General features: G+C 41.4%; 1 protein-coding gene across 4 annotated transcripts; it reads left to right on the top strand.

The window, feature by feature from the left end:
* The first annotated feature begins 1268 nt into the window (after window positions 1–1268).
* XYLB (xylulokinase) lies at window positions 1269–89538 on the top strand. 4 transcript variants are annotated; one of them, XM_027893737.1, is made up of 19 exons: window positions 1269–1565; window positions 7902–7984; window positions 8857–8926; window positions 10188–10268; window positions 11553–11639; window positions 12860–12988; window positions 14088–14153; window positions 17821–17893; window positions 23147–23265; window positions 24407–24488; window positions 25506–25546; window positions 25965–26080; window positions 28106–28221; window positions 30532–30605; window positions 32005–32101; window positions 75199–75257; window positions 79089–79176; window positions 81421–81515; window positions 82001–82138. In XM_027893737.1, exons 3-19 carry the CDS (start codon window positions 8915–8917, stop codon window positions 82121–82123), a joined length of 1458 nt encoding a protein of 485 aa, XP_027749538.1. In that variant the 5' UTR covers window positions 1269–1565; window positions 7902–7984; window positions 8857–8914; the 3' UTR covers window positions 82124–82138. The 4 variants fall into 4 exon arrangements, with proteins under 4 accessions (XP_027749538.1, XP_027749536.1, XP_027749535.1 ...); XM_027893735.1 differs by lacking the exons at window positions 1269–1565; window positions 82001–82138 and adding exons at window positions 5443–5573; window positions 89257–89538; XM_027893734.1 differs by lacking the exon at window positions 1269–1565 and adding an exon at window positions 5443–5573.
* The last annotated feature ends 33081 nt before the right edge of the window (window positions 89539–122619 follow it).

Below are 122619 nucleotides of genomic sequence, written 5' to 3'. Positions count from 1 at the left end.
GTTCTCCCAATAGATGTGATATGTGTATAGGAACTCTGTGAGAATTTCAAGCAGTGTCTAAACCAAATTGGATAAGCTGTATAACTTTTCTGCCTTGATTTTTCTACCTGAAAACTACAGGATTTTGATTCATTCCTGATTCCAAAAAGATTTTTGATCCTTGCAGGATGATGCTGAATAGTGCAAGATTTTCCCCTTATTGGTCTCCACTTCAGCCATTGTTTGAGTAGGAATGAGTTTATCTTTGATTGCTTTTAATCAATAAAATGTACTTATCTGTAAGTGGAGTTTGATAAGAATCAAGTATAGCGTGAAAGAACTGGTTAATCTGTTGTTAATGAAAAGTTTTATCTGGATGACAACATCTTGCTCCCGAGATATTTGCTTTTGAGCATTAGGACACAAACCACTTCAGTGTTCATCTTCAAGGAAATCTGATGGGTGTATAAGTTAACTTTAATAAGGCTTGAAAATGGCTATAGTTAAGATAGTCCTCCAAAGAGGATGGTTAAGTACTATTACTATTGTGAGAATGAATATGGACTTGAAATCTGTGCAGAGAAGAAAAGTCTCCTAAAAATAATTTGTTATTCAGCAACATCCTTCACTTCACTTCCATGCAGAAATCTCATGAGGAATTTGTACTGCACTTCATAATCACTGGTAGCTTAATTGAGTCAAGGAAATTACATCTGTAAAACTAAAGTATGTAAAACCAGATACAATTCCACAGTGCCTGATTCAGTACCCACTGAAGTCAGCACATGTTCTACTGAATTCAATAGAAGTGAAATTGGAGGATTTTATGTACATGATTGAATAAAAGCTGCAAATTGACCAGTACCTATGAAACTGATGGTATAATTGAGATTGTGTAGTTGAGCCTTCATTTAAATTCTTTTCTTGTACCCATTGTTCCGTGTGCTGGTATATGCTTTTATATGGAATCCTGCCCCAGTTCCTCACGCGGCCTCTGTAAAGGGCCGCAATTTGCCAATGCAGTACCACACCTGGGACTTTGAATATGCACATGTCAAAAAATGAAATCGACCAATAAGTTTGTGGAATCATTACAGTACTTAAATAATCTATGTTTTCAGTCTCCGAGGAACAACTGCGCTCTGGGTTCCTCTTGTGGAACTCATGCACAGGGATTTTGCTGGATCTTTGTACACACTTTCATCGAATCACCAAATGGGTGAGGTTGGAAGGGACCCCAGTGGGTCTTATGGTCCAACTTTCCTGCTCAAGCAGGGTTTTCCTACAGCACATTGCACAGAATTGCGTCCAGATGGTTCTGAAATACCTCCAGTGAGGGAGAGTCCACAACCACTCAGGGCAGTCTGCTCCAGTGCTCGGTCACCCGCACAGTAAAGTTCTTCCTTGTATTCAGGCATTCCCAGCACAGTCAGTGAAACTACCGTGGATAACAGACCTCGATCCATTGCTTTGAGACATCCAGTGCTTATTCTTGCTGAGGGAATAACAAAACTCTCCACAGCATTTGGAGTTATGGACAATCATAATGGTTACCCCAAGATTGTGCGCAAAAGTAACCTCAACAGGTAAGTGCATGTTTAGGGAAAGGAAAACATTTTTGGTGTTATAATGCCATCTCAATAAAAAGATCAGGAATGTCATCTTTTAATTTAGGGTACTGTGGTATTTTGTATTCTCTTGGTTAAACATTGATGGAGATTTTGTGATAAGAGCACTTGAAATGCTAAGTAGAAGGGAAATGACCTTTAGAGCGTTGCTGTTGTTCAGATATCGTTCCAGCAGGCAGGTCCAGTGCTCAGGCTGTTTTTTTTTTTTTCTGTCTTTAAGGTGATGTGTTAATGTGTTATTGTTGTTACTTGGAGCTTAACATTGCAAACATATCCCACCTCATTAGCAGCAGTGCACGTGACTCTAAGGTTACCTGGCGAAAAGGCTGGCATATATCTGACCCAGCTTATTATGTTTGATGTTTCTGAGGCTAATTAAAGAGCTACAAGTTTTCTTATTAGGAAAAAGGATAATTGTGCCAGCAGACCTAATGATGCCAACATCTAACATGGGCTGCTGTGGCTTATTGCATGTGCATAACTGATCTCTGTATGTGCAACAACTCTTACCTGTCCCATTGCTTCTGCTGTGCTAGCCGATGCTGCTGTACAAATGTAAAATACCTGTTTGGGGCTTAGAAATACTTGCCTGCCCCGCTACTTAAAATAACTAGTTAGGTGCCCAAAGTGTGCTGCTGGAAGTAGAAAGATTGGTAGCTTTGCAGTTGCCCACGGACTTCTGTAACTTCCTGTGAAGGTGTGAGTACTTCCACACCCCATTAAATTATGTAGCCAGTATAAATCAGGATAGCTGGACTGCTGTCAGTATAGTCATCCTAATTTATATCAAAGGTCTGGACTAGCTGCTCTCTAGCTTGTTGGCATGTCTCAGATGATGTGATGATAATGAAGCCTGGAAGTTGGGCTATCACTGTTTCTGAAGGAGTTCCCCTGTGCAAAGCTGAAGAATGCAATTAAGCCTAAACTCATATCAGGCTGCAGCTGAGATCAGAGACACGTTTTGATACTGGAAGTGAAAATAAAAAGTGAAAAAACCTCACTATGTAGGAATGTGGAATACAGTTAATTTCTGTTTTGCAATGGATTGAAATAAATGTGCAGTTGCAGTTAACTTGACAGTGGGGGGAGAAAAAAAAAGCTCTAATTGGCATACTAGTTATAATTTATCTAGATAGCCAAGGGCCTAGGAGAGCATGGAAGTATTGCTTCTCCATCAGGCCAGAAACTAGTTAATAGGAAAAGTGGAATAAACTCACTTTTCCCTTTACTCTGCTCTGTGTGTCTTGAGTGATTAATCTGTGCTTTGCCTCAAGCTGTTAATCTGCAGTGGTGACATTTCAATTATAAACGGCATTTTGTCCGTCCCCTCTGGAAATTCTGGATTTGTCAGCGCTAAAACATCGCTAGTACATGAATGCAACTTCACTGATAAATGCAGACCTAAACCTTGTTTGCTTTCAAGAAACTTGAATGCAGAAAGAACAGCAGCAATGCACATTTTCCACACACAAACAATAAATCTGAGAGAACCCTGCCTTGATGGGAGGATGGGCAACAGAGTGACTGGGTAAGGCACTGGTTCTCCAAGTTTCCTCATTTTCTTTTGAAAAACAGGAAAAGTGAAAGTAGTAACAATAACATTCCCACTTTGTCCTCTGGTGAATTTTCCTACTGAATTGTCTTGTTGCCCTTGTTCCTAATTTAAGGAGATCTAATAACATGAGAGTGGTTATTCCCCAACTTTTCTCTGCTGTTTAAGTCAAATGATTTCTTGTTAATTGAGACTATTCTTCTGATCTGATTGCTGAAGAATACAACTGATTCTCACATCCTTGTAAGATTGCTATATTTATAAAGTCTTGTTTCTTTTCTACTAGCCAATACCTCCTCTAAAAAAAAAAGAAAAAAGTTACAATCCACTGTTTCTTTTTCTGAAGTCATTTATCATTCTTACAGCTTTCTTCAGAACTGACTTTAGTTTCTCTTCCAAGTAGTTACCTTCTGAAAATTGCAGCATTTCAAGCCTCAGCCTCTGAATCTGTTACTTGTTTATAGGGAATATGCAGCCAATGAAAGGGCCAAGCAAGCCTCTCCTCCCTGGCTCATCAGTCACACTCTGCATTAATAAAAAAACCAGCCTCTATGTGTTATTTGATCCTTTGTCTTCTGGTATAAGTTACACTACGGAAACCATTCTTGGTAACATTTCAAAAACATTATTTCCTTCACAGCCCCTGGTTAAGTGAGACCTTTGTTCAGAACAGGTTCATCCAGCACGAGCTCCTTCCCCTTAGGAGAAGGGAAATTCCACCACTACCTGATGGCCATTAATGTTTTAAAGGTTTCTTCTTTGCAGTAATAACCAGAAATCTTAAAAGTATAAACTCCCGAGAGCTGGGGCTTTGAGAAATCAGTGGGTTTATTTAAAATGTTCAGTATATGAGAAAATTTTTTATTATAATTTTAAGGGCATTTCAAATTAAGTATTTGCACTGTTAATACAGTTTATGATCCTGGGCATGCAAAACCTATTTGACTTCATTAAAGCTCTGCTGAGATGCTGCCTTGATTGCAGAATGGAAGTGTATTTTACATGACCCTTCTTTTGATTAAGCAATTTCACTTTGCTTGTCACATACTATGGCAGGTAACACAGAAACCTAAAACCTCTCCAACCCTCACAGCTGAAAAAAGGCAAACTAGGAAACAAAACTTCAGCCAAAGAACCAATTCTGTGTTTTTTAATGGAATACTGTGTGTGTGTTTACACTGATCTGAGTGTGATACCACAACACGGCTGCTACATAGTAATGGGATATTAAAATTTCATGAATTCCTTTGGTCTGTGGTTTGAGGTTGCTTGTTTTGTTTTGGTTCTGATTCCTGGGCAGTCCTTGCATGACATTATCTCACTGGCCCAAGTGATCCACATGTTATGGGCACTGGTTACTGGTGCTCAGCAGCCAGTGCACAGCCCTGGCACAGGGTAACCCAGCATCACATCATCTGGCCATCACATCATCCTGATACTGAGCCCCTCAAGATTTGAATAAGGGTTTGAGTCAAACTTTGTAATTATTATTTTTTTTTTTTTAGTTGTTAATCTGAAGCTGTAGCTGGACAGTTATGATTAAGCAGTTGCATTGTGAATTTCGAATGCTTGGCTAATCTGTTGTTTTAAGCAAAAAGAGAAGACAATCCCAAGATGAACAAGAGCCACCAGGAGTGAAGTCAGCAGGAGCAATTCCAGAAGGATAAATAATTCAGACAGTGGGTGATCATGACCACGGACTCATTGACCACCTACTCAAAGCACACCCCAGACTGAAACGAAGGGAAGAACTGTGCTTGTGGACTAATTGGTATGAGAAGCGCGAGATATAACAAAGAATACGGGGTGGAGTACTAATCAATAGAAAAGTTATGTAAATTGTAACCAATGAAAGCTGATGCCTTGGTTGTTAAAATGTATTAATAATGTAAAGTCTTGATGACCGGTGAGCCAGGCTTTTGTGTGTTACCACCTAGCGCCCTACTTTGTGCAAATTAGAGTAAAATACAGAAATACCTCGCCTCGGTGTTGTGAATTGGTGCTGCGAACAGGGGAACAAGCTCGCGTTCGGGACAACAATCCCCCCATCTCATCACCCCCACCACCTTATCACCCCCACCATCTCATCACCCCCACCATCTCATCATCCCCTCCATCGCATCACCCCACCATCGCATCACCCACCATCGCCTCGCCCCCAGCCCGAGCAGTTCCCGGCCCCTCGGTGCGGGGTTGGGAGCGGGCTGGTGCCGCTCCCAGCGCTCCCAGCACTCATTAACCGCGGTGCAGCCGCTCCGCGGGGCCGGGCTGGCGGCTCCTGCCCGGGGAGGCCGGGCCAGCAGAGCCACCCCCTTCCCGCTCCCTGCCCCGGCTCCCGGGTGAGGGTGAGGGCCGTGCCGAGCCGTGCCATGGCCTCTCCCTGCTACCTGGGCTGGGATTTCAGCACGCAGCAGGTACCGCGCCGCCTCCCCCGCCCTGCTCTCCCCTCCCTCCCCTCCCTCCCCTCCCTCCCCTCCCTCGGCCGGCCCTCTGCGCGCAGGGCGGGGGGGCCGGGGCCGCCCTGGCTTCCCCGGGCCCTGCCCCGACTGGGGCTGGGCTGGCCGGGAGGAGGGTCCGACCGCGATGGGAGCGGGGGCTGCCCCTGGAGGATGCGGGGGATGCGGGGGGATGCAGGGGATGCGGTCAGGGCAGCCCCGCCGCCAGCGCGGCCGCTGCGCTGCCCCCAGCACAGAGCGGGGACAGGCCTTCCTCTTCTCCGCTCCTTCCTCCGCGGGCGGCTTCCGTCCCTTCTCGGAGCCTTCCGTTCCCCTTTTCCTCCTCCCAGCGGCGGATTTGCTTTGCCCAGGGCTCACGCAGGATGCAGGGAGCGGAGCGGTGGTCCATACCCAGGGCTCGCACAGGATGCAGGGAGCGGTGCGATGCTCCGTGCCTGGGGCTCGCACACGCTGCGTCTTGCCACAGCTGATGCCAAATAATTCACAGTCACACACAGTCCTTATGGTTGGGTTGCTCAGAGAGGTTGTGGAGTTTCCCTCACTGGAGGTATTCCAGAACTATCCAGATGCAATCCTGCCCTTTAGGACGACCCTGCTTAGGCAGGGAGTTTGGACCAGATATAACCCACTGTGGTCCCTTCCAACCTGACTGATTTTGTCATTCTGTGAAAGGGACTTTTGGAGATCAGCCCAGTTAAACCCCCCTGCCAAGGCAGAGTCACCTGGAGCAGGTGACAGAGAAATGTGTCCAGCTGGGTTTGGAACGTCTCTAGAGAGGGAGAATCCATGACCTCCCTGTGTGGCCTGTTCCAGTGCTCTGACATCCCCAATGTAAAGAAGTTCTTCCTAATGTTGAAGTGGAATTTCTTGTGTTTTATTTTATGGCCGTAATAATTCCCATTGCCTCAAGTTTTAAGATGTTTATGTGCCATGGGCGCTGTAGGAACCTGTTTGTTCTCATGTTTCCTTCACCTGCATAAGTACATCCTTTGTCTCTTTCTGTTTGCCCCATATCATGTCTGAAGCTGTGGGTTGTATGCCCTAATGTGTCCTGCTTCCCCATCGTGCTAGGGATGTGTTAAATATCCTGAAAAAGAGTGCTGGGAGACTTCTCTACATAGAGACTGCATGGCCATCCTTCTTCCTGCTCCTATAGGAGCTGTGATTTGCACCCAAATCCAGCTTTCCAGTCTCCTCATGGGAATCAAGACTAGTAGAATTGTGAACCTGGATGCTCAGATTGCTGCTTGAAATTCTGATTTGTCAACACATATGGGTATTGCCACACTGTGAATAGAAACCGCCCAAGTTGTGCAGAGGCCTGAATATGTTAAAAACAGGTGTTTGAGCATAAATCACCATTATTGTGCTGAAGTTTGGGAGCTTTAAAAGACACATCCAGGTTAGGTTGATCAAGTGCTTTCAAGGGGATGTGCTGTAAGCAGAGACCCAATTAGGCTGCAGTGGGTCAGAGCCATTTTTTGAGCTAGTGCACTGTGCCAGTGCATAGATAATGGTCCTACTTTAGTATGGCAAAAATAGGGATGGTCTTGTTATTTAAATATAACTCCTTAAGATGACTTAGGGGATTTTTTTCTTTCTTTTTTTTTTTTGTCTGTTTCTTTAACAGCGCTTTGCACTGTCTCCCTTGTTGAAATAGGCACAGAACATGAGCTAACTTCTCACTTTTCTTCTCAACTGTTATCGTTTTCCTTCTGAACTAGGTGAACTTAACTTTCTGTGTGTTGCATAAGTTCAGAATACACTTGTGTAAAGCCCCCTGAGCTTTGCCAGACTGGGAGAGTTTCATTTACTCACCCTCTGGGGAGCAGGGAAGATCCTCAAGGTACCCTAAGGGTAAAATCAGGCCAAAAAAAGGAGGAGGAGGAAAAAGGGCATATATGGCATCTATAATCTCAGATACTGTATTCTTTGGAGAAAATGCAAAACTGGTTACTCTGATGCAAGCTACAAACCTGGTGATTTGTTTGCTGTCTCTTAGCAAATGCCTGCAGCTCGATCTTGTTCATTAGAGGAGAAAGAAAATGAGGAGAGGGAATACAAACAAATAAAAACATGTTGCTGAATAGGTGGCATGCTGGACATTCACATAATAACTTGTTTAATATAAAATTATACCCGTACTTTCAGCAAGTTGTATGCATTGGGGCGATCTTTTTTTTTTTTTTTCCATTTTGTCTGTGGGAATTGAATTATTATAAATGAGTTATCAGTGCTATTTAATTATTGCTAGATTTTGTTAACTTCCTGTTTTATATCTTCTAGTTGAAAGTCATTGCTATTGATGAACGGCTGAGAGTCATTTATGAGGATAATGTTCATTTTGATAGGGACCTTCCGGAATATAAGTAAGACTCTTTGTATTTTACTTGGATAATGTAATTTAAAACTTTGGAGATTGGGGTGAGAGGACTGTTTGATCTCATTGGCATGTATGGAGGCATGGAAAAAGGTCATGCCATAGTCATGTTTCATACTTGGCAAGGGTAGTATATGCTCTTGCCTTCCTTGTATGTAAATATGACAAGAGCTCCCAAAAGGAAATAAATTAAGAAAATACACTCCAAAATATTATGCATAAATAAACCATTTTTTTGCCTTTTTGGGGACTTCAGACTCATGGACGCGACTATTTCTTTTTGGGACATGAAAGTAAGCACCGTCTTTGTGTCAGGGCAGAGTGCTCTCCTAACAACAAGAAAATTATGTGAGAAGAACCTCTAAAAGGCACTTGGAGACAAATTCAGTTTTTCCAAATCTCATAATGAAATGTAGGATGACAATATTTGTTTATTTCAGCAATAGACTAGAATTGACAAATGTCATCCCCCAGTCACAAGTTTCAATGAATTTATTTACTTGATGGTTTAACAGCAAAAGTTGAACTTGCTCTTTGAGGTTCAATTCACAGATGGTGACAGTCAGAAATAACTATGAATTACACAGAAGCAATGAGTAGTATCACCACTGGACTGTATCTCAGACCTTACTTCAGGATCAGGGCCTTTCCTTGAAAACTATTTACTTTGCAATTGGGTCAAACATGTCACCTCCTAGGAGCTAGATTTTACTTTTTCATACTTCAAACACCAATCCTTGCTCTTAACATTAAAAAAAACCCATTGCAAATTCTCTTTGGTCATTAATAATCCTGAAGAACTGTGCTTGTCAGGGAAAAAAATACAGAATTTACCAAGAGAAAATCCTGTTTTTTCTGTAGGACTCAGGGTGGAGTCTATATTCACAGTGACAGACTGACAGTCACTTCTCCTGTGCTCATGTGGGTCAAGGTATGAAAAAGCTTTATATAGTTCACCTTCTTCCTTGCTGTTACAGAAATGGAAATTTATTCTGAGCAATAGTGAAACTCATCACTCAAATCAGCATAGTTCTTTTCCTTATATTCTGTTTCTTTTAAGTGTTATTCTGTGTCTTTGGTATGCAAATAGCAATGCTATCAACAAACAGTGGAAGTTGCTAACGTTTTGATGTGTTTTTTGTTTGTTTCTTCTCTCTCTACTGTTACAGCACTCTGTGTATGAGAAATGCCCTCCTGACTTTCCCACATTTTCCCTCTTTTTAACTTGTACAAAAAAGGGGCAGATCTTACTTTGCCTGGCTTAAATCTGTGGTTTTGTAGCATCCAGGTTACCTAAACTGTTTTTTTTTTAGAATAAGCTCTGCTAAGCAATTGATGTCGCAACTGGTAAGTGGTGAAAGTGCACTTTGTTCAGGGATTCCCACTCACCTCCACTGATGTTTATTTTGAAGAACAGCATTTTTTTCTATTTGAAAACAAGGCCTTCCTTGCTTTTGTGCAGGTTCTGAAACACTTGCTCTCACATGGTACTGTGTAAATCTGTCTTGCTAAAGGGATTTGAATAGTTAAAATATTTGAAAGGTCACAGAACCCCAGCTACCCCAGCCACAGAACTACTGTGATCCACAGTAGTTGACGTGGTGGGAAATGGTGATCTAAGTGAAACTATGTAAAGATAGAATAATTTTTGATTTTAAACTTCAGAAAAATTAGGTTCTTCAGGCTAGATTGAAATTCACTTGAATTGGCCTTATATTGAAGAATCTGTGAGTTAGCTGATACTGGAGACAGCGGTATTGAGATTACTAATGTATTGTAGGATGGAGTGCAGGATGCACCCTGTTAAGATTTCGGAGATTTCCAAAAGTAAGAACAGAAAAAGATAATCCCGCTTTGTGTCTGGCACTCTTGAAAGTGCTTTTTAGTGAGTTGGAATTCTTTAACTCTTGCCTCTTATTTAGGTTTCAAAGAATGGATCTTTGTGATTCATCTTCTTTAAAGATCTTAATTTTCCTCTGTGTGACTCAGTTTTTCTTTTATGGACTCTTACTTAATAAATTAATTTATGCGACTTCTTGAGAAGTCCATAGTCATTAGCTAATTTTTCATTATCTGCCAATGAACTCCTCCTATCAGTGATGACATGAATTTACTGTTTAATTCCAGATTGTGAGTATGCATAATTTGATAGCTTGTTACAATCATTCTTGATTCTATTTTTTTTGTTTCAGGCTCTGGATATGATCTTGGAGAAGATGAAGTCTTCAGGCTTTAACTTCTCTCAAGTCAGAGCTTTGTCTGGTGCTGGCCAGGTTAGTTTATAAAGAAAATATTAGTCTTAATGTATTTCTTCAGTAGAGTATCAGGTACAGTGATAAATTTAATTTAAATACTTGTATTGCAGAAGAGCATAATGACATAAAATAAGATAAAAGCTTCTACATAAGTGTTCATAGACACATTCCTTAGGGGAGCTTGATGCCTGGAACACACAAAGCAATCATTACAAGGTAGTGGGAGTGGAGGATGAGTTTTACAGTGCAGTTGTTTGGATCAGTGTAGTGCATAACTACTTGGTTTCCTGTTGTTTTAATTCTTTGTACATACAGATTCTGAAATGACAGAGATAATTTTGAACTTCAGCAGATCCAAGTGCTTGTGGAAAATGGGGTAGAAACAACAGTGAGGGACACAGTTTGTTAAAAGCGTAGTAACATCCTGCTGAGCACAGGTTTTTCATTGGCTAGGAAGGAGATCTGGCTGGAAACAACAAAACCCAAATGATGTGAGTCTTTGACGCAGAAATGGCAAAGATGCTGCCATGATTTAGCCTGTAGTGCATAATGCCTTTCCCTGAGATTTATAAACCCCACACTGACATTTTGTCAGTGAGCCAGTCTCCTGGTTCTCTGGTGAAACAGCATTTCTCGGATGATATCCAGGGTGAGGACAGCACCAAAGTGATAGCTGATTCTGACATATGAGGTTTAGGTTATTCATCTTGGTTTTGCTGGGACTAATTAATCAAAACTCTTGCTTTGATCTCCCTGTTTCAATGATTGCAGTTGAAAGTCTGAGCAAAGTGTCTGAAAATCATAGCTGGTATCAAGGTCTCTGTTATGAATTCTTCAGTGGAACAGAGGTCAGGGACTTACAAGTAACCCCAACTTACACAGGTGAAAAAAGGAAGTGTATTTCCAGATTGCCTGTATTCCCTTTATTCTAGCCAGCCTCCAACGATGTGGGCAGGCATGTCACTGATGAATCAGGGAGCTGTGCTGAAGTAGCACAGAACTAAGTCTTGATTGTGGAGCCCTGGCTACAGCTCAAAGAGCCTTCAAAGAAGTATCTAATGCCATCAGCAGTATTAACAGTTCCCACTAGTGTTTTCAGTCGGTCAAAATAATTTTCTGGTTTAGTATATGGTTTGCTCAATCTCAGAGTCTTTTAATGACACACCTGATTTGAAAAGGTGCATTTTTTGGTCCTAGTTTGAAGAGAGTTCTCTTGTCCCTTAAAGTTTAAAATTCAGATCAGGACATGAAATTTGCAGTTTGGGAGGGCATCTCCAACCTCTGTTTTTGTATTCCCTACAGCAACATGGGAGTGTGTACTGGAAAAAAGGAAGCATCCAAATTTTAAAGAATGCATCACCTGAACTGCCTTTACATCAGTCACTAAAGGTAATGTGCAGAAAATCTCTGAAGGAAGAGCTACACTGTCCTTTTTCTGATGCTTACACATTGATTTTCTCCTTGCAAACCTTTCCTTTTGTTTGGCTGAGTCTCATGCCCCTGCAGCATAAACGAAATGTAGTAGTTATTCCTTCAGCTCCAGGGCTTTTGACATTTTATTTTCTTCTGTAAATGTAAATTTTCTTCTTTAAATGCTTACAGGTGCCAGTGAGTGTCCCAGAATCTTTCTGTGCCAGAGTAACAGACTGTTTGTTCTTCTAGGAAACGTAATCTTTTTGTAAACAGCCTGTAAATACTTAATTTTTTGTTTATATATATATATATGTATATATTTGTATTGACCAAAAATGTTTATGAAAAAGACCACTGTACCTGAATTTACTTTCAGTGCTTGTGATTTCATTAGATTTTATATATTTAAAAATAATATATTTTATAATTATAATAAAAATATACTGATATATAAATATGTAAATATATAAAATATATAAAATAAATAGCTGAGTTTACACTTACTCTGAAAGGATGGAATGTAATGCTCTGTGGACACAAACTCCTAACAAGTACATTGTTGAACCCAAACATTTTATATGTGAGCAATCGATAAACTTTTATTTAAAAAGAATAATAGGGAGGAATCAATGTTCTCCTGGAAAACCCTTACCTTCCTTACTTCATGGTCAGAACGGATGGTTGTATGTTGAAAGGGAGACTTTTGTGTAACTGATGTATTAAATGATTAGTTTTGGAACTGTGTCTCATCCATGCCAAACTCATGGAAATGGCATTAAAACGCTCTCTGGTGATGTACTAAGTCACAGTTGTATTTGCAAATGATTATGCCAGCCATTATGGAGAAATCTGTTAGTGGAGCTGTGGAAAGACAATCTGATTGTTCGGAGAGGAGTTCTAAAAGGAGCTGGGGTTTTGGCTACTGGGGGAGTGTGCTGAGACATCGTGCTGCAGGGTCTGACAAGGAACAGCAGAAAAAGCCTGTTGCTTCCCTCTGATGCAAAGTTTGGGTTGAACTTTTCACCACTGACTAACGTGCTGCCAAAAACCTTCTTTTTGTAATTATCAAGAGGAGACCAGAAGGCACCTCAGAGAACTGAGCAGTGAGCTGATACGTACAGCTGCCGTATTTTTATTACTCTAGCGGGGATTTCTCAGAGATCAGACTTACTAATAAAGGGCATTGTTCATTACAGGGGTGTTTTTCTGTCAGTAACAGTCCCATATGGATGGATTCCAGCACAGCTTCCCAGTGCAGTGCCCTGGAGGAAGCCGTGGGGGGAGCCCAGCACCTGGCGAGTATCACGGGCTCCCGGGCCTATGAGGTGAGGAATGGGTGGGGAGAAAGTCCTCAGCAGAGCCTTGTGATGGGAAAAATGCTGCCATCACAGGGCAGCAGGTAATCATCAGCCATTAACTGTGAAAGAGGGAGTTTTTGCAGTCGTTTCACCAAAGAAGATGTGGAAATTTTACAGTGAAATTAACCAAACACTGGAAATTTTGCTGCAGGAGGCAGTTGGAGTGAGCATTTGCCTAGTGGTTCCCAAATACACTGCTTGGTGGCCATGCTTGCGGTCTCAGGGCCTGGTTGTCCCCTGGGAGCATCTTGTGCAGCCACATTTCCATTGGGATGGAAATCCAGTTTGTGTTACAGGTTTATTTGGGGTAAATCCATCCACTGATTTGTGGATCACTGGTCTGGGTTACTTCTGCAATTTAAAGATTAGCCTTTTAATATTCCCTGGAGGCATCTCAGCACCTGGCTTACTCATACTTTTGGTTCAACAGAATAAGGCTTTAAGCTCCCAAATAGTTGATTCTGTTTTTGGATCGTCATGCAAGGTTTATGGCCAGTGTTGAAATCAGACTTCACATGCCACTAGCAATTTATTTTTAACTTGCTGAATGTTAAGGTTTCAGTGTTATAAGGGTTTTTTTTATTATGTGATATAATATTTGGATTAAAAAAAAATGTATTCTTGCAGCTATTTTTACCCTATGCTGGAGTTGTTGCTTTGAATATGAAACCTCCTGATTTGCTCCCAATTTACCTGCCTCGCAGGCAGGTACATAGATCATATAGCTTAAAGCTTTTCAAGGATTTGAAGGCAGCATTTGAATTGTGCTGCTGCCTGTGCACAGTGTAAGTGTGATTCATTCCATTGAACTGTCATTTCTGAAATGTAAACTAGGGATAGTAATGCTTTTTCTCTTGCTTTTTTTTTGAAAGGTGAACAAAATTCCCATAATGAGACTATGTGTTATACCCTGTTTAGTGCAGATTGCCTGCTGTGCACTGACTTTCATCATGCATCAGGCAAATTAAATATCCAAAGTGCAATGTACTGAACTCATTACACAGAGTTAATGATTATTGACTCCATTTAGGGTTTGTGTTTCTAAGCGTTTGCATTTCTTTCTCAGCGTTTTACAGGAAACCAGATAGCAAAGATTTACAGCCAGAATCCTGAGGTCTACAAGCAAACTGAGGTTGGCTTAACTTCAATATCCTTATTGGCAAACACAGTTGAAAATCTTTTAAAATTAATTTTGTGGGGATGTTTTTACAGACCTTTTTACCGAAGAGTATTTTGATTCTTGTGTTTGAATTTAAGCTCAAATTTGAAAATTTTATTTTGTACTTTTGCTTTGTTAAATTATTAGTGGCTGGGCAGATAAAAACCAGACATCAGTTCTATTATGAATGCTGTATTTGTCAAGCTGGTGAGCAGAGCTTTAAACTGAAGTTGCCGGGGGAGAGGAACCTCAATCCATCCCTGTTCTAGCACTTTGATGCCAGTGCTGAAAATAGATACCCAGAGCCTGGAGAGGGATGGCAGGAGGACACCTGTAGACCAGCATCAGCCAGTAAGTCTCCTTCACTGGGGGCTCAGCTTTAATGCCTGTGCAAACACATGGAGTACAAAGAAGAGGAGTTAGAGATGTGCACACACCTGCAGGATTATGATCCTACTGGCATCACGGAGACATGGCGGGATGGCTCCTGTGATTGGAATGTTGGAATGGAAGGATATAAGCTCTTGCAAGTGGATTAATATTAAAAAATCACCTCCTCTGAGCTCCGAAGGGATACATCCCAACAAAGAGTTAAGTCAGGCAAAAACACCAGAAAGCCTGTGTGGATGAACAAGGAGCTCCTGGACAAACTCAAACACAGAAAGCAATCCTACAGAGGGTGGAAGTGAGGGCAGGTGAACTGAAAAAATTACAGAGAGATTGTCTGAGCAGTCAGGGATCAGGTTAGGTAAGCTAAAACCCTGAAAAAATTAAATCTGGCAGGGACATCAAGGGCAACAAGAAAAAGTTCCATGGGTATGTTGGTTATAAAAGGAAGACTTGGAAAAATGTTGGCCCTCTCTGAAAGGAAGTGGGAGACCTGGTTACCCAGGCTATGAAGAAGGCCTGGTACTCAATGACTTTTTTGCCTTGATCTTCACTGGGAAGAGCTCCAGGCACACCACCTGAGTCACAGAAGGCAAAGGCAGGGACTGGGACAATGAAGAACCACCCAGAGTAGGAGAAATCAGGTTCAAGACCATCTAAGGAACCTGAAGGTGCACAAGTCCGTGGGACCTGATGAGATATGTCCATGGGTCCTGAGGGGACTGGTTGACAAAATGGCTAAGCCACTATCCATCATGTTTGAGAAGTTACAGCAGTTTGGTGAAGTTCCCACTGACTGGAAAAGGGGAAACATAGCCTCTATTTTTACAAAGGGAAATAAGGAAGAGCCAGGAAACTACAGGCCAGTCAGTCTCACTTCTGTTCCTGGCATAGAGCAGATCATCCTGGAAACTGTGCTAAGGCACATGGAAAATAAGGAGGTGGTTGGTGACAGACAAAGCTTCACCTAGGGCAAATCATGCCTTACAAATTTGGTGCCTTCTGCAATGGGGTTACAGCATCAGTGGATGAGGGAAGAGCAACTGATGTCACCTGTCTGGATTTGTGCAAAATACTTGATACAACATCCTTGTCTCTAAACTGGAGAGACATGGATTTGATGAATGGACCAGTTGGTGGATAAGGAATTAGCTGGATGGCTGCACTCAAAGAGTTGGGATCAAGGGATCAATGTCCAGGTGGAAACCAGTGATGAGTGTGTTTCCTCGGGGGTTGGTGTTCAGACTGGTGCTGTTCAATGTCTTTGTCACAACATGGGCAGTGGGACTGATGCACCCTCAGCAAGTTTGCAGTCAACACACTGAAGGGAAGGGGACCTGGAGAGGCTGGAGAGGTGGGCCTGTGCAAACAAACCTCATGAAGTTCCATTTTCCACTGAGGAATTACTTTGATTCTATTAGTACAAATTATTGTTTTCCTTCTGATTTTTAATATTCAGAAATCAACTTGCAATTCCATTACTGTTTCAGTTTGGTGTCTCTGCATCTAGCTGTCACTGAAGTGCCATGGCTTGAAGCAAGTAAAAACTCCATGGAAAAATGATGTAAATGAGAGAAAAACCCTTGTCCTATGATTTGAATATGCCAAACATCCAGACCTGTGAAGCCAGGCCACTCCTGATTTTGTATTACTGCTGTTCTTGGTAGCATTAATCATATTTTTTTGTGTTTTTTAAGATCTCACCCCTGCATGAAACAGTTAATTTCATGAGAAAGTGAGTTGCAAAGTTGATCTATATTTTGTGTGAGAGTGCTTAATTTTTAATTTTTTTTCTTCATGTTTTTGCACATTCTCAATGTATAAGCTTTACACTAGTAAGATATGGGATGAAACAGAACATTAATAGAGTCTGACCATAAGCTTGAGACTTAATTTAGAGAAACATACATTAGTGGGGGGGAAATGGGTCTGTGGAATGGAGAACCAGTCAGGCCAATTTCAGACTTTGAGGGCTGGTTGCACTGATGGCACCTTTTAGCAGTAAAGCTCATGCAAGATGTTGTGATCGAGTCCAAAATATCTCCCTGCCAGCGTTGCTCTCGGTGACCCTCAAGAAGGAGCACTAGAGCTGTTGGCAGCTTGGTAATCTCAACCACACGTGGAAGGTGGATGTGCTTCCTCCTGCAGGTCAGCTTGCTAAACTGGCTGATTCACAGTTTAACTTCCTCCTTCTCCCTTCCATTTCAGGCAGCTAGTGCCCAGTGGGGCACCACAGAAGGTAGGCCTTTGTTATCTAAGCAAAATGTGATATATTCTTGGGGAGAGGAGCATGAAGAGCGTCATTAAATTTCCCGACCATTATAACCACCTCTCAGGGCTCTGGCTGTGGGCTGACCTTGAATGCTGTGTGGAGCAGTGGGTGTGTGATCATTAATAAAACACCTGTCACTGCTGGCTCCCTCGACCAGTAGAGATTTGATTCTGTTCAGTGACTGGGTGACAATCATATTTCTTCTGAACTAGTCACAGCAGAGAATACGAAATTTGTCAGCTTCCGTGCCAGCTTCTTGGCAACAGACAACACTGGATCATGCAGAAAGCTTGGGAGTGGTTGATTAGCTTGAGAGTTCACATGGCAGATGTGAAGTGGAAGCAAGTTCGTGTCGGATCATTGAGTTGTGTCCTATGGCTGGGGCATTTTTTGGCCAGTATTAGAAGCCCTACAGCTGGATTTAATGCAGTTGAAATATACCCTGGGAGGCAGAGCTGCAGGTAGTGGTCCAGTTCAAGGCCTATTATTACCAGCTCCTGGGAGTAATTCCTGGGAGGAAGGCAAGGGGTCACATGAAGGTCTGGCAGAACTTTGTCAGAGCTTCTAAAAAGCTTACAGACCTGTGCTCTGGGTGGACCAGAGCATGATCAGCACACAGGTAGCTTTGTGGTTTAGGTTTTTTTTTTTTTTTTTCTTTAGAAAGTGTTTTTCCTTTAAATGAGACTAGGTAATACAACGAAGTTGTGAATTAATTAATGATAACACAGAGTATGCTAATATACTAGATGTGTTTTGCATGTTCAGAATGCAAAGCTATTAACAGCTCTTATAATGCAGTTACTTTTAGATTGATATCTGCTGTATTACCGAGACAGTCAGAACTGAATAATCCTTCTAGGTGTATTTTTGTGCGCTTTCTGTGCCTAACATTAAACACCTGTTAACATCTTCTGCTTTCAATTACCTAATTATTTACTTTCTTTGAAGTGAATACTGATGGGACTCACTTTTTTCTTGCAGAGAATCTCCTTGGTTAGTAGCTTTGCAGCTTCCCTTTTCCTGGGAACTTATGCACCCATTGATTACAGTGATGGTAAGTACGTGGGCTTTCCTCGTAGTAACAATTCAACAAGGAAATTTTCCTCTCCATCCCCACCTTACATTTAAAGGGGGGACAAGGTCTATGCTACTTGTTTAGAGTCTTTAAACATCAAGGACAAGCATGTTAGATTTTAAGCTAAGTTCCTCCTTTCAGTTTGTTGCTGCTTTTGACAGTGCTGTCAGCTGTGCTCATCTGTCCCCGTCGTACTGTGATTACCACTTCTGTAAAATGGATCCCCAGAGGAGATTCTTAAATGCAACTGTAGCTTCTTTCGTTGTTTTGTGATGTATAAAGGAATGTTGAAATATCTTTTAAAGGCATCAAAAAGTTGAGGATGTTTAAAGCTAGACTTCAGAGTTCTGATATTGGTTCTTGCTCTTGCTGGTTTAGCTCAGAGTTGTGCAGGACGTGGACTTGAAGTTCATTGTGATTATTTTTTCCCCGCCTAACTGGAGTATGGGTCTTCAACAGAAGGATATTTTCAAAATAAACTAGGAAAAAAAAGAATAAATGAAGCAAAAAAGGACTAAACCCAGTCAAAAAAAAAAATCTTCTGTATCTTTCTATTCATCATAACAAAGACAAAAAAGTGACAAGGCTACTGTCTCTCTTTTCTGTTTTGTGATATCTCAGTTACTCAGCTTTTAAATGGCAATTTTAAATGGCAATTACAAAGGAAACCACTTTCCTGGGAGCTGTGCTGCTATTTCTAAATAGCATTTTTGATTCCTTCTCTGAAACTAGAAGAAGATATATTTCAGAGCTGAAAGGTTAGATAACAAGGCTCTCTAAGGAATTTTTGCATTATAGAGATGTAGTTGACACCCATGTGTTAAGACCAACTCATTTTTTCTCCTTTGTTGTTCCATCAAAGCTCATAGGAAAAGACAGGACAGCTCAATTTTAGCTAATGGACATCTTACTCGATATCAGATCTTCCAGTTATATTTGAGACCTTAAAAATTGCAAAGAAATCCATGCTTATTTTGCAGCACTTGTGAGATTGTTACATCAGTCTTCTGGTCCTGCTCTGTTTCCAGATATTTTCAGAGGTGAATTTTATTTTTTTTTAGTGTATTATTGGCAACAATGACTGTTAAGAGATTTGCACTTTGCTCCTCAGCAGGCCCAAATACTGAGCACTTCAGCTGCTCAGCCACCCACAGAATAGCTCCATGTCCTGTATTTCAAGGAGATATGGTCAAATCTTCAAGGTGCTTTTTTTTTAATAAAGAAATATGTTGCTTTTAATTTTTCAGGTGTTAATTTTGATTCAAATGTTTATATTATTTTATATATATACATATATATACACATCAAAAATATCTTGGGTGTGAGTTTTTTTTTTTTTTTAATAATGTTACTTTTCCTTTTCTGTTTGGAAGCAAGTGGAGGAAGAAAATACTTCTTCAGTTTCAGAGCATGAAAATTTCAGTGGTTGAAACCAAAAATATTTTAAAGTACTGATGATTAAAATTTGCTTAATTGGAAAATTTTCATAGAAAATGTGTCATGTTTTTCAAAGAGCTCCAGGAGAACCTGTTCTGTTACACCTCTGGATATTTACAACACTTGAGTAAATGTTATCTCCTGTTTAGAGCATGTAAGATTATTAATTGTGTGAAAAAAGACAAGAGAACTAAGCAATTACCGTTCTCTTTACAAGACAAAAGATTTTCTGGCATTGTAAGCTATATTTTGCCTCGTTCGTTCCTTTCTTCTGTTAACATAATGAGAGAGAATTCTAATTTCAGTAATAAAATGTAAGTATAGTGTGTGCAGCAGTTATTTGGATGCAGCTGAAAAAATTGTTTTCTTGTCATCTAGAATTTCTTGCAATTCACTTGATCTTTTAAGTTGCACCTGTGTATTGTAGTTTAAAATGCATCTCTCAAAATAATGTTCAGATAATAGACCTATTCTTCATTTCTGTGGGTTTAACTTCAGGTCATATCATCTTTAAAAGACCCTGTCAAATTGTTTAGCTCTGCACAATAACTTATCTCTCTAAATTCTCAGGTTATTGTAGGAAACGTGCTATTCAGTTTCAGGGTTTTTTCCTTTTCTTCTTAAAGGTCCAATCTCTTAAGGTTCAAATCACTCCTTTTGAATGGCTGAGCACCCTGGGTGATTTATTTAAAAAAAATGAAATTACCTTCTAGTGGAATGAAGAATGATTTTCATTTATACTGTGCAGATGTTAAAAGTAAAACACATTTGGGACCTAAACAACTTGAACACTTGGGGCATTGTTTCTTTTAGAAGACACCTTAAAGAACAGCAATTCCGCTCTTGACCCAGAGAAGCTTTATCTTTTGAAATGCTTTTCTAAGAGCCTTAGGAAAATCATAGCTTAGCATACTTGTTTTTTGTTGTTGTGTCGAAAAAGGATGTGTTGGACTGAAGCCTTTTCGAAAGGAGTGTGGTGGTCTGAATTTACTCCTAATGTAGCTTGTGAGGTGTCAGCAGTTACACTGCTCGTGGTTTTAGCTCACTGAGGAAGCAATCCAGAGGGCTGTAATACAGAGGCACTTACCTGCTTATAAACATGTGCAAATATTGATCTTTACCTTGTTGATTAATAAAACCGGTTAGTCTGCATCCTTTGATCCTTGTAATGAAAGTGTTTGCATTCACCCCCATCTCCCAGAGTGTTCAAGCACTTACACTTTTGTATATGTAATAACTATTAGCAAGTCCTGACTGTGCTCCTGGTCATCTTATGCCGAAAGTATGCATTGAAATACAGAATCCTATTCATCCACATATTGACCTTTTTCTCAGTCCTTACTAGACCACGGCCTTGGCTTTTGACCTTCACTGCTGGTGAGACATCCATTTGGAGTGACAAGTTGAAGGGCTGACTTTGATTTTTGTTTGTTTTCTTCCCTTAGTTCTCAAATTATTACTAATTTCATAGGTTAAACCTTGTGGTGTAGATTGTGACTAGGGGTGCTGAAGTTAGGAGCTCAGTATGCATCACTCCTCATATAATTAAAGGAGCATTCAGCTCTGGTTTTTATTTTCCATTGACTAGAGATTCTCATGCCCTCAGCTGGATAGGATGAATCCAGGCCAATAGTTTAATCGTTCTTCTAAAATAGTTGTTTCCCATCTTTTAAATGAGTTTCTCAGGTTGGGGCAAATTAGCTCATCTCTCTTTTCTCAGGGCCCATTAAAGTCTTTGTGCCACTATATCTACAAGTCAATAAACTGAAGTGTTGTTTTGGTATAATATAAACCTTCAGTTATAAAGGTTAGTGATTCTCCTGTTTAATGCAGGAAAGATTGGAGGCTGCCCTTATGGCTTGCAAAATGGCATTGAAGAATACTGGTTAAATATTTCTCAAGGCTTGTTTCTCGAGGATCTGGAGCAGGATGATTTTTTTCCAAAAGAATCCACAGAAAACAACAAATAACCTTCCCCTAGTAAAATTCCTATTTATTTAAAGATGTTGTTCCTCACAATTAATTTAATTCAATGACGGGGTTCTTGGCCTTTTAAATTAGGGGCTTTTCTGGGAAAAGTTACAGATTTTTGTATTTCCTCGTAGAAAACCTTCCTATGCCTGAGAGCATTGAACACCCACCTGCTTACACCCTCTGCCTCTGAGGAGTGCAGATGGTGACTCTGGTCTGAGTTTAACTTGGCAGGACTCAGTTTGCCCTGGGAAGAAGGGGATGGCTAGGTTTAAATCTAGCTCTTAAGAGTGATCTCCCGCAGAGAAACTGAGAGAGGCTTGGATTACTCCCGTGTCTCAGCTGGAGAGCGCAACACTTTCTGTTTACAGCACTGTGTGGAGCACTGGGTCCAGACCTGGCTGGCAGAGCTTGGGATTGGACTGCACAAATATGTAATCCGTTTGTAAATGTTATTCAACTCGTATTTAAGCCTATGTAAAAAGGGCTGCTGGGAGTTGATAGGGTGGGCTCATCCGTGGCTGTGTAACCAGCAGTGGTGTGTGTGGAGTGTGTTGCAGGTGTGTGCCCTTCCGCAGAGAGTAAGCACTGCTGCAACCTTGTGATGTGCTGGCTGAGATGTGGGCTGCGTCCTTTTTTCCCTCTACCAGCATAACAAGCATAGCTTTGTCCCTCAGACACTGCATATGGCATCAACTTCACCATCGTTATGACTTTAAAGATGTACTGAATGGAAAGAAATTTCAGGTTTCCCACTCTGCTCAACCAAGAATGTGGCTGTGTTTCTGAGATAAATAACTCGTGGGCTAAATGGTCTTTGAAATGAAAATGTTGTTAATCTGGAATAAGACTGCCATGTCCCTGAGCAGCACTAACCAGAAACACATACAGATTTTCAAGTCTAATGAAATGTGCATTTAAACACATCTTAGCAACGCAAGCAAGGGGTGTGGAGTGCTCAGCATGTTATGTAGGTTTGGCCACTAACTTCAATTAACTTTTAAACCAGCAACAAAACAGTGAGGAAAAAGCAATGAGAAACCAAACCAAAACTGCACAGACCTTCCTTAGATCTAATGATAGTTCTGGTGAGGAAGTAGGTGACCAAACTGGTTATTTAGGTTGTAAGGTTGCCCGCCCTCAGGTGTTGCAGTTTTCTCAAAATCTTGACTTTGGTATTCAGAACTGGGCTTTCCAAACTAACCTAAAAATTAGAGGCTACACTTGAAAATTTGTCCTCGTGCATTTTTTTGGCTTCTAAGTTTTTTTTTATTTTTTGTTTCGTTTTTTTGTTTGTTTGTTTTTTGGTGGGTTTTTTTGGGTTTTTTTTGGTCATTTGACATTGATATGGAGGAAGATTAGTCAGCCTGGATTTAGATGCTTATAGAATTCTCTACTCAAAGGTAGGAGTAGTGTAAAACCGTCCCACCCAGGGGGTTATTTCTTCACTGTTAGGTCTCAGGTGAGCACAACACACCTTCAAAGTGCTGCATCATCGTTAGTTAATTGCAGTGATGTCTTTATCTAAGGTGGATGATTTGAGGAGGAGCGGATGAGGAGACATAATTTTTATTTAATTTTTACTCTTAATTTGGGAATAACTGAATTGTCTAGGGCATTGTGCATCAGGGAAGCATTTTCTCCTACTTTTCCAGGTGAAAGCTCTCCAGATGCTGAATTATCAGTATCCTTTATGCTTAGAAGAGCTGACACCATTCTCTTTAAACATAAAATATACATCCGTAAATTTTCTGCTGGCAGAGTTTTCTGATGCAGATGTCTTCTTTCAATCCTGTACACTTTCTGTTTTGGTCTGTCTTGTAGGTTCTGGTATGAACTTGCTGCAGATTTGGGAAAAGGTGTGGTCAAAGTCCTGCCTTGATGCTTGTGCACCTGGATTAGAGGAGAGACTGGGACGCCCCGTCCCATCCCATTCAGTCCTGGTATGTGCCTGCCTAGAGGAGTCAGAAGCAACAGCTGGGGCTTTGTGCTGAGAGATGTGCTAAAAGCATTTCTTGGAGCGTATTTGTGTGTGCACAGAGACACAATGCATGCACAGTTATCCTCAGAGCAAAGCTTCTTGGTTTAACATTTCCAGGTGTGTTGTGAACGTGTCTGCCAGCCCGTGCATGGAAACCATTAGCTGGCATCCGTCACAACTTTGATGTCCTGGGATTCTTGCATGCTCTGGGCTATGATGAGAGTATTTTTGGTTTATGCTCCAATGATTAGAATCTTTGGAGTTCCCTCTCATGCCCACAAGCACCTGGTCACTGCAGAACTGTTCATGGGTATTTATTACTGCAGAAACAGGACCCAACATTTGCATTTCCTGACAGAGGCCTTGTTTTAAACAGTTTGTAGACTTAATGAGGTAATCTTTGTGAATAATTTGGGATATTTAAAGCTCCTCAGTTCATGTAGCATAATGGTGAAATCAAATCAAGCCTCACATCTCCTACACTAAATGAGTTTAGTCTTACTACCCAGCACGTGTAAAAGAGCATAGATACCCATCACCTGATCCCTCTGGATTCAGTGCTGATCTGTAATGGAGAGGAAGATATAAGAAACTGTTATAGATGTCCTTGTACAGATAGTTTTCTTCTCCTGTTTTTTCTCTATGGCTTTTATGGCTATCAGATATGGCTTAAAAGAACACAGTTCTTGACCTCTAAAATAATAGGGGTCATATTCCAGCATTTGATGCTGTGATGTATATTAATGTTGTGTTTCCTCTTATGTTTGCATTGAATTTCTAATTTCTATGTATTAATATTCATGTATATGTGCAAAACAGATAGATGTGTTTATGTTACTTGATGCGAATAACTGGAGAAAGACCCAAAGGTAAAATTCTGCTATTTACTATCCTATTTCAATATCTAATCTGAGGGTATTTCTGTGTGGTTCTCAACAACAACAAAAAATGCGAGTCAAATTTTTTAATATTCATTTATACCTGGAACGCACAAAATAATTATTTTAGATTTTTTTTTCCCAGTTCTATGTTGTAACATATTGTCGTACATTCCTAGATTACATTGCAATTTTTTTGAGCTCTTTCTTTCTTTCTTTCCTTAGGGGACCATTTCTCCATATTATAGTCAGCGTTATGGGTTTAGCCCAGACTGTAAAATAGTAGCATTTACAGGAGACAATCCAGGTGAGATGATTAACTGTGTAAAATCCAGTGAATATGGTTATGTATGTACTAAAATTCTAAATCAATCTCACTGATTCTTAGATGCTCCCTATACAATGAAAGAATATTGTGTTTATCAGCATTAATTCCTCTTTCCAACAGCCTTCCATCACTGGTTCTTCTGAGATGGAGACGTCTTGGATGAGCTGTGTATGACAAATTAAGTCTCTTTTACTGAGTAATCAGGGATGAATTCATTTGCCTCTTGATAACTTCAGTTTTTGTTTGCCTGCCCCTAAGAAACCATCCTTGCTATCAACTGCTAACATTTCAGCTTAGAAAATATGAATTAAAGCCATTGTATCTTTTCAAGCAAAAAGGTGGAGATGGATCTCATTGTCTTTCTCTGAGAGTTAAAGCTGTCCTTTTGTAGACTGATAGATCCCAGCACAAGGGAAGGTGGTAATTTAGGGTCAGTTTTTTGAATCCTGGAGACTGTTTCACTGTAGAGAAAATTTTTCTGTTTCTCAAGACTGTGAAAATAAAACACCCATATTACATCAGCATATGCAGGTTTGAATCATGATGGAAGCTTCATCATGATATATTTTGTATTCATATTCTGGGAGTTGGGTAAACTGCATTTCCCAAAAGTCCAATTTTTCCTTCTACAGATTCAAATCTATCTTAGTCCAATAAATATGTGAGTAGTCTGATGGAAGTGGGAGTGTTTCTCCTTTAAAGTGTGTTGTTAATCAAGAGTCCACTCTATTTTAAACCTGAATACATAAATCATTAGATAATCAAGTAGCTCTGTAGTCTTTTGTCTTGAGCATTTTGATTTTGTTAAAAATCCCTCCCTCACCCAAATGCTTTGCCCATCTTTTATGGTGTATAGGCCAAGGCCATCAGGAGCATATTTGCCATTTATGTTGAACTTTGGGATGGTGAATCCAGAGTATTACAACCTCTCATATAACAGGCTTAATTGAGTCAAAGAACTACCTTTTATCTGGTATTTTTTTTTTTTGCTTTCAGCATCGTTGGCAGGGATGAGGCTTCAAGAAGGAGATATTGCAGTAAGTCAAAACATACTCCTGGAAACTGCCCATATCCTCTAATACTTGAAATACATGAAATGTAAATAGTTGTAGGCTATCAGTTAAATATACCTGCCAGTGTTGATTTTCCGTTTATTGGATTTGCACTTGTTGTATTTCTATCAATCTGTAAGCTGCCTGAAAGATTTTAAGTAAACTCCTGTGACTATTTTTAACTAATGCTCCATTAAAACCTAAGTCTCCATCTAGTATGTATTTCACTGGCATGACAGCCTGAGTCAGAGCTAGCTTCGACACGAATCCAATTGACTTAATGTGTAATTTAAAAACAATTAGTGGTAATAACAAATGGTTTTAATTTAATTTCTGTATTGCTTTTCATGCACATTGTGATAACGCTTCAATTACTTTTTTTTTTTTTTTTTTCCCTCTCCAGATTAGCCTTGGCACGAGTGACACATTGTTTCTGTGGATCCAAGAGCCAACTCCTGCCTTAGAAGGTCATATCCTCTGCAATCCTGTTGATTCTCAAACATATATGGCACTTTTATGGTAATACCATTTATTTTTTTTTTTTTTTACATCTGGGATCAATAACATATATTTCTTTCTCTGTGTTAGTGTTTTTTATTTCTTTTGCAAAATGATAATGAATAGAACATTCAGCACTCTCCACGGTATATGGCAATCTACTGCTGAAACATTTCCATCAACGTTATAGCATCCCTATTGTTTAATTTGAGTAACTGAAACTGCAGAGTTGTGGAGGATAAATTCTCATGGCAATAAGAAGCTGAAATTATTTTTGTGTGCACGTAGAGCCAGTTCACCGTGAATCTCAGGTACTACATTTAATGTACAGGAGTAACAAATCTTCTGAAATAGGATGTGAAATGTGTGGAGCTTGACCACTGTATAACTTCTGTGCTCTTCTGGTGGTTCAGTGGGGGCATAATGGAGTAGGTGAAGATTCCTCTTCCAGAGAGGAGTATGATCAGTGCTGTTCAGGGACATATTAGGCTGTGCATGAGGAGAATAGTGAGATCTCGAGAAACCCAGCTGAGAGAATGTTCCTCGTGGTAGCTTTTGGCTGCTGTGATCTGGGAGTTGTTTGGCCCCTCTCCAGCCAAGTAGGTGGAAAGGTGGCCTGAAGCTATGTTTGCCCTCAGCGAGTCACTGTATTCCAGACTAAAACTTCCAAACCAGGTCATAGTGTTTAGGCAAATATTTTCCAGTAATACGCAAGTAAATTTTGTGTCTAAATCCCCTGGACTGTAGGTGCTTGTAACTCAACACTTCAGCAAAGATCAGATCTGCCTTTGAGCTGTAGTGTTGAGTCTTACCTGTGCAGTAGTAGATGACAATGGGAACAGTGCTCATGAAATTGAGTTCAAAAGCATGATGTTGACTCAGTTTACTCAGTGTCATAGTGTGATTTCTCAGCAGGTCTTTTTTAAATTTACATTTGAGTTTCTCTTTTACCCAATATGTTTGGGTCTGCTTTTCCTGTGTAAAAGAGCTGTATAAACAACCTTCTTGCAACAGGAAAGGAGATATTGAAGCATTTTTCTGAATAGCTGTTACACTGCTGTTCTTTACTGCAGCTTAACGTGTTGTTTGGGGGAGGCCTTGGCAGTGCTGAGTTAATGGCTCCTGTTCCTCCTGTCTACTCATTTCTGATCTGACACTGTCCCTTTTGCACCAATGCCCCTTTTATTTCTAGAATATTTGAGTTAATAGGGAACCTTCAGAAGAAGAAGAGTGCCTGAGCTACCAGACCGAGCATTTATACAGAAAACTCAAGTAACTTCAGCTGGTGCTACTGAGCAAGTTCAATAATTTCCTTGCCCTCATTTTCTGTGCCTCTCCTGCTGAGTTGGTCTGATAACTCTTTACTGGAGAGTATTCAAACTGCTTTCCCCTGGGTATGAGTCCAGTGCTGCAGTATTTTGCTGGAGTGTGATAGTCACAAAGAAAGTGACTTTGTAAAGGATGCAAAGACCATAAACACTGAAGAGATGCATATTTTACTTCATGGTTTGTTTACTGGCTCTGGGCCACAGCCTGCAGATGCAGCTGTTGTGCCCTTCCTTTGCCAGATCCTGGCACAGAGCTAGACCTCATAAGTCTTGTTGGGCCCAAGCTGGTTCCATACTGGTACCATGTTCCTGAAATAATAAAGGCAACGTAGAGACACTCTTCCTGCTCCTTTGCAGAGCCATCTCAGAGTGAGCTTTGGAGCGTGGTGTCGGGGTACTTCTCTGAGGAGATGTCTCAGCTGTTCAGGGCTAGGCTGGGTTTAGCGTGACCTGCCAGACTGGATCTAAGCTCCTTCAGTGGAGATGTGTATACCAGCATCTCTGCACTGCCTTCCTCAACATGTCCTGTGATATTTGTTTTCTCTCTTATCTTGTTTTCTCCCTCTCTTTCCATAATGAAGTGATTGTATCTTTTAACTTGGCCAGCTTTATTCAGGCGATAATCTAAACACCAGTACCGAGTAAAGGAACAAAAGGCTTTAAAAATCTGGAGCCAGATGTTTTGGAAAATACATATGGTATGTTTTGTGTGTTTCAGTTTTAAGAATGGTTCTCTGATGAGAGAGAGGATCAGAGATGACTGTGCTTCAGGCTCCTGGGATGAATTCTCCAAAGCCTTATCATCAACTGTTGCTGGAAACAATGGAAACTTGGGTATGAACCTTGGCAGGGCTGGGAGTTTGAGGGTTTGCTAGGTCACATACTTGACTGGTGGTGTACCTACTTTTTACCGATGATAAAGGTCAAGAATTAAGTAGAGCAAGGGATATTCATAATGCTCCATTGACAGCCTAAGTGTCATGGTGGTGTTTTCCTTCAATATTCACTAAATAAGAAAATTATGTAGCTTTTTTGGTCATTGAAAGGGTGTTAGTAACATCTTAGCTGTAGAATGTTTAAAACTGGTAATTTTTGGATGAGGTTTTCTTTAAAGTTTGTTTCTTTTTCTGAAGAGTCAATCCAAGTGGATTAAGTAGCTCCATGTTATTTCTTTCTCAATCATTTTGTTCGTGCATGTTGACAAAGCAGTAATTTCAAGGGATACCCAGATTTCCTGCATTTTCCCCAGTGCATGTCATAGAGTCATTTTAACCCTGTTTTTCCCCATGTTAGGGTAAGAGAATGAAATGAAGCAAGATTATGATAATGGAAATATTTTAAAAATACTAATAAACCCATGGATTTGAAGTTTTACGTTATTTTCTTTCCTACAGTTTAACATTTTACAAGTCTATTATATAGCTCTGGAATAAGCTATTGAAAGGTGAGCATATGTGTAATCAAGAATAAAATTAACCATTGCAGAGCAGGATTTGAAATCATCACCATCATCCCAGGTGTGAATTGATATAAGTAAAATTAATGTAAAAATTGTAGGTAATAAAGTTTTTAAATGTAGATCTTTAAGCTATGGAAGACTTTCACACCTTAGAAAAGTGAATTTATGGTACAGCCTCTTGACACTGTGAGATTAGATTTTTCATTTTTAGAAGCTCTGTTATGTTGTCTGTCAAATCCAATCTCTGTGGTGTTTTAAAATGACCAGGAATCTCTTTTCACTAGAAGACAAATCAATTCAGGTGTTTTAGAAAATGGGAAGGCTTATTCTAAAATTCCAAAGTCAGCCAATTTAGACAGTATTAAAAAAATTGCAAGTTGATGAAAATATTGTTACTGATATCAAGGATACCAGGACAGGGCCCTAAAGTTTTAAAATACATGTTATCGTATTTTCACTTGGATATCTCAATCCTCTATAAAATGGGTGTTTCATGGAATTCATCCCCAATAACCTGTATGCTAGAATAATCCCTAAGTATCTATGTACAAATGCAGTAATCTCCATAATTTGAGTGCCTGGGGGAATCAGAGCTAAGGTGTAACTGGTTAGGCACTCACCCTTTTATCCCTTGTTCCCCGCACTCCCTGTTGTGTGAGGAGATGCCTCTGCAGAGGTTTGGGGTCAGAAAGGAAATTTTGGGATATGCATCCCTTGACAGGGCCTGCAGATCCTTAACACACAGTTTTGCTTGCTGACAAGTTTTCAGAATGTTTAGACAAAAAGGTGATGTGTGCTAAAGCACAACATTAATTTTGGTGGCTTTTTTTTGCCTAATAATCAGAGAGCTCGTAGGGCAGCATAGCCTCTTTCCAAGGTCTGCACCTTAGAAACTCTCCTTAGTTTCTTAGCTATTCTCTTCAGTTTTTCTGCCCTCATTTTTTTCTTTTTTTTTTTTTTGTCTCCTCTCTTGAATATCTTTTCTTACCAACTCCTCTTGCCGTCAACACAAAAGAAATCCCTTTCACAGGTTTTGTCTAGCTGTCTACAAAGCATTGCTGCATTTCTTCAGATCTCATCAAAACTATTCAGAGACCGGCTCTGCTTCATGACTTAAAATATCTGATGTTCTCTAACGAGCTCATGAAACCTAATCCAGTGTATGAAGTGTTCTAATATTCCTGTACTCTTCTTATTAACTTGCCATTTTTTCTGTGTGTGTTGTTTGTTTCTTTCATCCTCGCATATGGCCTACTCAGACTATTGCTAGTATGTCTTATCTATGTTACTTGTGTGTGTGCATGTTCTGGTGACCTCTTTTGTAGGCTTGGTGTTCATTACATTGTTGGGATGCCTAGAGCCAGATGTACTAAAGATCCACATTTTGTAAATGGAGAGAATCATAGAATATTCTCAGTTGGAAGAGATCGGTGTGGATCCTTGGAGTCCAACTCCTGGCTCTGCACTGGAGAGCCCCAGGAATTACACCTTGTGCCTCAGAGCATTGTTAAGAAGTTAAAGCTGATAAATGTGTGGACTAAAATTAATAAAGAAACAGGCTCTGCGGTGATTCCAATGTCCAAATAAGTGATAAACATTTACTATCACTTTAGCTGCGTGCAGAAATAATACTCCAACTTCAGGCTGGGAGCAAACATGATACTCTTTAATGTTCCTTGATGCAGGTTTCTACTTTGATGTGATGGAAATTACTCCTGAAGCAGTTGGGATTCACAGATTCAACAGAGACAATCAAAAGGTAGTAATAATGTATTTAATAACTCAAACCTTGAAGGAGTGATGTCAAGGTTACAAATCTTTGCCATTATCTTCCCCCTCCCCCCTTCTGTCTGAGATACTTGTTGCCAGTTATTGATGCAAGTCCCTGGGATGATTTTCATAAGGAAGTATTTGGTTTGTAGCTTAAGAGTACCTACAATGCAATGTCTGAACTAGAACTTATATGGTATTTTTTGATGAAATATTTTCTCTACTGGAAAACATGGATATACTGAAACCAACACTGTCGCTGAAACAGGATTAACTTTAAGCTTATTGAGAGCTTAGGACACGTACATGACTTGGTCCTTGTCTTCTAAGTTTCGTGAAGCACAGATAAGGATGTGTTGAAACTTTGGGCTGTAATATTTTGTCTCTTATCTTGCTCTAAATGTGTATGTAAACTAAAGACATCACTTTGCTGTCCTGCATGTCTTGGAGTAACCCACAAGCTACATAGTGGTATGCAAGTAAACACAGGCTCAAATCCAAGTGGAATTAAATAGAAATTAAGTTATGGGAAGTTCTTTGTGTATTTTTAAATTTAATTTAATTTATTTTTATTTTATTTTTTTTTTTTTTCTTTTGTGGAATGGATGTTGTTTAATGTCTGGCTTTCTGGGTGATACTGAAACTCAAGAGATGTCTTTGATCAATCATGACTCCCAGTCGATTAAACCTCATGTAGGTGAACAGAGATTGATACAATCTTGTGTTTGCAGTGTAGCACTAGCCTCATAAGTGTTTGCCATTAAGTGAATGCTTAATCACTTCTACCTGTTATACAGATGTAGGCACTTACTGCAGTGCATGGAAAAGCTCAACTTCTTGTGAAATATTCCTTGCATTTGTTTGTAGTTCAATATTTTCCTGCTTCTGTTGCCTTTCTTATATTCTGGTTGATGAAAGGACAGAAAAAATGTTATATGTAGAAACTAAATAAATTAATGAAAAGATTACACGGTTTCACTTCAGTGCAGGCAGAAATAGATTTAAACTTCTGGGACATTGCTTAATGCATCTGAATTTTATCTACTTACTTTAATTTTATATTTTTGAGTTATTGATTCTTAAGCAGCCCTTAGTGCTGGGAAATGCACAGAGAAGAGTTTACAACTTGCTGCAGAACCTCTTCCCGTTGCGCATCGATTTCAGGTTTGGTGGATTTGCCAACAGCACCGAGGTTTTGGATTGGGTTCTCTGTCGTGAGTCTTTAGGTCCACCTTGTGTGTATGGGTGAAGACCTGGGGCCTAGATGGAAGAAGACCTCAGGGTGAAGACAAGGATATAATCAACTTTAAATCTGCCTTGTGTTTTATAACCACTCTCCAGCTTGGCTGGGTAAGGTGTTAACTTGATGCCTTCCCTCTTGGATGCAGGTTCCGGGCTTTCCAAAGGAAGTGGAAATACGAGCATTGATTGAAGGGCAGTTCATGGCCAAGAGGATTCATGCTGAAAAGCTGGGGTATAAAGTCTGTAAGTATGAGGAGGAGCTGCAGAACTGGAAATGACACTAGAGACCAAACACAAAGGTGGGAGCCCCCGGCAGTAATGTCAGTGTTGTGATTCCTGTCCTGCCTGATGGATACAGAAAGTGGTATGAATTCTCCATTAGTCTCTTGGAAAAATTACTGATGGTATATTGAGTGCAAAGTTTTGCAGATGTTAACTTTAGCAGAACCAGTGGTTTAACTTTAAGATGACTTCTTTTTCGAGTGTTCTTGCTGTCTCATTGTTTCTGAGCTGCATTGGCAATTTTTAAATAAGAGTTTGGACTTCAATAGCTTGTTAAGGGAAAGGAAGACCAGCCTTCTGCCTAAAGCAGAAGATTTTAACTCCGAAAATCCTCAGTTTTCTGTTAATAAACCAGAAACCCTTTCCTTGTTTCGTGATTTAGAAAGGAATAGACCCTGCTACCTAGAATTTATGATATGAATAGGTTTTAGCACATTGGAACAACGAAATCAGCCAGTGTTTTACCTATAGAAGTGGGATCAGATCATTACTAGGTGTACAATTCTGCAAAAAGAATACAGTCAAGTCTGTAAGATGTTTTACTGGTGTTTACTGTCAGTGTATCAGCCAGTGGCATCTTAAAAATACTGAGTTAATTCATCTGGAGGGTTTTTAATCAATGTTTCATTTTTAAAAATCATATTATTTTTATTTACATCCTGACCTCCTCCTTCACAAGCCAGTGCTTGACTCCTACCTCAGGCCTTTATCAATAATCATGAAGGATAGAATTTTTTTATTGTTTACTTTTAAGAGAGAACTCCAGGAGCTGAAAGTTGAGAAAATATAGAGATACTGGAACAAATCACAAGGTTTGACAACACCATCTCATAAATTTACGCTGTAAAGGTTTTCCTGTTATATATTTTCTTATATACTTGAAACTGTATTTATTTGGGGAGGTTATTTATGGACACAGGCAGAGTTTCAAATAGATTGTGTTTAGAATGCCTGTTTATCCTTTGTTCTTACATTCTGCTGCACCAAAGGCTTGGCTTATATAGCCTAGAAAGCTCATGGCTGAAGAGGACACCTCTCACTCTGTAAATGCCAGGGGGTTAAACAAGCACCAGAGTGCAAGAAGAACTATTTAATATATCACACAACCCTGACACAGAAACAAATGGGGAGAAGTTATCTGTAAATACATTTAGGCTGAGAAGGATAGCCAAAAATCTAACTAGTTTTAGGATGGGGCTTAATAAGCTTTAAGAACTCTTCGTTAATATTTCTTTTAAGTGCTGTAGGTGCCTACACTAAAAAGGAGATAGGTGTGATTAGATTATGTTCCTGTAGATTCCTTGGAATATTTTATGCTTTTGTTTTGCTGAAGCCCTAGGGTTTTTTAGCTATTTGGTGACTTAAGGGATGAGATGCTTTAAAAAAGAACTGCTGTACACAGGGTAGGCTGTGTGCATCTCCCACTTCTCCTTAGTGGTATTATTTAAATGTCATACTCTGTTATTTGTGTAGTGATGGCAGGCTCACATCTGCATTTGTTGTGTGACAGCTCCGAAAACAGGGTGTGTTCAGAATGTGTTTCAGGGTATGGATGAGCATTGTGGGAATTACTCTGGCATTGCCAGACTTTCTCTTGTTTAATAGCTGCTGTTTTTCAGGCTGGTTTTTTCCCCCCCTTTTAATGTGATTTAAAAGCTTATTTACTTTTTGGATGAAATACACAGTCAGGACCCTTGTGTTTATTCAATTCCTTTTAGGCCTTGTCTACATGGGGAATTTACTTTGATATTTCCAGGAATCAAGCCGATTTACATTCAGAAATATAATCACAGCAGTGTAAATCTTGCCTTTTTTTCTTTTTGTTGCTTTTGTTTAAACCAGTGGGAGAATACAGTTATAACTTCTCACAAGATCTGAAAAGTTATATGATGGCACCTATTAAATTGATCTGTAACAGAAAGGTGCGTGACATGGTCAGTCACAACAAATGCCTTGCTGTGGTGCCTTGAGATTTGTGTGGTGCATATGAGTCAGAAACCTGGCTAAGAATTTCCCCAGCTCTGGCACCAAGGTGCTGGAAAATTATTTTGGCAGCCATGAACCTGCCTCTCTGTTCTTGGGCCAAATGCAGTTTGGATGACTGCGATCGGAAAAGCAACAGCGTACGTGAGAGAGAATTTTTGTAAAAATAAATAAATAAAAATCTGGAGTTCTCAGTTATGCACTGTGAACAGGGCAAACATTAGATAATCCCTTAGAATTTGCTTTCAGTTAATGAATGTATTATCTTGCCAGGAGCAGTATTTTGAATCCTCAGTCTCACTAGTGCTGTGGGAAGAAGTGCAATGATGCTGAAAGAGCCTTTCGTAGGTGAGGTTTTGGTCCCAGTTGGATGTGTCTGGTACATTATAGATCTTATGTAAATTACAAATAATAGTTTAAAATACCCCTTAAAACAGCTCTTCAGGCACTGTTTGTGCTCAGTTTTCAGTGCAGCTCTGGTGCCAGTAGAGGGCAGGGGATTCTGTCTCATGAATTTTGTCTTCGAGGCTGGGATGTGTGTGTCAGCCTTGTTTTGAAAATGGCACAGAGTCACCAGATGATCCTTAGAAGAAAGGTTAAACCTTACATTAATTGTGATTTAAGGCTTTGAAAAGTGTGTGTCACTCTGTTCTAATTGCTCTAATCTTTCTCAATCAGATTTCAGGGGAAATCATTCAGTAACACCCTGTATCCTGTTTTGCTTATGTGCTTAAGGGGTGGACTGAGTGTTGAATCTAGAAACAAACAAGTGAAGTTTGGTCTGTCCCTGTTGTTTACATCCTCCCATTCAGAGATTCATGCAGATAAGGTGAAGTTTTGCCGTTCTGCCTTTATTTTCCTGAATTTTGATGGTATCACAAACACCTTCTGTTTTGTCTCTTCCTTCTTCTCTTGCAGCCATCCCCCTCTGAAAGCTGAACTCCCAACTGGAGTTTAGAGGCTGGACATACAGCCATGCTTGCTGTATGGTTTGGGGACTCTCTGAAGTCAAAACCATGGTAACTTTGTGGAGAAATGACAGTGTCTGCAGCTCAGTGACACAGATGATCACAGCAGCCATAAAGCTGTCAGTGGTACAGACTGATCTGCCAGTATATACTTTAATAATCTTGACAATCACTTCAGAATTGCTTCTATTCCTGACCAAGCAATCCTAAAGCTCACCCTAAAATTGACTGACTAGAAAATGTTGCCGTGGTCCTTGCTTGGACCTTGTGAATCTGTCCTAGTGAAGACCAAAAACCTGATAATTTTTGGGAGCAAAATCTATCCCCCTGCCTACTATCAGGTGAAGTAAGTACTGTCATGATGTATGCTACATATGCTGAAGGAAAACAGCACACAGTTAGGGGTTCTGGTGTTGATCACACATCTAGTCAATAGATATTTAAATTATATGCTGGTCTACAGTGTAGAAACCTTCATGTCATTGGTAATCTGAGCCCTAAGCCCATACATACTGAGTCAGATGTGTGTTAGAATTGTGTTAAATCAGCCTTTGTGGGACTGCAACAGCAATTAATAAATTCTACCTTGTAGGAGGACTGATTATCTGGGCTGGAGTCTCTGTTGAAGTTCTAAACTTTGGACAGGGCTTTCTGCCTTCATGTTGTTGTGCCTGTCAGTGAGTTCATCGTACTCCAGTTGTCCACTGTGTTGTTCTGTCCCATTTATACCTTTAGGAATCTTATTCTGCCACGTAACTGTCATCAGCAGAGGCAGGTGGACAGGAGGTGCCTCATTTTACAAGTCAGGCTTTGCCCATAAACCCCCGTTTCTGTGATTATTGTGTAATTTATAGTTTCTTACATACATAAATCCATCACTCGCAAATTATGTTGGTGCTCTGAATTCTACTGACCGTGCGTGGGGCTTAAGTACTGGCTGGGGTTACACAGACATGCCTTGGCTTTGCACTGGTGTAAGAATAAGCCCATTTTTTTCAATGAGGTGCATTCTTGAATAAAACAGCAATCCTGCAGTGCTTGGAAAAGAAAAGGGGAACCTCAGGGCATGCTGGGTCTGATTTCTCAGTGATTAGAGAGGAGACTTCTATATCTGAAGAATTCAGTCTAAGATTACATGAGGGCAAACTGCAAGGGGACAAATTTCCCTTTTCTTCAGGTGGTGGTTTCTTCCCATGCTCTTTTCAGCAGGCTGAAGGCAGCAGTAATGTGTGGCTCTTTATAAGCAGGGAAAGCAGTCTGATGGTGGGAAGGGAGCTCAGAAAATAGAATCATGGAATCACTGAGGTTGGAAAAGACCTCCAAGATCACCAAGCCCAACATTTGACCCATTCCCACTAAACGTGTTGCAAAGTGCCACGTTTACTTGTTTTTTGAACACTTCCAGGGCTGGTGACTCCATGGCTTCCCTGGGTGGCCAGTTCCAGAATATCAATTACTACAATATGGAGCAGTTGTGTTTCATCCTTCATGTTGTCACGTGGAGGCACAGAAACCTGAAGGCGAGATGCGAGGCTGTCACTTCACGGCACAGTGTTGGCACACTGGAGGATGGAGTGGCTCTCCAGTTTGGCAAGGCTCGATGCCACTGGTCCTCAGGATGATCCAGGGATGCCTTTGTGTCAGGCTATGAGACAGGCTTTTCTGGTGGTGGATGTTTTTGGCTGACTGGCTTTCATAACTGTGGTCTCCAAAACTCTTAGGAATTATTTGGAACACGGGGCTACTTGTTCTGTCAGTCACTTTTGCCTTCCCTGCTAAGCATGTTTCTACTCCAGTTGTAGCAGTGTTTTGGCTGAAATGAGGAACACTGGGAGTGAGGCCATTTTGTAGCTGCATACAGATTAAATTGATGTTTATGCCCTGCGGGATTTAAATTTCTTAGAGAAATCAATACTAAAATGTTGTGTTGGCTTCGTGCTTGTCTCTTGCTGTTTGCTGCCAAGAGCGCTGATGGTGTTTCAGCAGCACGAGGGCGATGGCTTTGTTAGGGGCCTTTTGCTTCAGCGAGTGAGTGAAAACAGTTTAAAAATGATTAGAAGGACAGTGCCCCTGATGGGAGGTTGAAGTTTTTTGTTTGAAGAAATAGTGAATAGTGGTAACAGTCAAACTGGAATGTATGTGAGTAGGGGTGGGGCAAAGTGTACTGCTTGGTGCGCAGTGCAAGCAGACCACAGATAAGCCTTGCCATCAGATCTTAAGCCTATATTTTTGAGGGAGGAACACTGGCTCAAGAAGTACTTTGAAATTCATCAGAGGCAGGATCTTCCTCCCAGATAAGCCAGTCATTCTGCTGCAGAGGATATTTGTATTTTCTGATGAAGCTTCTGGCTGATAAGAGTGCCAGTGTGAGACAGGCAATACCTTGCCAAGAACTTGACTGTATGCCCTCTTATTTTCCACAGAGCATCAGACTTTTATCACGTAGCTGAGCCTTCTAGGCATGATCAAGCAAGGCTTGGTTTTAAGCCAGTGATCTGGAGTAAAAGGTTGGTTAGCTCATTACCCTGACCAGGTATTTTACAAAAAAGGGCTTTTTATTATTAGTTGGCTCGGGAGAGTAAAGTATTAGTTTAACTAAATTTTTAAAGGATTAGATAAAATGCCTCTGAAGGAAATGACCTCATGTGCTATAAGGAAGCTGCTTACGTGCTCTAGAATTTTTCATGCAGTGGCTATTGTCTTGCTTTTATTTTGTTTTATTGTTGTCATACATATACAGGAAACACAATGAAGACAGAAAACCTGAAGAGTTAATAAAAAGATTGGAAAGGGTACTATCTGTCTTTCTTTTCTGACACGATGATAAAATGTTGTCATTGTTTGAACAATTGCTTTTAATGTTTGGTCAGCAAAACACCGAGTATGTAAATGGTTCAATTCCTGTGCCCTGATGTTAGGAGAGATTGTTTATGACTGTGTCAGTGGATGTACTATTGAAGCAGAATTCAGAAAAATAGTCAAGCTGTCAGTTTGCTGGTTTTGTTAGAGCTTTGTGGATCTCTGGAAGCTGGGGACTTGGAGATCAGTTGGGCTATCTACTAAATCTCCCTTTATTGCTTGTTTTTTGAGACTGATCTACAGTTTTAAATCCAATTAGATTAGCAAGGGAATGACATGACTGCAGTCTATAAGTACCTTCTTGGGGAAAGGAAAGTTGATAGTATAGGACTCCTGAGCCTTACAGACAGAAACATTATGGTTCAATAACTGGAAGCTGAAAGCAGGCAAGCCTCAAATGACAAGCAAGGTGCAGATTTTTAACAGAAACTGAAATCAAACACTGCAGCAATTGACACTGGTGTAGTGAATTCTTTAGCACTGGCTGTTTTAAGAACAAGATTTATTTTTTATTCCCTAAAACCAGGTGCTCTGATCTAAAGAGATCCATTTGTGTAATAGAAAGGTGAGTTCAAATGATGAGAGTGGTCCATTCCATCTTGGACACATGGGAGTCTTTAAGAAATGCCATTGCTAGGAAGTTCATCTGACTCACAGCTACATACACATTGCTGTGTATTAATCATTTATACCCACAGCAGCTGTTGGTATCACTGTAGGTAATGCCCTGTTTTCACTGTCATTCTGCTTGTAAAATATTACATTTACCTTAGCTGACACTTAGTGAAATGCTACGTATTTATTACTTTATCTCTCTCTTTCTGTGTCTTTCTGTATTTTCATTTTAGTTGTTCAAATTTGACAGGCCTGTTAGTGAACTCTAATCAGCTCTCCCAAGATTCCCTAGTCCCTCCAGCTGTCTCTCCTTTTCTCTGGTTTAAGGTAATTCAGCTTCTTTTACACATCTCAGGTTGTGCATCACTTCTGAGCACTAAGTGTCTCAGTGCTTTCACTTGCATCAATCCACACTTGAGGATCTGAATGTTAACAGGGGTTCTACTAGAGTGGTCATTCTTTCCCCACCTGCTCTACTTGCCTGCACATACAGTGATTTTTAACTGTGATTCTTTGTGGCATGAAATCAGGCAAGGTGATTTTTCCGTACTTTAAAAAAGATTACTGCCTAATTTTTAAAAACAATTTTAAATATCTAGAGCTTTGCTTCCATCCAGACTTTGACTTCCAGAGGACAGCTACTCAGTGCTTACTCAAATTATCTCGAGAAAAAAAATTACCAACCACCTCCCACATTTCTTTTTTAAGTTAAACCCAAGTAAAAGTTCACACAGCTGTGGATAAGAGTGATTTTGATTTCCACTTGTATAACTTTCAACTCTCTTCAAACACGAAGAATTAATTCAGGAAACTTTTTTTTTTTCTTATTTCTGGCCCAGTGGTTTTCAGGAACATACATGAAGGGTATTCTTTAAACTATAATGTTATTTAACCTGTACGTGGTGTCTAATTTATGCACCAGCAAAGGTGTGCATGGTGCACGTAAAATGACAGATCTCAGCCCCAAGGCTTCCACAATGTCAGTTTAGTCCAAGTGTGAAGGGTGGGAAAGGATGGGAGTTCATGAAAAATAAGCTTCAAGTGCAGTGTGTACTTTTAAGTTCTCTCTCTGAGGTGAGTAAGAACAGAAATGTGTTAGCTTTGCACTTGTAAGCTGGAATTTGGAATCTGTGTGAGGACTGACCCGAAGAAGAGAAATAGGATGTGTGGAAGAGTGAGATTAGAGCATCTGCAGAATTAAGTCCCTTAATGATATAGTGGGTGACATGAAATTCCCGATCCCAGCTTCTGGACAGTGATATAATTTTTCTCTTTGATGTTCAAAAGGCTGGACTTGACAGTGTCTTGCAGTGACCTTCAGCTTGTCAGTGCTGTAACTTTCCTAGCAGGAAAATCTAAAGAATGGATGAAAGAAAGTTTGCTTGAATCTGAAGTTGTCTTTTTCTGACTGCAGTTAGAGTGACTGTACAGCATCAGAAAAAGTAAAACTAAACTCAGGAGTACCTGCTGAGCATTGTACATCAATTACTATTCAAGTAGAAAGTGAGTTTAAAAATGGCCACTTTTCTACCACTTCTGTTGGTTCTAAAGTATTTGTATTCTTTTTGACAATATCTGAAGCTTAATAAGAAATGTCAAGAAATCCCTGAAAGCTGGCAATTTGAAATTAAAAATAGAAGTATGTATATACACACAAGCAAAGGATGGGTTCATGGTGGTTTTATTTTTCATAGTGCCTCAAAGTGAATTAGCTCTTTAGAGGATGCCTCTACTGCAGATAACTGCACTCGTCAAGTTTTATCTGAAATGTTCCTAAAGTGTGGCTTAGCTCTTAACATTTCACCTCTGGTTGTGCCTATCTCGGTGGAGTCTTCTGAAATGCATATTTATGATACATTTTCAGAAGTTCTGTTGGATGAAAGTTCAATTAGCTCCCATTTGCAGAAATCAGCTGCATCTTTCTCAAATATAAATCTGTGGGCTTTTCTGTTTCCACTTTTGCAGTAAGACCAAGTGAAAGGAGTGGCTGCACAGGACTTTGAGTGAGCTGCCAGACTCTTTTATGAAGAGTTGGGCCTGTCCAGCTTCAAGAAGAGAAAAATGAGGGGTGCCCTCATCAATGTGTACAAATGTCTGAAGGGAGGGTGTCAGAGGATGAAGCCAGGTTCTTCTGCAGCAGGCTGAAAATGATGTACAGAAATTCTGCCTGAATTTGGTTACTGTGGGGGTGACTGAGCACTGGAACAGGTTGCCCAGAGAGGCTGTGAAGTCTCCCTCACTGGAGATACTCAAAATCCATCTGGACACAATCCTGAGTAAAGTGCTTGACAGAGGGATTGGACTGGATGACCTCCAGTGGTTCCTTCCAAATTCATGTGTTCTGTGATTCTGTGAATGCTCTGTCTGAAAAATCCCACCAGAAGGTGTTTAGTGTGCACAGACACATAATTTTGGATTCTTTCTGTGTAGAAAGCAGCAGTACTACCAAAGGTAACAGTACTACACAACATATATTCATTCTAGAAGTAGTATCAAATAACAGTACTATTTTGGACAACAAAAGAACTGACTTGTAAATATGTTCAGTTTTGCTAGCCTAAAGTTGGTGGCCAAAGCTTCAGTGTGCTTGCCTATCTAGTCAACGTACTCCATCATTTAGCAGCTTTCTTCAGGGTGTTCTTATGTCTTGTTTTCAACAGGGTGACATCACTTTAATTACATTTCAAATGCGGGCTTTGTTGGTAGAGGGCTTTGTATCCTAGAGGTATCCATGTGCTGAAGGGAAGGCTCCTGGGGGTTCTATACCAGCACGTCACTGGCTGCCTTCTCTGTTTCCAGGACTGGGTCACTCAGTTCCTTCTGTCTCCGTTGCCGGTATCTGTTACCAAACAGGGTAGATGTCAGCGTTTATCTGCACAGAGCCATTTCCACACCTCAAGAAAGCTGCAGGGTGCTCAGCATTGTTACAGGTCAGCAAAATATTCCAGTCCTCTTGGTGGCCAACTTAAAACACGCAAACCAGCAGAAAATAATGCCATGTATTAGTCTGTGTAGCAGCAGCCCTGTGGGTAGCATTGGAATGAAGGTGGTCACTGGTCAGAGAGCTGGAGGGATTTTGAAGGTTATTTTCAAAAGCATTAAGTCTCTTCACTGAGGGTGCTCTCGATCTTTTTTTTTCCTGTGTTTATTCTGGTCAAAAATGAACTTTTTGTTATTTTGAAGTGGTTCTAATTATAATGGTAATACAAATCTACAAGTGAAGAGCTGCTTGAGTAATCTCTTCAAATTAAGTGCACTTCTAGTTAAATGATTTAAGTTTACCTGCAAATGAACAATTTTGCTGCAGAGAAAGTGATACAAAGCTCATATTGGGTACTTAATTTTGTGAACATAAAGGCCTGGTGCTCACTGAAATGGAGCATCTGAAACCATTGCTTTTAAATATGGCACCTCAAAATAAGAAATTGCTGGCATATCTATTTGAAAAGGGGGAATTGTCTTTATAAGCAAATTGCAAGTAGTCAGGACTTAGTGACTCCTAGTTAATTTCTGTGTTTTAAAGTCCTTTTTTATACATTACTTAAAGGTATTAAATTCTATAAAATACGGTATCTGCTCTGAGCTGTATTCAGGTCGGTGCCAATTTGGGGTGTTATCTAGGCTGTTGCTTACAAGAGTAATCACTGCAAGGGCATTGCTGTTGATTTCAGTGTTGCCATTTGCATGAATAATCACGAGAACCAGGAGAGTGCAGGATTATAACCCTGATTTTCAATCCCTGTTATATGCTTGAAAATGAGCTTGACAGCTCCTTGGAGGTCTGACCATTTCACCTTTCTTCACTTTAACCAAGGGACTAAACTTTTGGAGTGAGCAGTTCCAGCTGAGAGTGGCCTCAGTTTGACTTCTTGCATCTACCTCCTCCCTACATCCTCACTGTCTGAGGTGGTGGCATGTCCAGATCCCCCAAATCAGCCGGACAATCCGTGAGACTACAAAAACAAAAGTATCCTGAGGGCTGAGGTAGAATGTGCTCTGTTGTGCTTGTAAAACAAGGAAATTATATATGTAAAACTTGATAGTTATACACAAACACTATATATATATGTGTATGTATACAATAATGCTTATAGTAATGCCTGTATCATACAAATAACTTTTCTATAGAGGATGGGAGGCAAAACTACATATTTACAGAGATTTTTATTTTTGTTATTATAACTGACATTTTTCTAAAAGGAATATTTTCTCTGAGTAGTCACTCATGCAAGTGACTGCTGCACGTGGAGATGCAGAAAATGTCTTGTGGCTCGGGTAACTCATCTGTGTCTGATGCTTAGGAGTAATGCCACAAATGTATGGAAAAAGTGATTTAATGGATGGTGTATACCTAAGAGCTCCACATAAAAGGCTCAAAGAACAATTATCTAAGTTGAATGCAGTGTTTTAAAAACAGCTTCATCCATTTTCCTGCCATTTTTTGTGCTTTTCCTCTAAATAACTCTAATGTATATTAATTAATTGCTTGAAATAATACCAATAAATCTAACAAGGTTTGTCTAAAGCTTGACTGCACAGAGGAAACTTCATGTTTGTTCCAGTGCTGAGAGAAAAAAAATCATTTACTGAAAATATTGAGAAAGCTAATATTAATTTAGATGGAACTTAATGAAATCTTTAATGGCTTTTTAAAATTATTTTCTTTAGATTTTAATTTGAATTAAATCATTACTATTGTTAAATTAGTTAAACACTAAATTAAGAAATGCAAATGAAGTGAGCCAAAAAATCCAGTGTGGTTATTGTTTTTATTGATATATGTAGGCTAGTGGTGCGGAGCAAATTCCAATTATATCTGATCTGTTATTCGCAGTACAAGTTCCTGACTCTTCATTAAGTGTAATACATTAGAATAAATGCTTTGTTCAATAAGAGCTTGGAAAATACCAGTATTGCAATAAACTGCTTGCTGCTCTTGCCTCTTTGTTTGGGCTGTTAGCGCTGTGTATAATGTGGGCTTCAAGGCTTTCTAGTTTAAAGTTTTAAAATCCTGCCCAGCTGGGATCATCAGAGAAAGATAAATGTAGGCAGTGTAGTCACAGGAGGCCCAGGAGCGAGGGAGAGTTGCTGAAGGCAACTCCATTACATACATGAGTTCACCTGAATAAATATTCAGAGGCTTCTGTTTTGCTAACTTTAAACACCAGTAGCTAGCGAGGAAAATGCTCATTTCACATGATATATCTCCCTATATGATTAAAACATCCAAAATAAATAAAGCGTGTCTTCACCTACCAGAACTCGAATGATCCGAGTTGTTCTTTATCCTTTTGTTCATATTTTCTTTTATAAAACGCCTTTATGAAATAGTGACTGAAATCAGTAGAAATCTAGGGAGGAAAGAGCAAAATGTGCGTGCCCCTTTGGGCTTGTCTGCTTTGTGCACAGCCAAGGTATTCACCTGTGTAAAAGCCCCTTTTTCAATTTTAAGCGATTGTTTTTCCTGGAACCCGTTCAGGAAGGTGAAATGGAGCAAATCAGATGCCAATCCTTCCTGTAGCTACCCTGTGACACTCCCATGTGGAGAGAGGATGCTGCAACAACTGAGGGTGCACCTTGCTGCATGACTGAGCAGGTTGGGCATGTGTGGTGGTGCTCTGGATAAAGTGGTGGGTGTTTTCCAGAGCTCCTGTTCAAGCCGCTAGAGGAATCGTATTATTACACACCGTGGGAGAAGTTGCCTGTCCTGTTGATCCCCCATGCAGAAGAAGTGTCCTTAGCTTGCCAGTACAGTAATAAAAAATACCTTCAGCTCAGTGTGCTCCTCAATTCAATTTATTCTAGCTGTGTCAAGGCACATGTCCAGCACAAGTGGATGAGCTGCCTCTGCTCTGGCTGCTCTGCATTATTTACAGCAGGATGTAGAGAAAAAACACGAGGCCTCATTACTGTTTTACAACTTTCTGGAAAGCACTGTTGGACTTGGGAATCCATGCAAGTGGGATGCTGACAGAGCAGTGGTGACAGCTGATGTTTGCAGCAGTTGCTCTGGTTTCACTGGACATGAATACTTTTTTTCTCCCAGTGTATGAGGTAAGCAGTGCTGGTAGCTTCATGTGAGTAATACTGATTCAGCTGCAGTTAACCTGTTCCTGGCAGGATAACTGCTGGAGCTGATGTGATGGAGGCTTGTGAGGTGGTTACTCTTCTTTTTAGCCTAATGTGATGGGCATAGCTTGTGTATCCGAAGTGCTGGTTGGCCCTGGGAGATGGGATTTTGTGGTGGAATTGGGTTGTTTGCATTGTCTTTGTCTAGAGGGAGAGCATGTGGCAGAGTGGGAACAAGGCATTGAACTCTGAGCATATCTGTCAGCCTTCTTCCCGGTTCCCAGAGAAATTTTTGGCCATTCTACTCCAAATATTGAAAACAAGCCCTTTTCCCGTACTCTCTCTCTGTCCTTCTCCTCTTGTTTCAGTTTCATGGAATTCTGAATCCTCCTGCATCCACAGCCATTCAAAATGGTTCTGTGAAGGCACTGAAACACACCATAATGTTTTATTACTGGAATGACTTAAAAAAACCCCGTTTTCTGCGTCATGATGAGGACCCTGAGGATATTTTCCATGTTACTTTGTTTCGTGCATTTGACTGCTCAGTAACTGCTACCATGCAATTAGCAAAATGCTTCCCTTTTTTTGATGCATTCCTCCCATGTTTGACTCATGGCTCGAATCCTTCAAGTGTGGCTCCAAAATGACCCCCCGAAACACTTTGATCTGTCAGTGTACTCCATTCCCATGGTCATCCCTAATGCATACCTCAAAATGACACTGTTTTAGACGAAAAACCTCCTGGATTTTACACTGGGTTTGTTGCTGAGGGTGATGGCAGCTACCAAGTGCCTCCTTGCAGTGGTGATGTGTAGCTGGGGAGTTTCTGGCTTGCAGACAGAGATTTTTACCTTGCAGGGAGTGTCTTATGGTTTTGATGCTGGCACCGCTCAGGCTTCTCTTCTTGAAGATTTTTGAAAACGCTCTTACGCGGATGTTTTCAGGTGCTTCTTCCAAACTTATGGGTCTTTTTGCCACACTGTCATCAGAGGATAACTGGACTTCCAGAATGATCTTCTGGCCTTCTTAGGACCGTGCTGCAATAGCATCATCTTGTATTTCAGCTAAACTGAATGATGTGGCATTGCAGCAATCTACAAAGAACAAGGATCTCTGCATCCAGGCAGAGCCAACAGTGGTTATTTTCAAAGCATACTGTTAAGTAGGAACCAGTTATGGAGAGTCCTGGGAGCACTGGCATGGAGGAAAGGTGGTTGGTATTGACCTTTAGGGTTTGACCACGCTGCACAGCAGGAGCTTGTGTTGCTTCCTCCTGCAAAACAGGCTGGTTTCAGGTGGCTGGAAGGGTTTGCAGGCTCTCACCCAGGCCAGGCAATCAAGCCAGAATAAGTGAAAGCACTGGGTTATGAATAGTACAGGTGCTATGAATAGTGAGGATAAGTAGTGCTGCATTAGAATATAAATCTTAATCAGGATTAACCCACAGCAAATATGTACCTATGGAGCAGAGCATGCTGTATGAATAGGAAAGAAGCTACATAAATGGATTCTATAATTTCAGAGAAAGCTCTACTTCCAGTCTAAAAGTGGTCATGCCCTTTTACACTCCAAGGAGAACTCTCATTGCACTGAGGATGAAGCTTTTCTTTGAAATCAAATTTGTTCATTGGCCCACAACTGAGAAAAACTTGCTGCAGCATTTGTGCAGGATTCACTCACCCCGTCTGAAATTCTATCAGGACTGAAATGAAATGTGAGCAAGAGGAAGAACCATGTAACAGTACAGGCTCATTTGTTTTCACATGAATACATTAGAGCAAAATTTCACTTTCATGAATCAGCATTTCCTTTGTCAATAACTTTCAATATTAAACAGTAAGGTGACACCAGGATTACATTGGAGGAAAAGTAAATTAAACTGCAGCAAAAGATTCTGGAGGGTAAATTGACACTTCAGGTCTTGATTCATGGTTCAGCTATGGAACAGGATGAGAATAACTGTTTCCTCCCCACCATGTTTAAAATTGTTTTGTAACTGAGAGATAAAAAGAACATTTCCAGATTCTTAGTGGATACCAGCTAGTCCAAATCCTACACTGTGTCAAGAAATAATTCTCTTATTCCCTTCCATGTTTTCTGACAATCGTAACACTCATTCAGTTTGCCAAGATGTGGAGCATATAGTAGTGCATGTCCCTTGTTGCCTTGAAAGAAAACAGATGATGCTTTAATATCCTCATGTGCTGAAATGTCATTTTCTTAGCTGAAGTGCACTATTTCCTCCTCTTCTTTCTTACCAAATCCATTTTGTGCTTCACACATTAACCTCTTCCTGACCCAGTGCTGCTCATGCATGAAATGCCCAAGTGCTTCTGGGTTGCAAGTGTAGCAGTTGTCTGATATGTTAGTCTTGACAATGATGCAAAGGAAATGCCCAAATACATGAATGTTATTAATAATTCTGGTAAATAATCCCTTCAAAGTTATTTTGGAATGTGTATTTTAGTGAAAAGAATGTCTTTAGGCCTTCTGAAACTGATATTTAAATTAGGTTTCCTGCTATTCTGATCTAAGTTGCAGAAATTATTTTACCTTGAGACACTTGGTTGACAGCCATAAGTATCCAGGCTTTTCCATAAATACAAATACATGCAGTTCCTTGACTTGTCAGTGTAGTGGCATCTCCCCCCTCACACTTATTTGTGTGTCCTGTATTCTTTCACTTGCCATTACCATTTCAGACAGCCAGTCTGAATAATTTGCAGAAAATTTAGAAGGCAAACAAAACCAAGAGGGACCACACTTTTTGCAGGATTAACAGTGGAAATTCAGGTACTTCCTTAGTGGCAGAACAGGTTCTGTACAGACAGCAGCAGTGAAAGCTTCCCTACCGTTCAATCCCATCTGTGACTTAAGAAAGTGCCTTTAGAAGAAAATGTACATATTTTTATGTAAATGGACTTTAGTCTGGTAATTTTTTTTGGTCTAGATTTAAATACAGACATTGTCACCTCACTGACCTGTTGATACTGATGATGCTGTTTGTGTTCAAGCATGCTCTGAAGCACTTTCCTAACTTCCTAACTTTAATTTTTCACCTCCTACTGAAAGCCAGCAAGAAAACTGAGTCATGTCGTTTTTGACCCAGTGTGTGTGCTTAGCAATTCCTGGCAGAAATCCCTTAAACAGGGACACTGGCTTGGGCCAAGGCTCTGAGAACAGTGAAGTATCACCAGTGAGACCCCCGGTGTTTAGTCACTGTGAATATACTGAGAGAGGTCTTAAGGTATAATGAGAAAAGGCCGAAGAGGTGAGCTGTGCAACACGCTGCTCCATCCCTCCAATGTACACCTAATCCTGTCTTACACATTCAACTCTATCTCCAGGCTTATCCTCTGCTATGATGATGGGAAGCTCATGCCTGTGACTTGAATAAATCATGTAAGCTGCATGTTAAACAGAGGAATGGTCTGCTGGGAGCCTCATCAAATTCAACGAGGAAAAATGTCAAGTCTTGCACCTGGGGCACAAAAACTCCCTGCACTGATAGGAATCTGGGGGGAGGCTCTGCTGGAAAGGATGTGGGAGGTCTCTAAAAATGAGTCAAAGGTGTGGCCTTGCAGAAAGCAAGGCTGACAACATGCAGGCTGTACCAACAGGAGCACAGCCAGGAAACTGAGGGAGGAGAATTATTGTCCTTTATTCAGCAGCCCATTAGATGACACCTGGAGTACTGCACCTGCTTTGTGGCCCCTTAATTTGTTGGCAAACTGGACCAAGTGCAATGGAGAGCCACCAAGATGTTTGGGGGCTGGAGGACCTGCCCTGAGCAGAGAGGCTGTAGGAGCTGGGCTTGTTCAGCCTGAAGAAGAGGAGGCTTCAGGGGTGCCTAGTGGCAGCCTGTTGAGGTGCTCTTTGCTGAGATACACAGCGAAAAAGGTGAGGCAATGTCCATAAATTGATAGATGAGAGTTTCTAATTGGATATACAAAACAAAAATAAATTCACAGAGAGAAATATAAATATAAAGTGTTTTGTTGGTGAGCTCTGGATAACTGAAGGTCTTGAAACCTCGTCTCAGAAGTGTAACACGACAAGGCTAATTTTGTGTTGTCCTCCTTCTGAATAAAGTTGGTATATTGACCCAGTTCTGTCACTCTGCAGCCCTGAGCCAATTGGATCCCTCAGCTGCTGCCCCATCTCATTTTGCCTCCTTTGGACAGATAGAGCTAATTACAGTAGGTACTCTATCCAAATTTTTATGGATTAATTTACAGCGTGATGAACAGAGTCAGTGATGGAGATGCAACCAAGGAAGTGAGGGATGCTCTGACCTTGTCACTCAGATGGATGTGGAGACATACTGCTCTTTTCCCAGATGGCTCTTGAGTTTTACAGAAAGTCAGTGACAAGTTTAATTACTTCTGACAAATAGAGAATGCTTTCTCTTTTATCTGCATTGTGCTATGCCCTTCATGACAGCAGAAGAAGGCAAAGCTGCATCTTGACCATCCACCTTTTGAGTGGGATATTATGGACTGAAGTTTCAGGGTTGAAGTACAGGCTTTGGAATCCCATTAGCTCTTGGTGCTCTCAGGATTAGAACTGCCTGATGCAATAAGGTGCTTAGGTACCTCTGAGGTCGATGAAACTTAAGTGCCTGCCTAAATAATGTTCTGCAAATAGATACTTTCTCAGCAATCAAGATGTAGTTTGCAGGCTGTATGGCATTTGATAACTTGCTAAACACAGAAGATTAATTTGAAGTTGCATTAGCATGTGGGAAAAAAAGGTCAAGATTGTTGTAATCTCCAGAATTATGATAAATATAATTAGGATTGTAAGACTTTTGTCTTCTCATAACTTTTAAAACAAACATGTTGAGAGGGGGAATGGTTGTAGTTGGAAATTTGGGGCTGGTAGAACCAAATGTTCATTTGCAAGATTTGTGAGTGCCTTATTCGTTGGTTTGATGGTGAGTTTTCTAAACACTCAGTGTAAAATACTTTCATGTATTTTGTGATGGAGAAAGGAAAAATGTGCAAAGTGTGTTTTCCCTGCTGAAAATTCTTTTGGACCACCTCTGATTTGACCTGATTTGAAGGCTTTTGTTCAAAAGTGGCAGAGAATTAAGGGGTGGTGGTGGTGTGTGTGTTCTTTCAAGAGTGCTTAAGGCTGAAATAGTTTTGCTGCTATTTCTGAAGGTAAGAACAGTTAACCTGAGTCAGGCCAAAGGCCCAGCTAGGCCAGAGTCTTTGTCTGACAGTGGCCAGTCTGTCATACACCAGCAAAGGTTGATCAGATATTACATCCTGCCACCATCCAAAGCTTCCACCAGTCTGCAGTTTAGCAACTCCTCAAGCCTCAGTTTCTTTCCCATGATTTCTCTAATCACTTTTTAAAAGCACGTAGTTTTTTGGTGTATTTCAGCTGAGCTGTGCACTGTGGGAAAGGCCCCTATTTTTTTGTTTGTGTGGAGCGTGTCACCTGATAATTTCATTTGCACCTTGGTAGGTTTTTTACTATGAGAAACAGAGAATAGTCACTCTGTATTTATCAGCTCTTTGACTGCCTGTGCTCTGCTGGCATCCCCTTAGACATTTCTTTTCTTGGCTGCAGAATTGTAATCAGGACTTTACTCATGTCTCCTTGGAAGCTGTCCCACACCTTTGATCAGCTTCATTGTGTTTCTCTGTATTGTTTCCATTTCTGTTGTGTTTAACCTTTTGAGATGTAGTAGTGGCATTGCACTGAGTATTCAGAGACTCACCTTTTGTTTAAAAAGTGGCATAATACTGCTTCTGGTTTTATTCCTTTTATAAAAAAAATTTAATGTACTTGCTTTTTCAATATTTGAGTGTTGATCTGGTATTTTCATGAAATTATTAAAATTTGCCACACTTTACTCAAAGATAATACTTCAGAGCCTGTTGAGTGTGCAAATTTAGGCCTGTTTTTTAATGTACATTACTTTGTACCAATCAACATTGAATTTCATCTGACATTTTGTTTTTTATCCCATCTCTATCATGAGAAAGTTCTGTAACTCTTCATGGTTGGATTTGTTGTCTGATTCTCTGCCTTTTCCCAGATTACTTTTGACACCCTTTCTTTAGCAACTGCAAAAACTGACCACTTACTCCTACTTTATGTCATGTCTTTTTCAAAAGTGATCATTAATTCACAAGACCACTTCTATTCTTGTCCTGTGGCAGCCTTCTTTCTACAAGAAAATTTGGTGAAGGACCTCACCAAAGTATCTGTTGGAAATCAGTGTTGATGCTTGTGTAAAGCATTCCCTGTGCAACATTAAAACAGTTTGGCACTCCACTTATACACAGCTTTTGCATGGATAGCATGATTTGTTCTAAAACACTCCTTGTTCACATCTCAGTCTGGGGCAGGCCCTCCAGCACATCCCAAACTAAGACCTTTTTCATACATTGTCCTGGAACAGTCTTAGTTAAGTGTATTCTAGACTTTTGACTGCTGTCTTTAATTTTTTAAATATGCTTTTCCATTTTTATGTTATTCCACTTCACTGAAATTACGTATTTCTGCTGCAGATTGATTATTTATTTTGATTGATTGACCCTTCATAGATGGATTTATCTTAATAAAGTTGTAGAATAGTTAATAGTGAAAAAGCCTTCCGAAGTTTTTCTAGTCCAAACCCCTGTAACGGGCAGGGACATCTTCCACTAGATCAGGTTGCTCAGAGCCCTATCCAATCTGACCTTGGATGTTTCCAGGGATGGGCCAGGGATGGGGCATAAACAACTTCTCTGGGTAACTTGTGCCAGTGCCTCACCACCCTCAATGTAAAAACATTTCTTCCTTAAATCTAGTCTGAATCTTCCTTTTAGTTCAAAGCCATTATTACCCCTTGTCCTGTTGCAACAAGCCCCCTTCAGGTACTGAGAGGTGGCAATAAGGTCTCCCTGGAGCCTTCTCCAGGCTGAACAACCTCAACTCAGTAGTTCATGGTCACTTACAGAGTGGTTCTTCAGCAGTAACTTTCTGAATACATAGATTTTCTGCTTAAGATAAGTTAAGAGTTGCTACCTTTTTTTTTTTTTTTTCCTGGGGTTCTTGAGAAGCTGTAGCATAAACCATATGTGAGTGTGATGTTTACCCTAACTCACACAGGGATAACTGCAGTATGCCATTGTTACTGTATTGCCTGTCCAGGCAGCCTTTGTGTCATCTCTTTGTGTTGTAGTCATTGTCACCATCCTGGGCAAGTGCTCTGTTGGATGGTCCCGATATTGATGTGGTATTCAGGCCATATGGATTATGTTACAAGTTGGTACAATTAGCTGCTCTGTCTGCTCTGATTCAGGTTTTCATTAGTGTGTAGCAACACTCACCACTGTGGTCTTCCTATGTCTTTGCAATATAATTTGCTCTTTTATTTTACAGCATGTAATGATTGCCTGCCTTTCACCAGTATGTTGCTTCTGTCAATATCCTCAGTGAAAACTAGGTATTTTAAGCCTTTCTGTCTTATTTTTTAGATTTCTAGTGTCAATATAGCAGCGCTTCCACACTTGGCTCAGTATCTCATTTTTGTGCTATGATTAAAATGGGATTGTTTCTTTTTTTGTGGTTTCTTGTTAAGATTATTAATGTCTGTCCTATCTTTTATTTATAGATACAAAGTTTTAATGATTTCAGCCCTAGAAAATGTGTCATGTCCATTTGTGCCAGCCTTACTGTACTTTTTGTTTTAAAGATTCTCTTGTAACATTATTAATTGTAAATGCTGGTAGTTTGGTACCAGCTTGATTTAGATGAAAACCATCTTTTCTGTATAAGCAGCCTTTCTTTCAAGAGCTTCTGTAGTTCCTACTGAATTTAAAGTTCCTGGTAAAAGCTCACATTCGTGAGAGGAGAGTTACACCTGTGTAAAATATAGCTGAAATATTTAATAGAATTTATTAATGGAAAGAGATTTGCTAGAACGGGTGAATGTGTTTGATATACAGTAATCTGTGGATTCTGAAAATGCAGAGTGGTAGTTGCCAAAGCAAGGTGTTGTCTATGACTTTGGAAGGGCTAAGCTATAAAAGAACATTTTGTTCTACTGGTGGCTTGGCACAAGACACTCAGAATCCTCAGCAGAGGGAAGAATCGGGCTAATAAAGGCGGGTGCAGAGTGTATGGGTAGGATTTGGCTGTAGGAATTTGAAAGTTGAAGACAGTAAGCTAAGCAGCTTAACATCTTCAGAATAAGAGGGAGTGAAGCTTGTAAGTGCGTCAAGCTGTTTGCTTAGATCTAGACTAAGGAGCTTAAGTAGCTTATAACACCACAAGCTTGTGAGCTCTGGAGGAAGGGACTTACAAGCTGTGCAACAGCTACACTTCAAAGGCCTTACAAGTACAGCTGATGAAGCCTGCAGGGCTTCTGGGGGGCACGTCAAGTAAATCTGTCCGTCTGTCTGTCCGTTTCTCTGCAGCATCGCAGTGCTTCCTTTCGTTTCCTCCTCATAAAGTTATGGGCCACTCTCCTCCCTGGAGTTATCACAGTGTTAAATACCAGGCACTCTAAAATCAGGAGGTTCTCAAAATTAATTTAATCGTGTCCTTTTCCTCACTTAAAAACTATACTGTTATGCATGCAGAGACGTACCATTTGGTTTTTCTTCTGATGAAGTGTTGTATGAGGAACTTGAAAATGATGAAGAGTGCCCTGCCTTTTTAGTAGGAAATAAAAAAATATCTCAATTGTATTAAGTTGTAAATCAGCAATCTTTGAGGTCTTCAGCTTTAAAGGTGTTTATGTCTTGTTCAAGTCTTTAGGACTAGCTTGCAAAGTTGCAGTGAATGTCTATGGTCCCACCCAGTTCCGATTGATATCAGTTGGCTTAGATGGAGCCAAAGGCTCCTGCAAAGCTCCTGGATGGCTACATTCACAAACTCTTGCTCACAAAATAACTGCCAAGTCCTTAAGAGCATCATTACCTGGTACTAAAAAAATTACCTTCATAATGGTGCTTTCTTGAGTAATTTTGTCATCTTGAACTTGTTCTGTCCTGATTTCATTAAGTCTGCTGAAGATGCACTTTAAATTACAGGCATATGACCACATTTCTGTTTTGCTCTGACTCCTTGCTCCCTAGGTATTTAGTTTCTATATATCTCAAAGCAGATTCTTAACATGCAGTTTATTATTTTTGACTGTACAGACTGAAAGATATAATGATGAAAAATGGATCTTTGTATGTTAATATCTCACACTGGCTGATTTTGCAAAGTAGTCTTCCAGGATATTTTGTACTGTTTGCAGCTAGATGTAGTAAGTTATACTGAGAGTAATCCAAATCACAGTATGGAAGAGGATGGGAATGACCTCTGGGGCTCACGTAGTCAAAGCAAGGCCCGTTGGAGGAGACAGCCCAGGACTGTTACCAATTGGGTTTTGAATCATAAAATCATGGAATGGTTTGGGTTGGAAGGGACCTTAAAGATCGTCTCGTTCCAACACCCTGCTGTGAGCAGGGACACCTTCCACTAGACCAGGTTGCTCAAAGCCTCATCCAACCTGACCTTGAGCACTTCCAGCGTTGGGGCATCCACAACCTGCCTGGGCAACCTGTTCCAGTGCCTCATCACTTTCACAGTAAACCATTTCTTCCTCACAGCTAATCTAAACCTGCCCTTCTTCTCAAAGGATGGAGGTTTCACAGCTTCTCTGGAAAACCTGCAGCACTGTTTGATCACCTGTACAGTTTAAAAAAAAAAAAAAAAAGAGTTTATGTTTAAAAGGATTTTTTTTTCTATTTCAATTTGTGCTCTTTGCCTCTTGTTCTATCACTGGACAGTACAGAGAAGAATCTGGCTTTGTTGTTTTGCTCTTCCTCCTCATGTATTTATGCGCATTGATATGATTCCCAATGGGTCTTCTTTTCTCCAGGCTGAGCAGTTCCTCAGCCTTTCCTTGTATTCCAGGTGTTTGTGTCCCTTAATCATCTGCATGGCCCTTCACTGGACTCACTCCAGTGTGTCCATTTCTCTTGTACTCTTTTGCCCAGACTTGACCCAGTACTGTGGATGTGTATCCCATGTGCTGGGCAGCGCTCCCTCAATCTGCTAGTGCTCTTTTTAATGCCACCCAGCATGCTGCTACCTGCTGTTTACCTTGCTGTGCACCAGGATCCTCAGATCTTTTTCGGTTAAGCTGCTTTCCAGCTGAGGGACTCGAGCCAGTCGCTCCTCAGCCTGTGATGGTCCATGGGGTGTTTCCTCCCGAGCTGCAGGACTGTTCACTACCATTTTTTGAACTTGATGAGGTTCCAGTTGGTCTACCCCTCCAGCCTGTTGAGGTCCTGCTGATGGCAGCACATCCCTCTTGTGTATCAGTACTCTGCTCACTTTTGTGTCATCTGCCAGCTTGCTAAGGGTACACCTTGTTCCATCATCTAGGTCATTAATATTGAACAGTATCAGACCACTATTGACCCTTGGGATACACCACTAGTGAATTGCCTCCAGCTGGACTTTGTACCACTGTTCATAACCTTTAAGTCCAGCAGTTCAGCCATTTTTCAGTCCACCCCATTGTACATGTATCGAGTCTGTACTTCATCAGCTTGTTAGTGAAGAGACTGTGTGAGAGTGTCAAAAGGCTTGCTAAAATTGAGATAAACAACACACCCTGCTTTCTCCTCATCCATCAAACCAGTCATCTCAACTTAGAGGGCTGTGCTAATGCCAGTCACCTTTCTATCCTTCATATGTTTGGAACTGGTTTCCAGATTTTGCTTTCTCTTCCCAAGGATCAGGGTGAGCCTGACTGACGTGTAATTCTTGGTGTCCTCCTCTTTGCCATTGTTGAAGATAGAAGTGACGTTTGCTTTCTTCCAGACCTAAGGAGCCATGAATTGCCATGACCTTTCAAAGAAAATCAAGAGTGGTCTCACAACTGTATCAGCCAACTGCCTCAGCATTCAAGGGCACATTCCTATACAACGTTCTATAAATGTTCCCTAACCTGGTCTGCTCCACTGAGGGTAAGTTTTCCCTGTTCTGAACTTCCCTCCTGGCCTCAGGGATCTGCCATTCCTGAAAGCAAATCAGACTGAGGCAAAGAATTTTGGTCCTTTTTCACCCGACCCTGTTAGTCTGCAGTCTGTGCTGCAGACCTGGGTCTGTGTGTGTGTAAGTGTGTTTACGTGTGGGCTCAATTCCAAACAAACAAGTCGGAGTTTTTTGCTGATTTCCCAGACAAGCTTTTCCTGTCCGTGGCTCAGGATGTCAGCCAGCTGCCCCAGTGAGCCAGCGATTCAATTGCAGGGGAAGTTCAGCTTGGGTGAAAACAAAGACAGCAGTACACATTTTTCTTTGGGTTTTTAATTACTTCCGTCTCTGTGTCTGAAGCATTTTTCTTAAAAATACTTCACTTTGCAGGTGCAGCCTCACGGACTTTCTCTCATCATAACTTTTCTTATCATTTGTAGCCATTAAAGAATTCAAAATACTTTTTGGCAGGGGAATTAAACCAGGTGCCCTTGAGCAACTCCCACTGGGATAATTGCATTCTTTTTACTTAAAGTCCCCTTTTTGTCAGGTGTTATCTTGGGGTTCATTTCGTGTCAGGAGTTGTTGTGCTGTGCTGTGCTGTCTGCCAGAGAGGGATGTATTTCACTGTGGATTTTCTAGGGTTGAAACTTTTATATGCAAAGCACTTTTTTTTTTTTTTTTAATATACTGAAAGGATAATCCAATAAACCGTTTTCTTTCTTATTGGAAATTGAAATAATATTGCTTTTTTTGGATGGAAAGAAGTGTACATGCTGGATTTTGATGTCTAATTGATTGTAAAGCAAAGCTGTGGATGGAGTTTACAGTGAAAAGGTGGTGTGGTTTCAGTGCTGCTTTGACCTTCAGGAGGCTTGGCCTGATGTCCTTATTCACCTGCATGAGTATCTTCTCTATATCTTCTTCTCACATCCGAAATCAGGATGATGATAATTCTTACCTGCTAAGAGTGGTATTTCTGAGCAAGAATTGACTATTTTAGATTTGGGTTATAAACTCACTCAGTTGTTAAATGGGAAATGAGACTCAGACACAGAGATTTCTTTTTTTGTGGTTAGTTCTCAGATGAAAGCTCTGCTAAGGACCCTCAACATGTACAGGAGTCTACACCTGTGTAACCAAAGTTTTTAGGTTCACAGGGGTTTATTTGCACCTTGGATGTGATGTTTGTATACAAGCAAAGGAGAATAAACCAGGTTGACACTCATCTCTGGAGAGCAGCAGTTGTTGCTTCTGCTGAAAACTTTGCACCATATGGTTTGGATTTCTGTGTGGTAGGAAAATGGAAGATGTTTGGTAGGGCTCCCATTGTTTCTTCAGGGAATTTGTGGAAGGAAACAGTAGCTGATAGGCCACGCAGCCTTTGCATGATGAGCTCATGATGAGCTTGATGTCTCTGATATGTCAGATCTCTGACACATGTAGTGCACAGGAGACCAGGGCACATATGGTACATCTTGGTGCATTTTGTATTCCTCTCTTTTCAGCCGGTCAAAACTCGAGGCTTAAGAAAGAAAACATGAAAGCAGGAATCTGAACATATGGCAACCCTAATTAAGGGGTGATGTTAGTTTTTTTCCACCTTCAAACTCATTGCAGTCATACTGACCTTAGTGCCCTTTCCTTTCCTATGGTGCATTCAGCTATTTGCATGAAAAGTTTGCTTTCCTGAGCAGGGAGACTGAGTGAGCATCTGCAAGCAAACACTTGTATTTTTGTTTCCTAAGAAATTATGTGCTTTCAAAATTTCTTTGCAAACTCACAATTAAAGTCATGTTTTAGGAGGCTTTTGTGAGGAAACATGAAGGATGCATCTCCTTTTGGAAGCTGTGATTGCTTTTTTGACTGATAACAGAAATGAGTCTTGAACCTAAATTTAACATAAATCAAGCCAGTGTCTTTGCTATTGGGTTTTGAGCCAGTCTGTCTTCTGCTTGGGGCTATTCTGCTTCTTATGAAATATTCACCAATCCAGAGAGACAGTGTGACTTTGTATAACTTGATGGCGAAGGAAAATTTGCGGGATAAAGCAGACCCCAATTCAGGTTCTGTCTCTGCTCTAAGTCAGGGGATTTATGTCCTAACTGTGTCCATAGGCACTGAGGTGATAGATTTTTTCTAAAGCGGCCTTGAGAAACTCTTCAATTAGCTGTTGTGGTCCAACAAAACACATCTTGCAGAAAAATTCTTGACCAGCTCTCTCAGGATTACTTAGTAAGTTATGAGTTACATAACAAAGGTGCTAATATGTTCTACTTAACAGTACATAGGGTTTCCCATCTTATTTAGTAAGTCTTTGCTAAAGTCACCACCTCTCTTTAGATCTTTGGCTTCTTTGCTGCTGCTATATTCCTACCCTGCATATAAGAATATAGGAAGAGAGTCTAACACAGTCTTTCTCATGACCAGAGCTTTGTTTTTCCCTTTTTGTGTGATTTTTCCATAATTTAGATAGCTTGACAGTGTGCCTTAGTGGATTTTTAATTTTGCAGAACTTGAGTCGATTTGCTTTTGAAAAATTAACCAGTCCATGCCCTTGAAAAGTCATTGCATCTGTTATTACCTCCACATGTGATAAGTTTAAGAAAATGATTAGCAAAGGTGTCACTCATTTCTGCATGCTGTATATCAGATCGGACTGGCTGTGAAGTAGTGAACCATATTAAAGCTGTGAAATCAGCCCTGCTCCACAGGGACTACAACCAGCTGCACCAATTTTACTACTTTTTTTCCCTTGCAGATTCAGGAATGATTGGAATGGAGTTTGACAGTTTATTTACAGATCTGCTGTGACTGACAGGATGCCAGAGGGGAAATGTTTGTACTCCCTGAAGATAGTTTTTGGTAACTAAGGCTAAATATCTGACAGGACTTCTGTTACAAAACCGAGTGTGATCAACAGTTGTGTTACTGCAGAATTCAGTGCAGCTTTTCATTTAAAGTACGGCTAAAAATGCAGAACCAAAGCCAGCATTTGCTTTGATGTGAAGTGTCCCTACAGAGGTGTGTGTGGCACTGGTTAATTCCATCCTTCCAGTCCAATTCTGATCCCACATCCCTGTAAGAAATTAGGGAAAGGAGAGTAAAAACCACTCACAGGCCACCTTCTTTCCTCTTGATCACTGATTTTCAAACTTAGAATTTCTAGGTCCTCTAAATTTTTCAATATGGGACTGGACCTCTTGCATAGTAAGTTCAAGTCTCCTTGACAACCAATGTGCTTCTCTTACCTTATGGGCTGCCGAGAATTCATGGCCCATGCACTGAAAACTTATGTCCATGTGTGGGATGGTAAGGTTTCTTGCAGTTTAACCTTGAAATGAATAAAACAAAATTAATCTTGTTTTCCTCTTACATTCATCCCTAAGCTTTGAAACTAGGGCAAATGGGCTTTCTCTTTTTCATGATCATGTAATTCTTTTTTCTGATTCTCAGCGTGAATCTTCAGTAACCTGACTAAAGTATCCTTGTGGTGTATGAAAGTCTTACACAATGGTGCTTTGAAAACAGAAACCTTTTAAAAGAAGGTGCATGAGCTATATACTGCATTATATACAAAAAATTATACTCTGTATTCCCAGAAATAGTATTAAACTTTTAGTCAGGAAAGTATTTTTTGTTCATTAATAGCTCTTTGTTCATTTAAGATGTACAGAAGCTTTTGCACATTGGGAAGGTTAATTATGCTCAGAGTAAAGGTACTTGAATAAATTGTGTGTTTTATGGGTAGCAGAGGTTTAAGGTGGGCAGATTTGTCTAGCACAGAGAAAAAAAGTATTTTTATTAGATTGTTAGGTATTAAGATGTGCTGCCAAATGTAATCTGGGTATTCATGAGCAAGAGATACTGTTATATTGCAAGGGACAGAAAACAGTCACCTGAGTGCCTGTGTTCTTACTTGCAGTCAAGCCAGTCCTACTGGTTGTGTCAAGTGTCACAGATTTTAGTAGAGTTATTTTTTGATTGATTTCGTTGTTGTTGTTCTGGCTGGATTGGTAACCTACTATAGGCTGTATTCTTCGCTGTATGTTTTTGTTACAGTAAGACTTTGCATCAAGAAAGGGATGTAGAACAAAATTAGCAAACAATAAATGAGTAAGGCAAAAGGAATCTTTCTCAGTCATCATCTTCTGGTGAATTAAGGCCCTTTTTTCTGATATGTGAGGTATGGCTTGCTGAAAGACCTGAGTATCACAGCTCTAAGAAAAAATTTCTCTGGTTCTCATCAGGCTGAGCCTACCTCCCCAGTAATAGGGTTCTTCCAACATTGAATACCTTGAATACAAGAGGTTCGACAGGTGAATTCTTATTTGCCTTTTTGAATTGTTGATAATAAAAGACATACTTCTGGGAACAGAGACAGGCATCCAGCTCAGCCTTTTCCAGAGTGAATTCTCCTTTCACTAGAGTACATGGCCAGTACATGGTTATTCTGGAGCTGTGGCTCTGGCAGTCCTGGCTGCATGATGGCAATGATGGTTTTCTGTGTCTGCAGTGTTGTTATCCATGCAGTCAAGCAGCTCCTCAGGGAGTGGGAATGGTGGTTGACCCCTTCCTACGTCTTGCTATCCTGACTATTAAAAAGCTTTTCTTGCAAAAAAATCTAACCTTGGTGTGTCACAGCCTAAAACTATCAGGCTTCCTTCTGTCTATCCCAGCTAGGGAGAAGAGAGATGATTCCCTTTCTCGTTGCAGATCCTTTTCTATGATGTTTCCACTAGGCTTATTGTTAATACTGCATAGAAGCCTTACCTTTAAGGGTGAAGGAAAATTGCCCAAGGTAATGCCAGAAATCTTTGATGGTGTAAGGCAGAAATACAGTCCAACAGCCCTGAATCCTGCTTTCCAGCTGCAGTTCTAGTTTAATACCTTTTAACATACAGAAGACAAAAGTAGGTGGGTTTGGGTTGGGTTTCAGACAATCTTAAATGTGGATCATAAAATCCATAACTTCCAGGCTCTCCCTGTTGCTGCAAGAAGTGAAATGTCCACTGAGCTGCCATATTCCTGGCTGGTGGCATCATTCCTGCCACATTCCTGGCTGGTGGCACCATTCCTGCCACATTCCTGGCTGGTGGCATCGTTCTTGCTGTGATCAGTACATCACACCACAGTCACTACAGCTCACAGCCGTGTGCAGGTTGTGACTCTGTGAGCTCAAAGATACCCTGATGCTTTTTAAGGCTTAAGAAAAGAGACCAGAATAGTTAAAGAGCAGTCAGTGACCAGTGTGCCTAATGTTATAGTTGAAGTTCTTCAGTAGCTGGATTATGTTATTAAAAAAGGATTAGATGATATAGCAGGAATGGAGTGCTTTGAGATCAGCAACAGAGCTGTGAACTGGAATCATGAGTATTACTGAGACTCTCATCCAGTGCCTAAAGACAAAAGCATAATTACCAGGAGAAGGTCATTTTTCTAAGCAAAGGACAGTTGTAAACTGCCTTTACCAGGAAAAAATAATCAGTATTTGTTGAATTGCATCATTGAATTATTCATCAAGATCAGACACTTTCTTGTTCAATTTACTTTGTCATTTTCTTTTAGCTTATTCTCATCAGTTTGGATGAAAATATAACACAGTAGCACCTTTTTACAAGAGATATTCAATTCACTGGATGTCTTGATTGGAAAGACATTTCCTTTGGTCAAAGCCAAAATCAAATGCTCTTTGTTTTAATGGGATATTCATGTTTGATGGACAAATAACTAGAATTGGTGTTATGATATCTTTCTGCTAACCTGTCCTATTATTTTAGTGAGTTATTTCAGGCCCTTAATTTAGAATAAACAAGATTTACTGCTGGATCAAATCCTACATCTTTTCTTCTGTTTTGTGCAGCCTCTGCTGAAACAAGTGTTTTCCCAGCAGTAAGATTTGATTGTCTAGAAAGGTGTAAACATTCCTTTTTCTGAAATTGCTTCATGTATATAGGTGAAAATAACACTCTCTTAGGAAATTCTAGGCATGGTTAGATTGTTTCAAGACCCTAGTCAAAGTGCTGAAATGAGTAAATAATAATTTCTCTGTCAGTTCACAAGCTTTTCTTCTTATACACAAGTATATAGAGAAACTCAGGAACTCAACATGATCAGAATCTGCCCCCATATGTTCCTCTCACCATGATCCCTTTTTTTTCTCTTTTGTTGCTTTCCCCCATAATTTACTTCGTTTGCATATTTTAGTGTTTCATACCATGGTGCCTGAGTCAATTTTCTTTTGAATAATTAAACAGGTACGTGCCCTTGGAAAGTCATTGCACCCTTTATTGCCACTTAATGTGTTAACTGTGAGGAATTGGGAAAAGATGTTGTGCATTTTTGTTGGCTGCTGTTTTATGCGAGGATTGGATGTGATGCAGCAAATGGGACTCAGAGAATATGCTGGATTTTGGTGAACCACATCAGGGGATGTACCCAGAGGGGAAAACCTTGTCCTTTTGCCATTTGAAAATAGAAATAATTATGATAATAAAAATAATTATTAAAAAATTAAAATGGATTGATAGAATCAGTGGCTATTCAGGGATGTGCCGTACTTAGCTGGAGCTTGGTTTGAGGTAGTGGAAGGTTTTGGTGTCTGCAGAAGAAAATGTGAAGCAAATAATTGGGGAAGAGAGAGAGAATGGACAGGAGGAGCTCTTCAGCTTTTTAATAAAGGTAGCTGAGACTTTTCTGGAGGGATGGCAGAGTCATATAGGGATTGGAGTGGATAACACACTCCGAGCTGCTCTGGGGATGGTTGGGTTAACAGTGAAGTTTCTGTAAGCAGTGGAGAGCTCCAGGTTCTCATTAAAACCCCAAGCTAGGTGAGTTTGAGCATAGCTGTGCTACAGATGCAGCTCTAGCAGTGATATTATAGGGATTTGTTAAAATTGTGCTGGCTTGGATAACTGAGACACTGTTTCCATTGTGGGAACAATGAGTTTGTGCCAGGGTAGGCCAATGACAAAATGTTCTTTGCTAAATTGCATTTTATTTTACTATTGTCTGGTAGTTATGCTTTACCCCCTTCTTTAGCTAGTGAATACTCTTAATTGTAAACATATTTCAGTGTCTTTGGTCACTCTAAATGACATTAAAATGTCAGTTTGCCTTCATTGCTCATTCAAGCCTTACTCTTTGTAATTAGGATGCTACTAGAAATTTATATTGATTTCTGTGTTGTTTTTTTTTTTTTTCCTTAGGATAGGGCATATCTCTGCTGAAATGTTACAAAATAAACCAAGGCAGCTTGTGTTCTTCAGTGCCAACAAATAGGTTATTGGGATTGTGTGGCTTGTTACTTGGAGTGCAGCGAGAGCCAGGGAGAGATCCTGGCTCATCCCTGTGGCCAGGGCAGCTGCCGGACTCCAGCCCCGTGGCAGGGAGGTGAAATCTCCCCTCCAACTGTGAAAGGCAAAGAATTCCTTTAAAACATAAAAATTCTGCTCAGCCAAGCTTGAGGAAAAAGTGCAAGACTGCAGCTTATGCTTTTGATGTGTGAGTTGATTAATAAATGTAGAAATAGCAGGAAAAAGTTGTGGCAGGGTGGTTTTGGGTTCAATACAATCAATAGTGATTTATCCAGAGAAAAGGGATTCCACCCATTGATACAGTTCTTTTCTCTTGGCCTTTGGAAGAGCTTTCCGTAGAATTGCTCAGCTGTGGTTGAAATTTCCCTGTGCCAGCCTGTCTGATTTAGCCAAACGCTAAAATGAAACGTGTCCATTTTTGGGGATCATCAGTGGGATAGAACATGGGGAGTATGACAGCAGTTTATAAAAGCAGCCTCTGGAATTACGGAGATTGACATCTCAGGGAAGGCTACAGGCACAAAGCATACCTAAATAATGATCATTGGTTAAAAAGGCATCAGTGCCTTGGAGATAAAGAACTGTTATAGATTGTAAAGGAGATTATCAAAATCCCTCAAACCAGACAGTGTTAATGATGCAGATCATGAAATGTGTGGTGACTGAGATTTAAATGTGTGTTTTGATATGGATTGTATGATCACTCATCAAAAGCTTCAGACCTGTTGTTTTTTTTAAGAGTGTTTTCTTTACTATCTGAATCAAATATGTCAGCTCTGCAATCTGTGACAGGTTAATTGAAATGCAGTGAGAGTGCAAAATCTGAATCAAGCGTGAGGTTGGCAAACTTTGTTCATCCTTTTATTTATGCAGAACTCTAAAAGTAACTGCTTAACTTGAGGACTGCTGATGAAATTAGTGTGGTTTTCCATCTTTCCTTAGATAGGAAGGATTTGGGCCGTAAAGGAACAACTTAAAAGATGTCTTATTTGGCTGGATTGAGTGAAGGAATATCAGGACGCTGAGGGATGTTTTAAAGTGTCCAGTAGACCTTCAGTTCCCATTGCAGTGGTCTCTTTGTGTCTTTAACTTTTACTGTACGGGAACACGATGGCAAAAAAGGGTGGTTCATGTGCTAGGATGATCCACCAGGTCCATGTATGCACAACACAGCTACAGGGGACTGTGTCAAGGGCAGGCACTAAAAAAAACCCCTTTGCCATCAGAAAATCTCCCCACCTTTCAGTGGCATGAAGCTATTAGGGTGTTTGGGAGCATATGTTTGCACTAAGGGGTTGTGTTGTTTGCTACCCAACAGTGTACCCTTCCTAGGTCTAGTATTTCATTCAAAAGCAATTTGCCTGAATAAAATAAAATATGCATGATGGGTGAACACAGATGAGCTCTGTTAATGTATTCTAATTAACTTGCTAAAAATATTTTAAAATCTTAATAAGCTTAAAGAGAATTTCTGATGATCAGATGCGATGTTAATGAGCTTGGTGTAAAAACATAAGAAGGTAAAGCAGATAGCTGATTGGCAGTTGCAGTGCTGTCTGTATAGCTAACATTTTTCTTGGGCAAAAGAAAGATCTTTGGGTTAAATTTTATCTTTTGTCTTGGTAGCTAATTTCTCAAGATCTATTTCCAGAAAGCTTAATGAACAAAACATAAAAAAAAAATAAAAAAATTACCTGTTTGATTTGGGGAGTAGTGGGAATTTTATTGCTTAATTATGCCTTAGAAAAACATGCTAAGGACGTTTATAATAAAGTATCTGTGTTCTTTGTGTGTGGGAGAATGACTCTTTCCCTTTTATATATTCCATAAATTTCAGATTGTAGTCCTTTTTCTCTCCAGGCTATTAGGTTTCTGCAGAGTGTATTTCATTCCTTAGCACCTATAGTTGCTTGGCAACAACATCCGATTTACATGAACCCAGCCTTGAGAATGAGTAGTTACCTGGAACCTTTCTGTGCAGAAACCCTGAGAAACGTACCAGTTCTCCCATTTTCTATGACAATTATTAGGAAATATTAATTGCTTCGCTCCATTCATCTTCCTGTAGCCTTTGTTTTTCAGTTAAAGGGGAACAAACTGTATTCTCTGTATAGTTCTAGCCTGCCAGAGGTCACAAAATTAATTTATAAATAATCCACTTAGAAAGCAGGAGGTTTATTAATAACAGAAGACTCGAGCAGTTGCTCAGAGACCCAACTGGTACAAGTGGTCCCCAGTGTTGTGTTCTTTAGGTACAGAAAGAATGAGGTTCAGAGGAGTGAAGTAACTCACCACAGTCACACAGAGAATGTCAGTGAGTCTGTTTTTAATCTGCCAGTTGGTCTACTATAGTTTTTAGGGAGAAAAAGGAGCAAATGTTTCCTACTCAGTGTATTTTCTTCACTTCTTGACATTTGGAACTTACTGAACCAACAAAATAAACAGATTTTCTGCTACCTCAGCCTAGTGTTTTGTGAGCAGGTACACCCTCCCATCAATTCATTTTGTTCTTGTGAAATGCTTCACAACCTGTAGATTATTTCTATTGAGAGGAGTAGGAGGTATAAAAAAGAAAAATAAAGAAGAAACATTCTTCACCAGCACTGAACACAAAACAGTCTTACTGGACCAAGAGATGAAGAGCTACAGGCAATATTTGTGGATGTCAAAATAGTTGTAATAAGTCTTTTGGAAAATCTTGTAAAGAAAACACCCAAATCGCCTTGTTTTGTAAGTTCTTTTTTAGTTTTCATCTGGCTTATCCTTTACAAAAATAAAATATTGCTTGGGCCTTGACTTTTTTTCTGTTGCATTTCCAGAGGCCTTTATTGATGTTGTTGATAAGATGCAAAGGCTGGTGCCGAGGGGAGCAGGGCAGACCTGAGATCTGGCAGAGATCTGCTTTGCAAATCTAGGTCCCAAACTGATTTTTCCCCAAGTTTGTGGTAGTTTGGGTTTTTCTAGAACCAAAATACCTGGTAGCATGTTTTTTCCTCATGACTCAAGTGGCATTCAAGGTCAGGTCATCGCACCCTGTGCCTTTTAATTATATCCTGTGGCTTTAGGTAATGCTGAACTTGCAGCTCATTATTATTATATTTTCTCCTGTGGACATGTCTTGCTTCTGATGCTCATACTCTGCAGATTAACTAATGCAGAATCGAGTGCATTTGTGATCTAAGTAATGAAGAGGCCTTTGTTCTATTCTTGGTTGTTCTACTGATTTTGTGCGACCTTGGGTGGCTCATTTATCTCCTTGCTTGCTTTTCTCACTTTAACCTTCAATGGACAGTGTCATATGTTGGTTTGCCAGTGTAATTTTCTATTTCCCTGAGAAGATTTGCAAGGCTGAACGTTGCTGTATGAGGACAAACAGTTTTTAAAAATGAAACAATGTTTTTTGTGTTCTTAAATAGCTCAGTATCAAGCATTATTTACTGATGTGTGATCTGTAAAGCCTCATGTGGCACTTATACACGCCAGAGTTGTGATAGGCATGGAAGGGTGTACATTTTGCTGAGTTTCAAGCATGAATTTCTCCTGTCAGAATATTTTAAGGACATACTGAGCTGTGCTGCAGTGCTAACAACAAAGCACACTGAGAAAAAAAAAAAAATTGTCATTTTTAGTCAGTGGAAAATGCCTAAAGTAGCAGGGAATTTTTTTAAAAACTGATTTTTGGGAATATCTTGCATGTTCCTGTCTTCTGGGCGAATGTCTCACCTCCACTCTGGGAACTGAGCAGCAGGAATTGTAAGTTTGCCTTTCCAGGGTTTCAGAGGCCCTGGAATGAAACTTGGTACAGAGCTCTCCAAAGCCCTGGGGTTCCCCAGAACTGGGACCACAGGACACCTGATCTCCTACCACAGGACTCCACAAAGCAGGAATCTGTTGGAGCTACAGACATTCAGATCCAGAACATGCCCCCAAGAGGAAGTTCTACCAGGAGTTTTTGTAAACTGACACTTTCCTGCTAAATATTTGGATAGGCAAAATGACAACATGCAGTTTCAGACACTTCTGGGACAGACATTTCTGATGCTCTTACCAATTCTGCTCTATTTTGATAGTGTTTTCGGTGGTGAAGATATTTCTGCCAGGTGCTCGTAGTAGACCAGCATCACTAAGCATCAGTGGTTTGTGGTCTTGAAATTATGCCCTTTAATGAGTGGCAGAACTTAATATCCTTAGTTTATCAAAAAGAAATACAAGATGTAGTTTAATTGTAGTCTGTAAAGTGTCAGCATGTGAAGGGGAACCCAATTTTAATACTAATGTTTTAACTGGAAGGCTAAAGCCACAAAGATCGAGTGACTAGAAGATTAAAGAATAAAAAATACGGCTTATTGGAAAAGTGCAACTGTTTAAAGATATTTAATTTAAATTAAAGGTATTAAACATGAAACCAGCCAGCTGACACAGTAAATTCTCTGTCACTTCAAGTTGTTCAGCTGAGGTTCTGTGTCTTTTTAAGGCTGCTGTAGTTGAGTGAATACAGATTGGGGCTGTATGGTGGGATCACTCTTTGAAAGTTGTGTGATCTTGTTTAAGCAGGTGGTCCACTCTGACCTTTTACTTTTTTGGAGCTGTCTGTAGGATGGTTATTAAAAAACTGGATGTGGTGGACTGCTTTCCAATGCCCAGTTTGGATCCTCTCTAACTTTTTGTATTCAAAACAGTTTTTGAGAATCAGTTAATTTGTCACATGGATTCCAGATTTCTTGTTTATTTGCGGAGTGATGGGAATTCTGAAGTGGAAGGTGAAGGTAGAGGTGTTGCAAGAGTTTATGAATAATTGTGGAAGCATGGGTTAAATCAAAGCAGGTTGTGCTTTGTTATCTTAAGCTTTTAATTGGAGCCTTGGCTACTTTATGGATGTCTGGACAACCGCTGAACAGTTTTTGTGGTGATTAGTGTTTTCCCTCAACACACAGTTCTTACAATATCCAAACTTTGGGTAACAAAAGAGGAAAACTTTAAATGGCTAAGAACAAATAAATAAAATTAAAATTGATATAAGTCAATTCCATTGGTACATGAATGCATTTTACTTTACTAATTAATGAAATACATTACTTATTTTTTTCCTCAGGAATTAATTCAGAAGCAAGAGATTACACATAGAGACAAGAAGGGTTTATTAAATTACTTCAGTAATAGTGTCTTCAGGAGAGAACTTTTACCCACATACATTTTCAGTGTTTACCAGACATTTTAAGTGTTCATAGAATCACAGAAAAGCTTGGGTTGGAAGTGACCTTAAAATCATCTAGTTCCAACCCCCATGCCATATCTTCCATCAAAAGCTTTTGAGAAACACTTTTCCAAAATGTTCAGCCTTTATCTACAAAAAATTTTGGTCTGAATCTGCTTCCCCCCCCTGCCCTCCGCCTCTGCCCCCCCTCGTGCTTTAAACTTTAGTGCTGAGTTATGGATTTTTTTTCTTTTTTATTATTACATTACCTTTGGAATCTGTCCCAGGCTTCATCATAATATTCTGTCAAATAGAGATGTGTGTCTAAAAAAGAATAAATTAAAAAATCACTGTGAATTGATAAGCAATTGCAGCTCTGCAGTATTTCTACAAGAACTGCAAGTATTTCAGAGGTCTTGTTGCAAGCATGTCAATGTATATGTTATAACAGTGTTATGACTATTGATCTGCTTGTTCTCAAAGAAGTCTTTACCACTCATGTACCAAAGTTTTCCTTGCAGTATAATTCTTCTGAAGTCAATGAAGCTGAATTGTCAGGGGGGTTGTATCTCGAGTAGATTTTGTTTCCTCTCTTTTGGGGTGATGTGCAGGTAATTTCAGAGAGAATTTATGTACATGTTTTTCTCTGTTTATTTCTTCCTGAAACCCATCAAGAAGGGGAAGGCTTTGCCTCTTCATTTCAAATTAATCTCTGAAGTGAGCTAAGGGTATTTTCAGTTAGGTAACCTGGTGTCTTTAAGCTTCAGGTTGTGAAAAGTTTTGTCTTTATTGAAACAAGATCTCAGGAAAATTTGACATCCTCATGAGGAACAATTTCTGCTATCAGAAGGATCTGGAGAACATAAGGTGACCTATGACCATCAGTGGCACATGAGTCTTGGCTATGGAGACCATTCCTACTCTGTTCCACTTAGTTGTGTGCACATCTACTCCTTTTAGTGGTATTATTCTTGCCTTGCAGCAGTGTGAGCAAGAAGAATCATGCCTGGTCTCCCCAACATCGCCGTAGAGACTTTATCTATGTAAGTAGCATAAATGTCGAGAATATTAGGCATATTTGTCACTGCTGCTGAGAAAATCGAGTCTTTTTTTCCCCTCTGTTGAATTACAGCTGGTTTGATAGTAGCTCTACTACAGCAGCCTTAGAGGCTGATGATCAATTCTATCAGTAAAAGTTGTTTTTCTTCCCCAGGCACTGCATTTAAAAAATAAGAATAAATTCTATGTCTGGAAAATTTGTGGCATACATTTGAGCAACCCTCAGTGAAATTAAAGCCTGTTACAAAATATGAAAACTTTGCTTATAAGTAAGAAAACAGCCAGCCTCTGTGGCAGATCTGGCTTGCTTTTCTCTGTGATAAAGTAGCTTATGCTTCGAAGTGAAAGTCAGAAACACTTTTAAAAAACAGGTTTTTTAATAGCTTTAATGATTTACCTTATTGTTTTCAGAATTGTAAAGGTGACTGAATTTGTGTGAATATTTAGCTTCAAGCTTGTAATTTATTTACATGGGCAGTTGTATTGGTCTAAATAAAAAAAAAAAAGAAAAGGAAAAAAAGGGTGTATTCCAGTTTACACTACTTTTGCCTCAATCAGGTAGATATTGTCTAGTATGATGAAGGCTGGTGTGTGGCAGTCTTTTTTTTTTTCTCTGTTATGAAATACTTGCAGATGTGAGAAGTGATGCAGCACAATGAGGTAGAGAACAAGTGCCTTTGGACCCAATCCTAGAACTCCTGGGGACAGATAAGGCTCTCAGTCCTTGTGCGTTTTCATTTTTAAGAGATTATAGAAAAGATAAACCTTTTACCATAGTGAGAGTTAAATTCCAGTGTCTTTACATGAATAAAGAAAATTAGCATGAATTTTGGGAGAGTTAATAAGCAAGGAGGATGATTTTGGAACATTTGTTTGACAAATGGGACAAAATAACCATATATTTTTGTGGTTTTTTTCTTTTTTTTTTTTCGTGGATGAAAAGCCAGCAAATACTTTTTTTTTTTTTTTTGAAATTATAGTGTTTGGAGTTAATCAGAGAAATAAAGGAGGGGCTGATACTTTTCTTGTTGCTTGCAAATTGTAAATTGCAGTTATTCGCAATCATGCTTATAACTGGCGTGGGTTCATGTGCATAATCAGCTGCTTTTTGAATGCATGTTCTATTGTTCTGTTTTATTTATGGATTCAGTTGTGATGAGAAAGACATTATGGAGTTGTTTGGATGAAGCCTTGGAAATGTCTTTTAGGAGTTTTGAAAGTCAGTGAGTGCCTGGAGTTAGTTTGGGGTACAAACCAGGACTGTGGGTAGCACTGGACATTTAGATGAAAAAGTTAAGGAGTTTTCAGCCTCAAAATGGGGGGTCAAATGCTGCCTTTGGACTTTGCAGTCCACGAACCACCAAGATTCTGTACTGGCACAGGCACACTGTTACTGTCCAGTTGAAATATAGCCAGATCCAAATGCCCTGAGGTCAGGAATCATCCCATCAATCCGGACCTGTTGCCAGTCTGTTTTGACCCACTCCTGGTGGAACAGGAAGCTGAATTTCTACCTCCAATCTCCTTGCACAAATGATGTGTCAGAAGGCTTTTGGTGCTAATTATCAGCACTAACCTTCTGATTGGTGCGAGTTTGCTTATATAATTATTTTTCTTAATATCTACATTTATCGTCATAGATGTCCAGAATATGTGGAGTTGGAAGGAACCCACAAGGATCATCGAGTCCAACTCCTGGTCCCTGCACAGGACCATGCCCAAGAGTCACACCACGTGCCTGAGAGTATCATCCAAACACTGTCAGCCTTGGTGCTGTGACCACTGCCCTGGGGAGCCTGTTCAGTGCCCAACCACCTTCTGGGTGAAGAACATTTTTCTAATATCCAACCTACACCTCCCCTGACACAACTTCAGGCCATTCCCTGGGGTCCTGTCCCTGGTCACCACAGAGAAGAGATCGGTGCCTGCCCCTCCTCTTCCCCTCAGTCTCCTCCAGCTGAACAGACCAAGTGCCCTCAGCTGCTTCTCATGTGGGTTCTCCTCAAGGCCCTTCACCATCTTCATGGCGATTCTTTGGGTGCTTTCTAATACCTTTATATCCTCCTTATGCCATAGCACCCAAAACTGCACAGAGGTCTCGAGGTGAGGCTGTACCAGCATGGTTATGTGCCAAGACCATAAGAGAGGATCTTGGACTGCCCAGGAAAGTCTTACCCTGTGTTACAGGTTCCAGTGTCTCACTTGCTTAATCCACTTAAGCAAGGCTTTCTGAGCCTTCATTTTATAAAATCTTTGGTTTTCTCTCCACTTCCGGTCTTAATCTTCTTAAATAACTTCCTTTTCTGGGAAGTCATCAGTTTTGTGTTTGTAAATATACAGTGATGCAGGACTTCAGTCTTTTTGGGACCACTGACAAAACAACACACATAAGAGTAATTTCTCTCTTTTCTCAGTGACAGATTTTTTTATTTTCCCTATGTGCCTTTCAATGAAAGCAATATTTTGGCTGAAAGCAAGAGCCAGGAGATGAACTTTAACAGCACTCAGTTCTTGCTGGATCTCTGCAAAAGGTAGATTGGGTAATTTTTGTGTGCATAATAACATACACAGAGTGTGCTGACTTTCCAACCCTGTGTGGGAAAATGCCTTATGCTCAGTCTTCCCAATTAAGAGAATTTCTTTACCTGGTTCTTCCCCTCTCCTCCTATCCAGTGGGAACCATCATTTTAAGTTAATTTTGTTAATTCAGTCACCACATTCCCCAGCAGAGAATAGAAGATATGCATGTGGCAGGACAACACTGTGCCATGTGCAGCTGCAAACACTTTCTAGATAGGGTTAAAATTCACTACCAGCTCTCTAAAAAATAATTAGTTTGTCAATAGGAAGGAAATAAACTGGTTGGTTAGGTACTATGCAGGGAGCTTTTAATTAAACGATGTTTAAATATGATTCCCTCAACTGTCAAAGAATTGAATCCATGAATTATGTTTGCTACAGTTGTTGTTGTTGGGTTTTTTTAGTAACACCGTAGAGTTCTCTCTGTGCAGAGCTGTAGGGGATGGATGGTAGCTCCTGACACATTCAAACACAGCTGGCTGAGAACACTGCTGGTGATGGATGAACGATGTCTCTGTTAATGCCCCTGTATACATAAATGATGGGCTTGCTTTATTTATTTATAAGATGTATCCAATTACACATCTTAGAGCAAATGTCCACCGTTCAGTAAAGCACACAACATTGGCATTAAAAAGACAATCCCTGAAATCAGTGATCAGTGCATTTTCCTCACTCTCCAGAGAGAGACTGAAATAAGAGCTAAACCTAAAATTCAGCAAATTCAAGCAAGAGCATTTGGGACCTAATCCTTGTCTGTAAGAAGTGACTGAAACTCAACCCAGGGCTGCTGTGGTCTCTGCTCTGGCCACATACAGAGCCCCAGGTTCATCTAGGATCACTGTTCCACGTGGCCTGGATGGATCAGTCCCATCTGTGCAGCGGGTCAGAGTCTGTGCAGACAGTGATGGCTCAGGTTCACCAGGCTGTTACCTACTGGGATGTGTTTCAGCGAAGCGAGCCATCCTAATTATTTGAAGTGGAGGAGAATGAGCGGTTTTGCCTTTCATGTAGCTTCAGCATAGTGTTTTTGGTTGTTCTTACTGTGTATCTGTGCGTGTTTGCACTCACAGGTGGATCCAATCTAAACCTTGAGATGTCCGACCAGCATTAGAAACTTCACAGTGTAAATTAGGCTGCTTTCTTTTTTCAAGTAGGTTATCTATATTGCGAAATAATTCTTAGTATTTTGCTGCAAAAGAATTAGTCTGGATTAAGGTGAAGGTGCAGAAAATCAGGGTGTTAAACACTCTTAGACTTGAGATCTGCTTTGTCCTCTTGGAAGACATCAAACTTAACTAACAGCAGGGTAAGTGCACATTTATGTGTGGTTTGTATTGAATAGCTAATGTGCTGTAAATTCACACTTACTTTTCTGATGGTAACTTATTTATGTAGAAATATCTCGAATTACAATTATGGCAGAAATTGATAATGTAACCAGAACCTGAATGTTCTGACCTGCCAGGGAATAAGTCTCCCATGCATTCCTCGATTCCAAATGCAAACGTGCCACCTGTTACAGGGACGTTGGAGTCAGCTGGAAGGCACAAATCAGCCGTACCTGCCTTATCAAATACTGTGCCAGTGGAGGCACACAGCAGTACACACTGACAGAGCCCCGAAATGTTTGGAAAGTTGCAGCAGGAGCAGAAGGCCTGAGACAGAGATCTGGAATGCAGATGGAAGTGCAAGAAGCGGTTGAGCTATGGAATGTTTGCTGTTCTCATAGGGGTGGCTGCTGTTTGCCACTTTGACGTTGTCCACCGTTCTCTCCTGATGGTGGGAGTCCAGCAGTGGATCAGGCTCCTTTCCAGAGGCACTGGAGGGCAAATGTGCCTTATTCTTTCTTTTTAGCTGCTGGAAGTGTAGCCAATGTTTGTTTCTCATCCTGTCTTGCTGGCTGTCTCTGAAATGTAGTGTTTTCATGTTGGATACGGTAGTTCTGCAAGAATTTATATTCGCAACGAGGTTTAGCAAGACAGAATTGTGACTACCAGGCAAATCATTTAGAGTTTGGTTTGGTTTCTAGGAACAGAGGCTTACTAGTTATTTTTCACTGGTTTCTGTGCTATTATGTTGTTGTGATAATCTTGGCAGGAATCTGTCAGTCTGTGTTGGTATAATTGAAACTTGTTTTCCCTGAGGAATCACTCTGCTGTTTGTTTTATTTGTTTACTGACATTGACAGAGATCCTAATGGCTTTTGAAACCCAATTTGTGCATCACTGAATATCCTCCAAAGAGGAAAATAAAATTAAATTTATCAGTAAAATAGGGTCCCCCATGCAATGCTTTGTCTGGGTCTTTTAGACTCCACCTGAGCACCCAGATGTGGGTCTGGAAATGGTGGGGTGAGCTGCATCTTCTGATTATTTCTAATTCTGTCTTGAGGGCTTTTGTCATTAAGATACTTGAAATGATAAATGACAATAAGGTATTTAGGGCATCAGTGTAAGTTGCCCAGCTTTGCCTTGTGAGAAATAAATTATCTTTAACTTTTATTAATAAGGAAGTTAAGATAACAGAACAATAACCGTGGTGAAATTTTCCTTTTGGGAGGGTATACATGATGGTATCACTTATTAGTGTCAACAATCAGGGTAATTAAGTGTTTAGCTTTTTAAATGTATGATATCAAAGTATTTATGCCTTTTTTTTTTTTTTTTTAAGCCTTTAAATAACTTCAGTGAGATAATTTGGACTACTCATATTCATAATGCCATACTGGACTGTGGCTGTGGATAGATGTGTGGCATGTTGCACACTGTGCTGCAGAGGAGCATGCACACAAATAAATGATGAGGCACAGGAGTGTAAAAGATAGGCTGGGTTTCTTTAAAGACTAAAGAACGCAGGATAATTTTTTTTTAATATCCCCCGAGCTGTGGTTTCGCACTGGATGAAGACCCAGATATTTTTTTATTTTATTGAAGTGACTTAGACCACCTCTAATTACCTTTTGACACACTTCCTTGTCATTGAAGCACAGAGGGATTGCCTGGGTTTCAGTGAACTCTGGCTGTGAACGTCATGAGGAGATAAGTTTGGAAAATACTGCTGATTTTAAAGGTTATCTGTCAGTTTGTATATACACTGCTATGAGCCAAACAAATCTGACCTCAAACAGAGCTGTAATATAATAACACTCTGCCTTTCTTACTGTGTATCTCCTTTGCACATCTCCCTGACTCTGATAGCACCATAATAATAATAGATCTGCAATATTTATGCTGCCTCTTCTAAGGAAGTGTTCTAACGTGCCTTGGACAGGTGGGTAATTAGTGTTATCTCCTTTTTTACAGAAGGTAAATTAGAGGTACAGAGAGAGAACTCTGACTCACACCTCTGTGTTCTCATTGCTTGGTTCAGAAGTACAAATCTTGACCATATGCACTTTCAGTCTGACTTGTATTTTTTATTGCATTGCAGTGCCTAGAACTAGGATTTTGGCTACTGGTGGCGCATCCCACAATAAAACAATCTTGCAGGTAAGTAGAAAATAATTTTCTTTGAAGTGAACTTGCAGTTACATCTTCATTTTTATTTTGCTGCACTGAGTCCAAATCACTGCAGCTGCATAGGAAGGTGTGGATAAGGGACTGTGAATCTGCTGCAGGTCTTTGGGGCTTTTCTTGAGGTTTAGTATGGAAACCTTTAGACCAATGCTAATATTATACTGAACTTAAAGGTTTTTTCATGCTTGACTAGTTTTTTGAATGTGTATCTGTAGCACTGGTGTTTTCCAGGTCTCATCACTTGCATCAAATCAATTGCCAAAGAAAACAAGAAATTCCACATATAATACCTGAGATTTTTATAGTTTTTGTCATTCAGGTTAAAGTTAGATTACTTCGTGATGAAGGGGGATTATGCTGGTGTTGAAGACTCAAAAACCCCAACCCCAAACAAACAAACAAACCCCCCCTTTACAAACCCCAAATCCCTGCCCTTCTGTTACTTATTAGCATCATGTCATATACTGGGAGGAGGCTACACTTCTGTACAGTCTGTCCTCTCTCTTCCCACCTTCCTCCTCCTCTGCTGTCGCTGCACATCCAGCCTGGATGAGATCCTTCATCCATCTTCTCTGGAAGTGAGTGCAGTGTTCTGTTTCTGCCCCCCTGAGATTTGGCAAACCCTTGCTCACAAATGGTGAGAGGTCTCTCACCTGGGCTTTTGATAGCACAGAGCTAGACATCTGGACTGGGATTCACCTCACCCAAATGCAGTCATCTGTGATGTGATGTCTGTTTACGATCTGTCAGCCCCGTAATAGTCAGGGGAGATCCCGTCAGTTACAGCGCAAAGGAAACCGGATGATGTTTTAACTTAACAAATTCAAATGTCTCGCTCTCTGGGTGGGCCAAAGAGCTCTCTGGACTCCACAGAATGCCTTGACAAGCTCCCCTTTAACTACAGGCTCCAACACTGGCCTGGAGGGAACACAGACACCAAAAGGCACTTGTCTTGGGCCAAGTCTTGTCACTGACGACTGACACGGGGGATTGTTTTCTGGAGATGCCAGTCCCTTCCCATCATCTCAAGAGAGTAAAGTCCAGCCTTAACTGCGCACCATGCTCTTTGACAATTCCAATCATAGGAAAAGGAAGGTTCTTTGCTCTACAAAGCCTGAGCTGGAATAAATGGAGTTTGAAAAGCAAAAAGCTGTTTCTCCGAAGTCATGTAAACCAGATGTTTGTATAAATGTTGGTTGTACAGCTGATTGGGGAACAGCAAATTTGGCATGTTTTGCCTGCAGATGTCACTTTGCTTCATCTGCTTTGGTTATTTTGCCTAGCAACTTGACACTGGAAAATTAACTGATAGGTTAATTGCTTAAAACATTGGTCCTTACAGGTGTAATTCTGCTAAGAATACATCAGGAAGAGATTGGATTCAGAGATGAGTTTGTTTTTAAAGGCTTATTTCCATGTTAGGTGCCAGGAGGATCTCCTTGCTGTGGAATAAAGGAAGAGAATTGAGTGCTCTTGTAACATGTAGTTTGGTAGCATAAAGAGCTGAAAAAATCATGGGGATGAGAGAGTGGTGGCTGGGGTGCTTGCTTTTCACGTATAACTATTCAGCTGGTTTTAAAACTCATTAGAAGTGTCTTAAAATAATATGATCAATACAGTGTCATTCACTTAATTCAATCACTGTTTAATTGGATCTTTCTTTTTAATTTAATCAAAACCTCAGAAACTATATCAGTTGCATGAAGAATAACAACTTCCACCCTTATCATGGTCAATTTTGGATCATTTGTTCCAGGGCTACAAAAGACTATCATTTAATTAATCAACGTTCAGTAACTCCTATATTTTACGCCGCAAAGGAGGCAATGTAAGAAAATCTGTTAAAAAAATTTAGTAGGGCAGCTTTCTCCACAGTTCTGGGAAGCTTTTTATAACATACGTGGTGCTTGATTAATGACCACATGAAACACAGTGAAATATTTTCAACAGTAAAACCTCTAACTGTTTCTTTTAAAATTATTCACGAGAAATACCACAGTTTCAAATGACTTACCAAATATATGAACTTTGAGTAATTTTAATTTTATAATCACGTGGCACAAAAATTAGTTGTTATTTGTAGCATTACAGCACTTATTAGCATTCAGTATAGAGCAGAACTGCACTTTATGAGGCTCTGCAGAGATGCAAGAGAAAAAAAAAAATCCTTATTGTCCAAAGTATTGCACAATTCAAGCTTAAGACAAGAAATACCTATTAGAGATGAGATGAAGAAGCAGATGGGGAATGTGTTGAAACAACATTGTAGTATTGGCTGGCAGGACAGGCAGTGGAACCAGTGCTCTGTGACCTTATAATTTCCAGAGGGCTTTTTAATAGATACCATGATTAATTTTTCATTTTTCCTCTAGCATTGAAGCTCATGTGTTGCTCAGTGCTTGCTTGCAAGTAAAGTTAGGCGATACTGACTTGGCTGTCTTACCAGAAGAAGCATTTTAAGTGTATAAACTCAGGCTTTATTGGATTCTCCTTAGCAATCAGCCTCTTTTGTTTAAAATTATGAAAATCAGTGATTTTCAAGGGTTTTGATTTGCAGATTCTCCACAAACTTTCAGAGAAAGAAGAAAAATCCTTTAGAAATTTCATATACGACGTTTTTCTGTAGCTGATGTGGATCGAATTTCTAAGTCATCTTTTATGAAGCCCTGGGGCCTGTCAATCAGTAGGGTTGTAAATTCCAGGATCAGGGTTGTCTTGCAGTAATCCAAGTGGTTTGGGTTTCTGGACATTCTGGCCTTATTTTTGACTCGATTGCATGGATGTAAGTTGGGTGAGACACTTTTCCCTTTGGCAAAAGTAATAAAACCAGCATAAGTTATATCGGAATTGTTGCCTGCGTTTTGTGCTGCTCAGCCTGAGAGGCACCTGCAGTCCTGGAAGTGATGAAACCAAAATGGAAAGCATTTGTTGACAGTGTTTTTGGAAAGGAGCTATTGAACCTCTCATGTCCCTCTCCAAATATGTCTTTATTTTCCCCCTTCTGTATTGTTTTCCTAAACCTACACTGTAGGAAAGAGCACATGTTCTCAGTGGATGTGAGATGCCTGGTGTTGATTTCAATGCAGCATGGTGTGTGGTCGAATAACTTTATTATCTGTTGGATACCATAACAAATTCTTTGCCTGTAAAATTTTATTTGTATTGCTCAAGCCAAGTTAAGAAGTGTCTCAATATATCTTCATAGCTAAGGTTGCCTTCAATACAGGAAAACTCCTGGTAAATATAGAGACTGTGTGACCAGCTCCTATGTCATTCTTGCTGCTAATCCTGATATGATGAGAATGGTGGAGATGAAGAAGACAACCTTAGTAGGCCTTCATATTGCTGGAGTTTTGTTTTTGTCTAAGTTTAGAACTGAGGAGCCATGACTGGTTCTTCTCTCCTTTTTTCTTACTTGAATCAACCATAAATGCAGTGGAAAAAAACAATCTCCAGTTGTGGCTTCCTGACCAGGTTCTCCTTGTCCTGATGGAAACCTTTGGCATGGGCTGATTGTGCAGGCTTTTGAGGGAGATGGAGCCTGAACTCAGGCCCCTCTGAACTTGTAAACAAGAGATCTGGATCGAAATGGGATTTATCTCCTGGCTGCAGTTACCCCTCTAGCTCAGAATTGCCAATACCCTGTTGTGTGGCAAGCTCAGGGCTCATTGTTGCCTGCGATGCTTCTTTCCATGGGTCCCTGAGTGCTTGGCTGGGGGTTATGAAAGTTCCTTGTTTTCCTAAGCAGTGACAGGGGTTTGCTTGTCCCTTGTCTTCTCTGGACAATGCTTTGATACTCCTCAGGTCCTGTCGGATGTGTTCAACGCGCCGGTGTACACCATGGATACTGCCAACTCCGCTTGCTTGGGAAGTGCTTACAGAGCAATTCATGGTAAGGCTGCAAGGGGATACTTGTGAGCAGTCAGGGAATTTGATTTCAGTTGGTTAATGCTTGGGATTAAGGATACTGAAAATGAGGGGAGGGTAAATCTGTGTGCTTCTGACTGGGAGGTCACTCCGGTCATAGAGGGTTTTTTGCCCTTAATACGCTTGGATTAGGCCCAAGAATAATGTTTACATTATAATTACAAGTCTGGTGGCTGCTTCTCAAGCAAGGGATAGGATGTGGAAAGTGTTGATGCTGTCCAGGGAAAGTTTGGGATCTTAATGTGTTGAGTTGCACACCAATGGAAGAATGCAACCAACTGAAGGTGCTGGTATAACCTGCTGCCACAGTTTGAGGGCTGAGCTGTAAACTGGATTGCTGAAATGCTCAATCCAAACAAAAGGTAGATCCTAGGATGGAAGATCAATGAGGGCAGGGACAACAGACCCTGTAATACTGCTGGCCAAGTAGATGCTATTAAACCTGTATTTATCTTCCAGCTTTTAAACATCAGGTTGAAGGATATGCAAGGTGTCCTGGGCTCCATGCACTTTCTTTTGTGGGAGAATAAATCTTAGGATACTCTTAGGTTAACCATTTTGCTTGTTGTACTGCATCACTCACTGTAATGCAACAGTCCAAGCCCCAGATTTACAGTGTTAATTAAACTATTAATGCATGCAGGTTTGTGTTCAGGGTGACCCGTCAGCTATTTAAGACTTGAATCCCAGGCATGAAATTTTATTCATGTATTTTAAACCAGTTTCTAATATCTTACAGCTAAACAATTCGAAGGAATTTGTGTATAAAATTCTGAAGTCCTTATTTAGGTCAACTTTCTTTAGCCTCAGTTTTTCTAACTAGAAGCTTTAGGATTTGGTCCTTAAGACATGGGTAACTTCTCTACAAGTTCACGTTAAGATGATGGGATTGCAACAAGTGTGGAAAAGATAACATCAGCCATCAGAAGAAATCAGCCAAGTTTTAATTTTAGCAGCAAATTCTGCTGTCACATTATAGCATCTGAAGACTACACACTCTCTTGCATTTGAAAACAGCACAGAAAATCGCGCAGCCAAAACTTGAGTTGGTGTGTTTAATGCACACAGCATGCCCTCCTTTTTATTTCCAGCACAAACACGAGGGTTCTGTCAGGCAGAGTAACCGTTTCAGGACAGTGGAAACAGCACTGTTCAATTATCAGTATGTTTGAAGCCACGATGGGACCATTTTTGCACCTTGGGGGGTCAAGTTTCCAAAATGTTTTTCTCTGCACTCAAACTTTACCCTACTGCCTCAGAAGCCACCAGAATCTTCCCAGCACCTAATGCTGCAGGCAAATTTCCTCATCTGTGGGTGCTTGTGGAATGAGGAGCCATCATTAAAGTTTGTTCAGATATTTTGTATGTATGGGAGCTGCGTCTTCCCTCTCTGCCAGTCTGGCATGTGAAATGTGGAGGATTGGCTGACAGAGTGTTTGAAGATTTGGGATGCCATGCTGAATGAGGGACTCGTGTCCTCTGCCAGCCAAGCCCCAGGGGCTTGCTGTGTGTGTGTTTCTAAATGGCATTTTTGATTGATGCTTTCTGCTGACTCACTCCTGGCAAGGCAAAGAAACTGAGGAAAAGTGAAGACTTGCTAATATAAATGAAATACTGATGGCAAGGGCTCTTTAATAATATTGCAATGTACATCTGTAAGTGGGGTGTTTCACAGTTAGCCTGGGGTTCTTAGCAGGTGCTCAAGGAGCTCCTGAAATGCTGTGGTTCACTTGCAAAGCAGAATGGTGTAGTAGCAGAACTCCCCTATTATTCTGCTTCCTTATGTATAAATATATTTAATAATTTGTAGCATATCTTCTTCAAAGTGTTTTCTCTTCTTTTCCTTTTTTGTTTAGTCACATTTTGTCCTTGAATCCTTTGCTTCCACATATTTTCACTGCTGTTTACTGTATTGTTTTAACCATAAATAATTACTGATATTGTTGAGCAGCATTTCTGCTGCTTACCTATTCCCCAGGGTACAAATTAAGTGATTGGCAAAAACTCAATCACAGAGTCCCCCCTTCCCAGGCTAGCGCACGGGAATGTAAGATCCTCTACCATTTATCCTTCAATCCTGAATGCTGACCTGACCAGGGAAGATCAATATAATGTATTAATTTGCCAGGGAGTCAAGGCACATCCCTCATCGTGTTTTTTTATTTATTTTTTTTCTTTGCATTGATCAAGATTGTGATTCTCATTGCAGGACTTGTAGCTGAGAGGAATGTGTCCTTGGCTGATGCCGTGAAATCAGCACCAGAGCCCAGGTTGGCTGTTACACCCACAGCTGGGGCTGAGGAGGTGAGCAAGCTGGGGGATAACATTTTTATTTTCATTTCCTGTCTGCTTCAAAATGCACTGGTTTACTAATTCTTCTAGTAAAATAGATTATTTAAAAAAAAAAAAACAAAAACCAAACATTTGGTTACACAATTCCTATTCCTTGTTGTAAAGACAGATTTGATTTTGGGAGATCTTTAGTGTTGTAATGATGCAATAATCTGATCCCCTTCATCCAGGTCTGTGAGAGTGAATGTTCCTAACAGGGTGTGATCAAAGAGCAAAATCTGTTCCTTAAGGGACAGAAAAAGATACAAAGTAGGTTGAATTTGGATGCAGGTCAGTCAGGTAGTAACTGATAATATTGTCAAAACAGTCCTGTTTGCAGCAAGCAGCGTGGAAAAAAGGGTGGTGATGGTGGTTTCTGGCGTCTTGGGAAACATCCCCAAAGATGCTTCCTGTCTGATCACAAACAGGGGTCAGTAATTGTATATATTCACTCGTAGCTCCCACTTGGAAAACGTGCCAACTGGAAGGATTCAGCAGGCACAGGTCTTTGGTACCGTGCCCATCCTGTGAATTTCAGCACATCTAAAGGTGCAGTTTGTGCTCTATGGCCCAGCAGATAAAGCAAAAGAGACAGTCCTTGTTGTTATCTGTGTGATTCCAGCCCTTGTAAAACCAAGGAAGGACTCGTTGTCTCAGGCTCTCCAGTACAGCCCTGCACCTTTCACTGTCAGGTGCCAAAGGCTTTAGTTTACAACAGCTTTTGAAATACAATGTGCAGTGATAAATAGACAATACAAATAGACCAAGATTCCCGGGGAACGCAAGTTTAAATAACAAAGGTGAATCTAACTGTCTTCAGCTGGGCAAAAACTTTGTTTGCATCAACACAGCCTTGCTCGCTCTACCATTTATGAGATTTGGATGCGCCCTAACTACAGGCAACAAGGTTTTAAAGCTTTTATTTAAACTGGGAAATTAATGATCTGCCAAAACTACTAACTCCCAGCTACATGTGTAGTAGAGCACCAGATATCATCATGAGTAATAATAGAAATGATCATGCCGCATTGTGCCTGCCAGCATATTATTTAATTATTAACTGAGATGGAGGAGCTCGGTAATCGAATAGAAGTCCCCTTCAGAAATATTAAGACATTGAATAATTTAAACTTGATTGATCTGATCTCATTTACTCAACCTTCCCCCCTCATTTTAAAAGATAAAATAATTAACAGCGGTGGCCTGTGCTGCGTGTGTTGCAGCCGAAGCTCTCTGCAGGGAACACACTTCAGGAGCAGATCCCTGGTGTCTGATTCAACCTCATGTTGCTGACCTGTTCCCCCCCAAAATGCTGTGTGCTGAAAAGCTGCCAGGCTGGCTTGGGTAGAGGTGGGGAGTGCTCAGAGACCTGCTTTTGACCCCCTGGTGCTGCTTCAGCTATAAAACTCAAGGGCAGGGAATACAGCTGTCACTCACAGGGGCCTTGCAAGCACCTTGTACCCCTGCAGGGACCGAGCAAACCTGACTGGAAAGATCACTGGGGAATTCACCTACCTGTTTCTGTTTTACTGTCTGCATAAAATGGCCTGGAAGCTAAAAGAGTTAATTATCTCCCTCTCTATACTTTTCTTCTCTTTTTCCACATGGTTAGACCTGGCTCTCACAGCACATCTTATTGTTGGTTTCAAATGATGTACAGCAGTGAATTATTGCCCCAGTAGATAGGAGTGAATGATAGGGAAGGTAGTGGCCAAACAGCATGTGAAGGAATAACCATTCCTGCTCTTTATCTTAGTTTTCCAGCTTCATTCCATTAAAACCAGCTTCTTGCAATTATGTATTCCAAACCATTTCTTTTTCCTTCCTGTCTTATAATTTTTGCAGTTGATGGTGGATTCCCTGGCTAGTTTCATGACTGTGAAACTGCAGAAGGCCAGAGGGCCTGTCAGTAATACAGTGTGTTAGCATGAACAGTGCAGTAAAATTCATAATGCAATGAGTCAGTCTGATTCTGTTTTTTTACAGAGCTGCATCTCCCTGTCCATCCAATTTCATTCTGTTGAGGTTAGAGCCTTTCACTTAAATGATGGTTCTTTTTATAAACTTCAAAGTCATCCTGAGGATAAGTTCTGTCTTGCTGAGGTGCTCTTCTGAAAGAGTCTGGCTCACCGATGTGAAATTCCCCCGACCACTTCTATACATTTTTTGGATGGCTACAGCTAGATCTTGGCAGGGTGGAGAAAAAACAGGTCATAACACAGCAATCTGCTCTGGCTTCATCCTTTCTTCCTGGTATAGGTTGGAGACAACATGTGTTAGATCATTGGAGAGAGGAAAACCTCCCATAGATGGAGGTCAAATGCGACAGTTTGATGTAGCTGCTTCTTCATTGCCAAGGCTTATTCACCCAGTAGGGGTTTCCAGGAACCAAAAATGCAAAAAAGTGTTTCTTTGATTGCTGAGGGATCATTTGTGATAATGAATGTGATTTTAAAAAGTAAGGGCAGGGCACACAAAGCAGCTCTTCTGATTCAATTAAACTGATGGGCTGGTAAAATAGAATAAAGTCACAAGATGGGGAACACAGAGCTTGTGATGGGAGATGAATTAGTAGTTAGTGGAAACTGAAGTCTCAAAAGTTCCAACTTGTCTGGCAAAAGTGTGACTTTGTCCTGTAGCAGACCATCCTGCCTTGAAGAGACCATTTCAAAGAGGATAAATCCCTCTCTGTGGCGATGACCCCACATCTCTTAGCTGAACCATATTTCCGGGTATTTTTGTGTTAGCTTGAGCTTGTTTCTAATTCTGCCGATATCCAAATGGGTCATAAGGTGTTCTGGGAATAACCACCGTGATGGGAGTCCTTGGTCACTTACTCAGCCAGGGCAGCTCAAGTCATCCGTGGGTTAACCCGATGAATCCTTCTTCCCTGTTTTCAGAACTGCAAAAGTTAGAGTAATCTCACCTCTTTGGAGCCTCCTCTCTCCCCCCTAATTGGAAAGATTAATCAGAACCACTGAGCATGACAAAAATAACCAGGAGATTCTAGAGCAATAAATATATGATAACAGACTGAAAGAATCTATTATTCCAGTACTAGAATTCAGATCTAATTTAGTAATCTCTTAAAACAGAGATGGCTGGCTAGTTGGTTAATTAAGCAAAAAAGACCCCAAAAAAACAACATGAGAGGGAAAATGATTATCTGGGAGTTGGTCACTTGTGTTTATACAAACTGTGTGCCATGATGTAGAGTCAGGTTGGCTGTGATGTTGTCCTGGGGGTTTTGTAAGGGAGAAGGCACAGTGCAGTTCACTGCCTCTGAATGCATGATTTTTGATTGCATTATTGACTCCGCTGAGATGTATTAATCCTGCCAAAATTCAAGAAGGGAAAATGTAAACCTAACAGGTTCTCTTGACTTTGGTGAATTGCCTTGTAAGTAGGTGGATTTATAGAAGTGACCCTGTTACCCAGGAAGGTTATAATGACCTATTCATTGATTTAAAATAATCATGTTTTGTTGAGTTAGATTTTGGGGGTGGGGGTGGGGTTTCTAGAATAGCTTCAGGTTGGTAAATTAGCTCAAAGTAGGTAATAATAATGCAACCTCAAAAATATAATAGGTATTGATGGGAGTTTGATTAAGGTGATTTATGTAGCCAATAATATTTTTTTACCTCTTAAACTGATTAAGATAGGCTTGAAGAATGGATATCTGAAGTACAGAAAGTAACTGTTTGAGGTGTGGTTCCTTGGAGAAGTCTTCAGTGTATTTCAGAACACTGTTGTATTCTTTCTGTTTTATGAATATTCGTTCTGTGTTAAGAAAGGTGAACAAGTGCTATGATTTGAAAAATAAAATGACTCATTATTTCTTAAGCAAATCTCTTTGAGTAATTTGAGTTTGGTTAAAAAAAAAAAAAGAACCTATCAAAAGCAGTAAGTGTTTGTGAGAGACTGATTAATTTTAATCTATTCAGGGTAGATTAAATGTACCTGGGTAGATTAAAATTAGATAATCATCAGCATCATCTTTGTAATTTGTAAATTTTGAATTGCCCAGTGATTGGCGTGGAGCATTTTAGGATATAGGGGGACCTATGTGAATTGTCACTTGTAGTAATAATTTGTAGGTGGTTTGCTCTTAGAGGGTGTCAGGGACAATGTAAACAGTAAAAACCCTGGTGAGTACATAGGCTGGTACTGAGATATAATACAAGGATGACGCATTTGATTTGGACTAGAGAACAAGGTAACACTGTATGAATGCATTTTTCAGAGAGGGCAGGTTAAGTTATTCTCTGTTTTAATGTATTATTTATCATTAGCATTTTCTTTACTTACTTGTGGACTGTCAGAGAGTGACCAAATTGTCCCAGGAGGGAAGTTTAGTGTTTGTAGACGAGGCAATCAGAGTACTGCTGATGCTGTGGGGAAGGCTGGACAGATAAGCCAGAGAAAGGGCTGTAATATAGCAAGGACAATTAAATTATGGACAATAATAAGGTTCATGTTGTGATACATGTAATTACTTCTGTTAAATATCACGGTTTGATAGATTAGGTTTGAGGCTATGACAGAGAGGGAATTTATGTTCTTGCGTTTTTATGCATCATTGAGAGCCCTTTATTCCCTTTGGACCTCAATTATAAAAATGCATCTATAGAATTGCCTCAGGAAGAAGACTCCTGGAATTGCACAGGAGGAGTTGCCCGAGGTTCTGTGGAGGCACTTCAGTTGTGATAGATGTGGAAAAGCATCTTTCACAAGCACAACTGTGTGCACACTCAGGACTGTTCTCGGCTGGTGCCTTTTGGCTCCTCTTGTCTGTGCTTCATGGGAGCTGCACTGCTTTAGCCACAAACTTCAGCTGGTGTGAAAAGCTTGTAGTACTGCTCCACTTATCAGCCATGATGTACTGGTGGTATTACAGCCGAATTCCCTGAGGAGGAGGAATTTAAGACTTTTCTTATCCCTCAGAGTTTTTTACCCCCATGAACAGGAATAGAGTACAAGAAACATTCTGGAGTTTTTGTTTGCGTTTTTTTTTCTGATGGCCCATAATGCAGCGTTCATTTACTGTAATGGCTGAGCAGCTTATTGCAAATGCTTGAATTGTCTCAATTAGCAAGCTAAGTGCTTAAGTCCAGTAAACAGGAAAAGAAACAGCATCACTAAATGTGGTTGTTCATTTATTTTGACACATTTTGAGTGATGTATTAACAATAATACTCCCCAGCCTTCTGCCAAATGCACTGTGTGTATTTTGTAAAATTTACTGATGGATAAATAATATGGAGCCTGCTTTCTCAGTGCTTGAGCTCACTTACCAGTGCAGTTCTGTTGTGCTGAATCTTTGCTGAGAAATGCGTAGGGTTTATCAAATTTACAGAGTAGCAAAGTAAGAAATAGCCAGTCTTCATTATAGATGCTTCAGTGAATAGAGAAAGTGGTTTTGTTTGACATACTGATACTCCCACTACAGCCATAGTTGCCTGCTCGATGTTTTGTTTACTCTGATGTGCATATTTAGCAGGAATGGGAGCAATAATATTCTTTGGGAACATGAAAAGAATATATATATGTGCTTCTATGAGCCCTCAAGGCCCTCATATAGTTAGTTAAAAATACCATGCTGAGTAATGTGACATTTCATGGTGCATTTTATTTTCTAACCCCATAAATCTGCATAAATCTCCATGGATCTCGCTATCACTGTTCTGTGGAGGAGAGGAGTTCGGGGCACACACATGTTAAATGCCTGGCCTGGGGTGACCTGTTGAGTCTGTTGCAGAGGCAGGAGTTTCTCTGTTTTGATCAGTGAAAGACACTGTATGACTCAGCCACTGTGAAATGGGTTTAAAAACCATTCTGGTGGTGCCTTGGCTAATGGACAGTGCCTCTCTCCTTCCACTTGCTGTAGGTGCTTCTTCTCTTCTTCCCCTTCATACACTCAATCTGTTGTAGAAATGTAATTTAACATCTATAACATCTGGTTTGTAAAAGGGATGAATTGATCAAAGTAGACTTCTTCTGCAGCATGTGTCCATTGTCACACTCACTGGCTGTTGTGGAAGGTGGAAATGGGAATGAAGAGATAAATCCAGGTTTCACTGGTCAGGCTGAAACTATCACGCAGGAAGAGGCCAACTCAGAAACGGATATTTTGCCATCAGTTGGAAGACAAAACAAAAAGACACTAGTTTTTTTATTTGCTAGATGTGAAAACTGTGTGATGGGTTTTTTTTTCATCTGGTAAAGGATGACAGTTACAGACACTGAGGCTACTGCAGGACTGTACATAGAACTGCACAAGAACAATCCTGTCTCTTAGTCCTCATAGTTTATGCCTGAAACATTTTCCTCCTGAATTTTTCATGCATGTACATACACAGTTGTTGGCTGTCCTGAAAAGGATGAAATGCATTTAAATGCTAGATCTCTCTTACTGATGAAAGCAGTAAATCAGTTTACTGGGTATGATTCATTATGGCTCTATAACCCCTCTGAACCTGGAGCCAGGAGCGAGGCTGCCCTGATTATGAGTAACATCAGTGCAGAGGGCTTCTAGACCAGACTGGCGGCCCCTGGGATTCACTGTGGCAGGGATAGGACCTTATGGCATCCTGCTGAGGACTGCCTGAGCCTGTACCAGACTCTGCATTGGCTCCTAGCAGTCTCTTCTTTGTGCTTCAGCCAGCAAATGAGTGAAGCTGTTCTGGTATGACTTGTCAAACTATTGATTTTATTAGGTGTACAATTAAAACCAGAGAGAGGAGATATGGAAAGAGGTGTAGCTCCAAGATCTAGATGATGTACAGGTTTTGGTTGGAGCCAGTAGCAGGGATTTATTCAGGGTTTCTGCTGTGTCATGGATCTCTCCCATATCTGAAAGCACAGGGCGTGTTTGAGTCTGGGGTTTTGAATATATTTGAGTCCTGATTCTTCTTTTTATGGTTCTAAGAATTTTGGATCTAAAAATTCCTGGAGAATTCCAACTGGGGAAATGCAAAAAATAATAAAAAAAAAAACTTCTCAGATGCTTGGTGTAGTTGTGTACAGAAGTTGGGTCTCCATTTGTCCCCCTGAGCCTGCAATCAGGGAGTGAGGAACCTGGCCAAGGAGCTGAGTGTGGATGGGAAAAGCTGTGGCTGTGAAAGATGTGAAGGAGAGAAGCAGCTCAAACAGATACAGGACTGTGATAGAGGTGGGAGAGGGAATGTGAAGTGCAGAGTGTATTTTAGAAGGCCCTGGTCAGCATACTGGCCAAGGAGGACCTGCCTGATGGTGGAATTTGGCTGTGCTGGAGGGCAGCAGTGTGTGATTAGTGAGGCAGAGGAGGTGGGGACAGAGGCAGTGATCCATCCTGGGGCAGTGGAGGGAGGCAAGGACAGGAGTTCTGCCTGGGTGATCAGGACAGCTATTACAGGGGGAGGGGGGGCACATCACACTGGGAGAGGTGACTTTAGCTGAGCTGCTTCCTCATATTGCAGCCGCAATATGAAAAACCTGTGTGTGCCATAAAATTAAGCTGTAAAGGTGATGGTAAAAAGGACTGTGACATTTAAAGAAGGAAAACTCTGCAGCATTTTCTTCAGCAAACTCGGGGAAAACCAGCCCAAACCTTCAGGTGCCTGCAAAGATGCTGCGTTTTTCAGGTCTGAAGATTTTTTTTTTTATTTTAACTGCAGTGTGATTTAAAAATCTAATTTTTCAACACGACATATTTATTTCTTTTTTCCTTTTTTAGCTCTATCGTCCGCTTCTGAAAAGATATGCTGAGCTTGAACAGAAGGTTATCTACGACTCAACCTCTTCTTGTCTTGCAAAATAGAAGCAAACAAAATTTATGTCGGCTGAGTGGACTCCCAAGGAGAAGATCAGGAAAGATTTGCTCAGAATTTACTGGAGTTGTTTAAATCATTTCATTCGTCTTTGTAGACAAATAATTTTTAAATGTCTGTGTTTGACTGTGTTGGTGGGGAAAAAAATTACATTGTGATTGAAAACCTGATTAAAAAAGCATCATATTGCTCTGTGTGTTTGTGGCTTCAATTTTTCTTAGGTACTTTTCAGACCATGCTTGCTGTTTTTGAAGAGCTGGATGACAAAGTCCCTTGTATAAATGAGTCACTCTACCCATCTCTGTCATCTTTGATTCCATGTGTTTGGCATGCCAGCCTCTGCATACCTGTCTAGCACAGTATCTTAATTCCTCAACTTCTCCTGCATAAATCTTTTGAGACTATCTTTCTGTTCATCTCTAACTTGCCTTTTTTTAATATGTGGAGAAGGCTGATTAAAGTCTTTAAAGGCTCCCTGGGATCCTCTGAGAAGGGAAATTCTTGTTATATGACGCTGTGGAGCATCTGCTGTGATTTGGTTGATATGGTTGGGTTTTATAGACTGTGGAAAGCACAGAGGTCTTATGTGATACAGACACCATTGCACAGTGTTTTACTTGAAGTCAGTTCTGAAAATAAGGGAAACAAGGGAACAAACATGGGAATTTTCACGCATCTCCTTTCTGCTTCAAAAAGCAGAGTCAGATCATCGGCACACCAGCTTGGGGTTATTCTGTTTTCCTTTCCTCTTCCAGGTGTCATGGCTGTGGAATTCTATTTGTTGAGTTCTGCTCCCAACAGGGCAGGAAGGTCACTTTTTTCCTTACACTGCCAGTAACCAATTTCTTTCTTGGAGTTTTCAAGCAGAAAAGGTGACTGTCTTGCTCTGTTGCTATTCTTCCACTTCAAATGTGTTAGTCCAGATTAAGGACCCTCTACCTGAGAAAATCTTAAGAGAAAATACAAGCCAGGAGATCTTTCTGCAAAGATGTGTGGAAGTTGCAGAATTTGAGTGAACATCCTAAATCACCCGATGCACGTGGGAATACTTTACTGCACAGTTCCGTGGTGCCGATATCTTTCCCTCAGGATAAAATTTCTCCTGGCAATAAAGCAGATTGTTTATTGAAAGTGACTGAAGCCCTTCTTCCCTTCTTGCAGAAGTTGTAATTGGCCTAGGGAATAAGTCAGGAATTGTAGGGAGTAGAGCATCTCTTTGTTGAGCGGGAGCTGGATTATGTCCCTGCTGAAGCTGGGTGACTCTGATTCATATTCCTCGCATTACAGCAGCACGTGGAGCACTCTTCCTGTCCCTGCTACATCTCTGCAGTGAGAATGAGAACCCCATGCCATAACTCACCTCCAGAGTGGTCAGGGAATGGACACGTTCCTCCTTTGCTCTCCCTTTTATATTCAAGTGCTTTGTTCGTGAGTACGAACAGTACCTTTTTTTTTGTTCACAACTGAGTAATTACAACTTCTCTCAATATTAGCATGATTACTCAGGAAGGTCAAGAATTACATTTCCGAGTTTCTAAAGCAGGCTTCTTTTAAGCAATTGCTTTAAAAGGTGGCATTAGAAATACACATCTATCTTTTTTTATGTGCTTATTATTCTGGGTCCCAAGGTACAGTGATAAAACATATAATACTTCTCTCAGGCCTCCACTGTCAGCAGTTGCTCTGTCATTGAGCATGGCTGTAGAGAGGTGCAGAATAATGCAAGTTAAACAATGCCTGCTAGTTTAAGCAGCATTACCATCATCATTAGTCTTTAGTTCTGCCTGGTTACCGGTTTGACATCCAGGTTAACCACACAGGGAAGGGATTCAGAGAGGTCTTTCAGCTTTGCTCAGTTTTGGTGACAATCTTTTGAGTGGCTTGTTTGGTTTATCAGAGTGAGAAGAATGATGTCTCTTGTAGCTCTGTGGCTTTATTTGCCTGTGAAGTGGGAGGCTCAGGCTCAGTTTCTTTCTCAGATGAGGGAGATTAAGGCTTACATTTCCCAGCTCATAGCACATGGTAGAACATTTCTAGATAATATCTTGGCTCCTGACAAGGTATTATATGGTGCTAGTAGGATATTGTCTGGATGTTTTAACTGCTTTCTGGGCCTGAGCTCTTCTCTGGGAGGAGAGAAAGAGACATTTCCTTCTCTGCTGGGCTGGCTGGTGCTCTCTGATGTGCCCCACATTAGCATTAAAGCAGTTTCCACAGGGTGGCTGATGCACCACGTGCTTGGTGCAGGAGTCCCTGAGAAAAGACTCGAATGCAGGGCTCTGCAGGGCCAGGAGTGAGGCACCACTGAATTATAGTATTGCTGTGGTGATGGGTTTATTAGGACTGGCCTCTGAGGAGTGGTGTCTGGAGCACAAGAATTTATAGATGAGCTCTTTTTTTTTCCAGCTCACCAAAGCTGCATATGTTCACTGACTAGTGTCAGGTGGAATAAGACTCAGTAAATCTCCCACATGAAAGGTCCTTTGAAGAAATGCTGGTTTAAGACTTCTACCACTCTTTTATTTTTGTCTTTCTAGGAATGCACATGAACCTGCCAAGGAACCACAGCCTTCTCACTGTCATGTGTGCGTCCCTTTAAAAAAGTCCATCATGTTGGAAGGATCTGGTGCCCTTTGATTTCCAAAAACCACGTGGAGATTTTGGCAGCTTTGTTTCACTTATGTTATTGTGGTTGTCTGGAGTAGAGGTGGTGTTAGGGTATCACTGAACTCAGTCCTGGAGTTATTGATTTAGTGGTTCTATTATTCTATGACCTAATTAACATCTTAGCTAACAGAAATCTAAAGGCAAGGCAATGTCTTCTACCTCCAAATATTTGATAGAGGTTGATTCTGTCCCTCTTCCATATGAGACCTTTCTCTTCTTCCAGGTGGGCAATATGGCATCCTCATATTGTCTAGATGAAAGGTTAGCTTCTGTGTTTAAGGACATGATGAACTATTCCCAGATTAACTTGATGAAAAATTGATCTCATCTCCTGTAAAAAAAACCCCTTGACTGCCACAAAGAGATTGTTCATCGCTGTCTAGGCTGTAGTTCCTGTCCTGCACAAGTAAAGCTACTCTAGGTTGGAGGTGGGTCATGGAGTTACATAGAAAAATCCAAGCAGCTTCCTTAACTCGATGGCCCTGTGGTCTCACCAGTCAATCAGAGCTGCACTGGATTCACCCACAAGCTCCTGCTCTACCATGACCCAAAGACAAACAGTTTTCTTTGCAGCCTGAAGTCTTTAAAACCTTTTGTGATGCAGCTGGAAACAAACAGGGAAAGATGTTTGCTTTTTCTTAAGGGATCAGTCTGAGAGAGCTGGAGCTCTGATTGAATAAGTAATGTACTGAAAAAAATCTATGCTGTGTCGGTGCTTTAATAAGTAATTGAGCTGAATAGCGCCGTGTGCGATCCCAGTGGGACCTTTTTGTTTTTCAGTTCGTTTTTCCTTTGGAGTTGAGCTACCACCACAGATCACAGAGCAGTGCAGTGAAGGATGTGTATCTAAAGCCACAAAAAGCCAAAGCAGGACTTTGAACAAATCATTTGTTTTATCCTCATTTCTATTACCTTGGTCCCCAGACTGCTACGTGCAGGTTAGGGGCTGAGGGAAGAAAAGAGCAACAATTTAGAGAACTAAACTGTCTGCTGTTGCTGCTTGTCATGAATACAGGGCCAAATTATAAACTCTTCCCTAGCAGAAAAGTGCTAATTTGGATTTTGATTCTTCTCAGCTTCTGATTTTTTCATGTCAGCTCTTGGATTTTGATTTTGGTGAGATCTCAGCACTCATGCTAAACTGTGTTGAAACTGGCAAGCAAATGGCCAAGGGCAATAGGCAAGTGGATGAACATTCATGCATCTGATACAAGGGGATAACTGTTCAGTGAAGAGGTTTCATTAACACCTGCTCTGAAGGTGACTGTAGTCCTGATTCTGTGTGGCTTGAAATTTTAAACTCTTGTGCAAATTGAGTACAAAATCATGCCTGCACCAAAAGATCTTACCTCCTTATTACTTTAGGCTCGTTTTGTGCAGACCAAAAGCACTATGTGATCTGCAAGACAAAAGAATTTGGGTTGAATTTTTTTGGGTAATCCCAGCTCACCTTCCATGCTTTGATTGCAGCCTAGGTCAAGTGTCTTTGGTTAGCCAGTTCGAGTGGCTTAGATATGTCATCACAGCTTACATTGCCAGAATATAAGATTTTTAGATTTTTCTTTTTTCCTTTTAAGGCCATTTTTCCTCTCTTGCAGCAGAAAACAACCTTTCATTGTAGATGGTTTGCCTTGTTAGTTGTTTCTGCTTCTGAGGGATGCTGAGAGCTTCTCTTATGTGATGCTTTCCTAAGTGAACTTGTCTCCTGCGGAAATCCAGCCCCAAGAGTCATTTTGGTTTACTTGTTCTTCTGCTTCTTTGATCCTTTTTAAAGTTGGCCTCGACAAACAGAATGATGTTTCTGTGGTGATCCCAGACTTCTGGGAATGTCTCAACCATTGTGGGAACTCAGTGTTCAGTGTTCCCAAAGTGCATACCCTGAGGGGAAGGGTGAAGGAGCAGCCATCACTACCAATGGGTAATGCTATGATCCCTGATTTCTGCCTTTCACCAAGTTGCCTCCTCCATTTGTACATCAGCCTGCCCGTTAGACACGCTGTTTAATCACCAGCCTAACAACTTCTTGGATATCATTAATTGTGTACAATCTTTTTTTCTCTAACATCTTTAGATGACAGGTATTTGTGATGTGCTCTTAAGATGCTTTTATTTGGAGTATTTTTCCTGAGTACCCTGTAATGCATCCATCTGGTTGTCATTCCTCTTTTAGCATCTCATCAGCCAAACAGAAGTCTGGTCACTCAGGTGTGGGATTCATCTGACCAGTGTAGACATCTCTGTCTGCTGTCATATGGGCTCCTTTTACAATCAAAGGATGGGACCACAAGGGAGAGGAATTTATGGCTGTTGTTCATCTTACCTTGTGGCAGATGTCTACAACAGATCAGGTGATTTGTCTCCTGAGTGAAGCATTTCTCCCTGCTGAGTAGAAAGGCAGTGGTGTGGAGAAGAGGACAGAAAAATGCTATTTTTCTTCTTGTGCCAAAACTCCTGAAGAGTTGATTGAAAGCTGGTCTCAGCTTTGGAGATTAGGTTTGTCCCCAGTTACCACTGTACAGCTGGAAAGCTTTCTTGTTCCAGACCTGCCCTTTTTTTACTGTCAAATCCTTGAGACTGACCTCCCCAACTCCAGTTGGACAGTCCTTTCCATACACCTGCATGGAGATATTGGGCAGATACCTGTTGAGAGCTTTGTTACTTATATTCTTGCTTTTTGTCCTTCAGTTGCATGCCCTTGCTTATGTTTATCCCTTCAGTCTGGACTCTCTCAGGCATTTGTGTTATGCCTGCAAGCTCAGAAACCCGGTTCAGTGAAAGGCAGCTCCCTTAAGACTTAGAGAAGCATTGCTCAGGAAAACAAAGGTCTATTCAACTTGCTGTTTGAAGGCAATATTTACTCTCTGATTGACATGTACGCACTACCCTGCTAAAACCTCAACTCTGTTCCAGATCTGATAAACACTGGTGTTTTGGAAGATGGAATTCTCCTTAAAAAATAGTCAAAGCCGTGCTGTGTAACAGAAGGGCTTAGAGAACAGAGCAGAAATGGAGCTGCTTCTTCGCTGAGGACTTTTGTCTTAAAATAAAACATCTTGCAGAAAGCAAGTAAGAAGTAAAGGAGTCTCACACAACTTTGATATCACAGCTTATGCCACTTGGGAGCATCTCTTCACACGGCTGTCATAGCTTGTTAGGTTAGGATGGGACATTCCCTGTCACTCCAGGTATTCTTTCTTTCCTAGATTCCTGTCCTACTTGAGGATAGTTGCATAGAGCAGAAACACCCTTTTGGTCAAGAAAGGTGTTGTTGAAAGACAACATTATGTTTTCCCAGTTTCCAATTCTCAGCTTAATTATTCAGGTCCCTACTGCTGTTGTCTCCCTTAGAAGGAACACCTCCTCAAGTGGAGGGAGGAGAAGACACTGAGCACAGCTAATCCAGTATGTGATTTAGTCAGGGACTTCAGCTGAATGAATAAGCAAATAAACTGCATTTCTAGTCCTCCCTTGCTGTGAAAGTCTTCTATTTTCCTCAGAGTGACTCCTGGCTCAAAAGACATAGTTGTTTTGTTGTTGTTGTGTTTTTTTTTTGTTTGTTTGTTTTGTTTTGTTTTTGTTTTTGTTTTTGTTTTGTTTTTGTTTTTGTGTTTTTTGTTTGTTTGTTTGTTTGTTTTGTTTTGTTTTGTTTTGTTTTTAGAAGGTGTCACTGCCCAAGGCAGTGGGATTGGAACTAGATCATCTTAATGTCCCTTCCTACTCACACCACTGTATGACTCTATGTTTGCAGCATGGCAGACTCTCCCCAAAACCTTTCAGCACAGACTTATTTTCCTGTTTTTCCAGTGAATACAGATTTTCTTTTTGGTGCTGTGCGCCTTATGTGTGGTTTTGGCATGATTTATAAAGGGACTGGTTAAATAAGTGTTGCTACAACTGCCCTTGCCTTTTTTTGGTTTTCAAACCTCCTTGTTCATGGGCTTCTGTAGTGACAGAGATGAGCCTCCATGGGGCAAGGGCTTCCTGTAAAGTCAAGAGTAAATGTCAAGAGGCTCTTTAACTTCTGTCTTGTCCCAGGACCATTGCTGTAACTCAGAGTCACTGGACAGGCAGTGCTGGATTGTCCGTAGTATGAGTAATTTGAGGTGCAAGATGCTGATGTTCAGCCAGATTGTCTGTGTGAGAAATCACTGAGGAGAGACTGGACGGGTTATTTGTGTTGGAAGTTCTGCATTTTGTAATTTATGCTCTAAATCTTTAAATTACAAAGTAAATTAACTTGCTCAGATGAGTGAGAATCATATGTTTCGAGTGAGGAGGGAGAAGGCATCTCTGAAAAAGCTGCCTTTCTTCTGGCCTGGTGCATCTTGACTTTTTCTTCTGCAGCAGCTCAGGATTATGGGAGACATGGAAACTGCTCCCTTCTTGAGCTTCCTGCAGCCTCCTAAACCTGGCCTGCAAACTGGGACCTGGGATCAAACCCATCAGGTGAAGAAGGGGGCTCGTACCTTGATCAGGGGGAGGGAAGGACTCTCCCAGGAGAGGAGACTGAAAGCTTAGGTTGCTTTGCCAAGCAAGTAGAAGCTGTGAGGTGATACCATAATTCAGTAAAAATCCTTCAGGTTGGGGGTGAAGAACAGGGGAAAAGCTATTCAAGCCAAAGAACAGTGCTGGCACACGAGCAAGTGACACATACTGATTGGGAATAAATTTGCACTGGAAATTAGGAGTAAGGTGGGGACAAGGTGCTGAAGGACCTCTTGTACTCTCTGAGTGGTGCCAGGAATATAGAGCCCTGTACCTGCAGCACGACATTTTGCAGGGCTATTACATGGTGTTAGAAATACTGTGTGAAAACTGGGTTGGACTAGTAGTGACCTTTAGAGAAACTTTTGTTTGCTGTGTGGACAGAGCAGGGCTTCACTCTTGACCTCTTTTGAATTTCCTCCTTGACTGTGTTTGGTATGTGGGAAGGAACTAGTATGGAAGGGACAAATAATGGAAAGCTTCCAACTCTACTTCTTAAGCTTGGGACATGTAATAGCCCAGTTTGCTATCAGTGTGCTGGGCTGGTCCTCTACAAACAAGAGGAATTTACCCCATGGCAATCTTTCTTCACTAGAACCCTGCAAAAGGAAGTGAGGTTTAATTAGCATTTTAAAGTGGACAGCCTTGAAGTTAATGATATTCAATAAAGAAAAATTGTTTTAACCTTATTTGCACTTTTCAATTTACTTATTAGAGGCCATCTGTTATATTTTAAGCAAGAGCACTGGGAGCTAAACTCTCAGATTGTCAAATGAGGTTTTAACAGGCGAAGCAGAAGGGAAGGAACAGGCTGCCTTAAATGAGCAGTTAGGCTGTTTTTCTTCAATTTCTCACTTTTGTGTCAAAAAGCAAATGGTCACCCTTTCAAGAAACAGTCAACTTGCGACAATGACATCTGTTTTTGCAAGTGCTGATGAGTCCTGGCCAATGTCACTTGTCCTCAGATCTCAGATATGCTCTAACATGGATGAAATTCAAAAAGCCAGAAGTGAGATGAAACTGTTGAGAGTGTGAAGGGCAGGAATAAGGGTTTCTATAAGTAAATCACCAGAAAAAGGAAAACAGGAACATATTGATTTTCTGCTGAATGTGGTGGCCAACCCAGTGACAAAGGGCGTGGGGAAAGCTGAGGTGCTCTTTGCAAGGTCTACCAGTGTCTGTCAAACCTCTTTATCTCTGTGCCTAGTGGCAAGATTTAGGGGGAGGTAGGTGCTGCATGTGGTAGGGGAGGATCGATTTAGGGACTAGTGAAGCCGAATGAGCGTACGTGGGTGCGTGGGACCAGATGGATGCGTTCAGGGGTGCTGGGGAAGCTGCTTGATACCATTGCAACACTACTCTCTGTGGTCTCTGAAAGGTGGGGGTGATCGTGGGAAGCCCCCAGTGAATGGGAAGAGGCTGATATCAAGTTCATCCTCGAGGAGAGCAAGGAGGGTCCAAGAAAACTGCAGACTGGTCATCTTCACCTTTGTCTCCAAGAAGGTTACAGTGAAAATCTCCCTGGGGGCCATTTCCAGGCACCTGAAGGGCAAGAATTCACTGATGAATTCAGGGACCAGATCTCCACTGACTGTCATGGGTATTTGACTACTAAGTTTAGCTTTCTTAAGCTTGAGCAGATTCCCACCACACCTCTGAGAAGCTGTGTGTTTTTCCCGTGTCCCTGGGCAAAGTGGCAGCCTTTGTCAGCACAAGAGCCAAACCTTGGTCTCTCGGGTCTCGTGACAATAATTTAAAATCTGGGCCGCCCATAATTCCTCCTGGAGGGTTGGGAAAGGAGAGTGTCTACTCCTAATACGTTGAGAAATCTATTGAATCCACTATAGCTGCTGCTGTGCACCTGGATTTAGGGCTATACATTCATGTATGGATGTTTAAATCCAGAGGGATTGCTATAATAGATATACTGCTGTTCACCTGAGCAGAGGCCATGAATCCTGGTCGCTGGGGAATTTGGCTGTGGTGGCTGTAAGGTTGCCATGCCCAGAGTGGGTTCAGAATAATCCCTTTAATCCCTTTTGCAAACAAATGCAAAGCGTGATCAATTCCATGGAGCTGCAGTGTAAATTGCCACAGCCTGAACCCTTCCAAACTTGAAATTTGAAGACAGATTCCCACAATTGTTTGAAAACTCAGCTCTTATGCTGAGGTTCACTTCTCTATGTAAGATTCTATGAGTACCCCAGATTTGCTGAGGACTAACCCACCAGCCAGGCTTGCTCTGCAGCCAGCTGTGCTTCTGTCCTGCGTGGTGAGTAACACTGACAGAAGGAAGGAGAAATGATCCAAACAAAAGAAACAGGGCAGAAAAGTAAACTGGATCATGTTGATTCACAACATCACTTGATCATTAGGAAGAAAACCCCCACTAAACCAAATGAACTATGAAGTATCTGTAGCAGTGAAATCCAGCTGCCAACAATGTTATTGTAAAAAATAGCCGTGGGTTCTGTTAGTTTGCTGAAAGCGCTGAAGCTGAATGAGTGTGCAATAAAATAGCTCTTATAAAACCTGGCTTTTGTGTCATTCCAAGACAAAAATGCTATTTTGTGTTCAGATGTAGAGAGAAAAAAAAAAATCACACCACCACGAGTTGCAGTGACTTTTGTTTTAAGACTGTTTTAAATTTATAACTGAGCTGGCTAAAATGCTTTTCATCAAAGTACAAAAGTTTCATGCTGTAATTAATGGCAAGTGATATCTAATGCAATAAAACACCATCATTTGAGTGTTCTTACAAGACTATTTATGACTGGATATTGAAACTGATAATGATTCTGCCATTTATCCTCATAATTTATTATTCCAAGGAGAGGCAAGTGGTGTTAAGGGTTCACGATCCGTTTTATGGAAAGAGTGCTGAATTCAGCTTTTTATGGGTGTAAATGACAATGTTTGGCGCTCTGTGGAAAATGAGGAAGTGACAGTGAGTGCAGACCCCACTGACGGGTGAGATGGGGGGGCATTCATGCTCTTTCTTAGGGAGCGGAAGCTCCTGGCTGTGTGATCCAGTCACAGGTAGCCTTACTGGGACTAGTGTCATGACTTAGTTTTCATCTCAGAAGGATCCCTTGGAAGACCAGGAAGACCCTGGAAACCTTCTATCTGGTTTCTGAGCTAGATAATATCATGAAGTACTGCTTTGGGCAGCCAAAGCTGAATTCACTATGAGGAACCTCATCCAAAGCCCATGTAAGATAATGGAAAGAATTACTGGCTCTGCCAAGTCTTATGCCAGGCCAAAACAAAAGCTTGACTCTGGAGGAGACTTCCCTTGGTCTTGCAAAGTGCCAGCCAGCCTGTGTCCCTCTGAGCTCAGCCTTTTCATATTGTACAAGACCAGTTTACTGAACACTCAGGCTCTCATCCTCACCTTATTCAGTCTCATGGAAACCTGGAGGAATTTCTTTTAAGTCAGTGTTGATGCAACTGAGGGAAAAACTGAGTGAAGTTAGACTTTAGGAGTTTTTTTTGGACTGATACCTGAAAAACAGAGATTATACTTCATTCTGCTGGACTCCTGGACCTGAGACTACAGATTTCTCATTTTCCCCAGACTGCTGTTAATTTGCTGTGGAATAAGGTCCTGTAGGTAAAGATTTGCGTTTCCATCAATAGTCCTAGCAGCAATCTAATGAGTTTCTTGCTGCTTTGCAAATAACTTGCAGCGAATGTGATGGCACAGAATCACAGAGAAGGATGTGGCCCATTGTCTTTGCTTTTCAAGGGCTACAGTCGCCTTCCCTTCCGCCTCCCCTCGTTTATTCTAATCAACATGTCAAAAGGGAAGTCACTCCTTTATTGGAGGTTATCCATGTCAAGGGAAGTTATGTTTCCATCACTACCTGGGGGCCAATCAGCAGATGAAGATGGAGAGTAGTGACTCAGAATGACTTTGAAGCAACACCCAGCAGCAACTGAAGGCAAGAACATAACCTCAGCTGACGTTCAAAATAACCCTATACACAAACAAAACCGTTCTGCTAAATTATCCATCTTTTTACCCCTGGCTGTTCTTAAAGGAGAGGGATTGGGTGAGTGTTTTCCATGTGTGCTTCTTCTTTTCCCTGTGCAGGGAGCTGAGTGACAGATGCACACTGATGGAGCATAGTGCATTGATTTTTGTGGCTGCAGTACTTTATGCTGAAAAGAAATACAGTTTTTAAAATGATGGAGGGCCCCTATTTAGAGAAAAAAAAGTGAGCCATATGGGTGAGTTTTGCTGAATGTGCCTTAGTTATCTGTGTTGAGTTAAGCAGGGGCCTAAATGCTTTGTTGACCAGCATTGATGGGAATGCATTTAACAGTAAGTTTGAGTTGAACTAAGTAACTGCTAAAGCAAAAGCAAGAAACATAGGGTAATGGGGTTATTGAGAAAAATCTATCTCTGTTTTACTAATCATTGGAAACCAAGAAATAATATGTTAAGTTTGAGGCTTTTTCCCTAATGGCACAAGCACAGATATGTGTCATGGCTTGTGCACTGTTTTTCCAGCTGTGATGGAGGGACAGTGAGGTGCTGGTTGGTAGCAGACTTGGTAAGAGTCAGCAGCGAGCCTGGGAAGCCTAGAGGGCAAAATCCATCCTGGGGTGCATCAAACACATCATGACAAGCTGGTCAAAAGTGATTGTCCTGCTGTATTCAGTGCTGGTGTGGTCTCACCTGGAGCAGTTCTGGGTGTGCAGTTCTGGGCCCCACAGTTTAAGAAGGGTGCGAAGATCCTTGAATGTGTCCAGAGGAAGGCAACAAAGAAAAGGAAGGAATGTCCTCTGAGGAGCAGCTGAGGGCTTTGGGCTTGTCTTGCTTGGAGAAAATGAGGCTGAGGAATGACCTCATCGCTCTTTAGTTTCCTGAGGAGGGGAAGTGGAGAGGGAGGTTCTGAGCTTCTCTCCGGTGATAGGACACATGGGAATGGTTTAAAGCTGTGATGGGAGGGTTAGGTGGAATAGGAGGAAGCATTTATTTACCAAGAGAGTGGCCAAACACTGGAACAGGCTTTCTAGAGGGCTGATCAATGCCCCAAGACTGTCAGTGTTTAAGAGGCATTTGGACAGTGCCCTTAGTAACAAGCTTTAACTTGGTCAACACAGATTCGATCATGTAGTTGGACTGGATGATGGTTGTAGGTCCTTTCCAACTGAAATTATCTATCTCTTCTAAGTGCATAACTAGAAAATACAACCCAATTTTATACACAGAGTTATCTGTTTAATACTTTTCTCTAGGTGATTGCTGTGGCAGGCAGGATACAGAACAGCCAAGACCTGTTTTTAAAGTGATGCCCTCTGAAGCACTGCTTTATATTTCTATGTCAAGGCTGTATCTTTCTGTGGTTTTCCAAAGAGATTCAAGCACCACATGTGTCAAGGGAGCTGTGGTTTGCAAGTGGAAAAGCTGGTGTAGGGATTTGCTTTGATGTTTACCCTCCTACCCTGCCTCAAAAAATAAAAAAAATAAAAAAAATTACTGCTTCTGATGGGGGCTGGTGATCTGGCCATAACTCTGATGTCTTGAACATGGCTTGAGTCACCTCTCAAGCCTCTTTAGCTCACTGAATTCAGTGTATTCATTTTTGGTGAGTCTGTGGTTAGATAATAAGAGTTGGTTTTAAGAAGGAATCTTACATCTTTATGGGGGAAAAAAAAAATCACAGTTTTCAGAATGTGTTGATCAGTTGAGAGCAATCTGACTCATGGATGGTCTCAACCTGATCATCTGTGAACATGTGTCCATATCATAAAATGACCATGCAATTTTGCATGACAGGCAAGAGGCATGTTAAAAGTCATTAAGGGAATACACTGGCTGATCTGCCTGTGGAAGGTTGCACAGATCCTGGCTCAGCCTGTGTTTTTGTGTTTCCTCCTCTCTTACACTAACTAGCAATAAAAATATAAACTGTGTAGCAAAATTCCTTTTGTTTCAGGACCCAGGCAAACGTTCCAGGTTCTGTATTTATAGGAGATGAACTTGCTTGTGACATGGATTTTGTCAAATTGGGTCCAGCTTTACCCACAGCTGAGCCAGCTCCGTGGCTTGCATCACCAGCAGCTGGATTTCAGGGGAAATATCTGGCTGATTCAGAGGAGCACAGGACGTGGAGGAGGGCTGGGGGAATGCAAGTGGTAATGCAGGAGACACATGGCTCTGGGTTTCCCCCTACCCAAGTAGCAACCTTGAATATTGGACTAACAGGACAAGGAAGAGCATGAGCTTGTAGCAAGGTGAGGATTTGCCTCTTGACCCAAGTGACAAGTGAGAGGACCAGAGGAAATTGCCTCAAGTTGTGCCAGGGGAGTTTAGATTGGATATTAGGAAAAATTTCTTCGCTAGAAGGGTTGTCAAGAGTTGAAACAGGCTGCCCAGCACAGTGCTGGAGTCACCATTTCTGAGGGTGTTTAAAGATGTGTAGATGTGACACTGAGGGACATGGTTTAGTGGTGGGCCTGGCAGTGCTGGGTTGACTACTGGACTCAATGGTCTTAGAGGTATTTTCCAACCTAAATGATTCTGTGAGGGATGAGGATTAACAAGTGTTCTGAGGGAACAAGCTGGCCTTAACCCAAACACAATACTATGCAGTTTTAGAACCCTCCAACATGTACAAGTGCCATCAGTGATGTGTCAAGCAGGGGTCACCTTTGTTAGCATGGAGGATGGTTAAGTGCCAGCTCTATAGGGCTGACAGGGGCACTCCCATTAATGTGTTTGCAGTGCCACTCACAACATCTATCATGGCCTTTTGGGACATGTCCCATTTGTCTCTAATGGCTGGAAGTTGCTGCTGGGACAGCTGTCCCACCTACACCATCCCAGGTGCTGAAGGTCAGGCCACTGAACCATTGCCACGTGGTCTGATCCCAAAACCCTTTTGTTTGCAAAGCCCTGGGAGAGAAGGAGGGTTTTTTCAGTAGTGTTTGTGGAGGTGGTCCCATTCCCTGGGAGGGGGTGGTGCTCTCTGGCTTTGGAGTATTTTATCTCCTCCTGCCTGTGCTCTGCGTTGGTTCCTTGGGTTCAGTGATAATGTGAACCGTAATCCTGAGAAATATATGGGTGCCTGTTCACCACTGGTGGAGCAGTGCTGCCCTGATGACACAGCACACATTACCCAAAAGTTCACTGGAGGACGGTGAAGGTGATTAGGAACGGGAGGAAGTTGTTTTTCTTCCAGTGGCTTGAGAGCCAAATCGTAAAAGATGAAATGTGCTTGGTGAGCTGCAGCTGTGCCCACACTGCTGGGGACAGGCTGGATGGGGGGACCCTGGCCTGTCCTTAGCTTTACTTATTTATTTGCTTATTTATTTACTTATTTATTTATTTAGTAAATTAGACTCCCTTAATAGAAATGCTCCACCCCAGATGTCACATAGTCAGCTGAATTTGCCCTCTCCCTGCTTAATGCTGCCCAACAGCAACACGTATAATTCCACAGCGTGTGCCCATGGCCACTTCTGCTTTCATGCCCAAGCCTGCACATGTGGGTGCTGCAAGTGGTGGTGGCCCCGATGTCCTGGCACTGGCACTTCTTCACTCTCAGCCACGCCAGGTCCCCAAAGATTCGGAAGTCTCTTTTAAAACCTCTCTGGGCTGTGCCTCTCTCGCCGATCGGGCTCACACACGGAATGTTTCGGGACGCTCAGGCTCATCGGGAGGCGCTGCTGCTCGCGTTAATGAGTTTCGTGCCTTGCTAAAGTGGATGGTAATTAAGGGGGGTTGATGAGACTGAGCCCGCGGGCGCGGATGGTCGGTGTGGGGGTGAGGAGAGACGCTGCTGAGGTTACAGCCACGGGTGCGGAGGGACGAGCTTTTCTCAGAGCATCACGCTAGAGGGTGCCAGATGGCTTTCCTCCACCCTGCCTCCTTCCCCGCTCACGTTTGGATAGATTTGGCTTTGAACATCTGAAGGCTCCTTCCACGCCTTTAAATGCTCACTGTATGCACGCTTGTTGCTAACAGGGTGCAAAGCACTGGCCACCCCAAAAACCATGCCAGGGACGTGAGGTGTCCTCCTCTGCACAGACTGGCTTGGTCCCAAAGCAGGAGCTGCATCTTCAAATTCAGCAGTGGCCAAACAGCAAATTGGTCTGATTATGGTGTGTGTATTGGCCTGATTGCAGGAAGCATCCGTGGTCTTGGGTAGGGAGCCCAGAGGCTGGGATGAAGGTGGCTGCTCTTAGTCCCCCCCAGCAGAAAGGCTGAATGTTATCCCCTCTGTGCCATGGAAGGTTCCTGTGCATCCCTGTGAATACCCTCCAGTCAGCACATTCCACAACTCTGATAGGATGCTGCTCTCATTGCTGTGGCCCTTTTCCCTGCACCCCAGGCTGTAAACCAGAATCTCTTTTGCTGTCCCTGTGCTCTGGAAATGGCCTTCCCGATGGCAGGAGGTTGAACTCACCCCTCTGGCTTTTTTTCTTGCTTCTTTCAGATGCATTTCAGGTTGAGATCTGTCTGAATTCTGCTCTTCTCCTCTAGAGCACTTGCACCCCTTTTGGGCTTGGCCTCACCAGGCATTTTAAAAGGAAGTTATCCACCCTTCATCTAAGGCATCAGTCTGGAACATTGGCCAGACCTGGATCTGGGGCAAACCTCTGCAGGTTTAGGAGTGAGCCATCGCTAAGCACTTTGCATCTTGTCTTTCAACCACTTGCTCTTCTACAACCTGGGGCTGTCAGCCGGGCTTTCTGTGCTCAAAGCGTTCACAGTATGAATTAACCAAGATCCATGGATCTGCCCATGGAATCTCTTGTGCATTTCCAGTCCTGCAAGGACACTTTCACCCAAGCAGAAGTCTAGGCCAAGCTTTCTGAAGTGATCATAACTCATTAGAACAACAGCTTTTCCTTCCAAACTGGCTCATAGATGTGTCCAGTGTACCCAATTCTCTTCCACATTAACTAGAAGCCCCTTGGAATCATCCCTCCTTCCCAGGAAGGAGGGGCTAGCTGATCCCTGTAGGCTTGAAATTGACTCCTAATTTGAGACATGCAGAGTCTCTAAAAGAAGGGGAGTATACATGACAGATGGGAGAAAATAATTATTAACTTGCAATCCCCCAAAACTGCAATCCCACCCCTGCATAAACACACTCTTCCTCACATTCCAAGGGGAGATTTCCCCCCCCCCCCCCAGGTGCCTATAAGGACTCCCATTCTATAAAATCTATAGTTTAGTAGAGACTGGATATTGCAGGGGTGGGTGGCAAATTATTGGGTAGGTAAAGCTGCATAAGGGTAAATTAGAAATAACCTAATTCCTGAACTGCAGCAGGATAAATGATTCCTGTGTGAGGGAATACCTCCAGCTCCACCCCTGGCCATTGTGCACAGGTCCAGGGATGGTTTTCCTTCTTCCTCCTGTTGCTGTCACCCTTGGAACCAGACTTATGTGTTACCTCTTTCTCGTCCCACGTGGGTAAATTAGAGCAGAAATGATGTGAGATGTAATCAAAGCTGTCAATTAGAACTGTGTTCAGTTATACATAATAATCCTAATTAGAGCCCAGCGTGGATCTGCTGGAACTCAATGAATTTGCACTGTGGATGGATTTGGCCCAGTGCTTTCATGCCATTTGCATGTGTCTGTAAATGGCTAATGTGTGACAATCTAGTGGCATCATAGGACAACCCAGGAAGGGGAGATGTGTCCTCTAATCCACCCTGTCTGCTTGCTCCTTCATCCAGCATTTTGCATTCATACTTGACGACTTTTATTTTAGAGTCTGGATAATATCAGGAATGGCCAGCTTATCTAAAGATTTGATCATCTGATTTTCCCAGAGGTTTTACCAGTGCTCTGTTTTATCATCCTCTGAGCTTCAGAAGGGTGAGAAAGAAGTAGGACTTTTCCCCAGTTGCGCAAAAAAACCCTGCCACATATTCATTTCTTCTTACAACCAGCCCAGCTCAGAGGTGTTTGGGAAGCAGTTTTGGCTCCTGCTCCTCACTGCTGTGAAGTATTGTGGCAACTTGTCCTCTCTGGAGGTGAATCTTTCAGACCAGTGCTCAGCATAAGCATCCCTTTTCTTCCCAGGTTATCCTGGTGGTGTTAGTGAAGGTGTTTGGAAAGCGACTTGTGGCTCGGTCAGCAGCAAGAGGATGTGAATTGTCCTGTGCCTGGTTCTCTCCATCAGGCTCAGTTTGTGTCTTGACCCATCTCCCTTTTCCCTGAACAGATCTAGTTGGCAGCATCCCACTGGAGTGAGGGCAAAACACCTGGGAAGAGACTTGGGAGCAGTGGCCGCCTGAGGCCCGTAGAAATTTTCTCTCATTTTCCAAAGAGTTGCCTGGGTCTGGCTGCTGGGTACCACAACCATGCTCTACTCTCTGATTTAGCGTAATTTCTTTAATTTTTCTTACGACTATGCCAGAACAGAATTCAGGGTGTCCTCCTCCTCCTTCCTGAACTGAGATCTCAGTATGTGACCCACTTCTCTTTTGCATCCCTGTCCTTCTCTCTAGTCCTACCAAATTTCGCAAGTTTTAAATGATCATGCTTAAAAGACAAAGAAGGGCAAAAGGGGAGTGTATCCTTATTTCAGCATCACTGCACTCCAGCCTCTCCACTGTCAAAGAGCAGGGATGTCTCTTAGGTTATGGTGGCAGAGCAAGTAGATGTCCAGGACTCTGTAGACTACAAACTGTTGTATGGTCGAGGCTTTGAAATAAGTTATTCTTATTGTGATTCTTGTTTATAACACCAGATTCATTGTTTGTAATTTTGTTCAGTGGCATCCAATCAATAGCAGACAATAAAATATTATTTCGAGTGGTGTAGACATTCCACGAGAATGTGATTGATTGCTTTAATTTCTGCCTTCCTCAGTGTTTTTACTAAGCCCTGTCTTCATTTCTTTCATTCTGCCTAGTTCTCTTCAGCATCAGTTGTTAAATAAAGTGGCATATTTATTATATCAGCTTTATTTGACAGATTGCAGGGTGACATATTTCAGATTAATTTTTTCATTTATAGATGTATGTATGAGTGTGTGTGTGAAATTATACATATATATATACACACACACTGTATAAAATCAGTGTCTGTATGAACATTCTGAAGGCCAAAATTTCCAAGCACAGCTGGAGATCTGAGGTGCTGGTTTTAGCTGCCTAAATCGACACCCTTTAACTAGACTAAAATCAACTGCCAGCAAGTATATGATCATGCAATTTAAGTGGCGAGGTTAGTGTGTGTTATGTGAAGCTCTCACCGGTCAGATGAAGATTATTATCTCTTCAGATGGCTACAGTAACAGACCACACGAGCATTCCTGGTTTTCCATGTCTGGCAGGACAACTTAACAGACCACCATCAAGAATAGGTATGTTAAAACAAGACCTGTAAGGTGCCTTTAACATGTGCTTTACAGAGGTATTTCTGAAATGCCTGGAAAAGTTCCTTTTTGTCAAAAATCCAGGGAATTTTTTGAAACTATTTCTGGCAGCCTTCAAACCCTCATGGAGTACCTTTGTTCCCGTAAGTCTGGTGCGTGCGGGGCGCGGAGGTTAAAATCTTTGGGTGGTGTACATTGACTTAGTCCATTTTATTCCATGTAAGGATGTGGGCCATGAGCTTTAGTGGACCTCCTAAATTACAGCCTAAACGAGCTCTCTCTCCCCACAAATATTGCATGACTTAAGTCAGGTGCCCCGTGACCTTACAGCCAGTCCCAGAAATCCCGTGTTGTGGGGAACATGTCAGCTGCTTCCAGCTTTACTTGGTCAAGATATTGGGCTGTAAATCCTGGTCTTGGTGGAGAGGAGGACTGACCATTGCTTCATAATGTGCCCAGCGTGCTTTGAGTGAGGAATTTCATAGCTGGAGAACAGCCTGATGCTGTTAAATATCCAATTCTTGATCCTTGAACGACTCCTTAATTTTTTTTGGGCTGATCTGAGTTTTGCATTTAAAATGGCAATTGTCTGAACTTGTTTAGCAATTTAGGATGTTCTTTTAGCTGGGAAGCATTAAAGAGTACACAGGCTCTGAACCACATATTGAAAATAGAGTACATTTGTGTTTATTTCCTAATCCTTTGAAAATGTTGTTGGAGCAGGGTTTAAGCCCAGCCATCTCCCTTTTCATGAACATAGCTTGTTGTCTATGAGCTTAAAAAAACCCCAGACCACCAAACAACCAACAAATAAATCCTATTATTCCGGAATATGATTAGTGTTCTGGTTTGAGTTATAAATCCCCTTCATTTAAAATGCACTGTTGCTACAAGTTAGGATTTGAAAGTACAATCATGCAAATGCCATTTGCAATGTTTTCACTCTAGTAACCTTGGCAATACTGCAAACACCTCTCCTGTTTGATACACACAGTTTGGGAATCTCAATTGTAAAGCAGAGAGAGGGATGCTGCCAATTTGTGCCACTCCCGGCGGGGAAAGAGGTCATTTCTGGGGTAAAATTTGGCTGCTGCAGGAGCCATGCCTTTTTAGTCCACCCCATTCTGGACACTGGTGCTTTGTTTTATGTTCTTTTATGCCGGTTATATCCAGCTTTACAGTATTTAAGCCCCTTGTATAAATCAAAATCATGGAGCATAAATATTTATCAGCACAAGAAATACTCTGCACAGGAGACAAGCTCGGGAACAGAACAAGCCAAGTATTGCTCATAAAGTCAAAACCAGTGGGTTACTTTTCCATACAAACCAGAATTAATGTGTAAAGCAGTCACAGACCCAAGCACCTTAATTCCCTCTTGGTCTGATATTAAACATCCCACACTGGCGTGGATGTTCACGTTGTAACCACCTGTTCCTCAGGGCTGGTGGAGCAGAGCAGTGGGGCTTCCCTTCTGAATTACAGACCCCCTTCTGAAGGCTCACAGCCCCAAACAGCTGCTTGACCTGCCCATGACGCCTGATGGTTGCTTTTTGGTGGACCTGGCGTGGCCGGTCCGACCCGACCCCTGTTGTTTTGCTACCTGCCTCGAGAAGTGTGGAGGGTGCTTTGTAAGAGGCCCCTCATCATGAATGTGGGAGAGCCAGAATTTCTGCTTGCAGGTGAAAAGTAAAGCCCCTGTAAGACGTGGCAAGCACCTTGTCTCTGTCAGCCGTTCCCCTCTGACTGACAAGCTGGTCTGACATTTCCCCACCCTGGAGGCTCCTTACTTATGCTGATTTTTTTGACAGCAGCCTCTCTGGAAATTCCTGCACCCACTTTTTTCAGGCCATGGCTTGCTGCTCCTGGACTCCAGCCCTGCTCATAGAATTATTAAGGTTGGAAAAGGTCTATAAGATCTTCAAGTCCAATTTTCAACTGTCTTTGAGCCTGGGACACCAAGACCTGCTGTACATTGGAGGATGGGCAAGATGCTGGTGCATCAACCCCTGTTGCTTTCCCATTGGGTCCCCAAACGTTGGAGGCCACTTGCAGCTCTGCCTCTGCTGCTGGATCCGTGCAGGGATCAACCCTGTAAGATGTTGCTCTGGAGATTTCCAAAAACCTTCCTGTGAGGAGATGTTCTGTCAGCTTTGATCATAGAAAGCAAGCAGGAAAGAAAAAAAAAAAAAGGTGAAAAGGTATCAAGGCTTTTAAGGAAAAAGTCAGTGCATGTGTCTGCAGGAAAAAGTATTGCTAACTCAAAGTACCAGATCTAACCTTATGGATGCTCGAACTTCAGCTGATTTCCGTCATTGAGTTTATTAGCAAGAGCATATTAGTTAAAATAAAATACTACTTTTGTAATGCAGATCCCCTGATAATCTCATTAGGTCTAGAAAACTCATTCAGAACTGTAGAAGAAGTTTCATATGCTGAACGTAACTGCAGAAATGGAGCAGAACTACAGATGCAGAAGCTTGGCTAACCTCAGGCAGTGGCTGCATGGCTGGCTGCTCTGGTTCCCAGGTGCTTCCCACCTCCACAAAACAGGAACAGGAGGGAATCCCTGGGCTGAGCTGGTTGGGGTTCTAGAGATGAGAGTGGAAAGTGCCTTGAGGGCAGAAAACAGAACCTGGGGCAGGGGTGAAGGGGGTGTTCTGATTTGCAAGACAAAGGGCTCTTGTAGTCCCTGTAGAAGTGGATGCCATCGAGTGCCTTGCCTTTCTGCAGCACATACTTCGTTCAGAAAGGTTTTACTTTAGAACAAAACACCTTTCCTGTGTCTTTTCAGCACGGGTAGAGAGCATGAGCATGAAAGCACCCCATGGCTGGGAAGGGCCTGGACAGGGGCTGTCTGGGAGCCCTTCCTGCCTTGGTGAGGGCTCTTTGTGTGACTGTTTTGTTTTGCACTGCCTTTTCAGACAGAGGTTTGCAGTCCTTAGCATTGTTCGGGTTCCATAGCAGAGTCAGATGTTAATCGGCTTGTAGCAGTAAAATGTTTTATGGGACAATTTAGCTTTAGCTGTACCCTCCCCATCTTCCACTCCTTTTTTTTTTCCTTCAGAAAGGGAAAGGACCTGCACGATGCTGTTTGTCAGGGTGGGAGAGGTCTCCTGACCATGTTCACTGTCCTTTTCTGCTCAAGGAGGGAATGCACCTGGGTAATAATATCATGCTCAGGTGGGATAGGTGTTTCTACCATCTGTGGTCTGCAGATGGTCCTGTTTGTATCTGTTGGCTTTGAGGGGGATTCATCTCACCCCCCACAGATACCCAACTCCAATGCCCACCCCATGGAAAAGGTGTTGCGCTCAGGAATCTTGTCCACTTGGGGGTCGTGTTTTCCATCAGTTTCCAGACAGCTGTGTCAGCCTCCCAGTCCTCCCATCCTCACCTGTGGCACAGCAAGGCTCAAAACACTGGACATGTTCAACAGCCTCTCCATACTGAAGGGGCAGTTTGGGAAATAATGAGTGTTTCTAATACAAAACGATTATTTGAAAAACAACCATTCATCATTTTGGAAAATCGTGTTTGGAGTAAGGAAGGGATAAGGAACTGAACCAGGCTTATTGTTGTCAGGCTGCTTAATGTCTGTTCTCCAGCAGCTTCCCCAGGATTACAGTCCTCCTGATAAGATCTCAGCTGTGTTTGGAGACTGGGATGCTGAGGTATTTTAGGATCTGTGGTCGTGTTGTGGGTGGCTAACTGCCTTCTGGTTAAAAAGCCACCTGGAAGTCAACAACACTGTTTTATGGACACGTGAAATCCTCCCTGAAAACTTGTCAGGTCAGTGTTACTCAAGACAAAAGGCTGTGGAGTAGGATGTCTGGAAGCAGACATTTTCCAGGTGCTGTACCCACAGACGTGCAGTGTGCAGCCAACTGAGGACCCAGGAGAGGGAAGAGGCAGAGAAAAGAGAACAAACTGCTTCACTCTTCAGAAACTTTCATACTCTGCATGTAACCAGACCTGTTGTTATCCCAGTGAGTACACATCTGGGGAAAGCAAACATCTGCATCAGTAAGGAGAAATTATAATGTCCATGGCTACCATGAACAGGTGTGTTCAAACAAGACTGACTTAAACCAGAGGTAAATAAAGATGGTGAGGGCACCTGTGGTGACCTCACAACCATCTGAGAATCCCCACCACAGGTGCCAAAAGACACTTCCGGAAACAAAGATGCTAAAGATTAGATGTTCTCCTGTAAATTCCGTGCAATTCAATGACAATAGGAGCATGAGTATTCTCTAAGTATCAGATACAAATCTATATTTTTTTCCTCATTCTGTAGAATTTAATACAAATAAAGATCATTTCTACGAGTGTCTTTAACAATGAATTTTCTGTTCAGGATCTGCAACGGAAAACATACAGTTGGCATTACAACATGTAAAGCACCCTCCTAAGCATTTTTTGCCTCTGAGATCCATAAAAAATCATGTTCTCCATCAGGTAAGCTTATCCTTTTGCTAGAATTTCCATTCTCCCCTAATCCCTCCTGTGTCAGAGGTCTTCAGTCAGCTGCAAAGAAAATGCCTCCACTTGGTGGCCTAGGATCCAAAATTCACCCTCTAAACAAAATTACCCAAACATGATTTAGTGTTTTGGAGGGCCACTGCAGTGTTGAAACAACAATGTGCAAATGCATCTTGCCTAGTGCTTGTGCCGTGGACAAATCCCAAATCATGAGCTTCTGCAAGAAAAAGGGCTGGAGGGAAAATTTCCCTGCATGCTGGCAATGCAACAGGCATGCTAATTATCTGGGCTGCTTTCTGCTCTGGATCTCGAAGGACCTGGGTCTGTTCAGGGATTTCTTAATTCTTTCCCTCATTTCCCCCTTGTTTAGTTGTTTTGCTTTGTTCTTTTCACCTTCACCTGTTTGCTCTTGTGGGAGCAGCTATTAAGGACTCTGAGGAGGCCTGTCAGTGAGTAATTACTAGCACCCAGTAATTAGTTGAACTAATCAGAGGTGGTTAATTGTGATGGGATAATAAATATAGTAGCCCACCAGTGTGATTTGCAGAACGGAGGTGAAGATTCTCAGGTACCTGCAGGTACTTCAGTCAATGAGAATACAGGGGCCTGGTAAGGATTTGGGTAAGGGCTGTGGATTCTCATTCAAGAAATCAGATGGCTCTTGGTATCCTGATGTTTAGGCACATTCAGGCCCTGGGCTGAGGTTAGGCTCCATGACTTCCAGGTTTCACTGCCCCACCACGTCTTGTTGTTCTTTACACCAGCTTTGGTGGTTCAATGCAGAGGGTTGCAATGCACATTGGGTGAGGAAACTGTTACTGTCTTTTATTGCCCTTTGTTTTACTACCCTGGATTTTGATGAGGGTCTCTGCAGCTCTTCTTGGCCTTTGTTTCTGAGAAAGCATGTTCTGGTCTTCTCTTGCACTGTTGCCGTAATTGTGCTCTCCTTGGTTATGTGCCTCAATAAGTGACCATTGTAATTTGCTCTCCTCGTATTGCTGGCCAAAATTCTAGACCGTGGCTTGGGTGGGCCACTTGTGTCAGCTTTTACCATCTGTTGGCAAGAGGCCTGGTTTGCTTTTCCCTTTTGTAAACAATGACTGCAAATGAGGTGCTGGATCTAAAGGCAATGATGGGGAGAAAAATGCCTTTTTTACCACTCCCTCTCCTGAGGATGGACCTCATTTGTTTGAATGGGGGCTCCTGCTGTCCCGTGTAGAACTTGTGTAGAAACTTCTGACAGGATTGTTGGAAGAGGAAGCTGAAACTGCTGTAAGGGCAGAATTTCCAGCCAGAGAGAAATATCCTCATCTGAAGTATCCAAACATAGGCTGAGTTTGGTGGTCACCCCAGAAGAGAGAAATCAAATCTTATGTCAATACCATGGCTTGAAACTCACTGTGCTGCATCCTGCACATATTGCCCTGCCCACAGTTTTGTTACAGATGGGTTGTTTTTCTCCTCTTGGATCCTTTCCACTTTTTACAGATAGCTCAGTAGCCTTTGAGAAGGAGAAAGTTAGGAAAGAAGTTTCCTTGCTTTTTTCCCTCCCTCTTCCCTCTCCCCTTTGAGTGTCACAAGACCGTAAGGTTGCTTCCTTGCGTAACCAGATTTAAAAATGCCCTGTAATGATCACCATTTCCTCCCCAAACCTAGCCCTCCTGGGAGGTCCTAGTCCTGCCACAGGGGAGATGAGGGATGTGAAAATACATCTGTGTATCTCAATACCTGTTTCCCACAAAGAAACATTTCACTTATTCTGATACCCTTTTTTTTTTTTTTTTCATGGTATTAATTTTTCATTTTTAAAGACCAGTGTCACATTGCCTCCATCATTAACTTGCCACTCCTCTCTTGTGATGTGTCGGAGACCCTTTGGGGCAGCTTATCTTCAAAGAAACTTGGTTTTTCCTGTTTTACCTGCTGACTTTCATCACACCTTCTTCAATCTGTAAAAAAAACCCCAAATTGTAAAGAACCCCATACACAGGAGCCCAGACAGACTGGATTGTACCAAGGGGATAAGACACAAACTGTACCTTACACTACCAAGCCAACAAAGCCCAAATCAATTCCAATTTTACTTCCTTTTAAACACCTAGATGGTCTATATGGCTCACAAAAAATCTAGTCTGCCTTGCCTACACACCTCTTTGTTGTTTGCCTTTCACTAGATGTATCCTCTTGTCTGTCTGTCCTTGGCAAGAGAGAAGCTGACACTTCTTGAGCGCTAGAGAAAAGCTTTTCACACTGTAGACTTATAAATAATAATAGAAACCTATAACTGTTCATACAGTAAATGCAAGTTAAGCACCGTCGTATCTGGAAGAAGTATTCATATTTTATGAGGCACTCTGCACAGCCAGCTAGGCACACACAGTGCAGAGGTGTCCTGGGCAGGTGATCAAATAGCAATCTAGACCATAAAATGTATTTTTTCACCAGGAGTGGGGACCTGTTTATTCACCCAGCATTGCTTCTGCTTTCTGACATCAAGAGTGGCCCAAAGTTCAGAGGATGAGTGCATGAGCACAGGGTCAGCTTACGTTCTTCTCACTGAATCTTAACCTAAGCAGTTTTGCCACAAATGTAACATTAGAAACAATCAACTGATGTCAAAGAAATGTTGTATTAATGACCTATTTCATATTCAAGTTCAGTTCCAGAATTCCCTTCTCGTCCCCTAATTTGCATAACGTTTTATTCACGCTCATTAGCCATCAGGAGACTCTAACTCAGCAAAAGTGGATATTCATCAATTTCCCTTTGATAATGAATTGATACGACACCAAAAAACATTGTAAGACTTCCTGTCCCTGCTGCAGTACCTGGAAAGAGTGTGTTGTAGCCCAGTCACTTCATATCTGACAAGGATGCCTTGGGGGAATTCTTGTGTTTGATTTCAGGGGAATAAATGAGCCCTGCAGAGAGGCAGTAAAAAATATGAGACTGTGAGAGCATGCTAATGAATCCAGGCCTGCCTAACTCTGAAGGTTTCCAGAACCTCCCCAAAATGCTGCCTGAAGTCCAGGAGCCTCTTACAGTCAGCAATTGAAGCCTTCAAAGCTGCAGGAGTGCTACCAAGAGGGAAAGAGAGACAGGAGGAGTCAACATGACCAGTAATCATAAACCTGGTCCTAAATCTGGCTGATGGACCACTTTGCATCCATCCTGCCACTGGCTTGGACCGTGTCAAACTTCATCATCATGTAAGAGCAGCCACCACATGTCACATGAATGGGAGGAAAATGACAGCCCAATGTGCACGTGTGGAGAAGAACAGAGAATTTTTGATGACCAAAGGCTGTTGAGCAGCCTGGATTTTGCTTTTTGTCCTTCTTTTTAGCATTGCTGGAAGACTTTGTGCTTGGGACACACTGAGTTTGTTTTCAGTGCTTAAGGGAGCTGATGTCAATTCATGATGGTTAGGGCACAGAGGAACCCAGCAAAATAGTGTGGCACAGCGTTAAGCAAGGGATACTCAAATGTGAAGGTTAACTTGGAGTGACCTGCTTCTATAGTTCAACTAGACAAGGAGAAACTTCAGATTCTGGTGTTAATTCTTGAATGTGTCATGCTAAGCACAACAAATCTTGTTTACCTTCAACTGTCAGACCTCGGACAGGGTGGATTTGTCTCTGCATGGGAGAATAAGGCACTGGGGAAGGCCTTTCTCACCCCCCTATGTTCTGGATCTGGAGGGACTGTGTGTCTTACAGCTCTGAGTTGTGATTTGAAGTAATTCGAGGACAAAGCCAAGGCTCAGTTAATAATGTAAGACAATTCTGGGAGTGGGGGTAGAGGGTAGCCTGCTGTTCTTTGTATTGATCAGGAATTAATGTCTAACCTTTAAAAATGCAGTGGAGAAGCTCAGTGTGACTGTGAAACCCTACTTTGTACTGTGATCAGCTACCTCTGGGGACCCGCGAGGCTCAGCCTGCTGATTACGGATGCATCTGGAAAAACCTGAATTTTCAATTTTTCACATGAATCTTATAAAGCGAAACGGACTCCTGCTGGGATTTATGAAAACTGGTTTACCCTCCACTGCACTCAATACATCTACTCCTCAGCTAAGTTGGGAGAGTGCTCTGACCAGAGAGGCACTGCAAGAATTATTCCACCCTCAGCAAGTTAATTGCTGCATCGTCAAGTAGCATGGTTATCCATCCTGTCCCTTCTGCTTTCTCTCTCTTTTTCCCCCTCTTCCTCTCCAAAAGCTGACGTGTGATGTCTTTTATTTTTTTCTCCTCCTTACCATCTGTTTCATGTTTGTAACTTGCAGAGGGTGGGTGTGTGGTAGTGGAGCTTGTGATCAAGTTTGCTGGTGGAGGCATTTCTTTCACTCTGTTAATTAGATTTGTGTTTTCGTTACTCCCAGTTCTAAGGGCCATGCAAATAAGACTAAATTATGCATTAACGATATGCCCCAGTGTTTAAAACCCTCCTATTGTTGGGGGACACTGGCTCCATCCCGTATTCCTCCCTTTCATGGAATTCAATTATATTTAAACTATTAACATGGAAAGTCTAAAAATTCTATTAAAATGTCAGTTTAATAAATCTTCCTAGGTTTAATCTTTCATTTCTGGACCGGGGGAAGGGGAGGATGAATTATGACAGTTTTAAGTTTTCCCAGAGCAGCCCCTGCGTGTTAAATTGTCTGTAACTCTCAAAGTGTTTCTGAACTTATCTCTATTGGTAAAACAATTTGAGGCAAGAGGAGGGTGCCCAGGGTATTTACTGGAATCAGGCACTTCATGTCCAGATCTAAAACATACCAGGATTGGGGAGATTTAGACCCAGCCCTTTGTTTCAAACCATTATAGAGAAACAAGGGAAATGGTGTGCCTTCATGCCTGGTCTCTACTCTCTGCTCCAGGCTATCATAGATGGGTTTATCTGACTTTAGACATGTGAGTTGGACTCACCTCTATTTAAACTCATTTGATTGCTGTTGTTTTTCATTTCTCTCTTCTTGCTTGTGCCACTTTGGGAATATCAAGGGACCTGCTGTCATTCTAGTTGGTACCCCATTGTGCTGAGTACCATGTAAACACCTCCTGTAAGTGATGTTTTCTTCTCCCTCTCTCTTTTTGTGCTATACTTCAGCCCCTATTGAATGCCAAAATCGTGCCTCCTCTGCTTGCTTCAGCTAACTCCTGATTTGAAGCTGCTCCAGTGTCTAATGCACAGGGAGTTTCTACTATTTCCTCTCAGCATTCCTGTGCTTGAAATCAAGACTCTCATATGACCATATAAAGAGATTACAATGTTTTAGCCCAAATAAAGAAAATCCAGCTCTTGGTTCCACATCCTTATGGCTGTACCACTGAGGATGCAGGTGAGGAGGTTGTTTTGAGACGTGGGACGTGAACAGAAAGTCCAGGAGTGCTTTGTGACAGGACTGCTCCTGCCAGGAGAAGTTAAACATCCCTTTGTGGGGTGTTTTGGGGGCACCATCTGGGAGGCCAAAGAAGATCCAGGTGGTGATTTGGTCCAAGTGAACCTGCTGGCATCAGAACTCCTCCTGGTGTGGAGAGAATGATGAGGATAGTATTGTGGGTGATGTTTTTTCATGGAGCAATTGGTGGTCCTGCGCTGCCTGCCCCAAAAAAATGTGTATTGCTAGTCTATAGATGATGATGGTTGCAGAGAGCTATGAGTGTCAGGTCTGACCTTGCTTGATGGGGCTCAGCTGGGGTTCCTCTGGAGCTGCCTATGAACAGAGATGGATCGTGATTTGTGCTGGCTCTGCAGGCTTTGCTCATGTGTTGGGCTGCAGATCCAGGACTGGGAGAAAATCCAGTTAGTGTGGGCTTTTCAGAGGATGGACACTGAGGAGAAAAATCCAGCTGCCCCACCATGGTGTGGATTAATGCCAGAATCAATGTACATGAGGATCTATATTGAAATGGAAGAGATTTTCATTAGTTTCTTGGCTTTGCTGGGTGTCCCTGTGTGCTCCCATTGAAATGCCTGCACAGCAGGAAAATGTTGGCTTGGGCATATGGCTTATGGCATCTCTGCCATCAGCCATGAAGTACCTCTGATAGAAGAAAGTTCCATGTGGGAAATGCTGCTGTGGCTGTTGGTGACACGGCACTGAAAGAGGGACAATTCCTCCCAATTAGCCCAGCTGACCAGTGACCCCATAATGACCTGGGAAGGCCAGCATCTTGCAAGGTGCCTGGCATTGCTTATCCAAAATGGAAATGAGTACAGTCTGACACAACCCACCAAAAAAGTCAAACTCCTCTTTTTGCCTCCCTCTTGCACTCACATTTTCAAATTCTCCCAGATATTTAAGGTCAGTAGGGTTGAACTGCCCTGTTCCAGCCCTGGAAATGGAGAAAGGCAGTGACCAGCAAGAAGGGTCAAAATGTTCTGTGTCAGTAGATTCTGGGGAGAAAGAGGTGATAAATGGTACAGATTGAATGTCTTGGTCAGCTGGGCTGTGGTGCATAGCTAATGCCAGGCTACAGGGAGAGTGTGTGGGGTGCAGTGCTTTGTTTGGGTGAATAAACCATGCATGTTCATGGAATATTAATTAATAATAAATGAACATGCATGAATTATTCATGCTCATAAAAGCAAATTTTCCCTGAAGGCATAACACAAGATAGGTTTTAAGAAGGTTTGTTTTTGTTGCCTTTTTTTTTAAAAAAAACCACACAAAAAACAACTAAGGGATGGATTTGTATAGGGCATAACTGATTGGTGGTAATTTGAATCCAAACACAGTGTGACTGCCACAGCAGAGCCAGCGTATCTCAGCATACTGAACAGGCTCTCCTGCTTCCACTAATGCTATTTCAGTCATTCATTTGTCTTCCAAGATGCATATAGGGACCTACTTGCTCTGAATCCCATTTGACTCCGGCAGGCCGAAAACGGTCCCCTGGGTTAACACCATTGCTGTTGGAACAGGGATAGATTTGTCCCCACACGTTTGTTCTGCTGACAGATTTGTTCCACCAGCGTGTAGTGCAGATGTCTCATACATGATGCAGGATTCAGGTAAGATTCGAAGCGCTGAGCTGACGCAGGAAATGCTGCCTCTCTGTTTAAACTCCAGGTTATGCTAAACAGGCCAGCAGAACCTTTTGCTGGGCCGGCGTCTGTCCTTCTGGGCAGCACAATAAATCCCCATTAAGGAGGATTTGAATAAAATAATGCCTTTGTGTGTTGGTGGTGTGCCACCATGCCATCAGAGGCTGAAAGCTGTACATAACTTAGGAGGCATCTTGAGTTCAGCTTTGGGCTTGACCTTCCCAAGGTAAAAATGGATGTCTGCAAATGCTGCATCTAGGGCAGGTGTCACTGTGGGACTGTCATGTTGTTCACTGTGCGCTGTAAATGCTGACCTGGCAGGGACCAGGGGCCTAATGTGTTGTAGCCATGCAAAGAAACACGTAAACATGTGCAATATCTCTCTAAGTGCCCTGCTCTACCGGTGCTCTACAAAGTGAAATGCAAAGGTTTCCTCACCATCTGAGGCCATTAAAGATGCTCAGGCTCATCCACAGTTAGATGCTGAAACATGTTCCCTGCCTATCAACATCTCTGCACAAGTTCAATGTCAAGGTATTCCTGGTCTCTCCTCAATAGATGTGGGAAAACTGGGTAAGCTGGATGTCGCTGCACTTGGCCAGAAGCTGCCTATTGATGATGGGCTGTCTGTAGCTCTCCCTGGGTGCTAAAACCTCTCCAAAATACCATCACATTGCTGTTAAGAAAGGAGCTGCCTGGGTGGTATAGATGTGTGACATCATGGCTGAAGTCTCTATTCTCCTTCCCTGGGCTCCTTGCACACTCACAGCCTCCTCTTGTTTTGCACTTCCAGTCCAAAATTGCAGCTGGCTCCTAAGGTGTACTGTCCCTGCTCCACAAAGACACCACTGGCCAAGGTGTTGTTCCTGGGCAGGCAAAAGTGGCCATGGTGTGTCACCAATGGTGACCAGCTGGGGAAAGGGCTGCCCACATCTCTGGAAAGTGGGTTAGGAACTGTGAAAGTGGAGGATGCTTTGGGCATTTGCTGAGTGCTTCTGGAGACATGTTGTGGGCTGGCAGGTTGGCAGATGCACGGGAAAGGATGTATAGTGGCACATCATAAACATGGTGCTCGCCAGCCTCCCAGCCCTCATTTCATGGGAAAACATCAGGGAATGTTCGAAATAGAGGTGAGATCCCCAGACACAACTCAGTTCCACTATGAATCTGGCCTCAAACCATCAAAATAATCTTAAACTCCTTTTTATTTCCTTTCCTATTTTTTTTTTTCCCCAGAAGCATGTGTTGACTTCCTCATCTAATAAAGAGCAGGGCCATAAACTCTGCTGCCTTTCCCTAGCAAGGCCATTCCCTATGGTAAGCTGCTTCCTCCTGTCTTCATTCCCCCATTATTACATTTTTAGTTTCTGCTTTCCCAGCAATCCTTCACTGTTGAGCTGCTGTGGTTTGATCTCTTCTTTTTTTCTGATTCCACAACAAACATGTTTTAAAGCCTTTGCTGCTGGTCTGCAGACAGTTTTTCCAGGAATTGCTTCATGTATTACAACTCAAAACATGGGTGGATTTTTCAGGATTTAATGTGTTGGGAGCTAAGCCTTTGGTCTCCTCTTTCATATGGTCATGGAGGCAGACAAATGGGAGTGATTTGAGCAATTTATATGTTAAGAAGTAATAATCTTTGCAACCATTTTATCCATCCAAATGCTTTTAACTTTGATCTTTCTGTTTTCTGGAAACACCTTGTATTTTTTTCAGACCTCTTCACCTTTCAGAGATAACCACCCCTGATGACTCCTTTGAGCACTTCCCTCAGCTAAAGAGAAGCAGTGTCTGATTGCCACTGCACCATCCATGTATATCCACAATTAGCTGTGATAGTTTCTGGTGTTTGGGGGTAGAGCAGCAAAAGGAAAAAGCTCCCTAGACCTTGAAAGCTGCTTTGTCCTTGCACAGTGGTAATCTGAAGCCCTAGGTCTCGCTGTGTTTAGAAGTCAGTAGATTTACTAATTAACGTTTTTCGCTCAATTAAAAAGCCCTTGATCTGAGCCTGTCAATAGATTTTCGGTATCTATAGAAATCTTTGCCTTGTGTTGAAAGATTTAGCAATTTCCTTCTTTCTCTTCAGACTAAGTCTCGGTAGGGATGAGACACTGTTTGGCAAAATGGGCTTGGTGGCTCTGCTGGGCTGTGCCGAGGCGGTGGGACCCCTGTAGGGAACCTGTCCTCAGCTGCAGCTGGGAAATGGGCTTAATTGCAATAATTTACTGGGCTGGGTAATTATTGGATTAAGGGTCAGTGTTGTAGCGCTGAGGGGCGACACTGACAGAAGATGGGGTCTTAGAAGAATCTTGAAGGGCTGGTGCGAAAGCAGCAAAGGCATCTGTGATAGCTCTTTTTGGAAGGTCTCAGCTTGGGGAACAAGGCAGCTACAGGCTGAGATTTACTTTATTCTATTTAGGCTATATCCAAGCAGGACAAGAAGAGGAATATTTTTATTTCACCTTGTAACAGGGTAGAGACAGTCAGTGCTATGTTGTCTCTCTTTCACCTCTTGCTATAAATACCTGCTTGTGAGAAGGATCTTCTCAGCCCACTTGGTTTGCATTTTAATTATTTTCTCTGTCTGGCACTTTTCATTTGTTGAGTCTATTGTTGTTGATGTTTTGTAACAGCAGATAAATGCTGAGCATCACTGTGAACTGGACATCCCAGTTTATTTGGGAAAATGCATATTAAAGTTTTTTTCCATAAGAGAAAACTCTGAAATAAGAAAACTGGATGAAGACGGATTTTCCAAAGACCACTGGCATAGAATGATGCACTGATGTCTGACCTAAGCTCAGCACTTTAAAGTGTTAGGGCCTATTTAAGTAACTTTCTTAAGTGGTTTAAGTACATGTACCCTCCAGTTAAAATCTTTGTTCTCTTGCAAGATTCACTACCTTACTGAAGCCATGAGCCTTAATAAAATCTCTAATCACGCTCTTTTTCTGAGAAACACTTTCATCATTGTTTCTCTCATTAGACCAACTCCCCTTCTTCTCTGGAGGATGCAAACCCCTCATGAGTCTTGTGCGTGTGGCATACCGGTGTTTTGGATGTGTTGGGTGGTGGCAGTCGTATGTGGGTGACTGGGAGGTGTCATGAAGGAGCCAATTCCTGAAGCGTGTCCTTGCTTGGCAAAGCCATGGCAGAGCTCACTGGCTAATGTGCTGAGCACTTGCAACTGCCCCAGGCTGGGATGGAGCAGGAACTGAAGATGAA

This window comes from Empidonax traillii, unplaced genomic scaffold (genome assembly GCF_003031625.1).
Source record: "Empidonax traillii isolate 1590-97213 ecotype Southwest subspecies unplaced genomic scaffold, ASM303162v1 scaffold404:size960789, whole genome shotgun sequence".
In the NCBI taxonomy this organism is placed as follows: Eukaryota; Metazoa; Chordata; class Aves; order Passeriformes; family Tyrannidae; genus Empidonax; species Empidonax traillii.
This window is presented reverse-complemented; position numbering and strand designations above follow the sequence as displayed.

What these genes read in the sequence shown, in the direction of transcription:
- XYLB (XM_027893734.1), top strand. Translation starts at nt 5,529, where the DNA reads ATGGCCTCTCCCTGCTACCTGGGCTGGGATTTCAGCACGCAGCAG. An exon ending in AGGGACCTTCCGGAATATAA is followed by an intron (nt 7,985 to 8,856) that starts GTAAGACTCTTT and finishes TTTTTTCTGTAG; the next exon opens with GACTCAGGGTGGAGTCTATA. An exon ending in CCACAGCTGGGGCTGAGGAG is followed by an intron (nt 81,516 to 82,000) that starts GTGAGCAAGCTG and finishes ATTCACTCGTAG; the next exon opens with CTCCCACTTGGAAAACGTGC.